Genomic DNA, 144,179 nt, shown 5'->3' on the forward strand with positions numbered 1-144,179 from the left:
ATATCTTTACCTTGAGATGCATAATGATTAAAAGAAAAAAAATACAAAGGTTCAATCATATCTCCAACATCTGCTGGAGGCACCCTCTTGCTTTTTCTCTCAATTCTGAAATTTCCAAAATGGAATTTGTAGAAAATAACTGCATAATTACAATTTAACACTTTGAGTTATTACTCCAGCAATGCAAAAATGACCAAGAGTCACCACAAGTTGTGTTGATAGCAACAACCTGACCGCAATTCTCTATCATTTTCCAGTCTACTTGGTCATGTCTCTCAGGCTGGGCCAGTGATTTCAATGAAGGATCCTGGCTGGTCACACCACCACCATGCACACCACCCTAATCACAGCAAATTGTCCTCATTTATTATAATGATAAGACATACAACATATACCTGGATATTTCTGGTGGATAGATTCCAAAATAAATAATCTACTCTATTAGCATATTAACTTATAATACATAAAAAATGATTCTGCTTGAAATGCAAACTTTTTATTTTCTACACTTGGTTCCAATTTGCCAAATTTTCTTGCCCTCTCTTACCCTCCCCAGGCTCCTGTTCCAGTTTTAAAAGTATGTGCTATCTTTCCTGTACCAGAACTCTGCTAGGCACATCACAGACGTCATTCATTCATTCAGTTACTTCACAAATATTTTTGAGTACCTACCATAAACAATAGCTCTTTAATCTTTACAAAAATACATGAAGTGGGAATTATTTACCCCATTTTACAGATGAGAAAATTAAAATTACAGAAATTTAAATAAATTGTTCGAGGTCACATAGATTCCAGAATTACAACATGGATTTAATTAATCCACAGAGCCCAAAGTCCAAGCTTTCTATTACACTATACTACTACCTCCTAAGACCACACTGCTAGCAGTTCTATGATATAATATTAGAGATAACAATAATATGTCTTTGATAAGCTCCTTTGAAAATGTTTCCTATCCCACAACTAGAGATTTATTCCTCTTCACTGCAGGATGATCTGTCTTTAACAAATAAAAAACTCTTACAAGTGAAAGAAGCTATTCAGTCATTATTACTTAAATGTGAGTGACTTCCCAGGCCTTCTTGTGAGACCAATTGATCATGTAAAAAGAGAGAGAATGAGTGCTAAGGGTGTATGAATATAAGTAAAAGAAAGTGGTGTGAGTCAGAGTACAAGAAAAGAATTTCTGGGCAAGATGAAAAATCAACCCATCTTATTTTCAATGTAACCTGAGATTTACCCTTTCTTTTATTCTATTATTGGCCAAGAGATTAAATAGATAGGTAATAAAAAAAATACGTGTGTTTGGAATTGATTGGTTTAAATTTTTTCTCTACTGCTTGTTGACTGTGTATTCTTGGACAAGATAGTTAACCTCTAAGTTTTAGTTTTCTCATTCATAAAAGGGACGTGATACTACCTATCCCACTGGATGGTCATAAAGATTAAATTTTAGAGTATATGCTTAATAATTGCTATTCTATAAGTGCATTCAGTAAATGACAACAGTCATTAGAAGATGGAGAAATGTAGATAAGAGCAGTGTCAGGTGGATTCAATGCAGATGTGATAAGAGCACTGTCAGGTGGATTCAATGTAGATGAGACAAGAGTAGTGTCAGGTGGATTTGGTCACAGGACTTCATCTAAAAGATACTAAAATTTAATGCTCACTAAATATTCTTGCATTCCTCCATATGTTTAACTGCCTTATGGTTAGATTGGGGTCATAAAACTAGTTCCAGCCAGTGAAATATGAGTAGAAGGACATGGAGTAAGCTTGAAGCATAAGTGAAAAATAAAATTTGGTATGGAAAGTCACTGAGATGTCAGGGGTTAATTGTTACTGCAGCACAACTTAGTCTAACCTTACTAATAAACTGAATTATTGTCATCCTAGAGTAGAGTCTGTAGTAGTCTGCAACAGGAGTCCATGCACAGCCATGCCCAAAGTAACATTATTATCAGTCACTGGACGATCATTCGCAGCTGATCATATTTAAGCATGACAAAAAGCTGGGAGGAGCAGCTGATAAGATAGATGAAAAATATCAGGTTCCAGAAAGATCCCAGAAGACTGAAATTATGATCCAAACTGAATACCACAAAACTTAATTTGAATAAACGTCATCTTACACATAGCTCCAAACAGTCAACTTCCCAAATGCAAAATTGGAGAGGCAGGATAGGGCAGCAGTGTGAATGAGGAATTCTGAAGGATATTACCGTGTCAGTAATTGTTCAGTAAAAGTACACATTGTGACTATAAATGTTATTTTAATCTTACATTAAAACATGTCCTAAATAAGCCATTAAAAATCCCATTATTTTATGCTGGCCAAACACTCCTTGAGCACAGGAAGCCACCTTCTTTATCTGAGGATATTAGGTTCTGACAAAAAGTCCACTTAAAAGTAATCCACATCACTAATTATTAGAGAAATGCAAATCAAAATTACAATGAGGTATCCCCTTACACTGGTCAGAATGGCCATCATCAAAAAGTCTACAAACAGTAAATTCTGGAGAGGGTGTGGAGAAAAAGGAATCCTCTTGCACTGTTGTTGGGAATGTAAATTGGCAGAGCCGCAATGAAGAACAGTATGGAAGTTCCTTAAAAAAGTAAAAATAGGGCCTCCCTGGTGGCGCAGTGGTTGAGAGTCCGCCTGCCGACGCAGGGGATACAGGTTCGTGCCCCGGTCCGGGAGGATCCCATATGCCGCGGAGCGGCTGGGCCCGTGAGCCATGGCCGCTGAGCCTGCGCATCCGGAGCCTCTGCTCCGCAACGGGAGAGGCCACAACAGTGAGAGGCCCGCGTACCACAAAAAAAAAAAAAAAAAAAAAAAAAAAGTAAAAATAGATCCAGCAATCCCACTCCTGGGCATATATCCGGAGAAAACCATAATTCAAAAAGATACATGCACCCCAATGTTCACTGCAGCAATATTTACAATAGCTAGGACATGGAAGCAACCTAAATATCCATCAAATGGATGAATGGATAAAGAAGATGTGGTACTATACATATATACAATGGAATATTAGCCATAAAAAAGAATGAAATAATGCCCTTTGCAATGACATGGATGGACCTAGAGACTGTCATACAGAGTGAAGTAAGTCAGACAGAGAAAGACAAATATCATATGATATCACTTATATGTGGAATCTAAAAAATGGTACAAATAAACTTATTTACAAAACAGAAATAGAGTCACAGATGTAGAAAACAAACTTATGGTTGCCCAGGGGAAAAGGGGAAGGTAGAGGAGGGATAAACTGGGAGATTGGGATTAACATATACACACTGCTATATATAAAATAGATAACTAATAAGAACCTACTGTATAACACAGGGAACTCTACTCAACACTCTGTAATGACCTATATGGGAAAAGAATCTAAAAAAGAGTGGATATATGTATATGTATAACTGATTCACTTTGCTGTAAAGCAGAAACTAACACAACATTGTAAATCAACTATAGTCCAATAAAAATTAATTTAAAATAATAAATAATAAAAGTAATCCATTTCAAAGGGTGTGTTAAATTTTCCATGTGCCCTCACCACTTCTACTTTCCATCTTTCTGCACCCTGCTCCACGCCAAAGAAAATGGATCTATTTTCACTCAGGCTTCTAACTAGTTTTGGCCATTTTGAGGCACTGGCAGGAGAAGAGAGGACAGGAGGAGAGTGAAGTAAGAGTGTTTATTTTCCGGCTTCCTCCCTGTGTGATCACCATGAGCTGGCTGTGTCCCCATTCCCTACCAAAGATGGTGCTCTCCATACAGTACTCTGAGTTCAAGTAACTGCTCTCTCCAACTGATTCCTAATCCTAGGAGAGGTTGTGGTTTCCCACTATTGCTAGCACCATGGTACTGTATTATCCCTTGGGACATTCTCTAAAACCTCTCCAGACTTTTGTAAATAGTAAACTCTCCTCAACTACCAGTTTGACAGTGCCTTCTGCTTCTAGCCAAGACCCAGACTGATACAAATTAAGCAAAATGTCATAGTACATAGCAAACAAAATGATAGTTTGATTAGGGATTTTATGTTGAATAATGAAATTGAACATAAGGAAAATAAGTTTATCTTATGTGTACTGAATTTATGTTGTAACTGCAACTTTGTAACTTTTTAGAATAAACAAAGAAAAACATAGCCTTTTGTTTGATTTTGGTGTAATTCAACCAACATAATTGTCTGGCATTACTGTAGGATGACCTTCATTTTTGTTTAAACTTTCCTCACAATTATAAATCTTTGCAAAAAGAAAATTAATTGTCTATTACAATTTTCAAAAAGACATCTCCTGATCATTTTTTCTTCAAATCATCCTCTTTGAAGCACATATTATCCTCTACTTTTTTTTTATTTTAATGGATATAATCTTGTCAAATTCTCCTTTTACAACAGTTGCCCATGTGATTGGAATAGTTCTCCAATTTCACTTTAATGAATTCATAAAATTCTATGCTTTGCATAGTTTTCAATTTGATTTTGCAATTAATTTGCATTGGACAAATGGTTACATCAATTATAGTTAATTAGTGAATATTATGTTATGAACATTGTGCTTCCCTATACAACTTCATAACTGCAATGATTGATATGAGTCCTGGACAAATGAGAATCACTGTCTACTGTGATTCATTCTGGGTGTGAAACTTTGAGAGGGACAAAACAGCAGCCTACAGAGAGCCAGGTCCTTGTGGATGAAGGTACTGCCAGTATTAAAACTCCTCATCTTAGCAGTTATCACCTCACAAAGACCCAAAGACAAACTAAAAGAAAACAGATTTCAGCTAAGAGAACTTTAGGGAGCATTCTATTCCACATGGCATCTAGTATGTATGGGAGTCAAACAATAATTTAGTCCTCCATGCCTGACTGAGAGAAAAAAATTACCAAGGTTTTATACCCACTAGTACTAAACAATAACTTCTTCAATTCCAGCCTTCTCTGATCACTAGGACAAAATACATTACAAAAAGATTACGGGCAGAATTTTACATTTTCTAGGGGCCTTGCCTTAGACTCTATACCGTAGCCCCTCCTTATCTGACCCCCAGTGGAGGACTGAAATCGTGGATAGCACTGAACATTAAAATATATACTATGTTTTTTCCTATACTAAGGGGCGGGTAGTGTGTACAGTGTGGATATGCTGGACAAAGGGATGATTCACATCCTGGCCAGGACAGAGTAGGAGGACACCAGATTTTATCATACTACTCAGAATGGTGCACATTTTAACACTTATGAATTGTTTATTTCTAGTCATAGAGACCATGGTTGACCATGAGTAACTGAAATCACAGAAAGCAAAACCACAGATAAGTGGGGGACTATTGTATTTCAAAGAGACCAAAGGCAGATACCCTTGTGTTCCCAACAGCCTATACCAAACATCAAAAATATTAACTCAGAGACAGGTTCAAGATGGCGGAGTAGAAGGACATGCTCTCACTCCCTCTTTTGAGAACACTGGCATCACGACTAACTGCTGAACAATCATCGACAGGAAGACACTGGAACTCACCAAAAAATACCTCACATCCAAAGACAAAGGAGAAGCCACAATGAGATGGTAGGAGGGGTGCAATCACAATAAAATCAAATCCCATAACTGCTGGGTGGGTGACCCACAAACCGGAGAACACTTAAACCACAGAAGTCCACCCACTGGAGTGAAGGTTCTGAGCCCCACGTCAGGCTTCCAAACCTGGGGGTCTGGCAACACGAGGAGGAATTCCTAGAGAATCAGACTTTGAAGGCTAGAGGGATTTGATTGTAGGACTTCAACAGGACTGTGGGAAACAGAGACTACACTCTTGGAGGGCACACACAAAGTAGTGTACGCATCAAGACACAGGGGAAGAAGCAGTGACCCCATAGAGACTCAGCCAGACCTACCTGCTAGCGCTGGGCGGTTTCCTGCAGAGGCACAGAGTGGCTGTGTCTCACCGTGAGGACAAGGACACTGGCAGCAGAAGTTCTGGGAAGTACTCCTTGGCCTGAGCCCTCCCAGGGTCTGACATTAGACCAAACAAAGAGCCCATGTAGGCTCCATTGTTGGGTCTCCTCAGGCCAAACAACCAACAGGGAGGGAACCCAGCCCCACCCATCAGCAGTCAAGGGGATTAAAGTATTACTGAGCTCTGTCCACCAGAGCAACAGCCACCTCCACCCACCACCAGTCCCTCCCGTCAGGAAACTTGGAGAAGCCTCTTACATAGCCTCATCCAGCAGAAGGCAGACAGCAGAAGCAAGAAGAACTACAATCCTGCAGCCTGTGGAACAAAAAACACATTCATAGAAAGATAGACAAGATGAAAAGGCAGAAGGCTAAGTACCAGATGAAGGAACAAGATAAAACCCAAGAAAAACAACTAAATGGAGTGGAGATAGGCAAACTTCCAGAAAAAGAATTCAGAATAATGATCGTGATGATGATCCAGGACCTCGAAAAAGAATGGAGGCAAAGATCGAGAAGATGCAAGAAATGTTTAACAAAGACCTAGAAGAATTAAAGAACAAACAAACAGAGATGAGCAATACAATAATTGAAATGAAAAATACACTAGAAGGAATCAATAGCAGAATAACTGAGGCAGAAGAAAGGATAGGTGACCTGGAAGACAGAATGATGGAATTCACTGCTGCTGAACAGAATAAAGAAAAAAGAATGAAAAAAAATGAAGACAGACTAAGAGACCTCAGAGACAGCATTAAACACAACAACATCCGCATTATCAGGGCCCCAGAAGGAGAAAAGAGAGAGAAAGGACCCGAGAAAATATTTGAAGAGATTATAGCTGAAAACTTCCCTAACATGGGAAAGGAAATAGTCACCCAAGTCCAAGAAGCACAGAGAGTCCCATACAGGATAAACCCAAGGAGAAACATGCTGAGACACATAGTAATCAAACTGGCAAAAATTAAAGAAAAAGAAAAATTACTGAAAGCATCAAGAGAAGAATGACAAATAACACAAAAGGGAACTCCCATAAGGTTAACAGCTGAATTCTAAGCAGAAACTCTACAAGCCAGAAGGGACTGGCATGATATACCTAAAGGGATGAAAGCGAAGAACCTACAACCAAGATTACTCTACCCAGCAAGGATCTCATTCAGGTTTGATGGAGAAGTCAAAAGCTTTACAGACAAGCAAAAGCTAAGAGAATTCAGCACTACCAAACCAGCTCTACAACAAATGCCAAAGGAACTTCTCTTAGTGGGAAACACAAGAGAAGAAAAGGACATACAAAAACAAACCCAAAACAATTAAGAAAATTGTCACAGGAACATGCATATCAATAATTACCTTAAACATGAACGGATTAAATGCTCCAACCAAAAGACACAGGCTTGCTGAATGGATACAAAAACAAGACCCATATATATGCTGTCTACAAGAGACCCACTTCAGACCTAGGGACACATACAGACTGAAACTGAGGGAATGGAAAAAGATATTCCATGCAAATGGAAGTCAAAGAAAGCTGGAGTACCAATACTCATATGAGATAAAATAGAGTTTAAAATAAAGAATGTTACAAGAGACAGGGAAGGACACTACAGAATGATCAAGGGATCAATCCTAGAAGACGATATAACAATTATAAATATATATGAACCCAACATAGGAGCACCTCAATACATAAGGCAACTGCTAACAGCTATAAAAGAGGAAATCGACAGTGACACAATAATAGTGGGGGACTTTAACACCTCACTTAAACCAATGGACAGTTCATCCAAACAGAAAATTAATAAGGAAACACAAGCTTTAAATGACAATAGACCAGATAGATTTAATTGATATTTATATGAGATTCCATCCAAAAACAGCAGATTACGCTTTCTTCTCAAGTGCGCACAGAACATTCTCCAGGATAGGTCACAAATCAAGCCTCAGTAAATTTAAGAAAACTGAAATCATATCAAGCATCTTTTCTGACCACAACGCTATGAGATTAGAAATCAATTATAGGGAAAAAAATGTAAAAAACACAAACACATGGAGGCTAAACAATATGTTACTAAATAACCAAGCAATCACTGAAGAAATCAAAGAGGAAATCAAAAAATACCTAGAGACAAATGACAATGAAAACATGAAGATTCAAACCATATGGGATGCAGCAAAAGCAGTTCTAAGAGGGAAGTTTATAGCTATACAAGCCTACCTCAAGAAACAAGAAAAATCTCAAATAAACAATCTAACCTTACACCTAAAGGAAATAGAGAAAGAAGAACAAAGAAAACCCAGAAGTTAGCAGGAGGAAAGAAATCATAGAGATCAGAGCAGAAATAAATGAAGTAGAAACAAAGAAGACAATAGCAAAGATCAATAAAACTAAAAGCTGGTGCTTTGAGAAGATAAATAAAATTGATAAACCATTAGCCAGACTCATCAAAAAAAAAGAGGGAGAGGTCTCAAATCAATAAAATTAGAAATGAAAAAGGAGAAGTTACAACAGACACAGTAGAAATACAAAGCATCCTAAGAGACTACTACAAGCAACTCTATGCCAGTAAAATGGACAACCTGGAAGAAATGGACAAATTCTTAGAAAGGTATACCTCCCAAGACTGAACCACGGAGAAATAGAAAATATGAACAGACCAATCACAAGTAATGAAATTGAAACTGTGATTAAAAATCTTCCAACAAACCAAAGTCCAGGACCAGATGGCTTCACAGGTGAATTCTATCATACACTTAGAGAAGAGCTAACACCCATCCTTCTCAAGCTCTTCCAAAAAATTGCAGAGGAAGGAACACTCCCAAACTCATTCCATGAGGCTTCTATCACCCTGACACCAAAACCAGACAAAGATACTACAAAGAAAGAAAATTACAGACCAATATCATTAATGAATATAGATGCAAAAATCCTCAACAAAATACTAGCAAACAGAATCCAACAACAAATTAAAAGGATCATACACCATGATCAAGTGGGATTTATCCCAGGGATGCAAGGATTCTTCCATATATGCAAATCAATCAATGTGATACACCATATTAACAAATTGAAGAAGAACAATGATACGATCATCTCAATAGATGCAGAAAAAGCTTTCGACAAAATTCAACAACCATTTATGATAAAAACTCTCTGGAAAACGTAAATCACAGCAAGATCTTTTTTGATCCACCTCCTAGACTAATGGAAATAAAAACAAAAATAAACAAATTGGACCTAATGAAACTTCCAAGCCTTTGCACAGCAAAGGAAACCATAAACAAGAGGAAAAGACAACACTCAAAATGGGAGAAAATATTTGCAAACGAATCAATGGACAAAGGATTAATCTCCAAAATATAAAAACAGCTCATGCAGCTCAATGTTAAAGAAACAAACAATCCAATCCAAAAATGGGCAGAAGACCTAAATAGACATTTCTCCAAAGAAGACATACAGATGGCCAAGAAGCACATGAAAAACTGCTCAACATCACTAATTATTAGAGAAATGCAAATCAAAACTACAATGAGGTATCACCTCACACCAGTTAGAATAAGCATCATCAGAAAATCTACAAGCAACAAATGCTGGAGAGGGAGTGGAGAAAAGGGAACGTCTTGCACTGTTGGTGGGAACGTAAATTGATACAGCCACTATGGAGAACATTATGGAGGTTCTCTAAAAAACTAAAAATTGAACTACCATACAACCCAGCAATCCCACTACTGGGCATATACCCTACAAAAACCATAATTCAAAAAACACATGCACCCCAATGTTCATTGCAGCACTATTTACAATAGCCAGGTCATGGAAGCAACTTAAGTGCCCACTGACATACGAATGGATAAAGAAGATGTGGTACATATATACATGGAATATTACTCATCCATAAAAAGGAATGAAATTGTGTCATTTGTAGAGACATGGATGGATCTAGAGACTGTCATACACAGTGAAGCAAGTCAGAAAGAGAAAAACAAGTATCGTATATTAACACGTATATGTGGAACCTAGAAAAATGGTACAGATGAACCGGTTTGCAGGATAGAAATTGAGACACAGATGTAGAGAACAAATGTATGGACAGCAAGGGGGGAAAGCAGCGGGTGGTGGTGTGATGAATTGGGAGATTGGGATTGACATGTATATACTGATGTGTATAAAATGGATGACTAATAAGAGCCTGTTGTATAAAAAAATAAATTAAATTAAAAAATATTAAATCTACTAGATTTTATATGTCATATGAAGAACCATACATTCTGTACCTTTTCTAATAAGTAAGCTGATTTGTAGAGGGCCCTTAATCATCTCAAGCAAAGATGCTTCCAGAGAGAGCTCAGAAAAGACAAAAGTAAAGCAAAAATAGAGGAGCCAATATGCTAATGTATGGCTGTTTGAGGCTCTTGCATTGAGGAAATAATGTCAGAACAAACAGAAGGGCAACAATTATTCACTTTTAGTTAGTGCCAATTCTGTTATAACATTAGAAACTTAATATTAACCCTCTGGTACTACAGTCTTAGGCCTTAGCAAACTTAATATTTAAATATTTCTCAATACCAGGAAACTGAAATATCTTCTCTTGCAAAACAGTAAGAAGTCTACCTTCAAACATCTGCAGGTTTATCCTATAGGAGGGCATTCAAGCATAACTCTTTCCCTTCTCATAGAGGTATTCAGTAAATGGTCCTTATTATTTTGTATTCCTTCAGAGACTTTACAATATGCCAGGTCTTTAGAAGGCTTCTCGGTCAGAATCAATGTCTCTCATCCCCGTGTCCCCATAGTACCTCTCACAGCTTTCCAGAGTTCTCGGTCTACCTCATATTGAAATAAATAATACAGCTACCTGTCTTCCTTCTGATCTTATATGGCAAGCGATGCATCAGAATTGCCAGAGAAGCTATTTAAAGTCAAAGATGTGCAGGCCCCAGCCATCAGGGAGTCTGATCCAAAAAGTCCAGACTGGAGACAAATTTTTATTTGTTTGCTCATTAGAGAGTAATCAACCAGTATGTCTGATCCCCTAAAAACCAATCATGATGAAAAGGAAATATTCAAATCAAATTAGTAAGAATTGAGAACCAGGCAATGAATTCCATTTTGTGATATTATCCTGACAAATCCAGATCCATATCTGGTCATAAGGGACCCTGAGAATAAGCAGCAGTGAAATACGATGGCTATAAGCATGAACTCAAGAGTTGAGCTGCCTGGGTTTGAACTCTGACTCTGCAACTTACTACTTATGTGACTTTGGGCAAGCTACTTGACCTCTCCACGTTTTAGTTTCTTCATTGGTAAAATAATTGTTGTAATAGTAACTAACTGCCTCATAGTCTTGATGGGAGAACTCTGGGTTATCTGTAGTTCATAGAGCAGTGCCAAATGGTGAGTGAGTGAGTGAGTGAATGACTTCAGTGTTACTTAATAATAAATACTGGCTGAGAAAGTTTATATTAGGGGCTGAATTTACTTTTATTTATAGCCTTCAAAAGCTCCACGGGTGACTCAGACTCTAAATCAGAGATAGAAGCCAACTCAAGCAACTTAGCTGATTTCAAACTTTTCCAAAGTAAAATGGAGTTTCCCCTACAGCATTATGATAGCATTTATAAATAAGATTTCTGACAATCTGACCATCATGAATTCAACTTTAGCGACATCTATAATTATCCTTTGGAAATTTGCCCTGAGCTGAGACTTGTCAGAACCTGTGTGAGCAGATTCTGCCTCAGAGATTTTCTTCCTGCTGCTCTTCCAAGTAACTTAGTCATTAAAAGCATTGGGGGAAAAAAAGTCCTTGGAAGATGAACTATTTAACAGTTGGCCATGATTAATGAAATGAATAAGAAAAAAGATAAGAAATATGTAAATAGATGATCTCCATAGGAAATGTATTTTACCATAGGAAAATAAAGTATGAATAAAAATACATATGCCAGTTTGGCAAGATTGATATCTCGAGAGAAATGATGATAATTAATATTGTTTTTCATTATGATTAATATAAAAACAATGAAAAATAGTGACTTTGTGACAAACAATTACACGTATAGTTTACTACATGGAAATAGTGATCAAACAACATTAATTTAAATCATACACTAGTAATTAAAGTCAAATTAGAATATATATTACATTAATATATATATGTATAAATGTATACATAGAGATGTATATGTAGATCTGTCTCTCTATGTAACACGCATGGGAAATGCAGTGGAAAAGTTGCATTGGAAAAAAAATTGCAGTGGAAAATCTTACATCTCATTTTAATATTAACTGGTAGTTAAACCCCTCTGAGTTGAAAATCTAAGACCACATTTTCTCTTGACAGCCCTGGACAGAACATTTTGGTAATAGATAAAGGGCTTTCTCCAGGAAATAACAGTTTTCTGCCTAAGCAGGCCATGAAAATAATGAAGCCCAAGACAGAGTATTTCAGGACAGATTTCTAAAATGCACCCACCCAGGCCTCCTCAGACCCACCCAGCTCAACTTACAGCAAGCAACGAGAGGTACCTCCACAACGACAAACCTCTTCTGACACCCACCTTGAATTCACTGGTCTATAAAAATAAGATATTAATCTAGTACCAAATCTAAATAAATACAATATGTTACTAGCACTAGATCAACTCTCTCATTAGTCTTGACCTCTTTGGAGCCACTGGCAAGTCTGAAAGGTTCTTGATGACCTTGGTGATCTTATGAGGCCCAGCAGTCCCTCACAGGAGTAGTTTTCACAGACATTGCAGAGCTCAAGACCCTCTCCACATTAGAACATGCTTCACAGTTCTCTTCTGACTCAGTCCACTACCCTGGTCCATAACTCATAACAATCACTGAGGACCACCGTTTGTCCCTAAGGGCAAATACCCTTTGCCCTGACAATGAGCATCTGCATCACAGAATTCCCAGGGCTCTGGTTCCTGATATGCTGCAGAGTTTTCTGGGCCCTTCACAAGTCCAGTCACGAAACAACAACAGTGCAGGATTCCATAGTGACTATCCAATAAATCGGTACATGGCAAATAATTCCAACTCAAAACACGTGCTGAGAGTGTAAAAGAATTCTAGATCAAAGGTGTATTGCATGATATTTTTTCACAAACTCAGGACCATTTTACACTTTAAATTCCATCAGCTAATATATATTAAATATGAGCCATGCCATCAGGGCTATGCAAACTACTTTACACACATTTTCTCATTTAGTCCTCAGAATGGGAATGGAGGCTTAGAGAAGTCATTCCCACTGCTGGTGTGTCTATCTGATGACAAAGCCTTTGCTCCTAAGGGGAATTCCTAGATGTTCATGGCCTTAGCTATGAATTTCTCATCCTGAGCCATTCCCATACTCAATCATTCTAGCTTCTAACTATATGGATCTTTTTTTTCCTACAGCCACTGGACCAGTGTTATTTATGATCATCATGATTGGCCTACCCCTGACTATGTTTCAAGTTCTTCCTTGAATTCTAGTGTGCTAGTTTGCTTTAGAAGGTTAGCTTTCTAGTCCTATGACCTCCTACTTCACCCCAGCCCTCCTCAGCTCTGCTATTAATTTCTAACGCAGAGACCTCAGCTGATGGCTTATAGATGGAGTAAAACCAGAAGACATATTTCAATTGGCCTGCCATATATGCTTTTGATTTTTATTTTGAAGTAGTTGCAAATTTCTAAAACTTGGAAGAGTTTCACTTTTCTTTTGGAAAAATAAGACAGTGTAGCAACAGTTGGCTGGGACCAGATAGCCACCCTTCTCTACAAATGGGACCTGAAGGCTCCAGTTTACCATTACTATTATATGCCTGACCCCTATTGCCTTTTGAGTTTTTGACTCCAGATTTAACATAGTAACTTGTTTTAAAATACTATCTCGTCATAGTCAGTGAATCTCTACAATCTACTAATCAATATATCATAATCATGTGCAGCAATAGTGAACCCTCAGGTATGTTTTTGCAGGTGGTGCCATCACCCTAAGTATGTCAAAAGAAAAACAAAGGGCACTTTACTAAGGATAAAACTTCTGTTTCCACAATCAGGTCTTCATGTTTCATAAACAGTTCAAGTTTTAGGAATAAAAGCACCTTGCATAAAAGAATAATATTGTTCTCTTATCCAGAGTTATGCAGTCATAAGCCTTTTATGGACAACAGATGTGATGATCCAGATGGAAAATTACATTAAGACTGCTGACTCTATCCAGGCAACCTATTATGAGGCCCAAAGGCAACAACAATGAACTGAGAGATGGAAGTAATGACCAGCCAGAAGAGTACTTGTGATGGGTAGGAATCTTGATAGCTAACCTCATCTGACAAGTAGTCAATTCCTTGAGCTTCAGTGTTGTGTTTTTTCTCTGGGGACTACAACCTCTGGCTCAATCAAAGACACTAATTAATGATAAACTCTGTTACAGGGAATTAGAACTGACAGCTCAATTCTGTACTCAGTTCTGACAACTTTAGTGGTGAGAATATTCACTATGTCCCATCGGTAAATATGCAAGCACATCAACTGAGGTGACCCAAATACTTACCTCTAATACTTCATGTGTAGGAACATAGCCTACAGATATATTCACATATATTCTGTGTAATTTATTGAAGAATTATTTACAAATGAAAAAAAAAGGAAACCTTCTGAATGTCTATTAGTTATCAGTGGGATAAAAATTAAATAAATTAGAATTCAACCAAACTTACTAAATGTAAATTACATGAATTTGGGATTTGTGTCAGTTTTCTTGACAAACACCAGGGGTTGGCACACCTTTCCTGTAAAGGGCCAGATAGTAAACATTTTAAGTTTATGTGCCATAGGATCTGTATTATAACTACTCAACCTTGCTTTGATAACACACAAGCAGCCACTGACAATACATAAACAAATGAGCATGGCTGTGTTCCAATAAAACTTTATATACAAAACACATGGCAGGCTAGATTTGACTCAGAGGCCATAGTTTGTCAAACCCCTGCTAATAAGAATCATAAACCAGTGCATTTAATCTACATAGTACCCATCACAAATATCTTCTTGCCCTTCTACTAAATAATGTAGCTAACGTTTACTAAATACTTACCCTGCTAAGCCTGTCACAGGCATAGAGTAATTTTTATAACAAAACAATGAGGTGGGTGTTGTCATTATCCCCATTTGCCAAATGAGGGAGTGAGATATAAAGGGTTACATAACTGCCGTTGCTTAGAGAGCTAGGAGGTGATAGAGCAGAGATGCATCATCTCATTAAATCTGCAGCCCGTCTGTGATAAGCTGGGCCATGGGAAGATGCAGCCTTAACTCATTAAGCATGATGCAAATGGCAGTCAAATTATGAACAATTGCTCTTGCTCAACAGAGGAGATGGAAACAAAAGCAGAGTTGCAAGATCTGCACAGCAAGTAGGTTTGGAGTCACTAATAGACCCCCCTCCTCTTGATCCTGCTACAGTTCATTATCACATTGTTTTCCAACTAAGTCACTGCCACAGTCAAGTCAAAACTGCAACTTGGAAAATTGTTTCTTTAGGACATTTCTTTGTCTTCAGTGAAACAGCCCCAAATCCTCTTATTCCTCCTATGGTTTCTTTCTTTCTTACTTTTTTTTTTGTTCTCCTTTTTTTCTTTTTAACATCTTTATTGGAGCATAATTGCTTTACAATTGTGTGTTAGTTGCTGCTGTATAACAAAGTGAATCAGCTATACTATACATATATCCCCATATCTCCTCCCTCTTGTGTCTCCCTCCCTCCCTCCTTATCCTACCCCTGTAGGTGGTCACACAAAGCACCGAGCTGATCTCCTTGTGCTATGTGGCTGCTTCCCACTAGCTATCTATTTTACATTTGGTAGTGTATATATGTCCATGCCAGATTGTCACCTTCACCTGCTCCTAAACTCAGACATAAATTTATAGTTCTGATGGGGCAACAATGAGAATTACATCGCAGGGAGCAGTGATCATTAATCTGTTAATCAAGGCTGCCAACATAGACTTACACATCTTAGTAATAAATTATAAAAACACCTAAGAATCAGCGGCTTAACAAAGTTGATGAGAAGCCAAATTGATAAGCTCCACCTCCCACATCAAGGCTAATTTTTCACCAACTATATGTAGGAAGCTATAAAAATATCTCTCAAAGATAACTCCCCATTAACTGTATATTCAGAACAACTTCAGAGAGCTTCTCCCTACTGCTGTATGCTATTTTCCTGCAAAACTCCCACTCACTGTAAATCAGAACTGCCTTCAACTTTGGAAATTAGCTGGCAGCCAAAACTGGAGACTTCTCACACCAAAAGGCAATAAATTCAGGAATTCTCAGAGAAGCAATCAAGAGAATTTTAGAATGGACTCCTCTGGCATGCTTCCATCACTCCTCTGGGTTCTATGTACATAAAAATGCTTAGTTGTCATAATTATTATCCTGCTATAATTTACTAACAATGATAACATAAGTACCATATTTACTCAGTTCTAACACACACATTTTTTCACATTCCACCTTTCATGTTTCACATTTCACAAATCAGGATGCCTATTGGTCTTCAATATATTAATATAATAACTATTGAATACCGTGCAATGCTGCTTTCTTTTGTCCCAGAAAATCAATGGTACATATTAAAGTTATGACATCTTAAAATCAAGGAAATGTGATTAAAAACTTGGAAATATAATAGTTAGGATTCCTCCACTGAAATCAACAGAATCAAACTCTGGCTAACTTAATAGAAAACTCAGTAGGAGAATGGATTCCTATAGACTTGCTGGGTAGGATGGAGAACCCAGCTCCAGAATGGAACAACAGACTACTTATTGGGTAGAGGAGTTACTACTCTGTCTCCTGAAGGAGCTGTAGTGGAATCAAATGATTAACTTGTTGGAGTTGTTTTGTTTCTTCTCTCTCTGTCACTTTGCTGAGGATTCAGTTCCAGCCCCACCTGTCTGACTTAGGGCCTTTGCCTGCCCTATGGCTGCGCTGTCGTGAGGAGGAAGGATCTGGTGAGAGGAGCCTGCAGTGGCCTCCAGGACACCTATGACTGCCATCGTGGGAAGGGGAGACCCTGATTCCCAGCCCCTACAAAACTACACATAATGGGAGAGAGGTGATTCCCGAAAAGGAAATCATGGTGTAGTTAAGAAAGAGGACAGTATGCTGCATGGGTAGAGTGCATCCACAAATTGGATATTGAGATCACGTTCTTATCACCTACAGCCTCTGGTTAGATGCTCTTAACAGCCCTGTGGGATAAGAATAAGTATCAACATCCTCATTTTCTACAAGAGGAAATGTAGGCCCAAATAGGCTACATGGCCTAGTTTATTATCTGGTATGTGGCAGAGCAGGACTGGAACCTGAGTACTGACTCACAGTTTATACTAACTAAATTGAAGACTAATACAACTGGGAGAAAAAAAAAAACAAAGAAAGAAAACTTTCCAATTGTAATCCTTTGCAATGCCTTGGGGGAAAAAATCTTCATCCACAAATTATATGAGCCTAAGAAATAGCCCTACCCCTATGTGCCTATTTTAAGGTCACAGAGGAAAAGTGTCTGGGAAATAGAACCAAATTCCACTTGCTGTGTGATCTCTGATGGGAAATTTCACTCCTCTGGGCCTCCCCTTCCTCGGCTGTGAAGTGTGCGAATTTTTTCCTTGACTACCTCCCAGATTTATAGAGGAGGCAAGATGTAAGAATAGAGGTGTAAGTCCTTCAAAAAGCACTAAAGCTCTTTTGCTGTAAGCCTGAATCACCATTTGCTGGTCTGCTAAGCACAGAATCACAAATTTGTGGGGCACAATTTAGATTTTCATTAAACTATTTTTTTTCCAAAACATAATTTCTTCCGAATTTGACCTACTTTTTCTTTAAGAACTTAGGATAACACATATGAGCTCATTAGCATGAAAAGAAACATTTTCATTCACATCAACCAACTGCCTATGCTAAATGGCAAAATTCAAACCTTTTTTACTGTGCATACCTCTTTGTACACTAAATTCTACTGTGAGTATGATATGGACTTGGTACTCAGGAAATGTCAGGGGTTTGAAGGAATTAACTGATAGTTGATTTCAGGTGAAGTCATTGCCCAGGATCCTTTGAAGGATTCCATCCTTTTCAAAGAATGCTTTGAAACAACTAAAGCAGCAGAGAATATGGATTTTGTAGCCAGGCTAATGTGGGTTCAAATCCGAACAGAGCCTAATGCTGGCCATTTAATCTACAGCCAGTTACATAAGTATTCTAATATTCATTTCCTCATATGTAAATTGAGAATTAAAATACACATGTCACAGGATTATTACAAAACTCAGAGATGATGTATGTAAAATATCTGGCACTTACTATACCTAGGATCCCAAGCCAACAGTCATCGTCATCATCATCATTTTCTCACTACTGTTATTATGTGGATGATATCATTTAATCCTTAAAATATTAAGAGACAATGATTGCTTTCAACAGATGTGGAAACTGAGTCTTAGAGAATTTAAATCAGTTGCTCAGGGTCAAACAATCTGTGGGATTTGAATAAAGGTCTATCAGAGCATACACCCTTAATATTAAACTATCATTATTACTGTTACTATTATTGCATTTTCATTATCTTATCAGATATATCCAAAGACAGTTCAGGGTAAAATCTGGATAGTGCATAATGCAACAGCTATCTTTTCAAATGGCATTCAGTGTTGTGGGAAAGGAAAAGGATACTGGATTAAGAAGAACTAGGTTTTAGTTTAGGTCTACATCTTCCAAGCCATGTGACCTTAAATAAGTCTCCCCCTGAGACTTAACTTCCTCATCTGTAAAGTAAGCTTGATAATAACCACCCCATGGCACAGCTTCAAAAATCAAATATAAAAATGTGTATGCTAACACATATATATGGAACCAAAAAAAATTTTTTTAATGGTTATGAAGAACCTGGGGCAAGAAGGGAATAAAGACGCAGACACAGAGAATGGACTCAAGGACATGGAGAGGGGGAAGGGTAAGCTGCGCCGAACTGAGAGAGTGGCATGGAATTATATACACTACCAAATGTAAAATAGATAGCTAGTGGGAAGCAGCCGCCTACTACAGGGAGATCAGCTCTGTGCTTTGTGAGCACCTAGAGGGGTGGAATAGGGAGGGAAAGAGGGAGACACAAGAGGGAGGAGATATGGGGATTTATGTATATATATGGCTGATTGACTTTGTTATACAGCAGAAACTAACACACCATTGTAAAGCAATTATACTCCAATAAAGATGTTTAAAAAATGTGTATGACAATATTTTACAGTATGAAATACTATATGAGCATGTTTATGTCAATTGTGTTAGTTTTACCACCATTACCAGAGGCCAAGTCATGACTAGGTCCATGGAAGCTATCTTAGTTTGTAATAGAGAGTGGGAAAACGTTTCTGGCTCCACTAAGGGAAAAACCTACATCAACCTCACCCCAATGTTAATGGCAAAAAAAAGCATCCAATCTAAAGTACTGTACCTGCATGTACAGGATGTGATTCCAAGACCTAAAAGAATACTAAAAAATGACAACAATAAACTGCTTAATCAATCTGTCTCCCCAAGATCAGAGAATATAGAAGTAACAATGTGGGATGTAAATGTGATGAGTTGTGTAATTTTGTTACTAAAACATTACCTTAAAGTCAACTTTTTCCAGTGTTCTCAGAGCCTCAATATTACCACTAATTGTCTCTTCCCATTAATTATCTGACAAAACTAGAAAAGATAGATTTGACTCTCCCAAGCACAAGATCTAAAATTAGATCATCCTGTCAGTGAAAACATCACCACCTAGAAATCTAGACAACTAAGAGAGATTTATCAGACCATCATTAGCCAGAATGACAGTCATTTGGCATACTCTACAATTCATTGAACAGTTCTGTGTGAGCACTTGGTCCTTCAGAACCCATACTCTGGAGTAATGAGCAAGCCTGATCTAATTATTTTCCTAAGTAGTACTGATCATAATTTCCAACATTGGCTGATAGAACCCACAAGGGATTAATGTCATAGCTGGTCCCTCAAGATGGGCCTTCTGATACTAAAGTTATTCTGGGGGTCGGTATGAATATTTATATTCTTTCTAATGAAGTAATTTGGGGTGTACATGCTATAGATTGGAGTCATAAATTAGTGAAGGGCACAATACTCTTGTACTGTCTTATACAATCCATGACAAGATTCTCTGCAAGAAAGTAGTGATAATTAGTGGAATAACCTGTGTATGCCTCCTGCAGGACATTGGACTGAGATGCACAGAACCACAGTATATATCATCAGGCATTTTAGATGAAATATCTAGTAAGCCAATAAGTCTATAATTTATGGGAACTGAAATAATGTTCTTCTGAAAGTTGAGAAAGACTATGCTCTGGGTCCCTCCACATAGGATCAGATGGACAGATCAGTAGAATCACCAAATGATAAGATACTTGAGGGCAGAGCTAGGTCCCTGTTGTTCAACATTCCATCCCAAGTTCTTAGTACAGTGCAGGGCATACTGCAGGCATTTTATAAACATTGTTGGAAGGATGGATGGATGGATGGATGGACGGACAAATGAATAAATGACATCAATAATTGTAAACTAGCTGGCCAGAATCAGAGGCCAACATTTGGAGTAATCTTCTTGAGAAAGAAACTCTTCCCAAGTTCCTTTATTTAGCATGAGTGTTTTTATATAAAACAATGCAAAAACATTACCAGGGCCCAGAAAACTTTGTAAGCACAATAAGATTTCCACTTGATTTATGAAACTGAAAAATAAAGTATCATAAGCATCTACGTTGATCTGAGTTTCTATTTCAGTCCTTCTCTCCAAATCCCAACTTTAGGCAGCTATGTCTACATTACAAGATCTCATTCTGACATCCAGTTCTTGCTACACGGATCCCCTGTATTAACTTTTTTTTGCAAGGCAATACAAATTTTTAAATGAACTTCAAAACCCCAAACTCAATTGACACATATACACTACTACATATAAAATAGATAACTAATAAGGACCTACTGTATAGCACAGGGAACTCTACTCAATACAGTGTAACAGCCTGTATGGGAAAAGAATCTAAAGAAGAGTGGTATATGTATCACTGATTCACTTTCCTGTACACCTGAAACTAACACAACATTGTAAATCAACTACACAAAAAATTAAAAATAAAAAACCTCCAGAGCAGAAGCAAGAAGAATTGCAATCCTGCAGCCTGTGGAACAAAAACCACATTCACAGAAAGACAGACAAGATAAAAAGGCAGAGGGCTATGTACCAGATGAAGGAACAAAAACCAAGAAAAAAAAATAAATGAAGTAGAGATAGGCAACCTTCCAGACAAAGAATTCAGAATAATGATAGTGAAGATGATCCAGGACCTCGGAAAAAGAATGGAGGCAAAGAAGGATAAGATGCAAGAAATGTTTATCAAAGACCTAGAAGAATTAAAGAACAAACAAACAGAGATGAACAATACAATAACTGAAATGAAAACTACACTAGAAGGAATCAATAGCAGAATAACTGAGGCAGAAGAACGGATAAGTTACCTGGAAGACAGAATGATGGAATTCACTGCTGCAGAACAAAATAAAGAAAAAGAATGAAAAGAAATGAAGACAGCCTAAGAGACCTCTGGGACAACATTAAATGCAACAACCTTCACATTATAGGGGTCCCACAAGGAGAAGAGAAAGAACCTGAGAAAATATTTGAAGAGATTATAGTCAAAAACTTCCCTAACATGGGAAAGGAAATAGCCACCCAAGTCCAGGAAGCACAGAGAGTCCCATACAGGATAAACCCAAGGAGAAACACGCTGAGACACATAATAATCAAACTGGTAAAAATTAAAGACAAAGAAAAATTATTGAAAACAGTAAGGGAAAAACAACAAATAACATACAAGGGAACTCCCATAAGGTTAACGGCTGATTTCTAAGCAGAAATTCTACAAGCCAGAAGGGAGTGGCCTAATATACTTAAAGTGATGAAAGGGAAGAACCTACAACCAAGATTACTCTACCTGGTAAAGATCTAATTCAGATTCGATGGAGAAATTAAAAGCTTTACAGACAAGCAAAAGCTAAGAGAACTCAGCACCACCAAACAAGCTCTACAACAAATGCTAAAGGAACTTCTCTAAGTGAGAAACACAAGAGAAGAAAAGGACATACAAACACAAACACAAAACAATTAAGAAAATGGTCATAGGAACATACAAATCGATACTTACCTTAAACGTGAATGGATTAAATGCTCCAATCAAAAGACACAGGCTTGCTGAATGGATACAAAAACAAGACCCATATATATGCTGTCTACAAGAGACCCACTTCAGACCTAGGGACACATACACACTGAAAGTAAGGGGATGGAAAAAGATCTTCCATGCAAATGGAAATCAAAAGAAAGCTGGAGTAGCAATACTCATATCAGACAAAATAGACTTTAAACTAAGAATGTTATAAGAGACAAGGAAGGACACTACATAATGATCAAGGGGTCAATCCAAGAAGAAGATATAACAATTATAAATATATATGCACCCAACATAGGAGCACCTCAATACATAAGGCAACTGCTAACAGCTATAAAAGAGGAAATCGACAGTAACACAATAATAGTGGGGGACTTTAGCACTTCACTTACACCAATGGACAGATCATCCAAAATGAAAAAAACATAAGGAATCAGAAGCTTTAAATAACACAATTGATATTTATATGAGATTCCATCCAAAAACAGCAGATTACACTTTTTTCTCAAGTGTGCACAGAACATTCTCCAGGATAGATCACATCTTGGGTCCCAAATCAAGCCTCAGTAAATTTAAGAAAATTGAAATCATATCAGGCATCTTTTCTGACCACAACACTATCAGATTAGAAATCAATTACAGGGAAAGAACCTACAAAACACAAACACATGGAGGCTAAACAATACATTACTAAATAACCAAGAGATCACTGAAGAAATCAATGAGGAAATCACAAAATACCTAGAGACAAATTACAATGAAAACACGAAGATCCAAACCCTATGGGATGCAGCAAAAGCAGTTCTAAGAGGCAAGTTTATAGCTATACAAGCCTACCTCAAGAAAGAAGAAAAATCTCAAATAAACAATCTAACCTTACACCTAAAGGAACTAGAGAAAAAAGAACAAACAAAACCCAGAAGTTAGCAGGAGGAAAGAAATCATAAAGAACAGATCAGAAATAAATGAAATATAAACAAAGACAACAATAGCAAAGATCAATAAAAATGAAAGCCAGTGCTTTGAGAAGACAAACAAAATTGATACACCATTAGCCAGGCTCATCAAGAAAAAGAGGGAGAGGTCTCAAATCAATAAAATTAGAAATGAAAAAGGAGAAGTTACAAAAGACACCGCAGAAATACAAAACATCCTAAGAGACTGCTACACACAACTCTATGCCAATAAAATGGACAACTTGGAAGACATGGACAAATTCTTAGAAAGGTATAACCTTCCAAGACTGAACCAGGAAGAAATAGAAAATATGAACAGACCAATCACAAGTAAGGAAATTGAAACTGTGATTAAAAATTTCCAACAAACGAAAGTCCAGGACCAGACGGCTTCACAGGTGAATTCTATCAAACATTTAGAGAAGAGCTAACACCCATCCTTCTCAAATTCTTCTAAAAAATTGTGTTGGAAAGAACACTCCGAAACTCATTCTATAAGGCCACCATCACCCTGATACCAAAACCAGACAAAGACACTACAGAAAAAGAAAATTAAAGACCAATATCACTGCTGAATATAAATGATAAAATCTTCAAGAAAATACTAGCAAACAGAATCCTACAACACATTAAAAGGATCATACACCATGATCAAATGGGATTTGTTCCAGGGATGCAAGGATTCTTCAATATATGCAAATCAATCAATGTGATACTCCATATTAACAAATTGAAGAATAGGGCCTCCCTGGTGGCGCAAGTGGTTGAGAGTCCGCCTGCCAATGCAGGGGATACGGGTTCGTGCCCCGGTCTGGGAGGATCCCATATGCCACGGAGCGGCTGGGCCCGTGAGCCATGGCCGCTGAGCCTGCGCGTCCGGAGCCTGCGCATCCGGAGCCTGTGCTCCGCGACGGGGGAGGCCACAACAGTGAGAGGCCCGCATACCGCAAAAAAAAAAAAAACAAAAAAAAAACAAAACATCATTGTCAATGGTGAAAAACTGAAAGCATTTCCTCTAAGATCAGGAACAAGACAAGGATGTCCACTATCACCACTAGTATTCAACATAGTTTTGGAAGTCCTAGCCACAGCAATCAGAGAGGAAAAAGAAATAAAAAGAATACAAATTGGAAAACAATAAGTAAAACTGTCACTCTTTGCAGATGACATGATATTATACATAGGGAATCCTAAAGATGCCACCATAAAACTACTAGAGCTAATCAATGAATTTGGCAAAATTGCAAGATACAAAATCAATGCACAGAAATCTTTTGCATTCCTATACAATAATGATGAAAAATCTGAAAGAGAAATTAAGGAACCACTCCCACTTACCACTGCAACGAAAAGAATAAAATACCTAGGAATAAACCTACCTAGGAAGACAAAAGACCTATATGCAGAAAACTATAAGACATTGATGAAAGTAATTAAAGATGATACCAACAGATGGAGAGATAAACCATGTTCTTGGATTGGAAGAATCAATACTGTGAAAATGACTCTACTACCCAAAGCAAACTACAGATTCAATGCAATTCCTATCAAATTACCAATGGCATTTTTTTACGGAACTAGAACCAAAAATCTTAAAATTTACATGGAGATACAAAAGACCCCGATAGCCAAAGCAGTCTTGAGAGAAAAAACAGAGCTGGAGGAATCAGACTCCCTGACTTCAGACTATACCACAAAGCTACAGTAATCAAGATAATATGTTACTGGCACAAAAACAGAAATATAGATCAATGGAACAAGATAGAAAGACCAGAGATAAACCCACACACCTATGCTCAACTAATCTATGAAAAAGGAGGCAAACATATACAATGGAGAAAAGACAGTCTTTTCAATAAGTGGTGTTGGGAAAACTGGACAGCTACATGTAAAAGCATGAAATTAGTCCTTAACACCATACACAAAAATAAACTGAAAATGGATTAAAGACCTAAATGGAAGGCCAGACACTATAAAACTCTTAGAGGAAAATCTAGGAAGAACACTCTTTGACATAAATCACAGCAAGATATTTTTTGATCCACCTCCTACAGTAATGGAAATAAAAACAAAAATAAACAAATGGGACCTAATGAAACTTCAAAGCTTTTGCACAGCAAAGGAAACCATAAACAAGACAAAAAGACTACCCTCAGAATGTTAGAACATATTTGCAAACGAATCTATGGACAAAGGATTAATCTCCAAAATATATAAATAGCTTATGCAGCTCAATATTAAAAAAACAAACAACCTAATCCAAAAATGGGCAGAAGACCTAAATGGACATTTCTCCAAAGAAGACATACAGATGGCCAAGAAGCACATGAAAAGCTGCTCAACATCACTAATTATTAGAGAAACGCAAATCAAAACTACAATGAGGTATCACCTCACACCAGTTTGAGTGGGCATCATCAGAAAATCTACAAACAACAAATGCTGTGGAGGGTGTGGAGAAAAGGGTACCCTGTTGCACTTTTGGTGGGAAGGTAAATTGATACAGTCACTATGGAAGACAGTATGGAGGTTCCTTAAAAAACTAAAAATAAAATTACCTTTTGATTCAGCAATCCCACTTCTGGGCATATACCCAGAGAAAACCATAATTCAAAAAGACACGTGCAAGCCAATGTTCATTGCAGCACTATTTACAATAGCCAGGTCATGGAAGCAACATAAATGCCCATTGACAGATGAATGGATAAAGAAGATGTGGTACATATATACAACGGAATATTACTCAGCCATAAAAAGGAATGAAATTGGGTCATTTGTTGAGACATGGATGGATCTAGAGACTCTCATACAGAGTGAAGTAAGTCAGAAAGAGAAAAACAAATATCGTATATTAATGCATATATGTGGAACCTAGAAAAATGGTACAGATGAACTGATTTGCAGGGCAGAAATTGAGAAACAGATGTAGAGAACAAACATATGGACATCAAGGGGGGAAAGCAGCAGGGGTTTGGGGGTGGTGGTGTGATGAATTGGGCTACTGGTATTGACATGTGTACACTGATGTGTATGAAACTGATGACTAATAAGAACCTGCTGTATAAAAAAATTAAATTTAATTAAAAATAAAAAAACCCTCCAAACTAAAATTAATATAAAAAAAGCCATGACCAAGATGTTTTAGGAGTTTAGATGAAATATATAAGAACAGAATTTAGGAGCAAGCCATTTTATTTGTTTGAGAAAAGTAATAGTAGACCAATTTTTCCAGCTTAAGTTAATATCAGTCAGCAGATCCCTCATTAGACAGAGTTTGGACTCTATAATTAAATTTAATAAACAGATATTATGATCTATAGAGTCTACCTATGATTAATTAATACTGTTCTGCTCATACATTAATATGTGAATAATATTTAGCAGGTCTTTCATCTGTGTGAAATGTTTATGATTATTAAAATAATTATTTGCTATCAGGTATAGACTAGAGCAGATAAATAATATTTAAATGTTGATGATCTAGGTCTCAAAGTCAATCCATGCCTTCACTATATCCTGGAATGCTTATAGAATTTTTCCTAAGTAACCAGGTAATTCCAAAACATTTGTGTACATGTGATTCTCCAAGAGAGCTGGTTAAGATGCAAATTCTAGGACATTACCCAAAGACTCCAGTTTAGAATCTCTGAGCAAAAGGAGCTCCCGAATTTTCATTTTAAATAATAATCCCAACTGATTCTGTTGCAGTAGGGAAAGGTCTAGATGTGGATTTATTCTTAAACTGCCCATTTATTCTAATCATAATTTTGGGAGACAATAAATTCTAAAATGTTCCAAAATTATAGTCAGAAAATTATGGAGATAATTAATATGGGACATGTGTAAAGGGGGTAGAAAAAGAGGAGTTTGAGAGAATTAATTGTTCCTTCTCAAAGAACGTGAGTCTTAACATAATTTTTAAAAGAACAAAACACTTCAAACAGAGAGATCTTGCCTCTATTTTTATTTCCAAAATCTTAGTTTTATTTGGGATTGGGCGAGAGTATTCTGCCCACTGAAGGATCACAAAGAAGTGAGAGAGAAAATCAAGTAAATAATTGGTATAATATATAAAACAGAACACAGTGTCTGAAAAAGAGTATATTTGCAAGGAATATTTGTTGAATAAAATGAACAAATGTCTTAATTAATGAATAATTATAGTAGTTCATAGTAAGAAATATATTTTTACAGATGTCAGAATTGTCTATTTGATAAAGTTTTCCTGTAACATAATTCTGGGGTCCATTCTATAAAATGATGTTAAGATTGATAATAGTGTTAATCTAATAGTCTTATCAACTAAGGTTGATAATAGTTGTTAGCCAGTAATCTTTTCATTGCAAGCGGCAGAAACTTTAGTTCAAAGAGGCTTTAACATGAAAAAAAAATAGAGATTTTTAAAGTGGGAAGACCAAGAGTGGATTTTTTGACTTCAGGTACAGCTGGATCCGGAGCACAAAGTTTTGTTGTTGGTTTTTTTCCCAAAATTCTAGTTTTCCCATCTCTCTACTCTGCATTTCTCTGTGCTTGCTTTATTCTTATCCAAGCTGTCTCCTCATGATGACAAGAAAGCTGCCATTATCTCCAATTCCACATCTCATGCTACCAGTAATTTTACCAGTAAAAAGAAAAGAGAGTACTTTTATGCCAATAGCTCAAGCAAAATTTCCCCCAGATGAGCTCTTATTGGGACCTAGTAAGATGACTTAGGCCACACAACTGTCACTGAACCAATCACTGTGGCCAAGGACACAGCCTTAAGCCTGAAACATACCTACCCCTTGACTTGGAGCATGGCTAGCCACACCCAAACAACATGGACTGAGAATGGAGGAGTAATAGCTCTCAAAGAAAAAATAAGGTGCTATTATCAGCATGTGAAATTTACTTTGTAAAAATCTACAATAGATACCGTCAAACTGAAGTCCTTCTGAACGAACCAAGAGAAATGAGCTTTAAAGAAAAATTCATGTGAGAGTAAGTGTATTCATTATGGCATTCCTGGGTCAGAGGCGGGTATAAATACCTTTGTAGTTAAGAAGAAGGAGGAAGAGGAAGAGGGGGAAGAGGAGGAGAATGAGGAGGTGAAGGAGGAGGAAAAGGAGGGGGAAGAGGAGGGGAAGAGACAACAACTATGACAACAATGGGGCTAAAATAATTTTGAGATGTTAAGGTAAGAACATTCAGTTTGGGACACTTCTTTGCCATCCTACACTGAAATAGGATAGAGGTTCATAAACTTTTAGGGTTAGAAGGTCCTTAAATACCACCTCATCTAAGTCACTGGGTTGCAAAGAAAGAAATAAAACATCTCAGGATTTGGCTCCTTCTACATGTCTATTTCCATCTCTCAACATTTAATCCATTATTTTACTGTCTATCCCTGTATTGTCCAATGTGGTAGCCATTTGGCCACTGAGCACTTGAAATGTGGCTAGGTCAAAGTGAGCTGTGATCTAAGTATAAAATACACAGAGAACTTCAAAGACAGCATGAAAAAATGAAGTAAGATGTTTCATTAATATTTTTATATTGATTAGTCACTGAAATGATATCTGGGATATATTGGGCTAAATGAAATATATTATTGAAATTAATATGATCAATTTTTTTTACTTTTTTTAACATGACTACTGCAAAATTTTAAATTATAAGTCATGTTTACTTATATAACTCATATTTGTGGTTCATGATAGGTTTTTGTGAGGCACCACTTTTCTATCCACACTTTTAGTGGCTACCACACATGTTGGATGGCAGGGATATTGAATAATATCCTCCAAACTGAAGGAACTATTAGACTGAAACATGAAACAGGCAACTCCATAAAATGCAATTATAAAGCTTATTGTGTGTACTTACTTACAGGCAGGATTGAGCAGACAGCAATCCAGAAGCATTTGCAGCTACATTCTGCACCCCTTAAAAGGGGTACAGGGGGATTTAACAGGGCCAAACCTAAGAATAGAATCTGACTACCAAGTGAGAAGCACTTTCACACCGATGGAAACCAGAGTTTTTTTCCTCCCGCCCCCTCCCAGGTGTCTCATGAACACTAACCATGTGTCAGCATAAGACATTCTTCCAGTGTTCAGTAAGTCAGACAGAGAAAGACAAATATCATATGATATTGCTTATATGTGGAATTTAAAAAAATGGTACAAATAAACTTATCTTCAAAACAGAAATAGTCACAGATGTAGAAAACAAATTTACGGTTGCCCAGGGGAAAAGGGGAAGTGGGGGGAGGGATAAATTGGGAGATTGGGATTGACAATATACACACTGTTATATATAAAATAGATAACTAATAAGAACCTGCTGTATAGCACAGGGAACTCTACTCAGCACTCTGTAATGACCTATATGAGAAAAGAATCTAAAAAAGAGTGGATATGTGTATATGTATAATTGATTCACTTTGCTGTACAGCAGAAACTACCACAACATTGTAAATCAACGATACTCCAATAAAAATAAAATAAAATAAATTTATCAGATGAAGGCAAGCGTAAAAGTCAATAAGGAACTTACCTGGCTTGGGCACATTCCTTGTTTGTAGACTAAGGTTCAGTCACGTAGAAGGGAGAGAGAGTAGGACTTTGGGACCAAGATGGAGCTGACAAAATGGAGTCAGTGTGATTCAGCTATACAAACATGCCCTCTTCTTTCTAATTTCCTGGCCAATGCACATATTCTTACCACTGCCTGGAACAATCCTACCTTCTTTGCATCCTCAGGGTCCAGCATAAGTCATCCCATCAGGGACAGTGTTCTTGACCTATCTGCCCCCTTGTATATGTTCTCACAGCTCCTTTCCACCACATTCCTCACACTGTGTTGTTACCACTTGCTTGTTTATCTTCTAAGTCCCCTGATTTCAGGCACCATGTTTTTCTTATTCACCACTGTATCCTAAACACATAGCAAGTGTTCATTAAGCATTTACTGGACTGATGTAGAAAAATTAAGGTTAAGTTACTCTCTCATAGTTCCCCAGAAACTCAAGTATCCTCTTGCCTACCAGGAATACAAAGTATACCCTGTATTCAAATTTCTGGTCTTTAAATTTTCTAGACCATATTATCTTTTCCTTCATTTCTAAATAGTAAGAATTGTTCATTTGCATTTTTTACCTCATAGGTGACTTAATGGAGGGATTTTGTCCCCAGAGAATTGAAAGAGGATCCTCCAGTGAAAGCACAGTAATACTTTGCATAGTTAACAGAGATGTGCAATCAAAAATCTTATGATCTAAGCATCAAGACAAACAGCTATCATAACATTTAAAACACACACTATATTGACTTTCTAGCTTTTTAATTATAAAATCAATGGAGTGTTAATCATTTAAGCATTAGCTTGCTCACTGGGAATTCTCAAACTCTTCTTTCAGAGGCATACATTTATAAGTTGCTCAATTTACCCAATATGTCAGAACAATTTCCATTAGAAAATATGAATATTTAATGAAAAGAAAACTGGTACAAGCCACTTCTCTTAAGTATCTAATGAGTTACTGGAAGAAATGAAATATATGAGTGAGTTATCTCATTTCCTATTTCCATCATGTAACTGTCTTCTGCAGCTGCCTTTAAACGTTGTTCTACGTTTTGTTTCGGAGCTGTGTTTTTGTTGTGATGTGCCTAGTTGGTTGTGAGGTTTTGCTTATTTATTGGGCAATAAAGGGATATTGGTGATATACAGCGTGTCTCCCTAGACATGAACCACTGCAAAAAAAAGCTGTGCTGTTTCTTCCCACCAGATATCACTGTAAGTGAGACAATTAGGGGGGTGTGTGTGTGTGTGTGTGTGTGTGTGTGTGTGATGTAAGAGATTAATTTAAATATGGTCATATGCCTTGCATATTGCAGCTGGAAAAGTGCCCTCACACATTTTTATCTTACTGACCCTCAGTGGAGGTTATCATTATTCCCAGTTTACACATGAACCCACAGAGGACTGGAGAGGTGACATGCTTGCCCAAGTGCCACAGCCAAGATTCAACCTATGACTTTAAATTTCGTCTTCTTCCTCTACCCCAAACCTCCTTGGTATCTGGTATACCTTTTAAAACATTTGCTTTCACAAAATCTCTAATTTCAACTTGATTTTATTATTTGCCTCTTTCTTGTTCAACTCAAGAGTACTTGGCACATAGTAAGTATGCATTAAATGTTACCTATATTATTATTCTTTCTTTTAAAGTGAGGTTACTGAATAGAAATGGCATTTTTTTAAAAAGTTGGATTCTATTTTGCTGTATTGCTAATTGTTCTCCTTTTAAGGCATGTAAGTAGACTTCTTATTCCTTGGCTCCATGTTTACATCATCTGTCTCTCTATGACTCCATGGTCCTCTAAGGCATAGGGCAAATTCTTTGAGTGATTTCAATACCAGAGGTCTCAAATACTTGTCATAATTTAAAGCCCTAATTGTCTCTCTACAGCTTCCATAATGGTGCCACTTAGTACGGAATCTTCTTTCTGGGCCAAAGGGAGGGTAAATTTCATGCTCTCTAATTTCAAGTAGGGTTGATATATTTTTTCTGTTTTCACTAGCTTTTTTGAACCCTTCTAATTTCCTTCACTTTTAATTTTCAACTCCTCTCTTTCCATTAGAGTGCTTAAAACCCACTTCCACAACCCTGTGAAAATTTCCTTGAACCCCACCAAATCCTTGATAGTGTCCTCAGAATTGGAAAAGAGAGGCCCTGAAACAAATATTTTCAATCTATAGAAAAGACCACTTGATTTTTTTTTCATTTTGCTTTTGTTCATGTAGATAAAATGAACCCTAATAATGGTACTCTAATCAGAGAATTTGATCTTCTGGCCCAGGTTAGATGCACATAAACCCTACAGTCAGTTTGGTTTAATGTAAAAGGAACGTGTTTCTCTGAGTGGAAGGAAAAGGGGGAAATCGCAGACAGAGGGGAGATAAAGAGATAGTGGTACATGGTATTAAGGGACTGGAAAGCTTATGTTTAGTTCAATGAATGATAGAGCCTAATACCTGCAAAATACTACCTAGAAAACTTTTCACTTTCTTAAATTGTACCTCGTAGTGTTTGAGAAATTAAACTCTGTATTGGTTAGTTTGTTATAGCTAGTAACAACCAGTTATAACTAGCTAGTTTGTTATGGCTAGTATTAGTTTGTTACAGCTGGCTTGCTATAGTACTATTGGTGTGTTACAACTAAACCAGAGTAGTTAGTTTGTTATTACTGTAAGAACTCCAAAACTTCATTGCCTATTCACAAGAAAATTCATTCCTAGCTCACTAAAACTGAAAATCAGTGTTCCTAATCTGTAGGAAGTTCTCTTCCAAGTGGAGAATCAGAGATCTGGGCTCCTTCCTCCTGAGCAATACTACTCACCATTTATGGGCTAGAAAATAATCACACTGTCACACTTGCAGCAAGAGGGGCTGGGAAATGTAGTCCAGGAAAAACAAACAAACAAAAAAGAAAAACAACTTTGGTGAATAGTTGGGAAATATCTGCTACCAGCTTTGAATTGAATCCTGATTTGAATCCTGGCCCCATAACTGACTAACTTTGTGGTCAGGGACAAGTAACCTGAATGAGGAATATAATATCTCTCTATGCTTGGTTGTGAGGATAAGTGATGTAAAAATCTATAAAAACTTCCCAACATTTCTTAAGTGCCAGATAACATCCCAGGTTTTTTCCACATTATTTTATATAATTTTCAGAATCCACCTATAAAGTAGCAACTATTATTATCATCTCTGTTTTATAGACTGAAGTAATAGTAGATGAAGTAAAAATATAACCAACAACTGCTCATGTCCCCCTGTATTCACATTCTTACAATGTGATTTTCCAGTAACTCACATCAAAAGATGGAATCCCAACCCCACGGATCTGATCTGATCTTGTGAATTGCTTCTGCCAACAGAATGTGGCAAAACTGACACTACCAACTTGGAGCCTAGATTACTAGCTTTTTAGGACCCCCACAACCACCATGTGGACAAGTCCAGGCTTACTTAGTAGAGGGTGAAAAAACATGTGCCAAAGATCTTTCTTGGGTGAAGCACAACTAGAATGATCCATCCTCCCAGCTGACTCACCAGCTCACAGACATATGAGCTAGCCAAAATGAAAACAACCTACCCTTGCCCAGACCAGAAGAACCACCCTATCAAACCATAGACTCATGAGTTTAATAAATTCTATTTTAATCTACTTTGGTGTGGTTTGTTACACAGCATTATTTGTGGTAACAAGTAGCTGAGACAGAAGTTCCAAGATGTCTCATTACCAGCTTTAGGTCACATATACAGTAAGCAATAGAGCAGGAGTGAAACCATAATCTGTGGAATCTAAAACTTACATCTTCAGAAAGAACACAAATGGACTTCCTTGGTGGTGTAGTGATTAAGAATCTGCCTGTCAATGCAGGCAACTCAGGATCAAACCCTGGTCCAGGAAGATCCCACATGCCACAGAGCAGTTAAGCCTGTGTGCCACAACTACTGAGTCTGCTCTCTAGAGCCCATGAGCCACAACTACTGAGCCCACGTGCCACAACTACTGAGGTCCACGTGCCTAGAGACCGTGCTTTGCAACTAGAGAGGCCACCATAATGAGAAGCCAGAGCATCACAACAAAGAGTAGCCTCCACTCACTGCAATGAGAGAAAGCCCGCATGCAGCAATGAAGACCCAACACAGCCAAAAATTAATTAATTAATTATTTTTAAAAAGACAAATAACAAATGTTGGCGAAGATGTGGAAAAAAGAGAACCCTCCTACCTGCACCCCAATGTTCACAGCAGCATGGTTTACATTTGTTAAGATATGGAAGTAACCTAAGTGTCCATCAATAGATGGGTGAACAAAGAAGGTGTGGTACAGCCAACATCATTCTCAATGGAGAAAAACTGAAACCATTTCCACTAAGATCAGGAACAAGACAAGGTTGCCCACTCCCACTGCTATTATTCAACATAGTTTTAGCCACAGCAATCAGAGAAGAAAAAGAAATAAAAGGAATCCAAATCAGAAAGGAGTAAGTAAAACTGTCACTGTTTCCAGATGACACCGTAGTATACATAGAGAATCCTAAAGATGCTACCAGAAAACTACTAGAGCTAATCAATGAATTTGGTAAAGTAGCAGGATACAAAATTAATGCACAGAAATCTTTTGCATTCCTACACATTAATGATGAAAAATCTGAAAGAGATATCAAGGAAACACTCCCATTTACCCCTGCAACAAAAAGAATAAAATACCTAGGAATAAACCTACCTAAGGAAACAAGAGATGTGTATGCAGAAAACTATAAGACACTGATGAAAGAAATTAAAGATGATACAAACAGATGGAGAGATATACCATGTTCTTGGACTGGAAGAATCAACATTGTGAAAATGACTATATTAACCAAAGCAATCTACAGATTCAATGCAATCCCTAGCAAATTACCAATGGCATTTTTCACAGAACTAGAAGGAAAATTTTGCAATCTGTATAGAAACACAAAAGACCCCGAATAGCCAAAGCAATCTTCAGAAAGATAAACGAAGCTGGAGGAATCAGGCTCCTGGACTTCAGACTATACTATAAAGCTACATTAATCAAGACAGTATGGTACTGGCACAAAAACAGAAATATACATCAATGGAAAAGAATAGAAACTCCAGAGATAAACCCATGCACTTATGGTCACCTTATTTTTAATAAAGGAGGCAAGAATATACAATGGAGAAAAGCCTCTTCAATAAGTGGTGCTGGGAAAACTGGACAGCTACATGTAAAACAATGAAATTAGAACACTCCCTAATACCATACACAAAAATAAACTGAAAAAGGATTAAAGATCTAAATGTAAGGCCAGACAGTCTCAAACTCTTAGAGGAAAACAAGGGCAGAACACCCTATGACATAAATCACAGCAAGATCCTTTTTGACCCAACTCCTAGAGAAAAAGAAACAAAAACAAAAACAAACAAATGAGACCTGATGAAACTGAAAAGCTTTTCACAGCAAAGGAAACCATAAAAAGATGAAAAGCCAATCCTCAGAATGGAAGAAAATACTTGCAAGTGAAGCAACTGACAAAGGATTAATCTCTAAAATTTAGAAGCAGCTCATGAAGCTCAATATCAAAAAAATAAACAACCCAACCCAAAATTGGGCAGAAGACCTAAAGAGACATTTCTCCAAAGATATACAGATTGTCAACAAACACATAAAAGAATGCTTAACATCACTAATCTTTAGAGAAATGCAAATCAAAACTACAATGAGGTATCACCTCACACCAGTTAGAATGGCCATCACCAAAAAATCTACAAACAATAAATGCTGGCGAAGGTGTGAAGAAAAGGGAACCCTCTTGCACCGTTGGTGAGAATGTAAATTGATACAGCCACTATGGAGAACAGTATGGACGTTCCTTACAAAACTAAAAATAGAACTACCATATGACCCAGCAATCCCAATACTGGGCATACACCCTGAGAAAAACCATAATTCAAAAATAGTCATGTACCACAATGTTCATTGCAGCTCTATTTACAATAGCCAGGACATGGAATCAACCTAAGGGTCCATCGACAGATGAATGGATAAAGAAGATGTGGCACATATATACAATGGAATATTACTCAGCCATTAAAAGAAATGAAATTGAGTTATTTGTAGTGAGGTGGATGGACCTAGAGTCTGTCATACAGAGTGAAGTAAGTCAGAAAGAGAAAAACAAATACCGTATGCTAACACATATATATGGAATCTAAAAAAGAAAAAAAGAAAATGGTTCTGAAGAACCTAGAGGCAGGACAGGAATAAAGATGCAGATGTAGAGAATGGACTTGAGGACACGGGGAGGGGGAAAGGTAAGCTGGGACGAAGTGAGAGGGTGGCATGGACTTATATATACTACCAAATGTAAAATAGACAGCTAGTGGGAAGCAGCCGCATAGCACAGGGAGATCAGCTCAGTGCTTTGTTACCGCCTATAGGGGTGGGATAGGGAGGGTGGGAGGGAGGGAGACGCAAAAGGGAAGAGATATGGGAACTTATGTATATGTATAGCTGATTCACTTTGTTATAAAGCAGAAACTAACACACCATTGTAAAGCAATTATACTCCAATAAAGATGTTTATAAAAAAAAAAAGGCGGTGTGGTATATATACACGATGGAATACTACTCAGCCATAAAAGATAATGAAAAAATGCCATCTGCAGCAACATGGATGGACTTGGAGGGCATTATGCTAAGTGAAATAAATGAGACAGAGAAAGACAAATACTGTATGATAGCACATGGAGAACGTAAAACTACAACAAACTAGTGAATATAAAAACAATAACAAAAAAAAGCAGACTCACAGATATAGAGAGCAATCTAGTGGTTACCAGTGTGGAGAGGGAAGGGGGGAGGAGCCATCAGAGGTAGGGGATTAAGAGGTACACACTATTATGTATGAAATAAGCTACAAGGATGCATTGTACAACAGAGGGAATAAGGCCAATATTTTATAATAACTATAAAAGGAGTATAATCTTTAAAAATTTTGAATCACTATATTGCACACCTGTAACTTACATAATATTTTACATGAACTATACTTTAATTTTAAAAAGTAAATGCATTTATCCAGAATAAATAAATAAATAAAACCTATGTCTTCAGCTACAATATGCTAAGATAATTATCTCATCAAATTGTCTGATGTGCTCAACTAATAAAAGCCATTAATACTCTGCTCTTTATTAAACTCTAAAATCCAAGGCATACTAGTGTTTGCCTTGTCGATGTTAGGTGCTCACAACTCTTTCTCCAATACTAGCACTCTGCCTCACATGTAATGTCTTCAGTAAATACTTTTTTAATGAATTACTAAAAATTTGCTACTCAGATAAATCAGCAATAAGCCCACCCTCAAGGAGATGAGTCTAAAAGAGAAGATTAAATGCAGACATAATAATGGCAATATAAGATGAAAAGGGTTATGTGTGACAGGCAGAGAGTCAATAGACCATTCTAGGAATTCAGAGGTGGAGAAATTTCTTACTGCAAGGGAGTTAGTAAACTATTTCACTGAGATGATGATGTTTGCTTTTATCTTCAGCGAATGGATTTTAAACATACAAAGATTATCAGCATGCATTCCAGCCATGGGGACATCAAGAACAACCCACGGTAGTAAGAAACAATAACATGAACACAAGGAAACAGTGAATGGTTTCTACTGGGTGAAAAAATAAATTAAGTCTACTTCATGAGTCAAAGACTTCATGCAATCAAATCCCTTCACCCTGACTCAAAGACTTTGATGATTGGCTGCATCTGGTTCTAACTCCTATCACTTAATTCACCTCTTTTTATTCATTCAGTGATTTTTACTTTTATCCATTTATTCATTTTTAAAGGCATTATTTATCTAAGAACACAGCTAGGCACCATTTCCAAAGATTAGAAAGGAAAATGAATTTCACCCACGTCTTTCAGAATAGAGTAGAAGACTTTGAAAGGCAACGACTACTTGTACTCATCTCTTTCACTTCTCAAAGCACCTGCCACAAAATGATGCTCAAATGCAAGCTGAACACAAAAATAATAGCTGGTTTTAAATTAATTTAAAAGTTGATTAAGAGAAAAATGGCCCTTTTTTCCAACAAGGTGCTCACTTAGTGTTCACTACTGGTTACTTCTACAAAGCTCAATTGTATTTATTAAATAAGTCTACACATTAATGGGAATCACTTACTGTCCTGGGGCATCAGGCTTGGCAAGTTGTCTAAGATATGATCGTTGCCTTGAAGGAGCAGAGAGACGTAAAAGCCAGGGACTAGTCCAGGCTCTGAGGATCCAATGGTGAATGAGACAGAGAAAGTCCTTATTCTCAGAGAGTTTCCAGACGAGAAAGGGGTTACCTACAACAAAGAAAAATACTATTACAAAACTAAGATAATTCCAAAAAGTGATATATGCTACAAGATAATAAAGCAATGTAATATAACAGAAAGCTATTGCATCTAACTTCTTTAAACAGGGGCTCAGGAAAGACTTTCTGAAGAACTGCCATTTAAGCTGACAATCTGAGGACAGAGTGTTCTAGGCAGTGTGAGTGGCAATTCAAAGGCCTTATGTTTACCTCACACCAGTCAGAATGGCCATCATTAAAAAGTCTGCAAATAACAAATGCTGGAGAGGGTATGAAGAAAAGGGAACCGTCCTACACTTTTGGAGGAAATGTAAATTGGTACAACCACTACGGAGAACAGTATGGAGGTTTCTTCAAAAATTAATAATAGAGTTATCATATGATTCAGTAATCCCACTCCTGGGCATATATCTGGAGAAAACTGTAATTCAAAAAGATACATGTAACCCAATGTTCATAGCAGCACTTTTCACAATAGCCAAGACATGGAAGCAACTTAAGTGTTCATTGACAGATCAATGGATAAATAAGATGTGGTATATGTATACAATGAAATACTACTAAGCCATAAAAAATAATGAAATAATGTCATCTGCAGCAACATGGGTGGACATAGAGATTATCACACTAAGTGAAGTAAGTCAGGAGGAGAAAGACAGCATACTGTATTTGTTTTTCTCTTTCTGACTTACTTCACTCTGTATGACAGACTCTAGGTACATCCACATCACTACAAATAACTCCATTTCTTTTAATGGCTGAGTAATATTCCATTGTATATATGGGTCACATCTTCTTTGTCCATTCATCTGTCATGGACACATACGTTGATTCCATGTCCTGGCTATTGTAAATAGAGCTGCAACAAACATTCTGGTAAATGACTCTGTTTGAATTATGGTTTACTCAAGGTGTATGCCCAGTAGTGTGATTGCTGGGTCCTATGGTAGTTCTATGTTTAGTTTTATAAGGAACCTCCATACTGTTCTCTATTGTGGCTGTATCAATTTAAACTCCCACCAACAGTGCAAGAGGGTTCCCATTTCTCCACACCTCTCCAGCATTTATTGTTTCTAGATTATTTGATGATGGCCATTCTGAGGTCTGAGGTCATACCTCATTGCAGTTTTGATTTGCATTTCTCTAATGATTAGTGACATTGAGCATTCTTTCATGTGTTTGTTGGCAATCTGTATACCTTATTTGGAGAAATGTCTATTTAGGTCTTCTGCCCATTTTTGGATTGGGTTGTGTGTTTTTTTTTATATTGAGCTGCATGAGCTGCTTGTAAATTTTGGAGATTAATCCTTTGTCAGTTGCTTCAATTCCAAGTATTTTCTCCCATTCTGAGGGTTGTCTTTTTGTCTTTTTTATGGTTTCCTTTGCTGTGCAAAAGATTTTAAGTTACATTAGGCCCCATTTGTCTATTTTTGTTTTTATTTCCATTTCTCTATGAGGTGTGTCAAAAAGGATCCTGCTGTGATCTCTGTCCTAGAGGGTTCTGCCTATGTTTTCCTCTAAGAGTTTGATAGTGTCTGGCCTTACATTTAGGACTTTAATCCATTTTGAGTTTATTTTTGTGTATGGTGTTAGGAAGTGTTCTAATTTCATTCTTTTACATGTAGCTGTCCAATTTTCCCAGCACCACTTATTGAAGAGGCTGTCTTTTCGCCACTGTATATTCCTGCCTCTTTTATCAAAAATAAGGTGACCATAGGTGCATGGGTTTATCTCTGGGCTTTCTATCCTGTTCCATTGGTCTACATTTCTGTTTTTGTGCCAGTACCATACTGTCTTGATTACTGTAGCTTTGTAGCATAGTCTGAAATCCAGGAGCCTGATTCCCCCAGCTCCATTTTTCTTCCTTAAGATTGCTTTGGCTATTCATGGTCTTTTGTGTTTCCATACAAATTGTGAAGTTTTTTGTTCTAGTTCTGTGAAAACTGCCATTGGTAGTTTGATAGGGATTGCATTGAATCTGTAGATTGCATTGGTAGTATAGTCATTTCCACTATATTGATACTTCCAATCCAAGAACATGGTATATCTCTCCATCTGTTTGTATCATCTTTAATTTCTTTCATTACTGTCTTATACTTTTCTGCATCCATGACTCTTGTTTCCTTAGGTAGGTTTATTCCTAGGTATTTTATTCTTTTGTTGCAGGGGTATATGGGAGTGTTTCCTTGATTTCTCTTCCAGATTATTCATCATTAGTGTATAGGAATGCAAGACATTTCTGTGCATTTATTTTGTATCCTGCTACTTTACCAAATTCATTGATTAGCTGTAGCAGTTTTCTGGTAGCATCTTTAGGATTCTCTATGTATACTATGGTGTCATCTGGAAACAGTGACAGTTTTACTTACTCCTTTCTGATTTGGATTCCTTTTATTTCTTTTTCTTCTCTGATTGCTGTGGCTAAAACTATGTTGAATAATAGTGGTGAGAATGGAAAATCTTGTCTTGTTCCTGATCATAGAGGAAACGGTTCCAGATTTTCACCATTGAGAATGATGCTAGCGGTGGGTTTGTCATATACAGCATTTATTATGTTGAGGTAAGTTCCCTCTATGCCTACTTTCTGGAGGGTATTTTATCATAAATTGGTGTTGAATTTCTTCAAAAGCTTTTTCTTCATCTGTTCAGATGATCACATGGTTTTTCTCCTTCAATTTGTTTATATGGTTAATCACATTGATTGATTTGCATATATTGAAGAATCCTTGCATTCCTGGGATAAACCCCACTTGATTATGGTGTATGATCCTTTTAATGTGCTGTTGGATTCTGTTGGCGAGTATTTTGTTGAGGATTTTTGCATCTATGTCCATCAGTGATATTGCCCTGTAGTTTTCTTTCTTTGTGACATCTTTGTTTGGTTTTCATATGAGGGTGATGGTGGCCTCGTAGAATGAGCTTGGGAGTGTTCTTCCCTCTGCTATATTTTGGAAGAGTTTGAGAAGGATAGATGTTAGCTCTTCTCTAAATGTTGATAGAATTCACCTGTGAAGCCATCTGGCCCTGGGCTTTTATTTGTTGGAAAATTTTTAAACACAGTCTCAATTTCAGTGCTTGTGATTGGTCTGTTTATATTTTCTATTTCTTCCAGTTCAGTCTCAGAAGGTTGTACTTTTCTAAGAATTTGTCCATTTCTTCCAGGTTGTCCATTTTTTGACATATATTTGCTCATAGTAATTGCTGATAATTCTTTGTATTTCTGAAGTATGAGTTGTTACTTTTCCTTTTTCATTTCTAATTCTATTGATTTGAGTCTTCCCCTATTTTTCTTGATGAGTCTGGCTAATTGTTTATCAATTTTGTTTATCTTCTCAAAGAACCAGCTTTTAGTTTTATTGACCTTTGCTATTGTTTCCTTCATTTTTTAAAAATTTATTTCTGATCTGATCCTTATGATTTCTTTCCTTCTGCTAAATTTGGGGTTTCATTGCTCTTCTTTCCCTAATTGCTTTAGGTATAAGGTTAGCTTGTTTACTTGAGGTGTTTCTTGTTTCTTGAGGTAGGATTGTATTGCTATAAACTTCCCTCTTAAAACTGCTTTTGCTGTATCCCATAAGTTTTGTGTCATCACGTTTTCATTTTCATTTGTTTCTAGGTATTTTTTGATTTCTTCTTTGATTTCTTTAGTAATCTCTTGGTTATTTAGTAGTGTATTGTTTAGCCTCCATATGTTTGTAATTTTTACAGATTTTTTTCCTGTAACTGATATCTAGTCTCATAGCAATGTGGTTGGAAAAGATACATGATATGATTTCAATTTTCTTAAATTTACCAAGGCTTGATTTGTGACCCAAGATATGATCTATCCTGGAGAATGTTCCATGAGCACTTGAGAAGAAAGGGTATTCTGTTGTTTTTGGATGGAATGTCCTATAAATATCAGTTAAGTCCATCTTTTTTAATATATCATTTAAAGCGTGTGTTTCCTTATTTATTTTCATTTTGGATGATATCTCCATCAGTGAAAGTACGGTGTTAAAGTCCCCAACTATTATTTTTTTACTGTCAATATCCATTTTATGGCTGTTAGCATTTGCCTTATGTATTGAGATGCTCCTATGTTGGGTGCATAAATATTTATGATTGTTATATCTTCTTCTTGGATTGATCCCTTGATCATTATGTAGTGGCTTTTTTTTTGTCTCTTGTAATAGTCTTTATTTTAAAATCTACTTTGTATGATATAAGAATTGCTAATCCAGCTCCCTTTTGATTTCCATTTGCATGGAATATCTTTTTCCATCCCCTCACTTTCAGTCCGTATGTGTCCCTAGGTCTGAAATGAATCTCTTGTAGACAGCATATGTACAGGTATCATTTTTGTTTCCATTCAGCCAATCTATGTATTTTGGTTGGACCATTTAATCCATTTACATTTAAGGTAATTATCAATATGTATGTTCCTATTACCATTTTCTTAATTGTTTTGGGTTTGTTATTGTAGGCCTTTTCCTTCTCTTGTGTTTCCTGCTTAGAGAAGTTCCTTTAGCATTTGTTGTAAAGCTGGTTTGGTGGTGCTGAATTCTCTTAGCTTTTGCTTGTCTGTAAAGCTTTTAATTTCTCCATCTAATCTGAATGAGATCCTTGCTGGGTAGAGTAATCTTCATTGTAGGTTTTTCCCTTTCATCACTTTAAATATGTCCTGCTACTGCCTTCTGGCTTGTAGAGTTTCTGCTGAAAGGTCAGCTGTTAACCTTATGTGGATTACCTTGTATGTATATGTTGTTTTTCCCTTGCTGTTTTAATGTTTTTTCTTTGTATTTAATTTTTGATACTTTGATAATATGTGTCTTGGCATGTTTCTCCTTGGATTTATCCTGTATGGGACTCTCTGTGCTTCCTGGACTTGATTGACTATGTCCTTTCCCATATTAGGGAAGTGTTCAACTATAATCTCTTCAAATATTTTCTCAGTCCCTTTCTTTTTCTCTTCTTCTTCTGGGACCCCTATAATTAGAATGTTGTTGCATTTAATATTGTCCCAGAGGTCTCTGAGACTGTCCTCAATTCTTTACATTCTTTTTTCTTTATTCTGCTCTGTAGTAGTTATTTCTGCTATTTTATCTTCCATTTCACTTATCCGTTCTTCTGCCTCAGTTATTCTGCTATTCATTCCTTCTAGAGAATTTTAAATTTCATTTACTGTGTTGTTCATCATTGTTTGTTTGCTCTTTAGTTCTTCTAGGTCCTTGTTAAACGTTTCTTGTATTTTCTCCATTCTATTTCCAAGGTTTTGTGTCATCTTTACTATCATTACTCTGAATTCTTTTTCAGGTATACTGCCTATTTCTTCTTCATTTGTTTGGTCTGATGGGTTTTTACCTTCCTCCTTCATCCGTTGTGCATTTCTCTGTCTTCTCATTTTGCTTAACTTACTGTGTTTGGAGTCTCCTTTTAGCAGGCTGCAGTTTTGCAGTTCCCGTTGTTTTTGGTGTCTGTCCCCAGTGGCTGAGGTTGGTTCAGTGGGCTGTGTAGGCTTCCTGGTGGAGGTGACTAGTGCCTGTGTTCTGGTGGATGAGGCTGGATCTTGTCTTTCTGGTGGCCAGAACCTCGGCCAGTGGTGTGTTTTGGGGTGTCTGTGGACTCATTATGATTTTAGGCAGCCTCTCTGCTGATGGGTGGGGTTGTGTTCCTGTGTTGCTAGTTGTTTGACATCGGGTGTCCAGCACTGCAGCTTGTTGGTCATTGAGTGGAGCTGGGTCTTAGCATTGAGATGCAGGTCTTTGGAAGAGCTTTTGCAATTTGTTATTATGTGGAGCCAGGAGGTCTCTGATGGACCAATGTACTGAACTCGACTCTCCCAGCTCAGAGGCACAGGCCTGACACCCGGCTGAAGCACCGAGACCCTGTCAACCACGTGGCTCAGAAAAAAAGGGAGAAAGAAAGAAAAGAAAGAAAGAAAGAAAGAAAGAAAGAAAGAAAGAAAGAAAGAAAATAATAAAATAATTAAAATTAAAAATGTTGTTAAAAATAAAAATAATTAAAAAGTAATCAAGATAAAAAGGTCAGAGAGAACCCTAGGGCAAATGGTAAAAGCAAAGCTATACAGAGAAAGTCACACAAAGAAGCATACACATACACACTCACAAAAAGAAAAAAAGGAAAAGTTTATATATATATCTATATATGTATATAAAGGAAGAGAGCAACCAAACCAATAAACACATCTACCAATGATAAACTCTGAACACTAAAATAAAATAAACATAAAACCAGAAACAAATTAGATACAGAAAGCAAACCCCAAGTCTAAAGTTGCTCCCAAAGTCCACTGCCTCAATTTTGGGATGATTCGTTGTCTATTCAGATATTCCGCAGATGCAGGGTACATCAAGTTGATTGTGGAGATTTAATCTGCTGCTCCTGAGGTTGCTGGGAGAGATTTCCCTTTCTCTTCTTTTTGCGCACAGCTCCTTGGTTTCAGCTGTGGATTTAGGCCTGCCTCTGCATTTAGGTCACCCTCTGGCATCTGTTCTTCGCTCAGACAGTACGGGGTTACAGAAGCAGCTGATTAGGGAGCTCTAGCTCACTCAGGCCAAGGGGAGGGAGGGGTACAGAATGTGGGGCCAGCCTGCAGAGGCAGAGGCTGACATGACGTTGCAACAGCCTGAGGTGCGCCGTGTGTTCTCCTGGGGAAATTGCCCCTGGATGACGGGACCCTGGCAGTGGTGGGCTGCACAGGCTCTCGGGAGGGGAGGTGTGGATAGTGACCTGTGCTTGCACACAGGCTTCTTGGTGGCTGCAGCAGCAGCAGTCTTAGTGTTTCATGTCCATCTCTGGTGTCCGTACTGATGGCTGCAGCTCGCACCCATCTCTGGAGCTGTTTTAGGCAGTGCTATGAATTCCCTCTCCTCGTGTACCCTGAAACAATAGTTTCTTGACCCTTAGGCAGTCCCAGACTTTTTCTCAGACTCCCTCCCAGCTAGCTGTGGTGCACTAGCCCCCTGCAGTCTGTGTTCACACAGCCAACCTCAGTCCTCTCCCTGGGATCTGACTTTTGAAGCCAGAGTCTCAGCTCCCAGCCCCCACCTGCCCCAGTGAATGAGCAGACAAACCTCTCTGGCTGGTGAGTGTTGGTCGGCACCGATCCTCTGTGCAGGAATCTCTCCACTTTGCCCTCTGCACCCCTGTTGCGCTCTCCTCCGTGGCTCTGATGTTTTCCCCACACCACCGACATCTCCGCCAGTGAAGGGGCTTCCTAGTGTGTGGAAACCTTTCCTCCTTCACAGCTCCATCCCAGAGGTGCAGGTCCCATCTTTAATCTTTTGTCTCTGTTTTTTCTTTTTTCTTTTGCCCTACCCAGGTACGTGGGGAGTTTCTTGCCTTTTGGGAGGTCTGAGGTCTTCTACCAGTGTTCAGTAGGTGTTCTGTAGGAGTTGTTCCACATTTAGATATATTTCTGATGTATTTGTGTGGAGGAAGGCAATCTCCACGTCTTACTCCTCCGCCATCTTGAAGGTCTCCACTGAAATGCAATGTTAACCACAGCAATCCACTCGCCCGTTCCACCCACCAAGCCTGTCCTTGACTAGAGACTTCTCGGTGGCTCAGAGCCATCAGCCAGCATGGTTTTATCTATGAACGCGAGGTGTGTATGCTCATCCTCCTGCCAAACCATTCCGTCTGTCATTATCACCCCAGGAAACAATTTGCTGATCAAAACAAATGAAAAAATACAACAACAACAACTTCATTTAGGAGTTCTGTATTAAATGACTACTGAGATCTTAATTAAAATTTTTATGTTATCTATGAAAAATTATCTGTATAAATATGTCTATCTCTGCCTGTAACAAGGACACAGGGACATGTGCTTTCCTTGTCATACACATTTCCAACTCTCATCCACCTTCCTTTATCGCTGGCCCAAAGCTTAGAGTGGAAATGAAGGCAGTTGTGCTCCTATGTGAGTTCCATATTTGTTTTTACCTAGAAATCGGTCTAGGTGCCTAACACAGAGTAAAACAGTCAATGATTTCATTAAAGGGGGACAGAGCCAAATCAAAAGCAAGATAATAACATCTTCCCAGAACCCTTCGATTAGGCATTCTTTCTACTCATTTCCATCAGTGGCTATATTTTTTCTATCATAGCATTGATGACACTTAATTGCTACAGTGTCTTTGCAGTATTACTTCAGTAAGGATAAGAACTGTACTGATCTTGCTCATCACATCACATCACATCACGCTATCCTCAGTTTCTAGCCATTTATAATCATAATTTTTTGAATTAATGAATAAATGAAGCCATTCCTCAGAAGCACTTTCTCAATCCAAAACAAATTCAGGCAATGAGTCTAGTTCTCTGAAATTCTTTCTGCCAATCACAACACTGATCATCACACACCACACCCCAAGCTATATCTTAGTGTATTTTTCTGTAAGACCACTCTGAGGAAAATTTATTGCAAGTATGTGTACAATGTAAGGTGGTATGTGCTGTCAGTGCATAACCCATAAAATTAAGGAAATGCCAAAACAGGAAAAGAAAACTGTATGCATCAGTACAAATATGTCTTCTGCTCCACTCAGAGTGATATATCCCAGCAGTTGGGTTCAGGACAAGCTTTTCAGGGGACAAGGATCTTCCTTTGCACTATGGTTCCCACACAGAGTGTACAAGATCTCCACCATATTTAGAGGACTTATGAAGTGTCTAGGAATCCATACAGTTGTGCAGGCAGGGAATTACCTAATCCTAGGGGCACAGCTCACTTTGTAGATTTCATAGATTTTTGTATCTACTAGGACAATTTGAAGACAGTTGTGAATAGTGCCTATTCAAACAAAAATATTTTGTTAGGTTTTTTTTTGGTCTTTTTGGGGGTTTTTTTGTCTTTTTTTTTTTTTTTTTTTTGGTGGTACACGGGCCTCTCACTGTTGTGGCCTCTCCCGTTGCAGAACACAGGCTCCGGACGCACAAGCTCAGCAGCCATGGCTCACGGTCCCAGCCGCTCCGCGGCATGTGGGATCCTCCCGGACCAGGGCATGAACACGCGTCCCCTGCATTGGCAGGTGGACTCTCAACCACTGCACCACCAGGGAAGCCCTTTTGTCCGTTTTTAAGAGCTAGAAATAAAGGACTTGAGCCACTCATTGAATATATGCACTATGAATATCCTTCAATAAATTCCTCTTGGCTTTAAATGGCCAAAGTCAGGTTTTCTAAATTTCAACTGAAGAATTCCACACGATTCATAAAACATAATCATTAGCTATTTAATTCAGCTTCTAATAACAAATAACCTCAACAGTCTCCAGTAACAGCATGTGTTATTCATTTTAGTAGTAGTGACTGTAGTGCTGGCTGTTAATATTTAAAATAATTGTAACTTCTATTTGCACATTTTAATGCATGATCTCATGTAAGATTCACAACTTTGAGAGGTAGAAACTAAAGTTACCTCCATTGTACAGATGAGGAAACTGAGGCTGTCTGAGGTCAAATAACTTTCCCAAGAGTCACAGCCAGTATGTGGTAGAGGTGGGATTATCATCTGATATCCAGCATTCTTTCCCTGCACCAACAAAGCCCTTCCTCTTAGACCAGAGACTCACCCATCACTACCTACTCAGACTGAAAGAGAGCAGGAATCACATGCATAATCAGCTGTACCCTCAATGTTGATATGCCATGACTGCCCCTGATAATCACCAGGTTACCAGGCAACCGGCTGTAAGATGAATAGCACGTTGGGAAGATGAAATGATTGGAAGCAAAATTCATTGATCCATTTTACTTTCAGAATTATGCCTGAGACCCTACTCTCTTCTATTAGCTTTTTTCTCAGAAATGAAATACACACTCTTATTTTTTCAAAACCTTAACAAATAATATTTCTATCAAAAAAATTTTCCGTTATTTCAATGACATCAAAGCTTGCTACATAAAAACAAATTATGCATAGATTTGATGTGGATGCTTATATTGAAAGATCTGAATTTTTGTAAATCACACCTCCATTCTGCCTTACACCAATGCATTTTTTCTTTCAGTATTTCTTGAAATATGCCAGTTAAAATAAAGCCAGTTGAGCTATCATCTTACCCCATTCAGAAGATAAGGGATTTTTATGGTTGGGTTGAATAAAGCTCTTTTACCCAGATCTTGTTCCTTTCTTTGGGCTCTCATCTAAATTTTCCTTCTTTGTGCTCTTGCATTTCAAGTCCCAGAAGTTATCTATTCAAAAATACAACTGTCTACATTTTCCCTTGAAACTGCATAAACAACAGCAACATGCATGCATGCACATATATCCCCCAGTCTGAAAAACCATCCATTTATTTCAGAGTCCATATTTTGGATGTATTGATCACATCTTAAGATCTCTTGAAATGCATGCCTTGCAAAAGAAACCGCTGTGGAAGCAGACACAAATGGACTATTTGCTTGAGATACATACTAATAGTAATCAGTAAGTATTCATACTATTCATCCTAAAACAATTGGAAAAGTGCATGTAAATGTTTTAAATGGAAACATAAGCAGTAATTTTAGAAGATATATGGATGAGAATATCAGGCTATCAGGAAAATAACCAATGCATCCTAGGTTTTCAACTCTCACCCTCTGTTTTGTTTGACCCACACAGTGTTTTTTTTTTTTAAAAAATGAAATCTAAAGAAATAAATCAGGAGAAATTACTTTCAACTTTGAAATTTTAGTTTCTCTTGAAAACTGAAAGATCTGATACCACTACACATAAATTTCTCTATGGTAATCACTAGTCGAGGCTGAATAGAGGCTGTTTCCTTTAGCAGACAGGGCCGTTTCCACAGATCAACCCTTCCCTGTCATATTCCCAATCTAGCCTCCTTCATTCATTTCCCTTACCAGTCTGCTCCTTATAGGCATGAGATTTTTCAGCCCCTAGTCTATCCCCTCCTACCAACATCTGTCTTCAAAATTTCTCTACTTTAATACTTCCCTCTCCCTCACTACCCATGTCCAGATGGTCACCAGATCCTTTTAAGTTCACCTCTAAAATATATCTATTTCCGTCTTTCCTTTAACTTGAAATGTCCCCACCCAGTTTTTTCACTATGGCTCATCTGAACTGCTCTCACAGACTACAACAAAACATGGGAGTTCCAAGTTCCCCTGCATCCTCCAACTTATTGCTTCAGAGTTGATTATGTGATTCTGTTTCCTAAAATGTTGTTTCTACCATGGCTTATAAAAAGTTCAGATGCTATAACATGGCTTCGTAAATCCACCATGATTTCCATACCTCTATCCTCACCACACCTGCCACTCTCACCTCCCAATTCACCACACACCTCACAGCTCCAGCCACACAGAACTATTTACCTTTCTGAGCTCCAGCTGCTCCAGCTGCTCCCTCGGTCTGGAAAGTCTTTCCTTCCTTTTCCTTCTCTCCCTCCTCCACTCCTCCTTCCTCGCCTTCCTTCCCCACTAGACAAAATCCTAATGCTCTCTCAAGAACATCCTATTTACCATGAACCCCTTCCTAATATCCCACACGGAAAGTACCCTTTCCTTCTCTGCATCCCCACAGTGTTTGGCTTTTAAGTGTCTAAAAAGCACTTATAAATTCCCTTGTACTCTAAGTATATTTGTCAAATGTTCTCATTGGAGCATAAATTCCGTGAGGCTAGGTACCATGTCATAACATTTTTTAAATCCTTTTAAAACTTAGTAAGTTGCTTGCTCACAGTAATAACAAATTCCTGAACATCTACTTAGTTTTGCACACTGTGCTTAACAGTTTGCAAGCATGTCTTCTTTATTCCTCACAAGACTCAGAGCCTCTTGTTTCACAGAAAAGGAAAGTGAGGCACAGAAATGCCTAGTACTAGCAGAAGGGCCAAACACAAGCAGGTGGCAGAACCAAGATTGAAAATTAGGTCAAGGGCTTCCCTGGTGGCGCAGTGGTTGAGAGCCCGCCTGCCGATGCAGGGGACACGGGTTCATGCCCCGGTCTGGGAAGATCCCACATGCCATGGAGCGGCTGGGCCAGTGAGCCATGGCCGCTGAGCCTGCGTGTCCAGAGCCTGTGCTCCGCAAGGGTAGAGGCCACAACAGTGAGAGGCCCACATACCGCAAAAAAAAAAAAAAGAAAGAAAATTAGGTCAATTACATGGTCCTGGTCCAAAGACCATGACCCTACTAAACTTTACTTCATGTTACAATTGAAAAATAAAAGTTTATTTAAAAATAAACATGGAGAGTCATCCACAGCATCTAAGCTGAGGTGCTGGTGCAGCCGTTTCTCATTAGGAACTCTCTTCTGAAGTGCCCGTTGTAGTACCTCCACAGAATGGAGACCCACAGAAGTGGGTAATGGTACCCAATGAGCAAGTGAAACTATAATAAGCACAAAGGACAAAAAAGTCTGGTTTCTGGTTTGGATTCACTCAGATGACCAGTGTCTCCCAGCTTGCTGACAACCCACAGGAGACTTGCTGTTAAAGTCAAAGACCTTAAACAAATCAGCTGTGCTGCAGAAGCCTGTGAAGGCACACTTTGCAAGTAAGAAAAATGACCTGGATTTGGCTTAAGAAGAGAATCTTAAGTTAAATCTCATTAGGCAAAATAAAGCTAAGCAACAGACCTTCAAGATGGCAGAGGAGAAAGACATGGAGATCACCTTCCCCTCCACAAATACATGAAAAATACATCTACATGTGGAACAACTCCTACAGAACACCTACTGAACGCTGCCTCCCAAAAGGCAAGAAACTCCCCACATACCTGGGTAGGGCAAAAGAAAAAAGGAAAAACAGAGACAAAAGAATAGGGACAGGACCTGCACCTCTGGGAGGGGGCTGTGAAGGAGAAAAAGTTTCCACACACTAGAAAGCCCCTTCACTGGTGGAGACGTGGGGTGGGTGGGTAGGAAGCTTTGGAGCCATGGAGGAGAGCACAGCAATAAGGGTGCAGAGGGCAAAGCGGAGAGATTCCCACACAGAGGATCGGTGCCGGCCAGCACTCACCAGCCCAAGAGGCTTCTCTGCTCACCCGCCGGGGCAGGTGGGGGCTGGGAGCTGAGGCTGAGGCTTCCGAGGTCAGATCCCAGGGAGAGGACTGTGTTGGCTGCGTGAACACAGCCTGAAAGGGGCTAGTGCACCACAGCTAGCCAGGAGGGAGTCCGGGAAATGTCTGGACCTGCCTAAGAGGCAAGAGACCATTGTTTCAGGGTGTGTCAGGAGAGTGGATTCCTTCCCTGTCTGCCCACAGAAGGTAGAACACCACCTAAACAGACTCCAGAGACAGGCGCAAGCTCTGGCTACCAGCTCGGACCCCAGAAACAGGCATGAAATGCTAAGGCTGGGCTGCTGCCACCAAGAATCCTGTGTGCAAGTGCAAGTCAGTATTGACAGCCCCCCAGGGAGCCTGTGAAGCATGCCACTGCCAGGGGCCCAAGATCAAGGGATAACTTTCCCAGGAGAACACACAGTGCACCTCAGCCTGTTGCAAGGTCACGCTGGCCTCTGCCACCTCAGGCTCACCCCACATTCCAATTATGACTACCGTACCCCTCTCGCCCCACGGCCAGAGTAAGAGAGCCCTGATCAGCTGCTGTTCTAAGCCCTCCCTGTCTGGGTGGGGAACAGACACCTGAGGGCTGCCTATATGTAGAGGAAGGGCCAAAACCAAAGCTGAACCCCAGGGGCTGTGCAAACAAAGAAGAGAAAGGGAAATTTCTCCATGCAGCCTCAGAAGCAGCAGATTAAATCACCACAATCAACTTGATAAACACTGCATCTGAAGAATACCTGGACAATGAATGTTCCCAAAATTGAGGCAGTGGACTCGGGGAGCAAATGTAGAGTTGGGAGTTTGCTTTCTGTGTCTAATTTTTTTCTGGTTTTATGTTTATCTTAGTATAATATTTAGTGCTTACTATCATTGGTGGATTTGATTACTGCTTTGGCTGCTCTCTTCCTTTATATATATATATTTTTTTTCCTTTTTCTCTTTTTGTGAGTGTGTATGTGTATGCTTCTTTGTGTGATTTTGTCTGTATAGTTTTGCTTTTACCATTTGTCCTAGGGTTTCATCATTTTGTTTTTTTGTTTTTGCTTTTTAGTTTGTTTTTCTTTTTTGCTCTCTTCCTTTCTTCTGAGCTATGTGGCTGGCAGGGTCTTAGTGCACCAGCCAGGTGTTGGGCCTGAGACTTGAAGGTGGGAGAGCTGAGTCCAGGACATTGGACCACCAGAAAGTTCCTGGCCCTACATAATGTCAACTGATGAGAGCTCTCCCAGAGATCTTTGTCTCAACACTAATACCCAGTTCCACCCAACAGCCAGCAAGATCAAGTGCTGGACACCCCATGCAAAACAACTAGCAAGATAGGAATACCACACCCATTAGCAGAGAGTCTTCCTAAAGTCATACTAAGTTCACAGACACTCCAAAACACACCATGAGATGCAGCCTTGCCCACCAGAAGGACATGATACAGACCCAACAACCAGAACACAGGCACCAGTCCCCTCTGGCAGGAAGCCTACACAAGCTACTGAACCAACCTCACCCACTGGGGGCAGACACCAAAAATAACAGGAACTAAGAAAGTGCAGCCTGTGAAAAGGAGACCTCAAACACAATAAGTTAAACAAAATGAGAAAACAGAGAAATATGTAGCAGATGAAGTAGCAAGGGAAAAACCCAACAAACCAAACAAATGAAGAGCAAATAGGAAGAGGACCTTCAAGATGGTGGAGGAGGAAGATGTGGAGATCACCTTCTTCCACACAAATACATCAAAAATACATTTACATGTGGAACAACCCCTACAGAACACCTACTAAATGCTGGCAGAAGACCTCAGACTTCCCAAAAGGCAAGAAACTCCACATGTAACTGGCCAGTTGGCTGACAAGGTCTTGGTGTTCCAGCTAGCAGTCAGGCTTGAGCCTCTGAGGTGGGAGAGCAGAGTTCATGACACTGGACCACCAGACACCTCCTGGCCCCACACAATATCAATTGGCGAGAGCTCTCCCAGAGATATCCATCTCAACGCTAAGACCCAGCTCCACTCAATGACCAGCAAGCTCCAGTGCTGGACACCCCATGCCAAACAACTAGCAAGACGGGAACAGGAGGAGCCCATTAGCATAGAGGCTGCCTAAAATCATAAAGTTCACAGACACGCCAAAACACACCACCAGAAGCAGACCTACCCACCAGAAAGACAAAATCCAGCCTCATCCACCAGAACACAGGCACTAGTGCCCTCCACCAAGAAGCCTACACAACCCACTCAACTAACCTTACTGGCAGCAGACACCAAAAACAACGAGAACTATGAACCTGTAGCCTGCAGAAAGGAGACCCCAAACACAGTAAGTTAAGCAAAATGAGAAGACAGAGAAATATGCAGCAGATGAAGGAGCAAGGTAAAACCCATCACACCAAACAAATGAAGAGTAAATGGGCAGTCTACCTGAAAAAGAATTCAGAGAAATCATAATGTACATGATCTAAAATCTTGGAAATAGAACACAGAAAATAAAAGACAAGTTTAACAAGGACTTAGAAGAAACACTTGCACAAGCGTCTCATATAGCCTATCCACCAAGGGGGAAGACAGTAGAAGCAAGAAGAACTACAATCCAGCAGCCTGTGGAACAAAAACCACATTCACAGAAATAAAGACAAGATGAAAAGGTATGTACCAGATGAAGGAATAAGATAAACCCCCAGAAAAACAACTAAATAAAGTAGAGATAGGCAACTTTCCAGAAAAAGAATTCAGAATAATGATAGTGAAGATGATCCAAGACTTTGGAAAAAGAATGGAGGCAAAGATCAAGAAGATGCAAGAAATGCTTAACCAAGACCCAGAAGAATTAAAGAACAAAGAAACTGAGATGAACAATACAATAACTGAAATGAAAACTACACTAGAAGGAATCAATAGTAGAATAACTGAGGCAGAAGAACAGATAAGTGACCTGGAAGACAGAATGGTGGAATTCACTGCTGTGGAAGAGAAAAAAGAAAAAATAATGAAAAGATATGAAGACAGCCTAAGAGACCTCTGGGACAAGATTAAACGCAAAAACATTCACATTATAGGGGTCCCAGAAGGAGAAGAGACAGAGAAACCACCTGAGAAAATATTTGAAAAGATTATAGTTGAAAACTTCCATAACATGGGAAATGAAATAGCCACTCAAGTCCAGGAAGTGCAGAGTCCCATAAAAGATAAACCCAAAGTGAAATACGGCAAGATACATAGTAATCAAACTGGCAAAAATTATTAAAAACAGAAAAATTATTGAAAGCAGTAAGGGAAAAATGACAAGTAACATACAATGGAACTCCCATAAGGTTAACACCTGATTTCTCAGCAGAAACTCTACAAGCCAGAAGGGAGTGGCATGATACACTTAGAGTGATGAAAGGGAAGACCCTACAACCAAGATTACTCTACCTGGCAAAGAACTAATTCAGATTCGCTGGAGAAATCAAAAGCTTTACAGACAAGCAAAAGCTAAGACAATTCAGCACCACCAAACCAGCTTTAAAACAAATGCTAAAGGAACTTCTCTAAGTGGGAAACACAAGAGAAGAAAAGGACATACAAAAACAAACCCAAAACAATTAAGAAAATGGTCCTAGGAACATACATATCAATAATTACCCTAAATGTGAATGACTTAAATGCTCCAAACAAAAGACACAGGCTTGCTGAATGGATACCAAAACAAGACCCATATATATGATGTCTACAAGAGACCCACTTCAGTCCTAGGGACACATAGAGACTGAAAGTAAGGGGATGGAAAAAGATCTTCCATGCAAATGGAAATCAAAAGAAAGCTGGAGCAGCAAAACTCATATCAGATAAAATAGACTTTAAACTAAGAATGTTACAAGAAGCAAGGAAGCACACTACATAAAGATCAAGGGATCAGTCCAAGAAGAAGACATAACAATTATAAATATATATGCACCCAACACACGAGCACCTCAATACATAAGGCAACTGCAAACAGCTATAAAAGATGAAATTGACAGTAACACAATAATAATGGGGGACTTTAACACCTCACTTACACCAATGGGCAGATCATTCAAAATGAAATAAATAAGGAAACAGAAGCCTTAAATAACACAATAGAACACAAAAATTTAATTGATATTTATAGGCCATTCCATCTTAAAAGAACAGATTACACATTTTTCTCAAGTGCACACAGAACGTTCTCCAGGATAGATCACATTCTGGGTCACAAATCAAGCATCATTAAATTTAAGAAAATTGAAACCATATAAAGCATCTTTTCTGAGCACAACTCTATGAGATTAGAAATGAATTACAGGGAAAAAACGTAAAAAATACAAACACATGGAGGCTAAACAATACATTACTAAATAACCAAGAGATCACTGAAGAAATCAAGGAGGAAATGAACAAACACCGAGAGACAAATGACAATGAAAACACGACGATCCAAAAGCTATGAGATGCAACAAAAGCAGTTCTAAGAGGGACGTTTATAGCTATACAAGCTTACCTCAAGAAACAACAAAAATCTCAAATAAAAATCTAACGTTACACCTAAAGGAACGAGAGAAAAAGAACAAACAAAACCCAAAGTTAGCAGAAGGAAAGAAATAATAAAGATCAGAGCAGAAATAAATGAAATGGAAACAAAGAAAACAAAATTAAGGAAACACTCCCATTTATCATTGTAACAAAAAGAATAATATACCTAGGAATAAACTATGGAGACAAAAAACCTGTATGCACAAAACTGTAAGACACTGATGAAAGAAATTAATGATATAAACAGATGGAGAGATATACCATGTTCTTGGATTGGAAGAATCAACATTGTGTGAAAAGGATTATTCTACCCAAAGCAATCTACAGATTCAATGCAATCCTTATCAAGCTATTAATGGCATTTTTCACAGAACTAGAACAAAAAATTTCACAATTTGTATGGAAACACAAAAGACCCTGAATAGCCAAAGCAATCTTGTGAAAGAAAAACGGAGCTGTAGGAATCACGCTCCTGGACTTCAGACTATACTACAAAGCTACAGTAATCAAGACAGTATGGTACTGGCACAAAAACAAATATAGATCAGTGGAACGGGATAAACCAGAGATAAACCCAGGCACATATGGTCACCTTATCTTTGACAAAGGAGGCAAGAATATACAATGGAAAAAAGAAAGACTCTTCAATAAGTGGTGCTGGGAAAAGTGGACAGCTACATGTAAAAGAATGAAATTAGAACACTCCTTAACACCAGACACACAAAAAACTCAAAATGGATTAAAGACCTAAATGTAAGGGCAGACACTATAAAACTCTTAGAGGAAAACATAGGCAGATCATAGCAAAATCTTTATTGACTCACCTCCTAGCGAAATGAAAATAAAAACAAAAATAAACAAATGGGACCTAATGAAACTTAAAAGCTTTTTCACAGGAAAGGAAACCTTAAACAAGATGGAAAGACAACCCTCAGAATGGGAGAAAATATTTGCAAATGAAGAAACTGACAAAGGATTAATCTCCAAAATATACAAGCAGCTCATGCAGCACAATGTCAACAAAACAAACAATCCAATCCAAAAATGGACAGAAGACCTAAATAGACATTTCTCCCAAGAAGACATGCAGATTGCTAACAAACACATGAAAAGATGTCCAACATCACTAATCATTAGAGAAATGCAAATCAAAACTGCAAGGAGGCATCACCTGAAACCAGTCAGAATGGCCATCATCAATAAATCTACAAATAATAAATGCTGGAGAGGGTGTGGAGAAAATGGAACACTCTTGCAGTGTCGGTGGGAATGTAAATTGATACAACTAATATGGAGAACAGTATGGAGGTCCCTTAAAAAACTAAAAATAGAATTATCATATGACACAGTAATCCCACTACTGGGCATATACCCTGAGAAAACCATAATTCAAAAAGAGTCATGTACCAAAATGTTCATTGCAGCTCTATTTACAATAGCCAGGACATAGAAGCAACCTAATTGTCCATCATTGGATGAATGGATAAAGAAGATGTGGCACATATATACAATGGAATATTACTCAGCCATAAAAAGAAACGAAATTGAGTTATTTGTAGTGAGGTGGATGGACCTAGAGTCTGTCATACAGAGTGAAGTAAGTCAGAAAGAGAAAAACAAATACCGTATGCTAACACATATATATGGAGTCTAAGAATAAAAAAGTCATGAAGAACCTAGGGGTAATACAGCAATAAAGACACATGCCTTCTAGAGAATGGACTTGAGGATATGGGGAGGGGGAAGGGTAAGCTGTGACAAAGTGAGAGAGAGAGTGGCATGGACATATGTACACTACCAAACGTAAAACAGATAACTAGTGGGAAGCAGCCACATAGCACAGGGAGATCAGCTTGGTGGTTTGTGACCACCTAGAGGGGTGGGATAGGGAGGATGGGAGGGAGGGAGATGCAAGAGGGAAGAGATATGGGAACCTATGTATATGTATAACTGATTCACTTTATTATAAAGCAGAAACTAACACACCATTGTAAAGCAATTATACTCCAATAAAGATGTTTAAAAAATAATTAAAAAAATAAAGATCACTTAAACAATAATAAAAAAAAAAAGGGTCATGTACCATAATGTTCATTGCAGCAGTATTTACAATAGCCAGGATGTGGAAGCAACCTAAATGTCCACTGACAGATGAATGGATAAAGAAGACGTGGCGCATATACACAATGGAATATTACTCAGCCATAAAAAGAAATGAAATTGAATTATTTGTAGTGAGGTGCATGAACCTAGAATCTGTCACACAGAGTAAAGTATGTCAGAAAGTGAAAAACAAATACCGTATGCTAACACATGTATATGGAATCTAAAAAAAAAAAAAGGTTCTGATGAACCTAGGGGCAGGACAGGAATAAAGGCGCAGAGGTAGAGAATGGACCTGAGGACACGGCGGGGGGAAGGGTAAGCTGGGGCAAAGCGAGAGTAGCATCGACATATATACACTACCAAATGTATAATAGATAGCTAGTGGGAAGCAGCTGCATAGCCCAGGGAGATCAGTTCGGTGCTTTGTGACCACCAAGAGGGGTGGGATATGGAGGGCAGGTGGGAGACGCAAGAGGGAGGGTATATGGTGATACACGTATATGTATAACTGAGTCACTTTTTTATACAGCAGAAACTAACGCAACACTGTAAAGCAATTATACTCCAATTAAGATGTTAAAAAAAATAAAGCTAAGCATTGAGGAATGAAAAAAATGAATAAAATAAAATAAACATGACACTGATCAAATCATTCAAATACTTTAGCACATTGTAAGAGAGTAAATTGACACAAAACAGTATGCAATCTTTATTTTTTAATTTTTTAAATTAATTTTTATTGGAGTTTAGTTGTTTTACAATGTTATGTTTTATTGGAGTATAGTTGTTTGATAATGCTGCATTCTGCTGTGCAGCAAAGTGAATCAGGTATACGTTTATATATATCCACTCCATTTTACATTTCCTTCCCATTTAGGTCACCACAGAGCATTGAGTAGAGTCCCCTGTGCTATACAGTAGGTTCTCATTAGATATCTATTTTATACATAGTAGTGTATATATGTCAGTCCTAATCTCCCAGTTTATCCTACCTCCCCCCTTCCCCCATTGGTAACCCTAAGTTTGTTCTCTACATCTGTGACTTTATTTCTGCTTTGCAAATAAGTTCATCTGTACCATTTTTCTAGATTCCACATATAAGTGATATTATGAGATATTTGTTTTTCTCTTTCTGACTTAATTCACTCTAGGTCCATCCACATCTCTGCAATTACACTATTTCATTCCTTTTTATGAGTATGCTGTCTTTAAGAAGACTTCCTTTGAGTATTTTCCAGATATTGGCAAATTTTCTAACTGAAGAAATATGAGCTATGATAAATTTCAACTTTAGTATCATGTCCACATTTATGTCATAATTATGTAATGGTGGGTTAAATGAAAAGCCATCCTGTAGATACAACATTTTTACATGATCACACACATAAATTAATGATAACTGATAGGTCATATCCAAAGGGAAATAAGCCGGTTAGCTCATCAAGTACTCTAGAGCCATTGTAGAAATGATTTTGTGAGCAGGTACAAAACTAAAAGAGGGAGAATAGAACATTTTAAAAATATTTTCTTATTGAAGATATTATCAATAAACAGATTTTGTACCATGGTACATTTATTATGTACCATGAGAAATAAAGAAGAAAATTAGACCTTACTTGAGAAAATTCAAATTAATTTCTTTAGGGAAATAACTGAATCACAGATGGCTATCACTGGAAAGATAATCACTGTATAGCTAAGGGATTAAGAGAATGGGAAATGACTTGCTTGGAGCCATAAACCTAGTCAGATTTTAAAGTAGTCCTAAACACAGTTTTATGATTCCTAATTCAGCTGTCACCAAACTGTTCCTCTCTGATACTCTAATACATTAAGTGTGATGATAACAATATTTCTTTCCTATTAGAAGAACATGTGATTTGAGCTATGGTTTTTTGAAATGGTGAAGGTCATTATCAAATCTTTCATAGAAGCTGTCTCTCACATCTCTTTTCTTTCCTCCCATTCTGTCCCTAATCCACTTCTATAATTTGTTGCCTCTACCAAGCAGCCACAACTGTTCTTCTCTAGGCCACCCAAAATCTCCATGTTGCTAAATCCAATGAAAACTTCTTACTTCTCCACTACCTTAGCATCTCTGCACTAAGGGCACAGTCCATCAATGTCTCCACCATCAGGCACTCTGCAATGCACACCCCCCCCCCGGTTTTTCTGGCAATCTGGACACTGGAAATAGGCTGGTCTGTACAATAATGGTGCAGGGATCCAGAGGGTAGGAATGGAGCATCTGAAGAAACTGCTATAACATGTATTTTTTTAAAACATCTTTATTGGAGCATAATTGCCCCACAATGCTATGCCAGTCTCTGCTGCACAACAAAGTGAATCAGCCACATGTATACATATATCCTCATATCCCCTCCCTCTTGCGTCTCCCTCCCACCCTCCCTATCCCACCCCTCTAGGTGGTCACAAAACACCGAGCTGATCTCCCTGTGCTATGCAGCTGCTTCCCACTACCTATTTATTTTACATTTGGTAGTGTATATATGTCAATGCTACTCTCTCACTTTGTCCCAGCTTTCCCTTCCCCCTCCCCGTGTCCTCAAGTCCATTATCTCCATCTTCATCTCTATTGCTGTCCTGCCCCTAGGTTCATCGGAACCTTTTTTTTTTTTTTTTTTTAGATTCCATATATATATATAACATCTATTTTCAGATGGAAGTGAGGCAGTGGGGCACTGAATTCCATATTTGGTCCATCCAAGCTTTCTCCCAACACAAAATTGCTCCAAGACCCACATTTTTTACGTGGTCTCATCTTGCTTTAAAGAACCTAAATGTTGAACCTTTTTTGACTCCCCTCAGAGAAACTATTTTATCATGAGTGAACTCAGCCTTATTTTCTGAGCTCAAAAATGTTTCATATTAGTCCCCTTATTTTTTCACTTACATCTTAGAAGATAGCATTAAAAAGAGGGGGGAATCTGGGATCAGATAACCTGGATTTGAATCCCAGACACTTTTATTTAAAAAATTTTCGTAAGCACTTAGAGTCCTGGTTTCCTCAACTGTAAAACAGAGATAATGTTAGTGTCTCTTTCACATGGCTGTTATGACAATGATGTGCAATGATTTATATAAGGCATTTAATGCAATGCATTAACAGTGTTAGGTTTAATTGTGCTCATTGGACTCTCTGCTAGGATGGTAGTCTCATTATCTCTCTTAGGGCAGCATGTGTTTTTTAAAGCACTAAAGTCTTTACTGCCTCTGGGTTTTGCACCAACTCATCACACTTCCTCACTGAATAAAAATTTTCTGGGACCATCACTTCAGCTCATGAGAGTGAGTCAGGTTTTCAACTACTATGTGCCCCTTAGATCATGCTGGGTTGTTTCACAGCTTTAGCCCATATATATATATATATATATATATATATATATATATATATATATATATATATAGAGAGAGAGAGAGAGAGAGAGAGAGAGAGAGAGAGAGAGAGAGAAACTAATGTGTGCTATTCTTGGGGATACAGCATGATACGGCAGGCAAAATCCCTGTGTTTATTGAATCATACATTCAGATAGAGGAGAAAGAATTAACAGCACAAGTAAAAACAATATATAAAGTTGAGTTGCATTTTGGCTCTATTTTGTACTTAATAACTTTGGGATGCCTATTAGACATCCAAATAGGCAGTTGGATGTGTGAGTGCAGAGCTCAGAGGCAAGGTCTGGGCTGGAGATATAAATTTGGAAATCATGAGCATATAAATGATATTTAAAGCCCTGACATTTTCAGGGAACTTAGTGAGTATATACAGAAAAAGGGAGAGATGGTCTGGGAACTCCAACATGTAGAGATCTGGGTGAGAAAGATAGGCCAGCAAAAGGAACTGAGAGGGAGTGGCCAACGAGTTAGGAGGAAAACTATGTCCCCGGTCAAGACCACTCTTTGCCTGGACTGCGCCCAGCCAATAATGGGCACAGTGGGGATGCCAATGTGAACCCATTCCTGTCTTAGTGGGCTACTCTGCTTGGGGACTCTCTACTGGCCTGGCTGAGATTTTCTCAGGACTATGCTATGGTCTGAGGCTCTTCCTACCCAGTCCTCCTTTCCTCTCGCCTTTCCCAAGTGTCAGATGAGCCATGTGGTCTGAAAGTTCTCCCTTCCAACTCCTGCTAACACTCCCTTGATCCTTTCATAGATGTTTGCCTCAATAGATCCCTTGTGTGTCTGTTCTCATCTAGTGTCTGCTTTTCAGACCAGGATAATTTAGCATCGTATTTCAGTTTCCCCAGGGGATTATTCCCCAGTCATCCACTGTGCATCTGGACTAATAACATGCTCTCTATTGGCTGTCTTCCCTTCCCTGTATCTTACCTACCCATTTCCCTTCCACCTTCCAATAAATTACTTGCATTTGAAACTTTTTCTCTGAGGAAATCCATACTAAGATAGATATTACAGAGAGAACAGCAATCAAAATGCTTTAAGTATTCTCCAGCAGCCACTTAGGGGTGTTAGGTTTCACAGCTTCCATTCAGGTAGATAGAAACACTCATACACCAGCTAATAGACAGGTAAGTGGAAATTTCAAATGGCCATAGACCCACATGGCCACAAAGCTGCTTGTGCTTACTCAGGCTATGTCTGGGATTTCCACGTTCTCAAGAGCCACCAGCACAACAGATGGCTGAAATATTCTGGAGTTTATTTATATGCAGAGATTGTACAGTTAATGGGAAGAAGCTTAGTAAGTGAGCCAAATGCTAGAGCACACATCTGGGTGGATGCTTTGGGCAGCTGGGCATAGATCAAGAGGGTTATTACTGTTGTCAAAGAATTGAGGGTTGTCATAACCGTCTCACAAGGCACCTATAGAAGGTCCCTACATCCAAAAGTGTGGGCCTTGATCAGCACAGGACCTTGTGTTCTGTTTGTCTACACTTGACCTTCACTAACATTCCCCATTGCCTAAATTAGGACCTGAAAGCCTCCCTCCATTGGACACCACTGCTAACTCCCTAAAGCCCCGAGTTTTAGTCAACTCTTCATAATCCAACTCTGTATTCTCTATAGCTAAAAACTTTCTCATGCCACCCCACCTCATCTTGGGGTAACTTGTTGCTATGGTCTGAATACTTGTGATCCCCCAAAATGCATAATCCCCAAGGTAATGGTATTAGGAGGAGAAACTTTGAACATTAGGGCAGAGCTTTCATGAATGGGATTTGTACCCTTATTAAAGAGTCCCCAGAGAGCCGACTTATCCCTTCTACCACGTGAGGAGACAATAATAAATCTGTGACCCAGAAGAGAGTCTCCATATAACCATGTTGGCACTCTGATATCAGACTTCCATCCTCCAGAACTGTCAGAAATGAATGTCTGTTATTTACAAGCTACTCAGTCTGTGGTATTTTGTTATGGCAGCCCAAATGGACTAAGACACTTGTCCAACTGCAAAGCAATTTTAAAAGAAGATCAAGGAGCCTAGTTTTAGGAAGCTAAATCTATTCCTTGAGCATCACCTAAAGGACCCAGCAATTCTACTTATAAAAATGTATCTAAATAAAATACAATGAAGGAGGAGCAATATTCTTTACACAGCCAAAAGGGAAACCTAATGCTTAGCAATATGGCATATGTTAAATAGAATTACAGTGCGTCAATATGATTAAAATACTACACAGCCTTTATAAATCATGAAGGAATGTTCCTCGTATGATGAAAAGAAAATTACAACACCATAGATAGAATTCTATGGAGATTCTTTTTAAAGTACATTATATATATGTATACACGTGTAGGTACATATGTATGTACATATATATGTACATATGTATGTATCTGTTTGTGTTTATATATCCTTGTGTGTAGGAAGACTAGAAGGATATCTATCACAAATGGTAATTTTTGAATGGCAGAATTAACAGTGATTTTCTTCTGCACGCTTTTCTGAAGTTGACAATTTTTCTGAAAATGAATATGATTTCCTTTGATATTCAGGAAAGAAAATGGATAAATATTAGTTAATAAAGAAAAAGAAATGGTCATTGTGCTCCAAAGACAACTGGCATTCCTTTGATCAGGGTGGAGCAGGGCCAGGGGTCAGGCACCTACACTGAATCAGCCAAAGGAAAGTTTTCACTGATTTTTTTCTTCTGTGTCCTGAGCTGTCTGCAGAGCCTGAGGAAAGCTGTGGTCACACTGCCCAGCAAGAGAAGAATTAGTTAACAGATGTAAGGGATCATCAGGCATCTTCTGGGTTAGTGGGAAAACAAACCTGCTAAAGGGAGCTCATGTGAACTCCTGACCCTGCAACCAGAGGGCATCATGGAAGGATCCCAGGCAACTCCCCTGCCATTTTCTTCAGAATGAAGGAGATTAGTTCCTTCAAAGACACAAAACCAAGGGCTTTGCGCTCTCACTCCACAAACAAATGTAACATTCCTGAGGCTGAACTTTCTGCACACATATCTATAAGCCAGACACTTGATTTTTATCTTGGATTAAGAACCAACTGGCTCTCGTATTTGGGGTTTGTCATTTAACCTCTCAGGACTCCCCATTCTGATATCTGGGAGAGCATGATAATTATCTTGCCCTTGCTCCCAGGGAGGTTATTTAGCAAGCATCTTCTCAAGAACCCATCAAAAATAGCTGCAAAATGTAGAACTCTCTGAGAGCTTGTCAACATCCTGAGCTCTGTAAGAAAGGACCTGATGTTTGACCTGATGTTGCTCTACTCACAGAATGACGATGGACAGCTTTGGGTCCAAGCATCCTTGAAGTTCTTGGTTGCAAGTAACAGAAATCTGTTTTGAGTAACTTCAGATAAATAGAATTTGTTGGAAAGTTATCAGAGTTCAAGAGAAAGGAAAGGGTGGCTGGGGTACTAGGCTTCAAGAGGAGCAGGGACTGTGTTATGTCTGGATGTCCAAGGAGGGTAACAACTACCCTGTTGCCAGAGCAACTACAAGGTGAGATGGATTCCACTGCTGCTGCATCTCCAACACTTCCTCTTGTCCTGGGGTCATTCACTCAAGTTACAACAGTCCAGGGGCCAGAGCATAGGTGATGTGTCTGATGTTTTTCCGAAGGCAAGTGGGAGGACCTGCCTCCCTTAAAACTGCAGTGGAAAGTGGTTTCCTGGAATTACCCTGCCAACAGGCCCAATCACAGTGGGGGAATGATAGTCCCCCTTAACCTGAGTGTGTCTCATTCTTACAACCACAAAAAGCCAAACGAAGAGCCCAGGCCACCCCATCATCAGTTCAAATGAAGAAGGACATATTGTGATAAAAAGCAGTGTTGTGTTAGAAGCTGGTTCACTGATTTCTCACCTCAACCAGCTTTTCTGGTTTTATTCTATCACTGCCTATAAAACCCAGACTACTTGCAATAGCATCTCCAAAAGACTTTGCTCCACTCTGCTATTTTATTTTAAAAATGCCCCCTGACCACAACACAGTCTCTCTATAGACTCTTTCACTATATAACAAAATCCATCCATTCTTTTGGGCCCATTTCAAAAGCCATCACCTCCATGATGTTTTCTAGCCATCCCTACAAGACCGACTCTCCCTCCTGCAAATTCCTCTGAGACTCCATGTCTATAACCCTCTGAAGGCCATGACTCATGTGTGGTTCAGTCTCAGAGTGGTGCTATATGACAAAGGAGAGCCTGTACAGGCAAAAAAATTCTTCTCTCATTCCCTAATTCTATGGAGCTCTCAAACATCAGACACCCTCCCATCATGAAGCACCTAATTTACCCCAGCTCTTTCTTACTTTATTTCCTGCTTTCCTCTTGCTCATCTATATTATGAAAACAAGACAAAATTTTCCAGCAAGTCTTTATTTTGTTCTTCTGTATACATTTTCTGATTCTGCATCTTTCTCTCCTTCCCTCCCTCCCTTCCATGTGTCTGTCTATCTGTCTGTTTGTCTCTCTCTCACACACACACACCTAGAAACCATCTGGCAGAGGCACACACTCTCAAGGGGATGGAAGGAGGGAAATTAAGGTAGACATAACAGGAAGCTGTGTGAAAGGGGAGGTGTTATAACCACCACCTGGTTAATAAACTTTATCCTGCTATGTAGCTATTACACATTTGGAAAATTACCTTGAAATAAAGTCATCTGTACACATGAATTTTCTTTCCAACTGAACTTCGAGATTTTCCAGGGCAAAGACCAAGTCTCAGTCATCTCTTTTGCTCTCATACAGAGCACACCTGATACTTAGCAACCACTTAATATACATGTAATGAATTAATGAGCACATGAATTAGTTAATTAACAATAATCAGCAGGCCACCAGTAGCCATGGTTGTGCTGACAGTTACACAAGGAAGCAAATCAATGATTTTCTAGCTTTTGATCCCTAGAAGTTTTAGTTGTGCCATGTCTGTATGGATATCATTAATGAGGACTTCAAATAAATGAGATCTGAGAGACAGGCTCACTACTACGAGAAGCCCAAAACCCATTTTGATCTTTCACTGAAAGAAGGGCAGATAGGACTCACAGCGTACACACTCTTTTAAAATGAGCTTTACTTTAATTTCCTTGCCTCTGGCAGTAGCTCTTAGAAGCAGCAGAGTGAATGGCTGGAAGAGGATTCAAAAGAGGGTAGAGGCTGAGGGGTGGTCAAAGCTGGGAGGTCAGCGGCAGCAGGCACCTCACCAGAATGCACATCACAGAGCCCAACTCCCCCATCACCGCATGTTTGAAAGGTCTTATAAGACAGATAATAACTATTTCATTGGTGTGGTACTTTATACTTCCCAAAGTCCATGACCCCATTTAATCTTCCAAGTAATCGTGAGGCCCTCTTTCCTTTTCCTAAGCATCCCTACCCCATCCACCCAATTCCACAATTTAAAGCCACATTTAGTAAAAAGGTACACATTATAACACCATTGATGAAACAAAGAGAGAAAAAAATATTTAGGCCACATAAAAATATACATAAGATGGTATCCGTGTTCAGACTTTTAAAAGAATAATTGTGGTAAGAATGAACTTAAAACTTATTAAGATCTACTAGATGCCTGTCATTTTCCATGCATTTCATCCAGGCAGTTAAGGATCCGCCTGCCAATGCAGGGGACAGGGGTTCGAGCCCTGGTCCAGGAAGATCCCATATGCCGTGGAACAACTAAGCCCATGTGCCATAACTATTGAGCCTGTGCTCTAGAGCCCATGTGCTACAACTACTGAAGCCCGCGTGCCTAGAGACCATGCTCCGCAACAAGAGAAGCCACCGTATTGCAACGAAGAGTAGCCGCAGCTCTCTGCCCATGCAGCAACGAAGACACAAAGAAAAAGAAAGAAAGAAAGAAAGAAAGAAAGAAAGAAAGAAAGAAAGAAAGAAAAGAAAGAGAGAAAGAGAGAGAGAGAAAGAAAGGAAGGAAGGAAAGAAGGAAAGAAGGAAGGGAGAAAGAAAGAGAATTCAAACTCAGACAGGCTGACCCCAGAAGCAATGCTCTGAACTCCTGGACTGTATATGATGCCACCACCACTTGGAGCAGTGAGCAACCAAGAAACCCTGAGCAATAGCATGTTACCATGACAACAGCACAGGGTAAAGGACAGAGCCTGGCTGTGGCCTTGGGCTGGGCCAACTTAACTTCACCAAACCTCACTTTTTCCATCTGTAAAATGAGAACGATAAAACCGACATTCCACAGGTTGATGTGAAGATTAAAGACTTAGTAACAGGCCCACAGTAAATGCTTCATAAACTTATGCTAATTATCCACTTATGTCCAAACAAAGCACATCACGTTTTCTAGAAGAGTTTTATTTTTCAAGGTAAGGTGATACTGTCTCTCCTAAATATCTTCCGAGGCACAGATGACAATAGGCAGGACAGGGAAGGCAACTCGGAGTCACAAACACTTGGTTCATTTGTCTGGTTGGGACAATTGCCACAGGGAAACATGCAAACACAGGATCAGTGTATCCTTTTTTGTTGTAACCAACCCTTCCTCCTATGTTCTTCTTTATTGTCCTCTAACCACCCTTTACAGATTCCATTTAGATTCTCCTTCAAAGAGGAACCACCTGTCTTCATATGTACTTCACTCTACTCTTGTTGACTGTTGCCTTCATTTCCATATGGCTTATTTAATTGTATCATGACCTAGCAGGATCACTCTAACCTGGGCTACTGGGAGTGGTGTCCACTCGGCCAAGAACCACCAGATCTTCTCCAAACAGTTGAAGCTCCAAATGTTCTCGTTCACCTCACATTTGGGACACAGGAACATAAACATTCTGCAGTCTCTTTGGCCCCACCTGGCCTCTGTCTTGTACCTAAGCAAGTACACCATATTCTCCCAAACCCACTCATTTGATATGTTCTCATTCAATAACATAACATACAGAATGTTTCCAACACACATAAAGGCAAAAGGATACCTTTGCAAACACACTAGCTTTATACGTATAGTTCATCTTATATATTATCTCCTCTGATGCAGTAGATTTCTCTTCTGATCAATACTAGTCATCAAATAACCAAAAGAAAAAAGTAATAAACTGAATCTACTATCACCTACTACAAGCCACCATGAATGCCAATGCCATCACTAGTCCATATGATGCTTTTGTGCAAATAAGCCAAAGGCACTTTCTCTGGACCTCACAACAGAACACACAATAGGGCAAGTTTGCGTTGGACTTCAACTCACTTTCCCACCCTCTGGATACACTCAGCAGTGCACATCCCAAATAACTGTACAGGGTGGCTCTGATCATCTTTTTTCTAGATTACTGTACTAATATCTGGTCTCCCTTCTTTTTTATTCTTGGCAACTTATATCCTATTCTCAACATAGCACTTGAATTGATCTTTTCAAAATATACATCAGATCGTATGCCTCTCCTGCTTGAAATCCTCACCCTTGGAATAAAATTCAAAATTCTTGACATGCCGGACAAGATCTTACCAGATATGGTTACTTCCTTCCTTATTCTTAATACTACCCACTTGTTCACACTGTTCCAGTCACAATGGTCTTCCTTCTGTTTGCTAAACACTCTGAGTTTGTTCCCACTTCAGGGTTTTGGTTCCTTCTATTAGTCAACTAAGTTGCATGATAAACCACCCCCCAAGTCAGTGGCTGAACACAATAAACCTTGTATGTGTAGGTGTGCCTATGTGTCAGTTCTGCAGGTCAGCTGTGGCTTTGCAGGGACCAGCTCTGCTTCAGGCTGCAAGTTGGCTGAAGCTGGCTCTAAGGTATGAGTTGGGTTCAGACCTGCCCCAGGTATATCATATCCTTCTTCAACCACTGCTGCCCAGCCATGTTCTTTTCATTGCAAGTGGAAGGAATATGAGACCAAGCTGAACTGTGCAAGTATGTTTAAAGACTTGAAGACAATTCCATTGGCTAAAATACATTATATGACTATGCCTAGCATCAGAGGGACAGGAAATCCACTCTACCCACAATGGGAGTGTACCTCAAAGTTACCTGGCGAATAGAATGGATGTATAATCTCATTATAGGGCAGTGAGGCATTTGGACCCATAATCCTATCTGTGAGGTTGCTTCCAGCACCTAGAATGCTCTGTCCCCACATTTCCCCATGGCTAGCTCCTTCCATCTTCAGTTTCAATGCCACCTCCTCACAGAGGTCCTCTCTGGCTACTGTATTCCAAAAGTACATGTACCACCATATACACAGGGATACACGGCCACAGCTCATGTTCTTCCAATGATTCTCTAATCCATTAACCATTTTTGTTTTGTTCATTGTACGTACAGATTTAAATTCATTTATTTATATATTGGCTTACATATTTATCATATCTCCCTCCACTAAGAATTTAAGCAAGGATTTTCTCTGCCTTATTCACTGCTCTAACCACAACCTGGCATGGGGTAAGGGCTCAATAAATTTTCGTTGAATAAATACAATCTAGAAATCTGTATTCTTATTTCTCAGTTCAGTGTTAGTCTCTCGGCAAATTTTCAATTACTTGCTGTCATAAATGAATAAATGTGTGAATGTAGGGGTGGGAGATTCAGGGAGAATGATTACATATACAATGTAATATAGTTGAAAACAGGATTTCAAATCAAGCTCCAGTATCTTAAGACCAAAGACTCGGTGTTATTAGCTATGAAATGGGAATAAAAATTGTAGATTTTCTGCAAGGATTAGATTAGATGATGTATGTACAACACTTACTCTAAAGATGGGAGAGTGGCATGCCGTGATTTGAAAAAGGTAAGACATGGCGCAGACAGTGGAGGCCTTGTAGGACAATGTGAAAAGTGTGTTGATGGTTGACTCAGATGGGACACTTACTTCTGAACTTTTTCAACCAGATTTCCCCAATGCTTTCCCGAGCAAGAAGTGGATCAGCAGACCTCCGGTTCCTGTTGTCACGCAGGCCATTCAGGTTGGGGTGGGCTGGTGGCAGCATTCCCCAGTGGCCTGCCCTTGCTTCTCTGTGCTGAGGGACTCTCAATGGCCTTCTTTCTTTCTTTTTTTTTTTTTTTTTTTTTTACGGGTTTCCATTCTCCCCAGGCATTGCTTCAGTTCTATGAAACAATCTCTCAATCAATCCTAAATGATATGGTCACACTTTTCCATCAGATCCTAATGAAATTCCATCTTGAGAACATGGAGCTGGGTTCAATCTTTTAGTTTTTTAGAGGACTTTATGCTCATCATTTCAGAACAGTCTGCTTCCTAGAAGAACTGTGCTAATGAGTTAATTTTCCCATGAAGTAGGTAAGAAATCAATCAGACAGCTCTGTTTTGGTAAAAAGATAAATTAAGGCAAAGAGAGGAACTCACCCCAGAATTAGTTTTCCTAGTTGCAATAATATGTGGTTAATTCTCTTATTTTAGAACTGACCTTCAATTAGCATTGGTCTCCGGTACAGTCATTCCTCCCATTTTATAATGATGACCAAAATTTAGTAGTTTAATAATGCTTTTGTGGCAAGAGCATAAGAAAACAGTTACTCCTGCTTACTGGTAGTGTGAGTCTACAATATTTCCCAAGAGTAATTTGGTATTTACATCCAAATTTAAAATGCACATTCACTTTGGCTGAGAAACTCTGTTTCTAGTACTCTAGGCTACTGTACTCTTGCAAGAATATGTGTGTATATAATATAATCTATATACATATATTAAAGAGTATACAGATAAAGATTATATAACTCTGTTTCTCAGCATTGTTTGAAATTGAAACAAACAAGCCTACTTAAACTTATATATGCTAAGAAACACGTTCGAAGGCTGCACCAAAAAACTATTTGGAACAGTTAATGGAGATAAGTGAACCAAAGGCACAGAGAATTAGAGAAGAACCGAGTGGAAAGGAGAAACTTTTCTTTTTCCATTCATGGGATGATGATTAAATTTTTACACATGAGTAGGTTTTAATTTTATTTTGAAAATATGTAACTAATAAAATGCATCTGTCCCTATGGGATTGTATGGAGTAGACATTTAAAGGCACCTAACTTCTTCTTTTGTTCATGTTCCTGGTTCATCTGCTCCCAATTCAGGGACAACATACACATTCTTCTTAACACAAGATAATTGACTTCAGCATCTCAAGGATGCCAGCCAAGGGAGAAAACAAATCAGCAGGGAATCCCTGGCTTGGTGGGGGGAGGGGCGCTCAGCACGCAAGATTTTAGAGCACCATCATCTGATGTCATACTGTGGGAAGGCATCAGCTTGTTCTTCAGTCCTTTTTGAAAGTGAGGTTTGTCTCTCCACACTGGAAGTAATAGTGCTTCGTTGGAATCCTTGCCTTAACGAGTCCAAATTCTTAGTTGCCATCCATAGAGAAGCTTAAATGAGGGTCACTCTGTCAAGGTCAAACACTAGAATTCAGTTATTTTTTAATTATTTTTTATTGGAGTACAGTTGATTTACAATGTTGTGTTGGTTTCTGCTGTACGGCAAAGTGAATCAGTTATGCATATACATATACACACTTTTTTAGATTTTATTCCCATATAGGTCATTACAGAATATTGAGTAGAGTTCCCTGTGCTATACAGTAGGTTCTTATTAGTTATCTATTTTATAGTAGTAGTATGTATATGTCAATCCAGTTATTTTAAGAAGGAGGGTCCATGCAAGAGGTAAGAGATGGAGTGGGCGTCATCCATCATGCACTAGAAAAATTAAGTGCATGTCATAGGAAAATGGCTTTGAGTATCTGTGATAGGGTTGGTAATCCCAACAACAACAATGGCTATTTGTTGAATGTGTACTCTGAGGCAGGCTTTGTGCTAAGCATGCTGTACACACTTTCTCATTAAATCCTTGCAACAGATTTACCATGTTGACCTTACATATTAACTACTCATCCAACAGATTATAAGTGGCAGAGCCAGGAATAAAACTACCTTGGCCTGATTTCTCAAGTCCATGCTCTCAACCACTCTCTGACAAGATGCTGTTATTTTTGCCCTGACATACTAAGTGGCTTTTTAGAGAGACAGGGTCACTCAGACGGCCCTGCACACTAGTGGAAAAGTTCACATGTCTGAACACCCATTATCTAGGCTTCCAGGGCCAGGGCTCATGGCCACTCTGCCGTTCCCTTTTGCCATCTCTGCCGGAACTGTAATAACTACTTGTAAAGTGCACAGTCATTGCCGTATTGATCGCTTCCCAAGCTACTTTGGTTTGTCCTGACAGAAACCCAATCTTTTTCTTCGTTCTTCATCACCCTTCACCTTATTCTTCAGAACAACAGAACACTGTAAAGGAGATGCTGTTTTCTTCCTTTTATTGTTGCAGAAATGGAGCATCTTGCCCAGTTACTTAACTAATTTCTTAATGTTTTGGAATCTCAAGTTTCTTCATTGATAAATAGGAGATAATAACATCCAACCCTTAGAAGGGTTGAGATCAGGTCTCTAAAGTTCAGGACACAAAGCAGGCATGCAATAAACTGCATCTGCTCTCATTTCTAAGTAGTTATATCACACTGGAAAGCCATCTATAACCTGCACATACCTGCACAAGGTATAGAACTGCTCCAAACATCACCTGTCCAATGGAAATATTATCATCGAGCTCACCCAGCTCTAATCCTATTTTGAGGCTTAAATGGAATAAATACATAAAAACTATACCAATGACTGGCTCACACTCAAAACTGAATAAAGAATAATCTCCTCTGGTAAGAATGCTGTTGACATGTGCCCATCTACGTAACTCCAGGAATTTGATGTGTGGTTATAAAAGTAACATCCTCCCTCTCGTTGCCCCTCCCCCCAACACCCTTTCCCCAGATTCCTTGGGCAAATATTGAATATTATGTGGTAATTACTCCTTTCCCTTAGTGCCTCCTTTTAATAAGACAAGACAGCCCTACCACAGGCTTCAGCTTTTTTCTCATCCTCCAAGTCTCTGAGGGCTCTTCCCAGTGGCCTGCAGCAAGATGCCTCAGAGGAGGCTGCATTTTGGCCAAATTCCTATTCAGAGATACAGCCCATGCGATTCTCAGCTCTGGCCATACGCTTGATCACTTTCCAGCACAGCATTTGATGTGAAAGGGAGGAAGAAAGAATCCCTCTTACCCATGGCTAAAAATAATTTCAGAGGGCTGGAGGCAAAGCAGAGGTGATGCCAGCTATCTCCTAGAACAGTTGATAAAACAGCCGCCTCTGGCAAGCCAATTTCATGCATTTTCTTTTCTATCTTTTGCTTCCCCTATTTACTCTTTTTTCTGGACATGCTGGGGAAACCTCATATAATAAACGAGGAAAACTCTGGGTATTCTGTCATCTAATCTTCAGCCTGGGGTTGTAGCTTCCTCTTTGCTAAGTCTTCTCATTGAGTCAGTACAGCTGATTAGAAGACCTGTTCTCACCTGTTCAGCCTTCAGGTGCCCAGTTTTTGGAACTCAGCAGCTCCACATGAAATATGCCAGATCTGTCAAAAGGCAAGATGGTTCACAGATGCCCGGAAGCAGGGCAAAGAAGGCTGGCTGGGATATGCAATGCAAGATACAGGCAAACAATGCCACCAGGAGGCTGGAAACTCAAAGATGACTTCAGCCATGTAGTCCTTTGATTCCAAAGAGTGGCGGCTTCAGCCTCTAACTGCTCTCCTAAAACTCAGCTCAGTGGAAATTGTCCCTGGCAGCAAGCAAGCACATTGTGCCTGTCTTCTTGGGACCACAGGGAGCTACTTCCCATCTGCTATTTGTGATGTGATTATCTTTGTGAAATGCACATGCACAGGGCTAGCCGGGACCTAAAGAGGCCAAAGAGTTCAGATGTTCTAATTTAAAAATTACTACCACTGTGTGTTTATTGAGTGTCAAGTGTTACCTCTTTAAACCTCACACTATCATATTGGCCCAGTCATTATGATGTTATATACATTTGACACACAGGAAGATCAAACAATGGATTATGCTCTTAAACACCTTGTTCAGTGGGTCAGTTAGGAAACTGTCTGTAAGGAATAGGAAACCCAACAGACAGTGACTCACACAAGAGGGGAATTATGCTTCTTATATAATAGTGTGACAGAGATAGGCAGCTCTGGCCATTGGTCTAATGGTTCAAAACTGATCACATCTCTGTTGATTCTAGTATCCTTTCCATAAGTTTCAGGGATTGCTTCAGCTCTGGGAATGAAGTCTGTATTCAAGGCAGTTGAAAGATGTCAAGGGTCAATGGCAGCCCCTCTGTTATTTCTATTAGGAAAACAATGTCTTCTCAGAACTTTCTGAAGTCTCCCTCCACCCCCAGGAGCACCTCATTGGTCAGAAATAAGTCACATGGCCACTCCTAGCTGCAACGGAAGCTGGAAAATACATATTTAGCTTTTCCAGCCTCCGTCATGGGGGCAGGCAAGAGAGTGATGATGCTAATTTGGACTAGGGTGGCAGTGGTGGTGATCGTGGTGAGAAGCAGACAGCCTCAAGACATATTTGGTGGTAAAAATGATCAGACAGAGCTTGGTGACTGACTGCATGTGGGAGGTGGGGGAGGAGGAGCCAGGGATCAATCCTAGGTTTCTAATTTGGTATATACACTTAGACTGGTAGTCACAAAGAAAGAAAAGATTTTGGACATGGGAGGTCATGAGTGCACTTTTGGTCAGGTTAAGACTGAAGTGTCCTTGAAACATTTAAATGGAGATGTTAGCAGTTAAATTCAGAAGAAGAAACTGTCTAGGCTAGAATATAAGAGATTTAAATTTGTGGTTATCAACCATTTCCATAAACTTGAGAATTCCTACCTTCCTTTATTGATAGCACTGCTCTCTTGAAATCTCCATGGCAGTGGCCATTGGGCAGGTGCATTTTGTTCCCCAGGAGATACTTGGCAATGTCTGGTGACATTTTTGGTGTCACAACTGGGAGGTGAGAGAGGGGTAGTGCTGCCGGCATTTAGGAGGTAGAGCCCAGGGATGCTAGTAAACCTCTTACAATGCACATGACAACTCCCAACAACAAAGGTTTATCCAGTCCAAATTGTCAGTCATGCTGAGAAACCCTGCTCTATAATAACCTCACTTCTGACCTTAATGCTCCCCTGGCCCACGGGCCCCTAAGTGTTCCATTTTTGTGCTTCTCTCACACCTCTGACACTACCACCATCTTTAAATTGCTTTCAAGAACCAGCTCTCCTAGCACAAAGACTCCTCTGGTGGTGATGCATGGAGAAAAGTATTACCATTGACTTAAGTTACGTTTAAAGCCTGGAAACGAGAGCCTGACGTGGTTCATAATTTACAATTCAGAGTCTCCTGAATATTAAGATCATAGAAAATGTTCTTATAAATGAATTCAATCATTACTCTTAAGACACTGAATCTAAGAGGCATCTTAAATGTGTTGAAGGTAACCTTTAGGACAACATAAAAAGAATTGCTACTTTAGACAAAATGTTTTACTCCAAGAAGTAACCTAGATATATTGAGTAACCTAAATTGCTGATTTCTAGTAACCTCAAATACTAAGCATGGATTTATAACAGGAAATCTGTGCTATGTGAAACACAGCCCTAAGTTTTTGTAGTTGATGTAAAGAATAGCCATATACCCCAAAAACCATTACTTGGTTTCCCTCTAATGGTCACTTTCTTGCACTTTCTTGATCACCCACTTAAAAACGTTAACTTGCTTTTCCTATAAAGGCCATATAGTTGCTTGAGACACACTCTCAGGATAAACCGATTGAGTAGGAACTCTTTTCAGCTTGAATCTAATCTAGCTTACATATAATTCTTAAGAACTTATTAAAAAGCTCAGCTACATGTCTGAATTCATAGGCCCTGATCCAATGACGTGGAAAGCAGCAGACCATTAAAATTAATTGAAAGTGCTGAACCATTTCAAGATTGATTTCTTTTGCCTTACAAAAAATTAAATAAAATGGGAGGTGCTAGGTTATCCTCTGCCCTGAAGAATTAGTCTAAAATTACAATTGAAACATCTCAAATGAAATTGTTGTAAAACTTATTAAGATATATATATTTTGCTTCAAAATCATGCTTATGCCCCTTGTAATTTAAATACTGAGCTACTTTCATTTAGAGGTAACTAGAATCTCAACAGTGAGTGGAGAGCAGGAGTTCCAACCAATTTGAGCAACTAGTGGGAGCCTCGAGAGTATCTCATCTGTGTAAAGCTGTCATTTAAGTGAGATTTTTTTTTTCCTTTTAGGAATAGAAAATATCTGAAAAGGAAAAATGTTTTCCCAAAACCTAGACTATATTATTTTAGTGTATTTTGCATTCTTCTTTATTGCCGGCACACAGGACAGGAAACTCAAGTGGCCATTTGCTGCACAGCCTACTCAGCAGAAAGATGGAACATTTAGAGGCCTTTCATCCCATGTGTCCAAAGTGATTTTGAAAGCAGCCATTTCAGTGTCTTCTGAACTAATGGTCAAGGCAGGAAAAGAAGGAAATCATCTTTCTATAAAAAACATCCACAACAAAGAAGTACAATGAAAAGCTTGAACGCTTGCACTTTCCAGGTCCACCCTGGAGTACCCCCTCAGGCCTCACCTTGTACCTCCCTGCTCTTCCCAGACAAGTCGGGCTTCTTCAGGTCCCCAAACACACAGCATTCCACGTCACCTTCTCACCTGCAGTTCCCATCACTGCATCCTCTTTCCCCTCTGCCCCCTTCACCCAACCAGTTTCTCTTCTTCCATTGTATTCCTTTCTCAGGAACCTTCCCTGACATCTCACAGCAAGTAAATTCCCACAGTTATGACCTTCCTTAGCACTCTGAGCTTTCCATGATATGATGCGATTGTAATTAATTAATTAATGATAGAAATAGGTTTTAATATCTTTCTCCCACTAGAATGTAAACCACAAGAAGACAAGGATTGTCTGCTATATAGTATCATTTTATTCCTAGAAACTAGCACAATGCCTGAAACATAGTACTCCATCTATGTTGAATAAACGAATACAAAGATAAACTTCCTGTGAATCATTACCATGCCCTCCCTTCATTCATTTGTTTCTTTTCTGAGTATATATATAATTGAGCACAGTTTACATTAAAAATGGTCTCATTTGGGCTTCCCTGGTGGCACAGTGGTTGAGAGTCCTCCTGCCGATGCAGGGGACACGGGTTCGTGCCCAGTTCCGGGAAGATCCCACATGCCACGGAGCGGCTGGGCCCATGAGCCATGGCCGCTGAGCCTGCGCATCTGGAGCCTGTGCTCCACAAAGGGAGAGGCCACAACAGTGAGAGGCCCGCGTACCGCAAAAAGCAAAAGTCCCATTTGGGAGTCAGGCAAAAGAGTCTCCCAGATATTTCCCACAGGGTATAATTAGCTAATGTGCATATAGATCCTAAGATGACAGGTAACAAATCTGAAGCCTTCGCCGGTAAAGACAGTGTTTAATTCACAGAAATTAAAGATGAGAAAAGTCAGTCGGTTAATCCCAGGCCGGGAAGAAAGAAGAATTGCCAGCTGCTGAGATTCAAGTCATTCTTCTGCGGCATGTTTAAATGTCCCAACCATTTATTTATAATTAGGCACAGTGGAAAGCTAAAATGAACTTTCCTGTATAATGCTTTGCCAGCATCTCTGCAAAAGATTGGCACAGCCTATTGCAGACTCTCAGCTATTGCCTGTCACACAGTTACTCTACACAAGGACAGCATGCTCAAATTTCTACAGGGGCCAGTTAATGCCAGCAAAGTTGGCTGGGGAGGGGACACTGCAGCACATGGGAGAGCCCACACCTCACCTGAAGGAGCAAACTCAAGTTAGCTGTAGTCAACTGCTGCCACGTTAAAAATGGGAATCCAATGTGATATGCTTGTGAAATCTCCCTATTTTAAAATAAGGGCCACTTTTAAAATCACTGTATGGGCCAAACAAAACATATCTCTGAAATGAATAAACCTGAGGACCACGAGTTGCCAATTCTGCTTCCCAATCCCTATCTTTGTTCTTCCAGGACCAGGGAGTTGGCTGTAGTGAGACATGCTGCCTGGGGTGGACCCAGGTACTGTATAGGGCAGAGACCACACCATACTCACAGACAGGTAGTATCTTCTTGGCCCAAAGTTCAAAGAAAACTCCTTTACTACCCCATTACCAACATCTCCACAATCTTCACTCCCTTTGAAAACCAGGTTGGTGACAAGCAGGCTGAATTTATGAAATGAATGAAAAACACCAGTTCTAACTTGTATTTAACCACACAAAGGTGCCGCCCTGGAGAAAATGTCAACCTCATTCAACTTACCCCCTCTTCAGTATAGCCTAGCTCTCTACTAGTGAAAGAAGAGTGCCATACTGCTTTTCTTTTCATTTCTTTTACTCATTCATATGTGTTAAGACATTAAAAAAATAACAAAAAAATAAACAAAATAGGTTGTGTACCCATCACCAAGAAGTAAAAACTGTTAAAATGTTGCCACATTTGCTTCAAGTCTTTTCTTTAAGAAAATGAAATAGGGGCTTCCCTGGTGGCACAGTGGTTGAGAGTCCGCCTGCCAATGCAGGGGACACGGGTTCGTGCCCCCGTCCGGGAAGATCCCACGTGCCACGGAGCGGCTGGGCCCGTGAGCCATGGCTGATGGGCCTGCGTGTCCGGAGCCTGTGCTCTGCAACGGGGGAGGCCACAACAGTGAGAGGCCCGCGTATCACAAAAAAAAAAAAAAAAAGAAAGAAAATGAAATAAAATATTACAAATGAAAGTAAAGTTTCTTTGACTCAATTACCAATCCCATCATTTTTCCCTTTTCTTAAGACTAGGTCTTTGAACTATGCCTATATAGTTCTTTTTTACTTTTTTATATGCATATATTTGTGTCAAACGGCATCTATATTACATTATTTTAGGGGTTTTAATTAGCACAAATGTCATCATACTGTATGTATCATTCTACAATGTGTTCTTCTAGTCATCTATGTATTTGAAATCTATCTATAGACAGAAGGACACACACACACACACACACACACACACAGAGAGAGAGAGAGAGAGAGAGGTAGTTTATTCCTTTTAACTTCTATATAGTATTCCATCATATGAATATATCTCATTTTATTGTTTTTCTTTCCCAAATTATGGCATGTATACCAGAATACAATGCAGAATCCCCCCCCCCGCAATTATCACTCTGCAATAGAATTACTCATGTTTGAGACTTTACAGTCTTTCACGTTATAGTGCAATCTTTCAATTACTTTATTTCAAACCACACATCATTGAGGAAGACACACTTCTCCAGAAATAAGTATGCAATAGTAGCTTTGGATGCTTATAGAAGTCACTTAATGGAATATCTTTAAAAGCAGAAGAAGAAGGAAGGGGAAGAGGAAGGGGAGAAAAGAAATTTAACATAGATCAGGTAATGACTTATAAGACCCTATAGCTGCAAGTGTTGTGTGCCATTATACATAAGACCTTCAAAGATCACTTTAAATCAATACAGTAATTGGTTATTGTGGGAAGAACAAATATATAACTACTGGACAATGAACAAGCCAATTGTCCTAATATTAAAGCATAGAGATTCTTGCAGTTGAGATACATTTTCCAGAGAAAACATCACTGACTGATTCGTAAATTACTGAGTATGATACACCCTGGGACACTATTTCTATGACTCAGAAAGCAGTTCTCTGCTGATGAGAAAGAACCCTGATGTCGAAGGCACATAAAAGAAGTTTAAATCAAATCATTTTCTGAAACCTGCAACTGGAGAAAAAGAACACTTCTAAATTGATATTTTATGTATTATGTGATTTCAAACATGTATGTTTAACATTTTAAGTAAAGGGTTGAGTATTTCTTTTACATCCCTAAAAGTTTAAATAATTCATTTTGGCCCCAAACCTCTCTTTTAATTGTCTCATTGAAAAAAATGGGAGGGAAGTCACTGCATATCTGGAATTGCCTTATATTTAGGCATATGCTAAACTGTTTCTAATTTTTCTTCATTAAAAACAATGTAGCAATGAACACCTGGGTACATGTTTCCTCCTGCACATGGCCAATAATAAGAATTTCTCTGGTGTATATGCTTAGAAGGAAATACATTACTTTCTCACCCTGTAATGTCTTTAGAATCCTGTGCTGCTTCTCAACGGACTTTTTGTTTTCCAGGTGTGAAAGAGCCACTGAGAACCAGGCTGAAATCCCAGGGTAGATCCTCTTAGAAGTCACTCTAATAAGGGAGCCATTTGCAGCACCACTCTCCACTCTCCATGCTGTGTGAGATAATCCTCCCCCGCTGGCTGAAGCCCTCCCCCACTGTTTGTGAATTGGGGACCAGCCAAAATCTCTGTCTCAAAGAGACATTCACAGAAATGGGTCATAGGTCAGCCACAGAGATTCTGTCATTTACCCTCGGTCCATCTCTGCCGAGCGGCATCCCTCCTCATTACTATGGAGTTCAGATCCCAGAACAAGCATCAGGGCATGGCCTCTGGGCACTCCAGCCATAACACTGGAAGGTCTTGGGTATTTCGAGAGCACAGGAGAGGCCTCGAGAGGAAATGAGGCCCTGGATGAAGGTAAGCCTTCCCCTCGTTAAACTAAAGAGTGAAACTAACTGGGGATTTGAGAAAGAATAGAAGCCATCAGCAACTTGAAGAAGCAGCAGATCCAGAAGCAAAGCGAAGCAGGCAAGGTGGCTCAGTTCTCCATGTGGTCACTCTTTAAGTTTGCCCCTGGCTCAAGTGCAAGCTGACATATTTGAAGTCCCGTTGACATCATCCAGTGCATCAGGAAGCTAGTAAACCCACAAAATTAGATCCCCCTGGAAAAAGCCCAACTCCAAGATTTCTGGAATAACTCAGAACTAACCAGCCGTTCAGGGATACAGTAATGGGATATGAGCAGCAGTTCTACTCCTGGATGTGTGGGGCAAGTTACTTAACCACTGAGCCTCAGTATCCTCCTCTACAAAATGAGAATAATCATCCCTATCTCACGGGGTTATTGGGAGGACTAGATGTCATCACGTAGGTGTGTGGCCTCTGTTTTATAGGAAGTGTTTGATATAAGGTAGCTATTATACGTTACTCTTCTCATCTGAAAAGTAACCAGACCCAATACTGATGCTAATATGAATATCACTACTACTACTAACCATATCAGTCATTGAACATTTATTATCTTGGGCCACTGTGCTATGTCAGCTTATTCAACCGTCACAAGTAGGGTATCAATATTATTTCATGGTCACTTTGCAAATTCAGACTTAGGTTAAGTAACCTGCCCAAGGTTGAGAGTGAATGAGTGGCCTAACTCAAAACTGGATTCAGCCAATTCCAAGATCCCCTTTCTTTTTTACTTTTTAAATAAATTTTTATATATGTAAGGTGCAAACATGATGCTGTGATTACGTATACATAGAGAAAGATGACTACAGTCAAGCTAACTAAAACACCTCCTCACAGTTACCTTTTTTGTGTGTGATAACACCTGAAGTCTACTCTCTTAGCAAATTTCCAGTATTCAACATAGTGTGAATAACTATAGCCCGCATGCTGTACATTAAGTCCTACAACTTATTCATCCTTTGTACCATTTGACAACCTCCCTTATTCCCCCATATCTCCACCCCTGGTAACCACCGTTCCACTCTCTGCTTTTATATATTCAACTTTTTTAAGGTTCCACATATAAGTGAGATCATGCAGTTTTTTTTCTTTCTGTGTCTGGCTTATTTCACTTAGCATAATGTCCTCCCAGTTCATCTATACTGTTGCAAATACAAAGCATGTTTTTTATCATGATGGACCACCTTGCACAGCTGTTTTTAAATAAACCAGTTTAATGCTGTCCTTAAGTTTAGGGAGTGGCTCTTGTTCACCATATAACTCTTCTTTGGACAGAATATCCTATAACTTGGCCTTCTTGTTCCCTGATGGCTTTTGCTTTTCTGTGGTCCATTGTGACACTATCCAAGAATGTAGGGCCTTGTCACTTACATGAATCAAGGTAACACAAGGTACTATAACAGATTCTTGGAGTGCTACCGTCTTGATCTGAAGGTTTTCCAGGATCTAAAAATGACACTGAGCTTATCATAAAATGTTTTGGGAATGGTCAATAGATTCAATTCTATAGAAGAATGGGGACAATTATTATTTCTGAAAATTATTCACTCAACTTGGTCAATTATTAATGATTTACCAAGTACCTATTCTACACAGAGCTGTCTTCTAGGTGCAATCTCCGGAAGAATCTCACTCATACACACTGCCCCAAGAGTGGGACAAAATGATATTGGCCTTTTAAAATTGCCAAATAATGTGTAGTTGAGGGTTTTTCCCACCTGAAGTCTCTGGGCAGTTGATTTTCCTCATCTCCTCACTTCACAAATTCTGCAAGCACAACAGGGAGAGCCCGTTATGAAGTCTCTTGTTTTCAGGCATGATTGCACTCTCCTAATCAGGTCTGCAGTTGCCCCGTGAGACAATCTGTCTCTCTCTCTCTCTAACCCAGCACTTCTTCCCTCAAGCAAAAATCAAACTCTTATTCAAAGGCTCAGAGGATTCAGTTTACTTTCAATGATTTGAGGAATGAGTATGTGAGTATTTTTTTTTAAGCTGTTTAGAAAAAAAAGCCTATAAGAAATCGATTGTTTCTACTGGGGTTTGGAACGAGTATGGAGCTTGCATTTAAAGGTGGATCTCTCTAACATAGTAAAAGAGGACTTGAAGCCAAACAATGGAGTTCTCTGAAAAGAATAAAGACACTGAAGCAACTGAAGACCTGATCTACTTTCTCTCCCTTCTTGGTCTACTTCATTCACTCATCTACTTCTAAGCACCTACACTGTGGAAGGTGCTGGGAATCTAGGGCATCAAAACACAGTCCTTACCAGCAGGTTAACACTAACCAGACAGTACGACTAGTGCAATGCCAGAGGGAAGCACAGAGTGACAGCTTAGTTATAAAAGTTATGGAGCTCCTCTCCATACCAGGCTCTGTGCATCACAGTGTCATTCCCTTTAATTATTAAAATCCAACAGGGTCCTTATTCTCACAAATATGGAAACAGAGATTCAAGGAAAATAACTCATCCAAGATCATGCATTTACTAATGGCAGGTATGGAATTTAAGTCCAGATCAACCTAGTTCCAAAACCTGATTTCTTAATTACTTTGTAATACTATTAAGAAAGTACAGTGAAGGGACACAAAAGCTTCAATCCAGAAGTCTTCATGGAGGAGGCAGCACCCCGAGTCTGAAAAGTGTAAGGAATGGCCCAGGGGAAAGAGATGGCAAATGCCTTCCTGGATCTGGATCTGGATCTGGATCTGGACCTGGACTTGGACCTGGCCAGGCTGGAGAGCAAGCTGGTGCCAGGGCCAGGAAGAGCCCAGTGTGGTAGGTTAAGAAGATGGAGCTTGGCCCAGGAAGCCATGGGAAGCCACTGAGTGATTTCAGGTGATGAAATTCTATACCTGAATTTTTAAAATTTTTTCTATATGTTTTATTTTTCTTGCCTTAAATTCAGCAAAATTATGTCATTATAATCAAGTTTTTCACATACATTGTATTTTATGAACAGTAATGCCAAATTAGGTAACTTTTCTTGCATCAGTGTTAACTTTTTATTCATTTAATTTTAGAGAACCAAAAGCCAACTGAGCTACCTTATTCATTAATCACCCTTTAAATATGAAGTAACCCATAGTGTTCAATAATACTGAACAATGGCAAGGGAAATAAAAGATGCTTCAGATTCATATGATAAATAATGATAGGATAATATATAAACTCTTTTCCTGAAAAATAATCTAGACAGGGAAGGAAATGTCTATGGCTATAAAAGGGTAGCACAAGGGATCCTTGTGATGGAATTGTTCTATATCTTCCCTGGTGGTGCTGGTGGTGGTTATGCAAACCCACATATGACACAGTCACACAAAACTAAATTCAGACACACACACATACACACAAGTATACACACACAAATGAGTACATGTAAAACTGGTGAAATCTAAATAAGGCTAGTAGATTGCATCAAGGTCAATTTCCTGGTTGTCATACTGTACCAAAGTTATGCAAAATGTTGCCATTGAGGAAAGTTGAATGAAGGTTATACAGGACCCCTGTATATCATTTCCTAATACTCAGTGTGAATCTACAGTTATCTCAAAACAAAATATGATTTAAATGATCTAGAATAATGAGTGGTTCTCAACTTATTGTGAGTTACCGGGAGAATCTGGCAAAAACTTTAGACTCTTTTCCACAAAAATGCACATAAAATTTTCTTCATACAATTTCATAATGTTCATGAAGCCCCTGAAATTCCTCTGAATCTATATCCTTTGCCATTATACAGATCCATACAGACACTCAGAAAGTTGATGCTCTACCATTCCAAGGATAGTGTTGTATTAAAAGCTTTTACTCTAGAACAAGACTGCATTCAAATCCTCACTCTAACAGTTCCAAAACCCTACCACTGACCTTGGGAAAGTTGTTTAACCTCTCAGTTTCCTAATTAGTAAGATGAAATTTATAATTTTACATACACTTATAAGGATTAAATTAGTTAGTATAGTAAAACATTTACAAGTATACCATGCACATAATAAGCACTCAAAAACTGTTATTATCTATAAGGCTGCCAGGTATCAGTTCTATCCAGTCTCTCCAGCTTCATTGGCCCTGTGTTCCCATTCCTATGCTCTTCTTGAACCATAATTTCTCCTACAACTTTTGCATATGCTGTCCCCTCTCCCAACTTCTACCTATTCACCCTCATACAACATGGTAACCTTTCACTTTCATCCATCTGCTCTCAATGCAAGCATCACTTCCTCTGGGAATTCTTCTCTGACCTCACTGACAAAGTCAAATGTTCCTTTTATAAGCTCTTATGAAGCTCAGCACTACACAATATTTATCTTAGATGTAGTTTCATTATATACCTGGAGTGCTATGTGATTGACATATGCCTCTCCACTAGATTTTAAACTCTGTGAGAAAAACTGAATTTGATTTTGCTCTCAGGAGTGTCCTCAGCACTTACTGCAATCCTGGGCTCACGCTAAATACTCAATAGCTATTTGTTGAATGACTGAATAAATAAATGAATGAATAAAACTATAATGACAGAAGCTAACAGATATGCAAGACTGTATAAAGTAGGCTGTTCACCCAACAGAGGACAGGTTTCTTCTCTATCATCAGTTCACAAGAGAGAACATTAACACTTAAAAGGATTTTATATTCCATCTAGTATTTCCATACCTGCCATCTCAAGTCTTTATCATAGTAAAAGGGATTCTAATTCTCTCACTCTTTGTAAGTCACACTGGAATACGTGAAAAATAATAGAGCCATAGACAATCAAAATGCCATTCTGCTTTGAGCCATACCCCTTCATTCTGAACTATAGATACATACACACACACACACACACACACACACACAGTCACTCTCACTTGCACACAAAAGAACCCAAAGAGAAAAGTAAATTTCCTCAGGTCTTTTCAACATACAGATGCATATCTCATCAATGTTTATTTATCTTCCCACTGTACTGACCCTCAAGGAAGTAAATGGTATTAAATGAGAAAAAAGAGCAACTTAGAGAAAAAAAAAATGAAGCCTACCATCAGGCTTTCCTCCATCTCCCAATTATACCCCTAGTCTTTCTAGACACTTTGCCCACATCTCCTTCAGTTTCCCCTGCTAAGGCATGTTAGTAGAAAGGGCCCACAGTTGGATTAATTGGATCAACATTGAAGTTTTCATTTGCTACATGAGTTTAACAAATTAATCTGGCATATAATGAAATATTGTGAAACAGTTTCAGAATGGATACTGCAAATCCTGCCTTGTTCAATTACTGTCAAAGTGCGCATACAGGGGGCTTCCCTGGTGGCGCAGTGGTTGAGAGTCCGCCTGCCAATGTAGGGGACATGGGTTCGTGCCCCGGTCCGAGAAGATCCCACATGCCACGGAGCGACTGGGCCCGTGAGCCATGGCCACTGAGCCTGTGCGTCCAGAGCCTGTGCTCCGCAACGGGAGAGGCCACAACAGTGAGAGGCCCGCATACCGCAAAAAAAAAAAAAAAAAAAAGTGCGTACAGGAAAAATATGAAAATCTGAACATATAATTGCAGACTTAATTACCACTCTGTGCTAACCAGAGGCAATCACACTGAATTTGTCAAAGCATTTAAACTAGTTATAAAGTCTCTGTATAATTCCAAGAAATAGGAATACATAAGTGAACACTAAACAGACTCGATGAACTTGGTATTTCTTATTTTCCTTGAGTTGTGAAGATGGCCTAAGAAACAGTGGTTAACCAGAGTTGGGGGATGAGGGAAATGTTGATTAAAGGGTACAAAGTTGCAGTTACGTAGGATGAATAAGTTGTAGAGATTTAATATATAGCATGGTGACTATAATTAATAATATAGTATTGTATAATTGAAATGTACCAAAAAAGTAGATCTTAAGTGTTCTCACCACATACACAGACAAACAGTAATCATGAAAAAAAAAAAAAAACCCTTAACTTTACTCTTAATCAAATGATCATCCCAAAATTTAACATCAAAAAAAGACATATATTGAGCTCAACAGGTCTGGTTTACATCCTGGCTCTAACTCTATGGCCTTGGGTTTCTTAGAATCTCACTTTTCTCAGCTTTAAGGAGGCACTGAAAACACCTACTTCCCAGTGGTTTTGTGTGTATGATAATGACAATAATAGTAACAATAATAACAATAGACACAGGTGAGGAGCCAGGACCTGGCCTCACAACCACCCATTGTGGTGGAACAGCTCTGGAGAAACAGACCAGATACCTGGGCAGATGGAAATGTTTTCAGCTAACATACCACCAACTGCAAGCATACCTAGAAGCACCCCTCCTTCAGCTAATCCTTGGGGTGAGAAAGGGGGTGGGCTTAGGGCTGCATGCCTGAAACTTGGGTCCTGTTTAACTCTCTGCACAGTCTCTTCGTTGGCAAGGAGAGATCTGATGATGAAATAACTCAGAACAAAGAACCAACCCGGGTGTTCAGTTTGCCAAGCTGGAGTCACAAAGCAGGCTGGACACCTGAAGATATCCCCAGTGGAAACAAATGCTGTATACCCTGGCTTGCCTTGAGTATAGTACATTTAATTTATGAATTTAGACTGTCGAAAAACCAAAAGCTACAAAATAGAACCAGCATTGTCAACTACCTACTATATGCCAGGAACTTCTGTTATCATATCTTCATTTGTGAAATGGGGATGACAATAAAATAACACCAAACTCTCCAGGTTAATTAAGAACTTTTAAAACAAAGATGGTGCAAGAATGATCAGAACAGGATTTTTCAGTGGACCACAATTATGAATCAGCTCTTAGAATTTAATAGTTTACAAAGTACGTAAACGTATATCATCTCACTTGAATTACCTTATTTGTCATTAATTTTTTTATTGAATGAAAGATTCTTTAAATTCTGTAGTGCTTTACAATTTTCAAAAGTTTCACACATGATTTTATAAATCCCATAAAAAACCTTAAAAGAAAAGATTTTGATAAAGTTCAATATCCATTTATGATAAAAACTCTCCAGAAAGTGGGCATACAGGGAACATACCTCGACATATAAAGGCCGTAAATGAAAAACCCACAGCGAACATCACACCCAACGGTCAAAGGCTGAAAACATTTCATCTAAGTTCAGGAACCAGGCAAGGATATCCACTCTCCCAACTTTTCTCCCAAGGCATTTTTTTTTTTTTTTGCGGTATGCGGGCCTCTCACTGTTGTGGCCTCCCCCGCTGCGGAGCACAGGCTCCGGACGCGCAGGCTCCGGACGCGCAGGCTCAGCGGCCATGGCTCACGGGCCCAGCCGCTCCGCGGCATATGGGATCCTCCCAGACCGGGGCACGAACCCGCATCCCCTGCATCGGCAGGCGGACTCCCAACCACTTGCGCCACCAGGGAGGCCCCTCCCAAGGCATTTTTAAAGACAGACTTCATTTTTCAGATCAGTTTTAGGTTCAGAGCAAAACTGAGTGGAAACTACAGAGCACTCCCGTATACCTGCTGTCCCCAAATGTGCACGACCTACCCCACTACTGACATCTCCCACAAGAAATAAAAGGAATCCATTGTGGAAAAAGAAGTTAAACTGTCCCTGTTTGCAGATGACAGGATGCTATATATAGAAGCTCCTAAAGACACTACCAGAAAACTACTAGAGCTTATCAGTGAATTCAGTAAGTTGTCAGATACAAAATTAATACACAGAAATCTATTGCATTTCTATACACCAACAACAAACTATCAGAAAGAGAAATTAAGGAAACAATCCTATTTGCCATCCCATCAAAAAGCATAAAATACCCGGGAATAAACCTACCTAAAGAGGTAAAAGACCTGTACTTGGAAAACTACAAGACACTGATGAAAAAATTAAAGATGACACAGGTGGAAAAATACGCCATGTTCTTAGATTGGAAGAATCAATATTATTAAAAGAACCATATTACCTAAGGCAATCTACAGATTCAATGCAATCCCTATCAAAATACCAATGGCATTTTTCACACAACTAGAACAAATAATTCTCAAATTTGTGGGAAAACACAAAAGACCCAGAATAGCCAAAACAATCTTGAGAAAGAAGAATGGAGCTGGAGGAATCAGGCTCCCTGACTTCAGACTACCCTACAAAGCTACAGTAATCAAAACAGCATGGTACTCTTATTTACAAAACAGAAGTAGAGTCACGGATGTAGAGAACAAACATGGTTATCAGGGTTTGAGGGAGGGGGGAATTGGGAGATTGGGATTAACATATACACACTACTATATATAGAATGGATAGATGATGGGGACCTACTGTATAGCACAGGGAACTCTACTCAATACTCTGTGATGGCCTATATGGGAAAAGAATCTAAAAAAGAGTAGATATGTTGTATGTATATATATATATATATATATATATATATATATATATATATGGCTGATTTGTTTTGCTGTACACCTGAAATTAGCACAGCATTGTAAATCAACTATATTCCAATAAAAATTTTTAAAAATAAAATTAAAAAACAGTATGGTACTGGCCCAAAGACAGACACATAGATCAATGGAACAGAAAAGACAGCCCAGAACTAAACCCACACACTTATGGTAAACTAATCTATGGCAAAGGAGGCAAGAACATACAATGGAGAAAAGACAGTCTCTTTAATTAGTGGTGCTGGGAAAACTGGACAGCTGCATGTAAAAAATGAAATTAGAACATTCTCTTACCCATATAAAAAAATAAATGCAAAATATATAAAAGATCTAAATGTAACACTGGATACTATAAAATTCTTAGAGGAAAACATAGGCAGAACACTCTTTGACATAAATCACAGGAATATTTTTTTGGATTCATCTCCTAAAGCAAAGGAATCTCTTGAATTATCTTAAGAACTGTGATTATATATGAAATTTAACAATCCTACCACTTGTCCTCAATGACAGATAATTCGTTTATGAATGAGTATTAATTGAGCACCTACTATGTATTGGACACTGTTCTAGGCATGGGAATACAGCTGTGAACAGGACAATGTTCTCTTCTAAGGAGACTGATATTGCAGTGACAGATATAAACAACAAAACATGTAAGCAACAAGTCAACAAAATAATGTACGATACAGAATAACTGTGCATCTGCTTTAGATTGTGTGTCACCAAGGGCTCTCTGAGGAGACAACATTTGAGCACAAGTCCTCAAGTCCCATGTTTGTATGTCTGAGAAATGTCTTATTCCTACAGGCTTAATATCTTCTTGATTAAACTACTGGCCTATGTTTTACTCCATGAATAACAATTAAAATACTGGAGGTGACCATGTATTTCAACTTTCTGCCCACTCACACCTTCACCAGAGCAAGTACTATATTAACCACAATGACCTGCTTAACTAAAAGCAATAATTTGCACTACAATATTACTTTCCCCTCTCAGATACCTTTACATCTACTTTTCCTTTGATGCTGAAGAGTGGGTAATGCTGTCTCTACTGAGCTAGTGAGGAAGCTATGGCTTGCCTCAGGTCACACAGCAAGTGGGTTATGCAAAATCAAGGCTACTGACTACAATGCCTTTTCAGAATATACTTCCAGTAGAGAGACAAGTTCATTTAGTTTAATCAACATGTATGAAGTTTCTATAGTTGTTCTGTTAATTGCCAGTGATAGAAATTACTCAAATTGGGAAAGACAGGGTCTTTGACCTGATCAAGCTCCCAGTCTAGTCAGAAGAACATTTAAATAATTAAACATAAACTCATTAGGAAAACATAATACCCTGGGAAATAAAGGATGGAGTTTTACAAGTGCAGCATGTAACCTGGGCCTTGAAGGATGAGTAAGGGTTTACCAAGGAGAGAATAATCCTGGGGCGGGGGGTGGGGGGTGGTCCAGAGGAAACTGATCAAATAGAAACAGAAAAGATGATGATGAGTTAGGAAAGCAGCCATCAGACTCTTGTGACTGAGGCAGAGGATGAGTCTGTAAACTAAGCAAGAGTCGAACCGTCAGTGTCGCTGAATGATAGGTTAAGAAATGGGAACTTTGTTCTGCTCGAAATGGAATGCACTGGAGCACTGAGAGCTTGTGAGTAATAACATACAATCAATACCTTAGAAAAGGCCTTCTGGAGGTAGAATAGAGAATGAGCTGAAGCCAGGCGGTGGCTGGTGGCAGGAGAGCAGTATAAAAGTTATAATCGTCCAAGGAGAAAAGCAGAGGTCCAGAACTAGGACAGTGCCAATTTTAAAGGCAGCTCACCCTTCAGCTTCTATGGAGAAATAATGGGCAGAGGAGAAAGAAAAGATCTAGATGTCTTTCCTTTATCCAAGCCCTCCCCAGGTCCTGGTATAGTCTTGAAAGTTGTGTATTACTTTCTTTTCATTGGAATTATTATTAAAGTATATTGAAGCCCTGGGCTTTAATTCTGCTGTTGTTTTAAAGTCCATATATACATGTACATCCAGCCCCTGAGAAGCTCTTTGATCTACCTCATTATGTGGATCATAGTCATTTGTTGCACGCCTCCGTGGTGTTAATAAATACTTCCCAAGGCAGCAGTCATCCTGCAGTGCACGCACATGCATCCTCTAGTCTCGTGCATGTTCAGGAAGAGTCTGAGTCAGACAGCTCCTGATTCCCACCTTGAGAGGTGATGGGAAAGACTCTAGCCTTTGACTGTTCTGACACAGACTGAAAGGCACTGCCCACTTCCTCACTTACTTTCTCTCTCCTAAAAAAGACTGTTTTGACAAGTGAAGGTAATGGTTGTTTACTTCTGGCTAGTGTCAAAGCTGTGTTTTGCTAGGCAAATGTGGTTCAGACATATTCCCCAAAGGGTGAACAGTCAGAACTCCAACCTTGATAATTGAAGAAAAGGGCTAGAAAACGATTTGGCAAGTCTCATCCTGCACTGGGAATGTGACTCACCTCAAAGCAGTTTTCACTGAGCTTATACCAGGAGGAAAGCAAAGCTGAGGAATCTGGAAGGCTCCCTGCTCACTCTGCATTAGCAGAGGCATCTCGCCAAGCTCTGAAAAGCCTCTGTGCTGGGTACAGAAGCGCAACTTCCTTGTGCTGATACAAAAAAAAAAAAAAAAAAAAAAAAGTGGATCAATGGGGCTTGGTTCAACAAAAAAATTTATCCAGATATAGAATAAATCTAAATACCTAAACTAACTTGCTAAACAACATCTACTGTGCAAGTTTTACTGTGAAATTTTTTATAACCAAAAAAAAAAAAAAAAACCAAACACCTAATCCGAAAAGGATCTGGATTCAAATCCTAGCTCTGCCACTTGCTAGCCATGTGACTTTGAGAAAGTTATTTAGGGTCTTTAATTTTCTTTGTTCCTAAGTAAAACGGTTGTAACAACAGAAACTATCACACAAGAGTGATGTAAAAATTAAACAACAAAATATGCACAAGTTACTACAGTGTCTGGCACATAGTAAGTATTCAAAAAATGTCACTGGTGAATTACCAGTATCATCATTATCCTTCTTTTCCTTGCCTTCTGCTTCTTGTGCGGTGGTTAAAAGCATCAGTGGTGGAGTGTCATTCTAATCCCACCTAGACCACTCATTCAGTGTGTGATCAGTCTTCTTCCTCAGCAACAAGATATGGATGTTAATAATAATACTTACTCATAGGGTTTGGGGAAGAATTGAATAATATAATAGATGTAAGGCTACTAGAATGTGTCTTGACACATGGTACATGTTCAATATATGTCATTGTGATTATTATTATCCTAATCATCATCATCACTATTTTCAGCCACACCACAATTTAACTGCCAACACTGGTGATATGCACCATAATGTGAGGTGTATGAATAGAAGGCATCACTCTGATTTTTCTACAAATCACTCCTTGGGATCCTCTGTCCCTAAGGATTTGAATGGATTTAGGGCTAAGGTGGAGTTCTAGTTCTCAGTTCTAATGCCATCACAGAAAAAGGAACAGACAGAAAGAGCCCTTATGCGTTTGAGCCCAATATCTTAAGCTCAATAGACGAACCCTGTGAAAGAAGTGGGAAAGCAAGAAAGAAAATATCAAAGTTACTATTGATGCTTTCTTTAGTATTATGAATTCTGAAAACCAAGAAAAGAATGTCAGGTAGAATATCCCTCTCTGGGTAGACTAGAAATAAAAGCTTTACTAGGTATTTCATGCTTTGTTCAATGTTTTACATGCACTATCTCATTTACTCCTCAACACAGCCTTCAGAGGAGCATACAGTTATTAGTCCCATGTGTGACTGAGACTTGGAGGGATTAAGTGACTTATCCAAGGTCATCCAGTTATAAGAGGCAAAGCTGGCAGATGTGTTTGCCTCTTGAAAATTATATTCTTTTTTGTGTGTAAATTTGCTCAAGCTGCACATTTTCAGTAACACAGCCAGATGAAAGTAGTGGTGAATTCAGTGAATAATGCCTCCTGGATTTTTGTACTTAGGATTCCAAATACTTGCATTGAATATATTGGTGAAAATACCTGAGTTGTCCTTTGCTACTCAAAGCAAGCATCCAGATGACCAACTGATTCAATGTTTCTCTTTCCATTTGCCTGTCTTAGATTCACAAAAAGCTATTCAGATTTTCTTCTCAAGGCTGTCAACTAATGAGCTTACCAGTCATAGAAATATCCAAGCATCAGTTGATGAATCCCATGACTGAGGAGATTCTACATTGGGTAGGGATTTGGACTCTAATTTTTTAATTTACCTTCCAATATTTAAGAGTATTCATTATAGTAAAAGGAAATGGCAAAGTCAATTACCATGAACAAAGGTATATAGTTATAAAAGAAAAGAAATGGACCCAATTTAGGTCCTTTGATTCACCCACTCATACTCTTGGATGATAAGACTTTTACACTAAACACACTCATACACAAACTAGGAAGAGGCAAGCATTTCTCAATTTCTGTTCCATGATGCATAAGTACCTGTTCTTCAAATGTGTTTCTTGAGAAACATAGGAAATGGCTATTTTATAATTATGAACAGGAAAAGAAAAACTAAGTAAATATATATATATATATATATATATATATATATATATATATATATATTTAACATCTTTATTGGAGTATAATTGTTTTACAATGATGTGTTAGTTTCTGCCATATAACAAAGTAAATCAGCTATATGTATACATATATCCCCATATCCCCTCCCTCTTGCTTCTCCCTCCCACCCTCCCTATCCCACCCCTCTAGGTGGTCACAAAGCACCGAGCTGATCTCCCTGTGCTATGTAGCTGCTTCCCACTAGCTATTTATTTTACATTTGATAGTGGATATGTGTCAATGCTACTCTCTCACTTTGCCCCAGCTTACCCTTCCCCCTCCCTGTGTCCTCAAGTCCATTCTCTACATCTGCATCTTTAAGAATCTCTTAATCATATGACTCTGCTGAGCCTTTTACCTGTTAATAGGTTTTATAAATCTCTAAGAAGTGATAAGAGCATGTACCATGTACCCAAATTATTTGATCTCAGAGCCTGTCAGTAGAACTCAGTTTGGGAAAACACCGGTGCACCAGAAAGTACATGGGCCATGGAGTAAGGCTGGCAGAACCTGGCTCCCACAGTCACCAGCACACTACTAAACCTCAGTCCTCGTTTTCTCATCTGCAAAATGACAGATAATTAACCAAACCAAATGACTTCGATTAAACAAGATACTAAATGCAATATAGTTGGCCCATCATGGTAGATGCCCGAGAAATGTTAGTTTCTTTTTTATGCTGATTGAGTTGAAAAGACCAAGCCGAATGGTACCGCGAAGTGGTTAAACATCCCATGCCCTATAATTTTAACTACGGAAAAAGCCTCTACAGTGTGACAAAATATCTCCAGTCTGTAACTGGAGCCAGCTCATTATGTGAGGTGACTTTAAAAGACTTCCTCCCTGTAAGAAATGTCATTCTATCAGTATATTGTTATTTCCATGATCCAAGACTAATATTTGATATTTTTCTAAGATATTATTTGTCAGACAGAGTTTTCAGACCTCCTTTGGCATAAGACCTTTTCTCTGGGCAGCACTTAGCAAGTTCATGTCTGCAATTCCACAGAATTATAGACCGTGCACAGCTTCAGGACTCCCAGGAGAGGCCTTATTTCTAATATAGATGTATATGCCGTTCCCCCCAACCATATATCTCTTTAAAAGCAATTGATTCAATCATGCTTGAACTTGTTAACATTTCACTCTGCTCTTCATTTAAAGGGCCCTCTCTTCACACCAGTTTCATCTTTTTTATTTATACCTTATACTTTCAAAGAAGTTTTGGTGATCACGTTCTTAGACACGCCCCTCATACATGATAGGTATTTTTAATCATTATTTTACCATAGCCCAAAGAGTTTAAGTGACTTGCCCAGGGTCACACAGCTAGTTAAGAACACAGTGAGACTTGAGTCCATGTCTTCCCAGCCTAATACAGTCCCCAGTCATCAGCAGAACTCAATTCAACTCAATAAATATTGAATTAGTACTTAATCTATATTAGGCACAGAACAGTAGAGTTTATTGCTCTCTCCAATATTAGGAAATTTTTTTATTATTATTATTATTCAAAAGGTAATCTTCCTGAACTCATTTGCAAAGAGCTGCTCTCACAATTGCTTAATTTCAAGGAAAAGTAGTCCTCCAGGGCATGAGAAGAAGTGGGGTGGAAGGAACAATGAGGCATGTGCGTAATTTCATAGCTGCCAATGTCCTACAGATCTCATTTTGGCTCTGGCTTTCATAGAAAAGATTTACTCTAAAGATGAACAAATTGGCCTCATCCATTCACAATATCCAATTGTTTCAGTCACTTCTTCCAGAACAAGAGTTTATTTCATTGCTTCTTCCTTTAATTCTGACATGTGACATAGCAGGATCTAAGAATGGGCAGAGTTATGTTCACATCCATATGCCTGCATGGTATTTAAAGGTTTGATATTTAAAGGGCTTGACATTTCCATTACAACCAATTCCTCTGAAACCAATTTTAGGGACTAAGATGGTAGACCAGCCCCATGCCTTATATCTAATCAAGGTTAGTTAGCTGTGCAGTGAAAAAGCACCACAAAGTTTGTGTTGGCCTTGTTTCCACAGTGTATGTCTCATTGACCGACACAAAGCTCTTTAAAAATGAGGACAAGAAAAGGACCTGTGGTTCTCTCTACTGCTCTGTTAAGGGGGGCTGAGGGATGGCTCCACAAAAAGAAATGGGTTTGAAAATTGCTGATGCGTCCTTTATCACCGCAATTTCCACAAGGTTATAAAAGTCTTGCTTGGATAAAATCTTGAAAGTGCCAAAGCAATGATCTAAGAAATGAATGCAGATAAGCCTTCTCCATTTTAAGTTATGAGCAGGGGAACTGGAATAGAGATGATCACTGCTGAAGAATCTAAAATGAAGTATGTGATTTCACTCATTCGTATACAACAGGACAGTAAATCATTTTATGGACCCAATGAGTTTGAAATGCAGCTGCCAAGAACTCTCAACCTTGCTGATGCTGGTTGGCACTGGTGAGTAAAGGTCTTCATTTCTCCATTATTTTGCAAAATGTTCTAAAGTGCTCACAGTTATCTGTAAGACACTCTCTTGTTAATTTCACAGGGGGGGATGGGGGAAGCTGGGATTTGTTTTCTGTGTCTTTAAAAGATCAGGAAAGGGAAGAAAAGAGACAGTGCCCTCTGCCTTAGAGTCCACAGGAAACAGGCTCTTTCTGTAGAGTTCAAGGCAATTAACTTGGTCCTGGCCTCTTAGAGGCTGTAATGAAATATCTGCTTTAATGCCCACAAGAAAATAAGGACACATCTAGTTTCTGAAAGCCTAAATGTGACAAAGTGATTCAAAGGGTGAATAAAAGAAAATTTAATATACTTTGTATCTCTTTTTTTTTTTTTGCTGTATGTGGGCCTCTCACTGTTGGGGCCTCTCCCATTGCAGAGCACAGGCTCCGGACGCGCAGGCCCAGCGGCCATGGCTCACAGGCCCAGCCGCTCCGTGGCACGTGGGATCCTCCCGGTCCGGGGCACGAACCCGTGTCCCCTGCATCAGCAGGCGGACTCTCAACCATGCGCCACCAGGGAAGCCCTGTATCTCTTTTCTTGTTCCTTTTGGTTTATATTTTAGAAGCACCTGAATTCATGGAGGACTCCTGAGAGTATTCACAGGAAGCCTCAATGAAAAGGGAAAAAGCAGAAGTTCTAATAACTTTGCTGTGGAGGGGGAGAATTAAAGTTTTTTAACTTTTACTTTTAAATTTTTTAAATTATGAAATAACACAAGTATTACATGCTGTAGAAAAATGATAAGAAAAAGAAGTTAAAAAGAAGGAAATGAAAAACAACTGTAATTCCATCCCTTAGAGATAACTACTGGTCCCTCTGTAAAAGAACAGTTTCTGTGCATAGTTTTTACATATCTAAATTGAATGAGACCATCCGTATGGTTTTGTGATCTTCATGTTTCACTCAATAATATGTTTTGATCCTAGAGGAATAGAGAGGCTAAAAGTTCTGAAGGGAGCTTGAGGCAGAAGAAAGGAAACCAGAGAGTGTGGATTCTTCAGATTAAGGGTTATTAAATCAAAAAATAAAGAATGATTTAGGACCATCTTTTGGACTTACAACTATTTAATTGCAATTGTGATAGTTCCTTCAAGTTTGGGGGGCATGGTTAGAGGAGAGAGGAGTTATATATACAATAAATAAACTACATTTATTTTAAAAACTCAATCTGGCTGACCTTTTCTCTATTTTAATTAAAAGCTGTGAGGAATGTCCACTGAATAGTTTAAAGGTGCACTGCTCAATACAGTAGGGGCTAATCACATGTAGCTATTTAAATTTAAATTTATCGAAATTAAATTAAATTGAATTCCAGTTCTAAGTCATACAACTTAGTCATTCAAGTGCTCAATAGCCACATGTAGCAAGTGGCTACAGCATTGGGCAGGACAGATTATGGAACATTTCCATCATCACAGAAGGTTCTACTATTCAGCACTAGTTTAAAGTATTCAGCTACTGAAATACCTGGAGTAACACAATAGGCTGTCTAGTTGTATATGTTACCCTGTCTGTCATCATTCATGAGACTTTTTAATTCTGCAGATAGTTGGTGTTGGATGATTCCTGCTTTCACTTATCCTTGCTTATAATTCATGGAGTTACCTGGAGAAATATGAAAGCCTCCTTGCCTGGATAGATGGATTGTCCTGTGCTTAGTGGCATCCAAAGACAGACGAGTGCTTCAAGCAAGCAATCTTTCCTGGGCAAAAGTTTATTGATATGACGACACAGTTACGAGCTTCAATGAATGAAGCAAATTTTTTTAGCCCTTGTTAAAGAAAAGATTTATAAAGGTCATTTCCTGCTCAAAAGCACATACTCAATCAGCAGAGAGCCTCACTGCATAACTCAGTATACGTGACAGCTTCACCACAAATCATCTTGACCAATCATGGAAGAGGCTCCAGGGAGCCAAACAGCAATCTTACCTGCAGGAATCAGAAGAACTGAACACTGGGCTTCCAATGAATGTACAGGCAACGAGAGAAGAAAACCAGAAATAGCCAGAGTGAGCTGTCCCATGCAGATAAAAAGACAGCCATGCCAACTGCCTCCTTCCAAAGAGAGAAGGCTTTCTGCAGTCCTCTCTACTGGAGCAGGGCCACCTGACACTAACAGGGCTCTGCAAACCCCTTGATATTTGCTCCTCTCCCACCTAAAACAAAGTATTTTTCAGCCGGGGAATGGCACCTCACCTTTTGCAGAAAGTCAGCAGTGTTTTATAATGGGTGAGGTCTGAGTGGTAAACAGACCCAGGCTGTTAGTTATAGAGTGCTCATTACCAGTCCTGAATCAGTCTCATTTTGAGGACACATGCACAGCCAAGGCTCACCAGCACATTAGTATCTGAAGAACTAACTATAGCAACTTTTCTCCAAGGGTATGCCACAAGACACTCGTGTCAGAAACATCCATGAATCTGGATGTTTAAACATCCATGAAATTTAAAAAGAAAATCAGGCTTTTGACCCCAACCAGACTACTTATTACATCAGCATCTGGGAGTGGAGTCAAGAATCTGTGTTTTATAAACACCCCCAGTGACCCTTACACACAGTGAAATTTGAGGACTGCTGGACTAGGTTAATTTGCTTCCACCCTGACTTTCTTCCTACTCTACCTCTTTCTCTTTTTCCCTTTCTTGGATTAGGAAGAACATACTCCAAAACCCAGGAAAACTTTTACATCTGGTGCAAATACTCACATTGTAACAACTAAAGCATTAACAAATATTTGTTGAATCATAATTATATGTACAAAAAATGTTTGTAATACTGGATCTCTAGTAAATAATAAATAAATCCCTCATAAAAGTAATATGGTAAGCTGTGATAAACACACTCAGTGGTCTTGCATGCATTTATTAAATATTATGTTTATAGAAACTTCTTAATAACAAGGGGGAATGTATACTGTAAAGTGAAAGAACATTTTACCATATTATTTCTAAGATATGTTCACAACTATGAAAAATGTTATTATTATATGAAAAAATGCTACAAAGAAATAAATCAAAATATTAATAAAAAGAAGTTGCCTCCAAGTAATGAAGTTATGGTTGTTGTTTTTTTTCTTCTTTTCTCTAATTCCAATTATTCAACTAGCATGTAAAAAGTAAATGAAAATAATACCACTTTAGAGTCTACAGTGCCTTCTCTTTTATTGTACTGTACATTTGGACCAGACTAACTTGCATCTCAGCCCTAACTTGTATCCATACAACTTATATGTTTTCTACTTGCAATTGTTGCAAAGATACTACTAGCTTTAATATTCTGCAAGTTGGGTACTACCCACAGTCTGTTTAGCTGAGTTTACCTATATTCTCCTCCATCCATCCATAAATTTAAAAAAAAAGAATTAGAAACTTAATTAAGGGGAAGATAAGAGGCTTCACATGTCTTATAAACACTATCTGGAGTCTGCCATTTGATACAGACTTTCTACTTCCCGTGACACTCACACAAGTGCACAAAGTTATCTGCTCACATCAGGTCCTTGTAGCACTGTCCACAGAGCAACAACTAAATAAAACATGTCACATCCACCCAAAGGAACACCCTGGGATGTTTAGAAAGATGAGTCTTATGACAGGTCAACAGAATATGACACCTAGAAAATACAAGTAACTAAGACTCTAAATCTCACTACCTAGTTACAGGAAATATGAGAACTATGAAAACAAGTTAAATGTCACCATGAGGAAACAATCAGCCAAGTGCAAAACATAGAGCATTAAATAAGACCCTGTTTCTCCAAGAAGTCAATGGTAAAAATAAAAGGAGGATAGGAGAAAAAGGAGACCGCTTGAGGACAAAAAGAGAATAAAAAGCATAACAACCAAATGCAATGTATGGATTGTGTTTGAAACCTAATTTGAACAAACCTACTGTAAAAAAAACCATTTTTGAGCCAATCAGAAAAATCTGAATATGGACTAGATTTCAGAAAATATTAAGGAATCAGGTGTGATAATGACATAGAAGTTATGTTTTTAAAACTTATATCAGTTTTAAATTGTAAAGTATTTACAAGTAAAATGAAAGAATATGTGGGATAAGCTTTAAACTATTCTATTAAAAGAGTAGAAGAGATAAATGAAACGAATTTGCAAAAGTGTTGATAATTTTTGAAGCTGGGTGACAGATACATGAGGATTTTTCATCCTATTTTCTCCATTTCTGTTTAAAACTTTTCATAACACAAATTTTTAAGCAAAATAAAAATGGGTGATGTAGATCTCTACATGTTGGCATAATAATAAAAATAGTACTAGCTAGTATAATGAAATGATATAACAGTACATTTTGGTACAATGGTAGCTACTGCACATAGCTTAGTGTGTAGAAAGTTCTGCTGTGAATGTATTTTGTGGATTAACTCACTTAATCTTCACAGAACATTCTAAGGGAGGTACTTTACATGCTCATTTTAGAGATAGGCACTCACTGGTGAAACAAATTACCTAACATCACAGAGCCATTAAATAGTAGAGCTGGGATTTAAACCCAGACTACATAGAACTAAACCACTATACCCACTGCTACTCACAGGCTGCACATTGATTCCAGGGCATTTTATTAAGGGAAATAATCAGGGTGCAGACTACTGGATATGCTCCTCCTTTTGCTCTGTATCATATATGCGTTATGAGGTTTTTTCCCCATAAATATGCACGGGAAATTATACAGGTAATTCGCTTTGTAAAGAGAACATGGGGGTGGAAGACATTTGGCTTTCACTAATTACTGTCTTTATTGTTTGTTTTTTTTTTTTTACCATGTGTATAAATGGCTTTTTTACACCAAGAAGAATAATTTGGGTTTTGACATATGGGCCATTTCTACTTTCTTGTTTATAATTCTCTAACCAAAAAAAGAAACCTAAAAACATTATCACAATATTTATAAGTAAACAAAATTGTCAAATTCTATGGAAAAATATGTAAGAGGGAAAAAATGAGATAGATCTGTATTTCTGCATAAGAGGAAATTCACAACAAGCAAAAAGTAATATGTTTTTGTTGTGTTTTATTTTTTTTTTTTTTATTTTTTTTTTTTATTTTTTTTTTTTTATTTTACAAATTTAATCAGTTATACATATACATATGTTCCCATATCCCCTCCCTTTTGCGTCTCCCTCCCACCCTCCCTATCCCACCCCTCCAGGCGGTCACAAAGAACCGAGCTGATCTCCCTGTGCTATGCGGCTGCTTCCCACTAGCTATCTACCTTACGTTTGGTAGTGTATATATGTCCATGCCGCTCTTTCACTTTGTCACAGCTTACCCTTCCCCCTCCCCATATCCTCAAGTCCATGCTCTAGTAGGTCTGTGTCTTTATTCCTGTCTTACCCCTATGTTCTTGATGACATTTTTTTCTTAAATTCCATATATATGTGTCAGCATACAGTATTTGTCTTTCTCTTTCTGACTTACTTCACTGTGTATGACAGACTCTAGGTCCATCCACCTCATTACAAATAGCTCAATTTCATTTCTTTTTATGGCTGAGTAATATTCCATTGTATATATGTGCCACATCTTCTTTATCCATTCATCCGATGATGGACACTTAGGTTGTTTCCATCTCCGGGCTATTGTAAATAGGGCTGCTATGAACATTTTGGTACATGTCTCTTTTTGAATTATGGTTTTCTCAGGGTATATGCCCAGTAGTGGGATTGCTGGGTCATATGGTAGTTCTATTTGTAGTTTTTTAAGGAACCTCCATACCGTTCTCCATAGTGGCTGTACCAATTCACATTCCCACCAGCAGTGCAAGAGTGTTCCCTTTTTTCCACACCCTCTCCAGCATTTATTGTTTCTAGATTTTTTGATGATGGCCATTCTGACTGGTGTGAGATGATATCTCATTGTAGTTTTGATTTGCATTTCTCTAATGAGTAAAGATGTTGAGCATCCTTTCATGTGTTTGTTGGCTGTCTGTATATCTTCTGTGGAGAAATGTCTATTTAGGTCTTCTGCCCATTTTTGGATTGGGTTCTTTGTTTTTTTGCTATTGAGCTGCATGAGCTGCTTATAAATTTTGGAGATTAATCCTTTGTCAGTTGCTTCATTTGCAAATATTTTCTCCCATTCTGAGGGTTGTCTTTTCGTCTTGTTTATGGTTTCCTTTGCTGTGCAAAAGCTTTGAAGTTTCATTAGGTCCCATGTGTTTATTTTTGTCTTTATTTCCATTTCTCTAGGAGGTGGGTCGAAAAGGATCTTGCTGTGATTTATGTCATAGAGTGTTCTGCCTATGTTTTCCTCTAGGAGTTTGATAGTGTCTGGCCTTACATTTAGGTCTTTAATCCATTTTGAGCTAATTTTTGTGTATGGTGTTAGGGAGTGATCTAATCTCATACTTTTACATGTCCCTGTCCAGTTTTCCCAGCACCACTTATTGAAGAGACTGTCCTTTCTCCACTGTACATTCCTGCCTCCTTTATCAAAGATAAGGTGACCATATGTCCGTGGGTTTATCTCTGGGCTTTCTATCCTGTTCCATTGATCTATCTTTCTGTTCTTGTGCCAGTACCACACTGTCTTGATTACTGTAGCTTTGTAGTATAGTCTGAAGTCAGGGAGCCTGATTCCTCCAGCTCCGTTTTTCGTTCTCAAGATTGCTTTGGCTATTCGGGGTCTTTTGTGTTTCCATACAAATTGTGAAATTTTTTGTTCTAGTTCTGTGAAAAATGCCAGTGGTAGTTTGATAGGTATTGCATTGAATCTGTAGATTGCTTTGGGTAGTAGAGTCATTTTCACAATGTTGATTCTTCCAATCCAAGAACATGGTACATCTCTCCATCTATTTGTATCATCTTTAATTTCTTTCATCAGTGTCTTATAATTTTCTGCATACAGGTCTTTTGTCTCCTTAGGTAGGTTTATTCCTAGATATTTTATTCTTTTTGTTGCAATGGTAAATGGGAGTGTTTCCTTGATTTCACTTTCACATTTTTCATCATTAGTATATAGGAATGCCAGAGATTTCTGTGCATTAATTTTGTATCCTGCAACTTTACCAAATTCATTGATTAGCTCTAGTAGTTTTCTGGTAGCATCTTTAGGATTCTCTATGTATAGTATCATGTCATCTGCAAACAGTGACAGCTTTACTTCTTCTTTTCCCATTTGGATTCCTTTTATTTCCTTTTCTTCTCTGATTGCTGTGGCTAAAACTTCCAAAACTATGTTGAATAAGAGTGGTGAGAGTGGGCAACCTTGTCTTGTTCCTGATCTTAGTGGAAATGGTTTCAGTTTTTCACCATTGAGGACGATGCTGGCTGTGGGTTTGTCATATATGGCCTTTATTATGTTGAGGAAAGTTCCCTCTATGCCTACTTTCTGCAGGGTTTTTATCATAAATGGGTGTTGAATTTTGTCAAAAGCTTTCTCTGCATCTATTGAGATGATCATATGGTTTTTCTCCTTCAGTTTGTTAATATGGTGTATCACATTGATTGATTTGCGTATATTGAAGAATCCTTGCATTCCTGGAATAAACCCCACTTGATCATGGTGTATGATCCTTTTAATGTGCTGTTGAATTCTGTTTGCTAGTATTTTGTTGAGGATTTTTGCATCTATGTTCATCAGTGATATTGGCCTGTAGTTTTCTTTCTTTGTGACATCCTTGTCTGGTTTTGGTATCAAGGTGATGGTGGCCTCGTAGAATGAGTTTGGGAGTGTTCCTCCCTCTGCTATATTTTGGAAGAGTTTGAGAAGGATAGGTGTTAGCTCTTCTCTAAATGCTTGATAGAATTCGCCTGTGAAGCCATCTGGTCCTGGGCTTTTGTTTGTTGGAAGATTTTTAATCACAGTTTCAATTTCAGTGCTTGTGATTGGTCTGTTCATATTTTCTATTTCTTCCTGATTCAGTCTTGGCAGGTTGTGCATTTCTAAGAATTTGTCCATTTCTTCCAGGTTGTCCATTTTATTGGCATAGAGTTGCTTATAGTAATCTCTCATGATCTTTTGTATTTCTGCAGTGTCAGTTGTTATTTCTCCTTTTTCATTTCTAATTCTATTGATTTGAGTCTTCTCCCTTTTTTTCTTGATGAGTCTGGCTAATGGTTTATCAATTTTGTTTATCTTCTCAAAGAACCAGCTTTTAGTTTTATTGATCTTTGCTATCGTTTCCTTCATTTCTTTTTCATTTATTTCTGATCTGATTTTTATGATTTCTTTCCTTCTGCTAACTTTGGGATGTTTTTGTTCTTCTTTCTCTAATTGCTTTAGGTGCAAGGTTAGGTTGTTTATTCGAGATATTTCCTGTTTCTTAAGGTGGGATTGTATTGCCATAAACTTCCCTCTTAGAACTGCTTTTGCTGCATCCCATAGGTTTTGGGTCGTCGTATCTCCAGTGTCATTTGTTTCTAGGTATTTTTTAATTTCCTCTTTGATTTCTTCAGTGATCACTTCGTTATTAAGTAGTGTATTGTTTAGCCTCCATGTGTTTGTATGTTTTACAGCTCTTTTCCTGTAATTGATGTCTAGTCTCATAGCATTGTGGTCGGAAAAGATACTTGATACAATTTCAATTTTCTTAAATTTACCAAGGCTTGATTTGTGACCCAAGATATGATCTATCCTGGAGAATGTTCCATGAGCACTTGAGAAAAATGTGTATTCTGTTGTTTTTGGATGGAATGTCCTATAAATATCAATTAAGTCCATCTTGTTTAATGTATCATTTAAAGCTTGTGTTTCCTTATTTATTTTCATTTTGGATGACCTGTCCATTGGTGAAAGTGGGGTGTTAAAGTCCCCTACTATGATTGTGTTACTGTCGATTTCTCCTTTTATGGTTGTTAATATTTCTCTTATGTATTGAGGTGCTCCTATGTTTGGTGCATAAATATTTACAATTGTTATATCTTCTTCTTGGATTGATCCCTTGATCATTATGTAGTGTCCTTCTTTGTCTCTTCTAGTAGTCTTTATTTTAAAGTCTATTTTGTCTGATATGAGAATTGCTACTCCAGCTTTCTTTTGGTTTCCATTTGCATGGAATATCTTTTTCCATCCCCTTACTTTCAGTCTGTATGTGTCTCTAGGTCTGAAGTGGGTCTCTTGTAGACAGCATATATATGGGTCTTGTTTTTGTATCCATTCAGCCAGTCTGTGTCTTTTGGTGGGAGCATTTAGTCCATTTACATTTAAGGTAATTATTGATATGTATGTTCCTATTCCCATTTTCTTAATTGTTTTGGGTTCGTTATTGTAGTTCTTTTCCTTCTGTTGTGTTTCTTGCCTAGAGAAGTTCCTTTAGCATTTGTTGTAAAGCTGGTTTGGTGGTGCTGAACTCTCTCAGCTTTTGTTTGTCTGTAAAGGTTTTAATTTCTCCATCAAATCTGAATGAGATCCTTGCTGGGTAGAGTAATCTTGGTTGCAGGTTTTTCTCCTTCATCACTTTAAGTATGTCCTGCCACTCCCTTCTGGCTTGTAGAGTTTCTGCTGAGAGATCAGCTGTTATCCTGATGGGGATTCCCTTGTGTGTTATTTGTTGTTTTTGCCTTGCTGCTTTTAATATGATTTCTTTGTGTTTAATTTTTGACAGTTTGATTAATATGTGTCTTGGTGTATTTCTCCTTGGATTTATTCTGTATGGGACTCTCTGTGCCTCCTGGACTTGATTAACTATTTCCTTTCCCATATTAGGGAAGTTTTCAACTATAATCTCTTCAAATATTTTCTCAGTCCCTTTCTTTTTCTCTTCTTCTTCTGGAACCCCTATAATTCGAATGTTGGTGCGTTTAATGTTGTCCCAGAGGTCTCTGAGACTGTCCTCTGTTCTTTTCATTCTTTTTTCTTTATTTTGCTGTGCAGCAGTTATTTCCACTATTTTATCTTCCACCTCACTTATCCGTTCTTCTGCCTCAGTTATTCTGCTATTGATCCCATCTAGAGTATTTTTTATTTCATGTATTGTGTTTTTAATCGATGCTTGATTCGTCTTTAGTTCTTCTAGGTCCTTGTTAACTGTTTCTTGCATTTTGTCTATTCTATTTCCAAGATTTTGGATCATCTTTACCATCATTATTCTGAATTCTTTTTCAGATAGACTGCCTATTACCTCTTCATTTGTTAGGTCTGGTGGGTTTTTATCTTGCTCCTTCTCCTGCTGTGTGTTTTTCTGTTTTCTCATTTTGCTTATGTTACTGTGTTTGGGGTCTCCTTTTTGCAGGCTGCAGGTTCGTAGTTCCCGTTGTTTTTGGTGTCTGTCCCCAGTGGCTAAGGTTGGTTTAGTGGGTTGTGTAGGCTTCTTGGTGGAGGGGACTACTGCCTGTGTTCTGGTGGATGAGGCTGGATCTTGTCTTTCTGGTGGGCAGGTCCACGTCTGGTGGTGTGTTTTGGGGTGTTTGCGGACTTTTTATGATTTGAGGCAGCCTCTCAGCTAATGGGTGGCGTTGTGTTCCTGTCTTGCTAGTTGTTTGGCATAGGGTGTCCAGCACTGTAGCTTGCTGGTCGTTGAGTGAAGCTGGGTGCTGGTGTTGAGATGGAGATCTCTGGAAGATTTTCGCTGTTTGATATTATGTGGAGCTGGGAGGTCTCTTGTGGACCAGTGTCCTGAAGTTCGCTCTCCCACCTCAGAGGCACAGCACTGACTCCTGGCTCCTCAATTTGGGATGATTTGTTGTCTATTCATGTATTCCACAGATGCAGGGTACATCAAGTTGATTGTGGAGCTTTAATCCGCTGCTTCTGAGGCTGCTGGGAGAGGTTTCCCTTTCTCTTCTTTGTTCTCACAGCTCCTGGGTCTCAGCTTTGGATTTGGCCCCGCCTCTGCGTGTAGGTCGCCGGAGGGCGTCTGTTCTTCGCTCAGACAGGACAGGGTTAAAGGAGCAGCCTCTTCGGGGACTCTGGCTCACTCAGGCCGGGCGGGAGGGAGGGGCACGGAGTGCGGGGCGAGCCTGCAGCGGCAGAGGTCGGCGTGACGTTGCACCAGCCCGAGGCGCGCCGTGCGTTCTCCCAGGGAAGCCGCCCCTGGATCCCGGGACCCCGGCAGTGGCAGGCTGCACAGGCTCCCGGAAGGGCGGTGTGGACAGTGACCTGCGCTCACACACAGGCTTCTTGGCGGCGGCAGCAGCAGCCCCAGCGTCCCACGCCCGTCTCTGGGCTCCACGCTTTCAGCCGCTTTTTGTTGTGTTTTAGAAACCAATATATAAATGTGAAATATTTGTACTTTTTTTTTTTTAATGATCTGGAAGGATACAAACCAAATGGGTAACGGTGGTTACCCCCAACAGTAGTTGTCCTTGCCTTGGCAGCCCTAAGCTGTCCCCTCCAATCCTGCCCTGACCAGGCTGAGCCCACCTTTTGGTCTGTGGGTACTGTGCTCTCTCCCATCCTTTCCCAACACAGCACCCCTGACTGCAATATGTTCCCAGTAGATGTTCCCTCCATGGGTTCGCATTAAGTGCTCCACAGTGGCAGTTAGAATTGTACCTGGGAGAATCCCATCCCTTCCTATTTCCAGTTTAAGAGTGCAAATGTGGTGGGATGTGTTTTCCCATCCAAATGGAAAAATAGGGCTTCCTTTAAGTTTTTCAGATCTTTTTTTTCAAAAACTATTAGTGATCCTCTAATCTGCTCCAGGCACTCAACAGATACAGGGGCTCTAGCAGTGAATGCAACTGACCTGACTCCTGCCCTCATGGTGCTCTCAACTCCACAGCTGTAAGAAGCAATGATTCCCCTACCACCATGTCTTTGGAAACCAAGGCATGAATAAAGATGTGGATAGCTTTGCCTAAGGATCATATGAAGAATGAAAGCAGCGTGCTGGACAGCTCTGCTTTCCTGACACTGGTGTCTTGCAACAGTTTGTAAACCACTTTTCTCCCCTCTTCCAGTAAATACTCATATTATAGAAATGGTAAATACACATTGCAAGTTCTCTTTTTTCTCTCTTTCTGTCTTCTTCTTTCTTTCTCTTTTTGCATATGGTATGCCTTTGTTTACGCACATTTATGTGATACCTGCATTGGTGGTGCAAATCCTATCAAACTAAGTACTATGGTTTGTGACCTCCCATCCTACTCACCTGCTTTTACACACTTAAACTCACTTCATCTTTCTTGCCAAGTGGGGTCTGCACAAGCTGTTAACTTTTTCTTCCTGCTCTTTACTCAGTTCCTTTCCATTCATGTTTTAAATCTTGGCTCATGTGTCACTTCCTCGGGAAGAGTGTTCCATGACCTTCCTCTCCAGGTCAAATATTCCTACTGAACACCTAGTATCAGGGCTGCCCCCCTCATAACACGTATCCCATTTGAAATTTCACATTTGCTCATGTGACCATGTGAACACTGTCTGACTTCCCCTAGACTGTGCTCTCCATGAGACAAGTCAATTTTTGCTCACCACTGTCTCTCCAGTAACTACCACAGTGCAGGCACTTAATGGTTGACCCTTGAATAACACAGAGATGGTAGGGGCACCGATCCTGGAGCAGTCAGAAACCCCAATGTAACTTAACAGTCGGCCCTCCATGTTCCTCATCTATGGAGTCAACCAATCGTGTAGTACTGTAGCTTGTATTCAGAGAAAAAAATCCAGATATAAGTGGATCTGCAGTTCAAACTCAAGTTGTTCAAGGGTCAATGTACTCTATATACATCTGTTGAATGTATGAAGAAAATTAGGGCTTTTATTTTAATGATCTGTTTCTCTTTTCCTAAATTGTCTGGGCCTAAGACAAGTTAATCAATTACAATATTTTTCATGGACTTTCAATTGTGGCTCTTTATCCTTTTGGTATAATTCTTGGCAGGCAGGCCTTTCTTTGATTCCTGAATGTTTAGGGAGGTTTATTTATTTGCTTGTCAATGATTTTCATTGTCTTATTCAAATGTAAGTGATTTTCTGAGTTAACCTGAGGGAACTGAAAATTTTATCTCCTTCTCAAACTTTCTTTCTCTCCAAAAGAACAGTAGCCAGTAAAATTCCAATTTAGCGTGCCAACAGCGTCATGTAGCATCCACGGAAAACATAGATTAATGAGGTCCTGAGAACAGTTACTGAGTTGAAATTGGTGTTTTTTTTTCCCCTTCCAACAACCCTCCTCTATGAAACCTTGACTATTAGTAATTGTCACATTTGGAGGCCATCTAGAAAGAAATGGGGCACTAAGGCTTCACTTTTCTCCCAGAAGTCAAACAGTTCATAAAGTTGGTCATTGGGTTCTTTTATGAGATAAGAATTTTCTTTCAGTCAAATTTTCTTTCTTAGAATTGGAAGGGCAGTGAAATTTCAATTTGAAGTTTGAGTGGCTACAGGTGGGTGACACTGAGATGCACTCCAAAAACCAGGATATAAGGAAGATTGGATTTTCTACCACAAGTTAAAATCTACAAAAAGAATAGAATGAAGTAGAGTAGAATTTATAGAAGAGAAAGGTGAGGGTCAGAGTGTAAGAAAGGTATCAAAATCATGCTAGTAAGTTTCAGACTGAGACTAATCCCAGGCAGCCTGTGTGCCAAGTTCATGCCCATTACCACTATGATAAGGATCCATTAAGTCCATGAAGCTAGCTCACTATCAGCCTATCAGTGGATGCATCACACTGTCCTATTCTAGTGTCCTTTAAGCTATCAAGATCATCCAAATTAATTTCTTGCTCTAATCCCATACTCACCAAGCATACTGCAGATAATAATTTTGTTTCTTGTACACATTTATATGGTGAGGTACAAATGTACTGATTAAAAGATATACATACTTAGCCCCCTTATAAATTACATTTCTTAAAATAAATTAATAAATTGAATTCTATAATCTTATACATCATTTGCTTGTGAATTTAGTTCAATAGAGTCAATTCTAGAGACCAGAGTCTCATTGAAACCTGGCTTTTAGGACAATTGCTATTTACTGCCACCCTCTGGAGATGTGTCTGAGGGACCAGGTAGCTTCTTGAAAATGAAATGCCCCTATGTGGTGGTTTTCACCTCTTCTGCTCTCCACAAAATTAAACAGAGTTCATCTTAAGTTCACTGGTTGTATACTGGAAACTTAGTGAGGTCTTCTTATGAAAATAACAAGATTCAAACTGCTTAATATTTTTGTCAAATCATCTTTCTCTCTAAGAGCAAAGAGGTCAAGACATGTCCAATTTGGAGGAATCATTAGTGACCAATGAGTTCAAAGAAAGGTGATTTAAGACAGAAAGATCAATACATTTAATGAGGGTGACAAAGTGCCCTCAACAAACTTTAGTTGCATTAAATTCCAGTATGGATGTTCATGTCGAGTTCTATTTTTTTCTTCAAACTCACACGCTGATAACTATTTGCAAGTACAAGTTCAATCTGAGGCCAATGAATTCATACTGAGCTCAAAGAGAGTTTAGAGAATCATAAAATCCTTTGTGAATCAGGTCAGTAAATTTAGCACTGGATCGTTTACATCATAATGACAGTCACCTTTTAGGTGAGTACTTTTTTTCCTTCAGAACACTTTTCTACTCCCTAGACATCAGAGAACATCCATTTTGGAGACAGAGGTCAGTGCATTAAATGACAAATTTACTTAAAGAGTTTTCTTAGATCATAAAATCAGAGAACTGGAAGGAATCCTTGGGATCATCTAGTCTATTCTCAAACTCAGGTATAGAAACCCTGAGATGTGGGGCAACAGGAAGGGAAGCCATGGGGGTTTCAGTTTTACCCAATGGTGTTTAATTTTAAACATTGCTTTTACACTGAAAAAAAAGCATGCATATATGATGGAATAGAAGGCATTAAATAAAAACCTTACTTTTTAAGGCAAGACTTCAAAGAAATTTTACTCATTAATGGACTACTTCCAGCTGTGCTCTAAGTTCTTTGAGGACTTGAACACGATTCTCTGCTCTATGTTGGTGGGAGAGTCCAACAAACACTGATCTAGTCCTACTCTACAGATGTGAAAACAGGCTCAGAGAGGGAAAGGGCCTTGGCCAAGGTCACACAGCCAGCAGGAGTAACCTCAGACTCCAGGGAATTACATCAGAGTGAAGTCTCTTGGAGGTACTCATTTCAGCACCATGACCCAGCTCTACCTAACAGCTTACAAACTCCAGTACCAGAAGCCTCAGGCCAAACAACCAGTAAGACAGGAACACAATCCCACCCATCAAAAAAAAAAAAAATTAGATGGTAAAAAATATGTCACACATGAAGGAGCAAGGTAAAAACCTACAAGACCAAAAAAGTGAAGAGGAAATAGGCAATCAACCTAAACAAATTTTAGAGTAATGATAGCAAAGATGATCCAGAATCTTGGAAACAGGATGGAGGCAGGGATTCAGAAAATACAAGAAATGTTTAACAAAGATCTAGAAGAACTAAAGAACAAACAAACAGAGATGAACAACATAATAACTGAAATGAAAAATACACTAGAAGGAATCAGTAACAGAATAATTGAGGCAGAAGAACAAATAAGTGAGCTGCAAGACAGAATGGTGGAAATAACTGCTGAGAAGCAAAATAAAGAAAAAAGAATGAAAAGAATTGAAGGCAATCTCAGACACCTCTGGGACAACATTCAAATTATAGGGGACCCAGAAGAAAAAGAGAAAAAGAAAGGGTTTAAGAAAATATTTGAAGAGATTATAGTGGAAAACTTCCCTAACATGGGAGAGGAAATACTCACCCAAGTCCAGGAAAGAGAGTCCCATACTGGATAAAACCAGAGAAACACACCAAGACACATATTAATTAAACTAACAAAAATTAAATTCAAAAGAAATACATTAAAAGCAGCAAGGGAAAAGCAAAAAATAACATACAAAGGAATCCCCATAAGGATATCAGCTGATTTTTCAGCAGAAACTCTACAGGCCAGAAGGGAGTGGCAGGATATACTTAAAGTGATGAAAGAGAAAAACTTACAACCAAGATTACTCTACCCAGCAAGGATCTCATTCAGATTTGATGGAGAAGTCAAAAGCTTTTCAGACAAACAAAAGCTAAGAGAATTCAGCACCACCAAACCAGCTTTACAACAAACGCTAAAAGAACTTCTCTAGGCAGGAAAAAAAGAGAAGAAAAAGACCCACAAAAACAAACCCAAAACAATTAAGAAAATGGTAATAGGAACATAGATATCGATAATAACCTTGAATGCAGATGGATTAAATACCCCAGTGAAAAGACACAGAATGGCTAAATGGATACAAAACAAGACCCATATATATGCTGTCTACAAGAGAGCCACATCAGACCTAGGGACACATACAGACTGAAAGTAAAGGGATGAAAAAAGATATAGCATGCAAATGGAAATCAAAAGAAAGCTGGAGTAGCAATACTCGTATCAGATAAAAAGACTTTAAAATGAAGACTTTTACAAGAGATAAAGAAGAACACTACATAATGATCAAGGGATCAATCCAAGAAGAAGATATAACAATTATAAATGTTTATGCACCCAACATAGGAACAGCTCAATACATAAGGCAAATGCTAATAACCATGAAAGGTGAAATTGACAGTAACACAATAATAGCAGGGGACTTTAACACCCCACTTCCACCAATGGACAGATCACCCAAATAGAAAATAAATAAGGAAACACAAACTTTAAATGACAAAATAAACCAGATAGATTTAATTGATACTTATAGAACACTGTACACAAAAGTGGCAGAATACACTTTCTTCTCAAGTGCACATTGAACATTCTCCAGGATAGATCACATCTTGGGTCACAAACCAAGCCTTGGAAAATTTAAGAAAATTGAGATTGTACAAGCATCTTTTCTGACCACAACACTATGAGATTGGAAATCAATTACAGCAAAAAAAAAAAAAAAAACTGTAAAAAAACCCACAAATACATGGCTGTTAAACAGTGTGCTACTATATAACCAAGAGATCACTGAAGAAATCAAAGAAGAAATTTAAAAATACACAGAAACAAATGACAATAAAAACAAGACAACCCAAAACCTATGGGACATAGCAAAAGCAGTTCTAAGAGGGAAGTTTACAGCAATTCAATCTCACGCCAAAAAACAAGAAAAATCTCAAATAAGCAATCTAACTTTACACCTAAAGGAACTAGAGAAAGAAGAACAAAGAAAGCCTAAAGTCAGTAGAAGGAAAGAAATCAAAAAGATCAGAGCAGAAATAATTGAAATAGAAACAAAGGAAACAATAGCAAAGATCAATAAAACTAAAAGTTGATTCTTTGAGAAAATAAACAAAATTGATAAACGTTTAGCCAGACTCATCAAGAAAAAAAGGAAGAGAACACAACTTGATAAAATTAGAAATGAAAAAGGAGAAATCAAAACTGACACTACAGAAATACAAAGGATTATAAGAGACTACTACAAACAACTATATGCCAATAAAATGGACAAACATAAAGAAATGGACAAATACTTAGAAAGGTACAATTTTCCAAGACTGAAGCAGGAAGAATAAGAAAATATAAACAGACCTATTACAAGTAATAAAATTGAAACCATAATTAAAAATCTGCCAACAAACAAAAGTCCAGGACCATATTGCTTCACAGGTGAATTCTATCAAACATTTAGAGAAGAGCTAACACCAATCCTTCTCAACTCTTCCAAAAAACTGTAGAGGTCAGAACACTCCCAAATTCGGGCTACAATACCACCATCACCCTGACACAAAAACCAGAAAAAGATATCAAAAAAAAAGAAAATTATAGACCAATATCATCCTGAACAAAGTACTAGCAAACAGAATCCAACATATTAAAAGGATCATACACCATGATCAAATGGGATTTATCCCAGGAATGCAAGAATTCTTCAATATATACAAATCAATCAATATGACACACCATATTAACAAATTAAGGAATAAAAACCATATGATAATCTCAATAGATGCAACAAAAGCTTCTGACAAAATTTACCACCCATTTATGATAAAAACTCTCAAGAAAATGGTCATGGGGGAACCTACCTCAACATAATAAATGCCATATATGACAAACCCACAGCAAACATCATACTTAATGATGGAAAGCTGAAAGCATTTCCACTAAGATAAGGAATAAGACAAGGATGTCCACTCTCACCACTCTTATTCAACATAGTTTTGGAAGTCCTAGCCATGCCAATCAGAGAAGAAAAAGAAATAAAAGGAATCCAAATTGGAAAAGAAGTAAAACGGTCATTGTTTGCAGATGGCATGATACTATACATAGAAAATCTTAAAGATGCCACCAGAAAACTAGTAGAAGTAATCAATGAATTTGGTAAGGTTGCAGGATACAGAATTAATGCACAGAAATCTCTGGCATTCCTATAAACTAACAACAAAAAATCAGAAAGAGAAATTATGGAAATAATCCCATTTACCATCGCAACAAAAAGAATGAAATACCTAGGAATAAACCTACCTAAGGAGGCAAAAGACTTGTACTCAGAAAACTATAAAACACTGCTGAAAGAAATCAAAGATGACATAAACAGATGGAGAAATATACCATGCTCTTTGTTTGGAAGAATCAATATTGTGAAAATGACTGTATTACCCAAAGCAATCTACAGATTCAATGCAATCCCTATCAAACTACCAATGTCATTCTTCACAGAATTAGAATTTTTAAAATTTACAATTTGTATGGAAACACAAAAGATCCCAAATAGCCAAAGCAACCCTGAGAAAGAAAAACGGAGCTGGAGGAATCAGGCTCCCTGACTTCGGACGGTACTACAGAGCTATAGTAATCAAGATAGTATGGTACTGGCACAAAAACAGAAATATAGATCAATGGAACAGGATAGCAAGCCCAGAGATAAACCCACGCATATATGGTCACCTAATTTACAACATAGGATGTAAGAATATACAATGGAGAAAAGACAGCCTCTTCAATAAGTGGTGCTGCAAAAACGGGACAGCTACATGTAAAAAAATGAAATTAAAACACTACCTAACACCATACACAAAAATAAACTCAAAATGGATTAAAGACTTAAATGTAAGACCAGACACTATAAAACTCTTAGAGGAAAACATAGGCAGAACACTCTAGGACATAAATCACAGCAAGATCCTTTTTGACCCACCTCCTAGAGAAATGGAAATAAAAACAAAAATAAACAAATGGGACCTAATGAAATTAAAAGCTTTTGCACAGCAAAGGAAACCATAAACAAGACAAAAAAAACACCCTCAGAATGGGAGAAAATATTTGCAAATGAAACAATGGACAAAGGATTAATCTCCAAAATATACAAACAGCTCATAGAGCTCAATATCAAAAAAACAAACAACCCAATTAAAAAATGAGCAGAAGACCTAAACAGACATTTCACCAAAGAAGACATAAAGATGGCCAAGAGACACATGAAAAGATGCTCAACATCACTAATTATTAGAGAAATGCAAATCAAAACTACAATGAGGTATCACCTCATACCAGTCAGAATGGCTATCATCAAAATATCTAGAAACAGTAAATGCTGGAGAAGGTGTGCTGAAAAGAGAACCCTCCTGCACTACTGGTGGAATGTAAATTGATACAGTCACTATGGAGAACAGTATGGAAGTTTCTTTAAAAACTAAAAATAGAGCTACCATATGACCCAGCAATCCCACTATTGGGCATATACCCTGAGAAAACCATAATTCAAAAAGAGTAACGTACCACAATGTTGACTGCAGCTCTATTTACAATAGCCAGGACATGGAAGCAGCCTAAATGTCCATCGACAGATGAATGGATAAAGAAGATATGACACATATATACAATGGAATACTACTCAGCCATAAAAAGAAACTGAGTTGTTTGTAGTGAGGTGGATGGACCTGGAGTCTGTCATACAGAGTGAAGTAAGTCAGAAAGAAAAAAATGAACACCGTATGCTAATGCATATATATGGAGTCTAGAAAAAAAATGGTACTGGTGAACCTATTAGCAGGGCAGGAATAAAGACGAAGACATAGAGAATGGACTTGAGGATATGGGGCGGGGAGAAAGGGAAGCTGGGACGAAGTGAGAGTAGTATTGACATATATATACTACGAAATGTAAAATAGACAGCTAGTGGGAAGCAGCAGCACAGCACATGGAGATCAGCTCGATGGTTTGTGATGACCTAGAGTGTGGGATAGGGAGGGTGGGAGAGAGGCTCAAGAGGGAGGGGATATGGGGATATATGTATATGTATAGCTGATTCACTTTGTTATAAAGCAGAAACTAACACAACATTGTAAAGCAATTATACTCCAATAAAGATGTTAAAAAACATACACACACAATCACAAAAAATAAAATATAAAAGTATGTGGTATAAGTGCATGATATTATTATCATTATACTTTCAATTTTCCAAGGCAATCTGTAATTGTCATAAGTTATCAAGCCATCGAGGAAATAATATAAGAGCAAAAGAAAAAAATTGATTTCTATAAGAAACTAACTGGGAAACAGAAAATAGACTGAAAACAATTATTTTAACACACAGTATCTTTAACAAATGGGGAAAAAATGAGTCGCTCATCAGCAAAAACTCAAAATTAAAAGATAGGAGAATAAATATGATCTCCAAGATTTAAACAAGATTTGGAGGAAGGACAATGTGTACAGCAAAGTGTAGATGAAAGGGTATATGTGTGCCCTTGCAAGACATAGATTTGTGAGGAGGGACACGGAGAACAGCTTTGTAGAAATTGTGCCCTTGGAGTAGAATCACACTGCAGAGCAGGTGGCAACAGGAGGATTTGTTATCAGAGCACACAGTGGAGTGTTTGGCCAGAGAGCCAATATTAGCAGTCTCCTCCAGATTGGATCCCTCATACGGCTCGGCCCCAGGTACAGCAGAGATGGAGCATTTCATCCCTTCCCTGACACCATGATTCCCTCAACTGCTGGATCTCTCAGTGCTGATGTCTAGGTGTTCAGGATGTAGACGCCTTTTCCTCTCAGCTATTTTTCACTGAAACCTGAAGAAATGCTTATTCGCTTTTTTTTAAACATCTTTATTGGAGTATAATTGCTTTGCAATAGTGTGTTGGTTTCTGCTTTATAACAAAGTGAATCAGTTATACATATACATATGTTCCCATATCTCTTCCATCTTGCATCTCCCTCCCTCCCACCCTCCCTATCCCACCCCTCTAGGTGGTCACAAAGCACTGAGCTAATCTCCCTCTGCTATGCAGCTGCTTCCCATTAGTTACCTATTTTACATTTGGTAGTGTATATATGTCCATGTCTCTCTCTCACTTTGTCACAGCTTACCCTTCCCCCTCCCCATATCCTCAAGTCCATTCTCTACTAGGTCTGTGTCTTTATTCCTGTCTTGCCGCTAGGTTCTTCATGACCCTTTTTTTTTCCCCTTAGATTCCATATATATGTGCTAGCATACAGTATTTGTTTTTTTCTTTCTGACTTACTTCAATCTGCATGACAGTCTCTACATCCATCCACGTCTCAACAAATGACCCAATTTCATTCCTTTTTTATGGCTGAGTAATATTCCATTGTATATATGTACCACATCTTCTTTATCCATTCGTCTGTCAATGGGCATTTAGGTTGCTTCCATTACCTGGCTATTGTAAATAGTGCTGCAATGAATATTGGGGTGTATGTGTCTTTCTGAATTATGGCTTTCTCAGGGTATATGCCCAGTAGTGGGATTGCTGGATCATATGGTAATTCTATTTTTAGTTTTTTAAGGAACCTCCATACTGTTCTCCAAAGTGGCTGTATCAATTTACATTCCCACCAACAGTGCAAGGGTGTTCCCTTTTCTCCACACCCTCTCCAGCATTTATTGTTTGTAGATTTTTTGATGATGACAATTCTGACCGGTGTGAGATGATATCTCACTGTAGTTTTGATTTGCAAGAAATGCCTATTCTAATTTAGATGAGATGGACCCATGCTCATGCTGGAGAGAAGAGTAGAACAAGGGAGAGGGAAAATGAGAAACAACTTAGTCTTATGGTCAAGAGGACAAGCTATGTGATCTGGAACAAGTTCATTTTTCTGTACTAGAATTTCCATCTTGTTAAAGAGGGAGTAATACCTACCTTGTGGGCTTTCCATGAGAATTAAATACAGTACATGTGAAATACTTAGCATAACATCTGACACACAGTAAATGCTCAATCATTGGCAGTATGCTTCTTAGACCTCGGGAAGGAGATTTCTTCAAACAAGAATATATTCTGCTTTGCTCCAGGTTCTCAAAATTTGGCAGCAAAGTCCACTTATTACAGCTGGTAAAAAAAAACTGGAGAAGACACCCATTATCATCTTACTTTGTTTTCTTAAGTCTCATGAAAAGTCCACACGGGGATACTGACACAGCTTTTCTGTTATATATCAAAAAATCTCTGAATGTAAAACACCCAGGCCAGTCAACGGTGTCTATTTTATCTCCTGCAGCTCTGGACTCAAAGGTCATTCATATGGATCAGGCCTTTTCTCAGCCGAAGACAAATTTAGGTGAAAAACATTGGCTTCTATTTTCTGATATCTCTATAATAAACACGTATCAAAGGTGCAATAAAAAGTTGATTTAGAGGCAATATAAGAAAAGAAATAAAACTGGCTTCAAATAAAAAAGTATTTATTTCTTTTTCAATCCATGTTCTCCTGGAAGAAAAGTTGAATGAACTTTAAAAAACGGGTATGAGGTATGTCTGGTAAGATTTTTGTACTTATTTGCAAGGTTGCAGGAGATGAAAATGAAACCATATAACAAGGTGGATGTAATTATATGTTCAAATCAATATCTACTCTCTACGGCAAGTTCTGCTCAGTCTTTTTTTTTTTTTTTTTTTTTTGGTTTTTGTTTTGTTTTTTTTTTTTTTTTTTTTTTATTAGTTTCTGCTTTATAACAAAGTGAATCAGTCATACATATACATCTGTTCCCACATCCCCTCCCTCATGCATCTCCCTCCCTCCCACCCTCCCTATCCCTCCCCTCCAGGCAGTCACAAAGCACCGAGCTGATCTCCCTGTGCTCTGTGGCTGCTTCCCACTATCTATCTAGCCTACGTTTGGTAGTGTATATATGTCCATGCCTCTCTTTCGCTTTGTCACAGCTTACCCTTCCCCCTCCCCATATCCTCAAGTCCATTCTCAAGTAGGTCTGTGTCTTTATTCCCGTTTTACCCCTAGGTTCTTCATGACATTTTTTTTCTTATATTCCATATATATGTGTTAGCATACGGTATTTGTCTTTCTCTTTCTGACTTACTTCACTCTGTATGACAGACTCTAGGTCTATCCACCTCATTACAAAAAGCTCAGTTTCGTTTCTTTTTATGGCTGAGTAATATTCCATTGTATATATGTGCCACATCTTCTTTATCCATTCATCCGATGATGGACACTTAGGTTGTTTCCAGCTCCGGGCTATTGTGAATAGAGCTGCAATGAACATTTTGGTACATGTCTCTTTTTGAATTATGGTTTTCTCTGGGTATATGCCTAGTAGTGGGATTGCTGGATCATATGGTAGTTCTATTTTTAGTTTTTTAAGGAACCTCCATACTGTTCTCCATAGTGGCTGTACCAATTCACATTCCCACCAGCAGTGCAAGAGTGTTCCCTTTTCTCCACACCCTCTCCAGCATTTATTGTTTCTAGATTTCTTGATGATGGCCATTCTGACTGGTGTGAGATGATATCTCATTGTAGTTTTGATTTGCATTTCTCTAATGATTAATGATGTTGAGCATTCTTTCATGTGTTTGTTGGCAGTCTGTATATCTTCTTTGGAGAAATGCCTATTTAAGTCTTCTGCCCATTTTTGGATTGGGTTGTTTGTTTTTTTGTTATTGAGCTGCATGAGCTGTTTATAAATTTTGGAGATTAATCCTTTGTCAGTTGCTTCATTTGCAAATATTTTCTCCCATTCTGAGGGTTGTCTTTTGGTCTTGTTTATGGTTTCCTTTGCTGTGCAAAAGCTTTGAAGTTTCATTAGGTCCCATGTGTTTATCTTTGTTTTTATTTCCATTTCTCTAGGAGGTGGGTCCAAAAGGATCTTGCTGTGATTTATGTCATAGAGTGTTCTACCTATGTTTTCCTCTAAGAGTTTGATAGTTTCTGGCCTTACATTTAAGTCTTTAATCCATTTTGAGCTTATTTTTGTGTATGGTGTTAGGGAATGATCTAATCTCATACTTTTACATGTCCCTGTCCAGTTTTCCCAGCACCACTTATTGAAGAGGCTGTCCTTTCTCCACTGTACAGTCCTGCCTCCTTTATCAAAGATAAGTTGGCCATATGTGCGTGGGTTTATCTCTGGGCTTTCTATCCTGATCCACTGATCTATCTTTCTGTTTTTATGCCAGTACCACACTGTCTTAATTACTGTAGCTTTGTAGTATAGTCTGAAGTCAGGGAGCCTGATTCCTCCAGCTCCTTTTTTCGTTCTCAAGATTGCTTTGGCTATTCGGGGTCTTTTGTTTTTCCAAACAAATTTTGAAATTTTTTGTTCTAGTTCTGTGAAAAATGCCAGTGGTAGTTTGATAGGGATTGCATTGAATCTGTAGATTGCTTTGGGTAGTAGAGTCATTTTCACAATATTGATTCTTCCAATCCAGGAGCATGGTATATCTCTCCATCTGTTTGTATCATCTTTAATTTCTTTCATCAGTGTCTTATAATTTTCTGCATACAGGTCTTTTGTCTCCTTAGGTAGGTTTATTCCTAGATATTTTATTCTTTTTGTTGCAATGGTAAATGGGAGTGTTTTCTTGATTTCATTTTCAGATTTTTCATCATTAGTGTACAGGAATGCCAGAGATTTCTGTACATTAATTTTGTAACCTGCTACTTTACCAAATTCATTGATTAGCTCTAGTAGTTTTTCGGTAGCATCTTTAGGATTCTCTATGTATAGTATCATGTCATCTGCAAACAATGACAGCTTTACTTCTTCTTTTCCGATTTGGATTCCTTTTATTTCCTTTTCTTCTCTGATTGCTGTGGCTAAAACTTCCAAAACTAGGTTGAATAAGAGTGGTGAGAGTGGGCAACCTTGTCTTGTTCCTGATCTTAGTGGAAATGGTTTCAGTTTTTCACCATTGAGGACAATGTTGGCTGTGGGTTTGTCATATATGGCCTTTATTATGTTGAGGAAAGTTCCCTCTATGCCTACTTTCTGCAGGGTTTTTATCATAAATGGGTGTTGAATTTTGTCGAAAGCTTTCTCTGCATCTATTGAGATGATCATATGGTTTTTCTCCTTCAACTTGTTAATATGGTGTATCACATTGATTGATTTGCGTATATTGAAGAATCCTTGCATTCCTGGGATAAACCCCACTTGATCATGGTGTATGATCCTTTTAATGTGCTGTTGGATTCTGTTTGCTAGTATTTTGTTGAGGATTTTTGCATCTATGTTCATCAGTGATATTGGCCTGTAGTTTTCTTTCTTTGTGACATCCTTGCCTGGTTTTGGTATCAAGGTGATGGTGGCCTCGTAGAATGAGTTTGGGAGTGTTCCTTCCTCTGAAATTGTTTGGAAGAGTTTGAGAAGGATGGGTGTTAGCTCTTCTCTAAATGTTTGATAGAATTCGCCTGTGAAGCCATCTGGTCCTGGGCTTTTGTTTGATGGAAGATTTTTTATCACAGTTTCAATTTCAGTGCTTGTGATTGGTCTATTCATATTTTCTATTTCTTCCTGAGTCAGTCTTGGCAGGTTGTGCATTTCTAAGAATTTGTCCATTTCTTCCAGGTTGTCCATTTTATTGGCATAGAGTTGCTTGTAGTAATCTCTCATGATCTTTTGTATTTCTGCAGTGTCAGTTGTTACTTCTCCTTTTTCATTTCTAATTCTATTGATTTGAGTCTTCTCCCTTCTTTTCTTGATGAGTCTGGCTAATGGTTTGTCAATTTTGTTTATCTTCTCAAAGAACCAGCTTTTAGTTTGGTTGATCTTTGCTATCGTTTCCTTCATTTCTTTTTCATTTATTTCTGATCTGATCTTTATGATTTCTTTCCTTCTGCTAGCTTTGGGGGTTTTTTGTTCTTCTTTCTCTAATTGCTTTAGGTGCAGGGTCAGGTTGTTTACTCGAAATGTTTCCTGTTTCTTAAGGTGGGATTGTATTGCTATAAACTTCCCCCTTAGAACTGCTTTTGCTGCATCCCATAGGTTTTGGGTTGTCGTGTCTCCATTGTCATTTGTTTCTAGGTATTTTTTAATTTCCTCTCTGATTTCTTCAGTGATCACTTCGTTATTGAGTAGTGTATTGTTTAGCCTCCATGTGTTTGTATTTTTTACAGATCTTTTCCTGTAATTGATGTCTAATCTCATAGCATTGTGGTCGGAAAAGATACTTGATACAATTTCAATTTTCTTAAATTTACCAAGGCTTGATTTGTGACCCAAGATATGATCTATCCTGGAGAATGTTCCATGAGCACTTGAGAAAAATGTGTATTCTGTTGTTTTTGGATGAAATGTCCTATAAATATCAACTAAGTCCATCTTGTTTAATGTATCATTTAAAGCTTGTGTTTCCTTATTTATTTTCATTTTGGATGATCTGTCCATTGGTGAAAGTGGGGTGTTAAAGTCCCCTACTATGATTGTGTTACTGTCGATTTCCCCTTTTATGGCTGTTAGTATTTGCCTTATGTATTGAGGTGCTCCTATGTTGGGTGCATAAATATTTACAATTGTTATATCTTCTTCTTGGATTGATCCCTTGATCATTATGTAGTGTCCTTCCTTGTCTCTTCTAATAGTCTTTATTTTAAAGTCTATTTTGTCTGATATAAGAATTGCTACTCCAGCTTTCTTTTGATTTCCATTTGCATGGAATATCTTTTTCCATCCCCTTACTTTCAATCTGTATGTGTCTCTAGGTCTGAAGTGGGTCTCTTGTAGACAGCATATATATGGGTCTTGTTTTTGTATCCATTCAGCCACTCTGTGTCTTTTGGTGGGAGCATTTAGTCCATTTACATTTAAGGTAATTATTGATATGTATGTTCCTATTCCCATTTCCTTAATTGCTTTGGGTTCGTTATTGTAGGTATATTCCTTCTGTTGTCTTTCTTGCCTAGAGAAGTTCCTTTAGCATTTGTTGTAAAGCTGGTTTGGTGGTGCTGAACTCTCTCAGCTTTTGCTTGTCTGTAAAGGTTTTAATTTCTCCATCAAATCTGAATGAGATCCTTGCTGGGTAGAGTAATCTTGGCTGTAGGTTTCTCTCCTTCATCACTTTAATTATGTCCTGCCACTCCCTTCTGGCTTGTAGAGTTTCTGCTGAGAGATCAGCTGTTAACCTGATGGGGATTCCCTTGTGTGTTATTTGTTGTTTTTCCCTTGCTGCTTTTAATATGATTTCTTTGTGTTTAATTTTTGACAGTTTGATTAATATGTGTCTTGGTGTATTTCTCCTTGGATTTATTCTGTATGGGACTCTCTGTGCCTCCTGGACTTGATTAACGATTTCCTTTCCCATATTGGGGAAGTTTTCAACTATAATCTCTTCAAATATTTTCTCAGTCCCTTTCTTTTTCTCTTCTTCTTCTGGAACCCCTATAATTCGAATGTTGGTGCGTTTAATGTTGTCCCAGAGGTCTCTGAGACTGTCCTCTGTTCTTTTCATTCTTTTTTCTTTATTTTGCTCTGCATCAGTTATTTCCACTATTTTATCTTCCACCTCACTTATCCGTTCTTCTGCCTCAGTTATTCTGCTATTGATCCCATCTAGAGTATTTTTTATTTCATGTATTGTGTTTTTAATCGATGCCTGATTCATCTTTAGTTCTTCTAGGTCCTTGTTAACTGTTTCTTGCATTTTGTCTATTCTATTTCCAAGATTTTGGATCATCTTTACCATCATTATTCTGAATTCTTTTTCAGGTAGACTGCCTATTACCTCTTCATTTGTTAGGTCTGGTAGGTTTTTATCTTGCTCCTTCACCTGCTGTGTGTTTTTCTGTCTTCTCATTTTGTTTATGTTACTGTGTTTGGGGTCTCCTTTTTGCAGGCTGCAGATTCGTAGTTCCCGTTGTTTTTCGTGTCTGACCCCAGTGGCTAAGGTTGTTTCAGTAGGTTGTATAGGCTTCCTGGTGGGGGGGAGTAATGCCTGTGTTCTGGTGGTTGAGGCTCGATCTTGTCTTTCTGGTGGACAGGTCCACATCTGGTGGTGTGTTTTGGGGTGCCTATGGCCTTATTATGTTTTTAGGTAGCTTCTCTGCTAATGGGTGGGGTTGTGTTCCTGCCTTGCTAGTTGCTTGGCATAGGGTGACCAGCACTGTAGCTTGCTGGTCGTTGACTGAAGCTGGGTGCTGGTGTTGGGATGGAGATCTCTGGGAGATTTTCGCTGCTTGATATTATGTGGAGCTGGGAGGTCTCTTGTGGACCCGTGTCCTGAAGTTGGCTCTCCCACTTCAGAGGCACAGCACTGGCTCCTGGCTGCAGCACCAAGAGCCTTTCATCCACCCAGCTCAGAATAACAGGGAGAAAAAGCAGAAAGAAAGAATTAGTAGAAGAAAGAAAGAGAGAGGGAAAGAAAGGAAGAAGGGAAGAAAGGAAGGAAGGAAGGAAGAAAGAAAGAAAGGAGGGAGGGAGTGAGGAAGGATGGAAAGAAAGAAGGAAAGAAAGGAGGGAGGGAGGGGGCAATGAAAGCAAAAGGAAGAGTGAATGGAAGAAGGGAGGAGGGAGGGAGGAAGGAAAGAAAGAAAGAAAGACAGGAGGGAGGGAGGGAGGAAGGAAAGAAAAAGAAAGTGGAAAGAAGAAGGGTGGGAGGGAGGGAGGAAAGAAAAAGAAAGAAGGAAAGGAAGAGCGGAGGGAGGGAGGGAGGAAGGGAAGGTAGGAACAAAAGAAAGAGCAGGTAAAGTAAAATAGAGTAAAGTATGAAATATAGTAGCGTTATTAAAATTAGAAAGTATTTATTGAAAAAAAAAAAAAAAAAAAAAAAAAAAAAAAAAAAAAAAAAAAAAAAAACGGACCGATAGAACCCTGGGACATATGGTGGAAGCAAAGCTATACAGAGAGAATCTTACACAGAAGATTACACATACACATTCACAAAAAGAGAGCAGGGGGAAAAATCAAAAATCTTGCTCTCCCAGCCCACCTCCTCAATTTGGGATAATTCGTTGTAAAAAGAGGAAAAGGGCAAGAAGTCTGAAATCTTGCTCTCTAAGTCCACCTCCTTACTTTGGAATAATTCGTTGTAAAAAGAGGAAAAGGGGGGAAAGTCTTAAATCTTGTCCTCAAAGTCCACTTCCTCAATTTGGGATGATTCGCTGTCCATTCATGCACTCCACAGACGCAGGGCACATCAAATGGACCGTGGAGCTTTAATCCGCTGCCTCCGAGGCTGCACAGAGGGATTTCCCTGACTCTGCTCTCACAGCTCCCGGGTATCAGCCTTGGACCTGGCCCCGCCTCTGTGCGTAGGTCGCCGGAGGGCGTCCGTTCTTCGCTCAGACAGGACGGGTTTAAAGGAGCCGCTGATTCGGGGGCTCTGGCTCACTCATGCAGAGGGGAGGGAGGGGCGCGCAGTGTGGGGCGGGCCTGCGGCGGCAGAGGCCGGCGTGACGTTGCAGCAGCCCGTGGCGCTCCGTGCGCTTTCCCGGGAAAGCCGTCCACGGGTCTCGGGACCCCGGCAGTGGCGGGGTGCACAGGTCCCCCGGAAGGCGGGGCGGACAGTGACCCGCGCTCGCACACAGGCCCCGCGGCTGCGGCGGCGGCGGGCGGCGGCAGGCAGCGGCGGTGGCGGGCCGCGGGGGCGGCGGCGGTGGCGGCGGCGGCGGGCGGCGGGCCGCGGGGGCGGCGGCGGCGGCGGCGGCGGCGGGCCGCGGCGGCGGCGGCGGCGGCGGCGGCGGGCCGCGGGGGCGGCGGCGGCGGCAGCGGCGGCGGGCCGCGGCGGCGGCGGCGGCGGCGGGCCGCGGCGGCGGCGGCGGCGGCGGCGGCGGGCCGCGGCGGGCGGCGGCGGGCGGGCCGCCGCGGCGGCGGGCGGGGCGTCGGGCGGTGGGCGGCGGCGGGCCGCGGCGGCGGCGGGCGGCGGCGGTGGCCCACGCCCGTCTCCGAGGTCCACGCCTTACCCGCGGCTCGCGCCTGTCTCCGGCGCTTCCCTAAGCAGCCCTTTTAATGCCCTCTCCTCGCACACCAGGAAACGAAAGTGAAAGTGAAAAAAGACTCTTGCCTCTTCAGCAACTCCAGACCCTTTCCCCGGACTCCCTCCGGGCTAGCCGTGGTGCTCTAACCCCTTCAGGCTCTCTTCCTGCCGCCAGCCCCAGTCCTCTCCCTGCGCTCCGACTGAAAGCCGATACCCAAGCCTCAGCTCCCAGCCCCGCCCGCCACGGCGGCCGAGCAGAGAAGCCTCTCGGGCTGGTGTGTGCCTGAGGGCACCGATCCTCTGTGCCGGAATCTCTCCGCTTTGCCCTCCACACCCCTGTTGCTGTGCTCTCCTCCGCTACTCCGAAGCTTTCCCCCTCCGCCACCTGCAGTCTCCGCCCGCGAAGGGGCTTGCAGTGTGTAGAAACCTTCCCTCCTTCACGGCTCCCTCCCACTGGTGCAGGTCCCGTCCCTATCCTATTGTCTCTGTTTATTCTTTTTTTCTTTTGCCCTACCCAGGTATGTGGGGAGTTTCTTGCCTTTTAGGGGGTCTGAGGTCTTCTGTCGGCGTTCAGTAGGTGTTCTGTAGGAGTTGTTCCACGTGTAGATGAATTTCTGATGTATCTGTGGGGAGGAAGGTGATCTCCGCGTCTTACTCTTCCGCCATCTTCCTCCGGCTCCCCTTTGTTTTTCTCTGCTCAGTCTTTTTCCCTTTGGTGCCTCATGTTGGTCTGGTTTTATCAGTGTTTATAAAAATTTATCTGAATAAATTAAAGGAACCAGGCAGCCTTTCATCAGAGTATAATCATATACAGATCATCCACCAAATGCAATGTTCCTTCCTTTTTCAAGACCCTAGAAACATTTTCACCATTTGACATGCAAGAATCTTTAACAATCAGTGCAGAGAGAAGACATCGTAATCAAGGAAAATGCATACCAAATTGACTCCCCTCCGAAAAGCCATCTGTATATAATGACTCCCCATAACAAACTATAAAGTCATAAGCAACCGGGAGGCTTGCTCAAGCTAAGAAAAAATGCAAAGCACAGAATTGAGAATTATAGGACAATAAAGTCAGCCTAGCCACAGAAAATCTAAAATCATCCAAGTTATAAAATGTGGAATGATAAATTCTATGTTACTTCATGCTTATGAAAGCTATCATATTTACCAGCTTATGCCCGCTCCCCACTCCTTTTCTTTTGTTTCGATTTAAATATTAAGCAATACAAACATTTTCTGTTCCCTGAGCTTAATTGGTAACTAAAAGCTAGGTTGGTTAGATGCCTGGACAACAGGAGAAAGAGGGACACACGAAGACAAAAAAGATGATCACAGAATTTTATTGTTGGGAGTCTAACCTTCTCATTTTACAACTGCGAAAGCGAGCTTCTCATCTCCGCCTCCTCCTCCTTCCAACTCCAACCGACTCCTCTAGCCACGTCCCCTAGTTCAGGGAAGAACATTGCCGACACCAGAGATCTGAGCATCATTTCTGTTGAGTTCATCTCTAAATAGCTCTCACTGATATCCACTTCCATCCAGCCCCACAATCTCTGCCCGGGCCACACCTTCACCATCTCTCCCCTGCATGACCAGTTGCATCCGAGCTCTTGCTTTGCCTCCACACTTTCCCTCCTGCTCTAACCTGTACTCCCTCTTTAGCTGAGAGGCCAGAGCAATGCTTCTAAAGACCTAAATACACCACTCCTGTGTTACATTCTGCAGTAATTTCTCATCACACTCTAAATAATGCTCAAGGCTCATAACAGACTCACAAGACCCTGATAACCTCTCCAACCACATCTCTTCCATGCCTGCCACTATGTTTGCACCCACTACATCAAATTTCATTTAATTTCACAAAGAAAACATGCTCTCTCTCACCTTCCCACATTGTGCTCCTTCTGCCCAAAATACCCTTCTCCCTCCTCTTCAACTTGCTAACGCCTACGCATCATGAGGTTATAGCTGAACTGTCATGTTTTCCAGGAAATCTTCTCGACCACTCCTTCAGAGGCAGCTCAGCACTCCCATAATGCGCTCTCAAAACTCTCTACATCTGTAGCAAAGCATGTGGCCTCCTTTATTGCTACTGCTTGTTAGGTGTTTGTCTTCTGAGCCAGATCACAAGCATTATGACGGCAGGGACAAAGTCAGTCATGTCAATTCTTATATCCTTAGATCTTAGAATAGTTTCTGGAACACAAAAGGTGTTTAAATTGTATTTCTTAAATGAGTGAATGAATAAAGTAATTGCTCAAGTTCTTAGTGAACTGGCAGTATATTTAGGACTAGACACCAGGCTAGTGTTTTTGGCTCTACTAAATTTGGGGGATATTTTATTATTCATTTCAGTCTATATATTCATTCAATGAAGACTATATTAGGTTTTAGGGTACAAATAACCATTGAATATTAGTTTACAGTAAAAGTATAAAGCTCTTCATTGTTAATCCTAAAACCTATTCTGAAAATAGGTAATTTTTATAATTTCATTTTAAAAGCTGAAGTCATTTCCTTCCTTCTTTCCTTTTTTCCTTCCTTCCAATTCAGTCAAGAAACACCATTACAAGAGGGCACTGGGAAGGTAATCCAGCAGAGTTGGGATTGTACAAGGAGGGATTCCAGATGAGAGAGTAGACCATGGGGTTAAGGAATTAGCCTACAATTTCAGGGGATTAAACAAATAACCAAATATATTAAGGATAATGGAAGCCAAATTTCTCACTGTTGAAGAAGGAAAGTATAAATATGGAAAAATAAATAAATATGGAAGGGATCCAAATGAAACCTGTAATGTGAATTGGAATAACAGATATCAGTGTAACCTCATGGTTTTCAGTATAAGACCTTGAGACAGAAACTACTTTGATGATTGAGGAATAACAGGAGTGTCTTTGTAGTAAGAAGATAATGAGCAAGGGAGAAAATTAGAAAACAGTCAAGCCTGGGACTTACCAGGGCCTATGAAATCAGAATCTCAAAAAATGAGACCCAAGAATCTATTTCACAAGTTATTTTTAAGTATTCAAAAATTTAAACTTCCGTACATTAAAGAAAGGACTTTAAGCTACTGACACAACCACTCTTACAAGTTTTAATAACATCAGAAATATATCCAAATAAGAAACTAGCAAACCAGGGGACAAAATTGAATACAGTCAGCAGTGAATAAAATGACCCACACTAGTGATTCTAACCCACTGGGGTCTTCAGTTCTAGACCCATTGTCTAAGACTTGAATCCCAGCATCAAAGAAATTACATGTTTACTGTTTTTCTAAAAAGAATATTAACATGACTTTAGGTAATCTGCTCTTGGGGTTGCCATTTATATTAAGTTGTTCAAAAGTTTACATCATTAATTTGAGTGGTAAACACGACTGTCATAACTATCCAACTATACAAGTATTTTTCCTTTACTAGTTAAAAACTGTACTAATATTTTGATAATAAATGTTCCTGCTAAAATCATGTAAAACGAAAAAATACTAAACTAAAATTTACATTTTTATTTATTATTTGTAGTTAAATGAGTCAAGAGAAATCTTGTCCAATTTGCAAATGCCCGTGACAACTAAAAGGAGACACCACCTTAACAACCGTTATAAAAACTCTGCCATTCTGGCCAATGCTTTTGTCCTCAGGTTGCAAATCCTTTAATTTTGTGACTGAATCACAAATGATCAAAATTGACTAGGGAAGCTTGTTTTCTTCCAATTAAGGAAAATTTACCTTTGGCTGATAGCATGATCATTCTATTTTGGAAAATTGTTACTGGCAGTTATTGAAAATATGCTAGAAGAGAGACGATTACCCGCTGTATCAGTAAGGGTCTTGGCAGAAAACAGATGGCATACTCCAACTGGGTAATTTGAGACAAGTTTAATAAAAACAATCTTTACAAAGGTATAGGCAGAGTTTAGAGAAATCAACAACACAGAACCCCAGGAACAGCAACAGCATGAAGACCGAGAAAGGCAAAGAATGGTTTAGAATCCTGAGAAATCAGGGAGGCACAGAGGGCTGCCTGGCATGATCGGTGACACAGCCAACCCACAGCCCAGCAGGCAGGGAGCCAAAGGAATAAATACTCCAATTGCACCCTCCTCCTGCTTTCTGGTCTCCCCGTTGGCCAAACCCATCCCGAACCTGGAGATCTCACTGATGCAAACCATGCAGGTCAGCATTCCTTGGCAGAGAGCAGACAATATCCAGCACATATCCCTTTCCAAGTATCAGATAATGTAGGAAAGTGATACATTGTGGTGTGCCTTCCTCTTCCACAGAAACAGGACCAAGCTGTGAGTCTTTTGTGGAAGGCAGGGCAATCATCTTCAGATCACATGTTTCCCCTGTCTTTCTGATCCACTATCATCATGGTCACTTGGAGGGCATTTTACTGGTTTTGACTGTCTAGCATCCATTTGCCCTCCACTTGGTGTGAGCACTCAGGCTTTTGTTAAAGTGTCCACCCTTTCCTACTGTAGCCCATTTGCTTGAGAAAAGCTGGTGCCACTCCAGACTTCAGGATGGGGTTTATCAGAGAACTATCTGATCTGTGTAATCACATCCCTCGAGTACAGTTGACTATTAGAGGTAAGTGTGACCTAACTGATCCAAACAGACTGAATCCTACTGACTACTGGGGCAAGAGACACATGAGACACATTCCCCTCCCCTAGTATGAATGAGCAAGCATGTAGCCTTAGGGCCACAAAAGGAGAAGTTTGCTGAAAACAGAAGCAACAGAGAAAAGAAACTGCATGTTATTCTCACCAGATCAAGTCTCACCCTGACACTATTCTTTTCCATAAAACAAGGCAATAAATGCCCTTTCTTGTTTGAGTCAGGTTTTCTGTGGTTTACAACTGAGAGGTATCTCATCATATGGTTGAGTGTATCATACGGTTGGTTGACTGTATTAAGGATGCTGGGTGCTTCAAGCAGAAGTAACTACTTCCTAGGTAAGTCTCAATTAATGTTCTTGAAAATGCCTGCTTACAGCACATCATGAATAAACTCTGAGCTGCTACTGAGAAGCGTTCATATTTATATGTTAATACCTAAAACTGTTTTAATTAGGAGAAATGTTTAGATGATCCAATAACAATTTAATGGATTCTGAAAATATTCCTCCCTCTACAATCTGAAGATATCTCCTGAGGATTTACTGGGTACTAGACCTTGGGGACTAAAAATTACTAAGACATAACATCACCAAAGGGTTCACTCAAATTTAGCAGAGACATACCAAGAAGCTCATCTTGATATATCAAAGTGATATTATATTATAATTGAAGAATACACAAGATACTAGGGAAGCTTAAAAGTAGGGGTTATTAATTCTACTACGATGCAAGAAGTCTGATAAGCTTCAAAGCCTTTTAAGCAAGGCCTTGAAGTACACCAGGGACCTTGAACAAGGAAGTTGAACAATGCAGGCTGAGGAGACAGCATAAACAAAGGCATGTTCACATGTTAAGGTTCAAAGCAGCTTCAGTAAAGACAGAGTAGCAGAGTGATTATAAGGAGAATTTGGTTCTATTCTTGTCCCCCATCCTTTGCTAGTTATGTGATCTTGGGCAATTTCCTTAACTTTTCTTAGTATCACTTTCCTAATATGTAAAACAAGACCAATAATGGTACATTGGTCATATTTGTTGTTAGTATTAAAAGTCCCATTACATGTAAAACATCTATTACTCAAAAGTATGTTCTTATTAGGAGAAAGATAAATGATTAGGCAGACCAGTACCAGGTTGTGAAAATACTTACGAGCTCTGCTAGATATTTGGGTTTTATAGAGTGTGGCTAATATACCCCAAACATCAAAGGTTTTAAGTAGACATGACAAGGTATGTATTTTAGGAGAATAATGTGACTCTTGAACTGGAGTGAGAAGAGACTGAAGTTAAAGTGAGATGTTACAATCTTTCTTACAAGAAATGATAAGGGCATGAGGGCCTGAACCAGGACAGTAGCAGGAGGGATGGAGAAAAAGTGACAGAAATGCACAAATAAGGTATCAAGGAAAATTACAAAGTTTCTGGTGGATGTTGGTACGTTTAATAGATAAAGATAAGAAAGGAGTAATGCATTTGGCAGAGGATACAATAAGCTCAAATTTGGGACATGCTAAGTGTGAGCTGTCTATATGCTGCACCAAGGGGAAATCCCAGAAGCTATTGGAAATATGAGTTCAAATCATTTATATGGGGAATCTTTAAAAAAAAAATGATACAAGTGACCTTATTTACAAAACAGAAACAGACCCAAAGAGTTAGAGGACGAACTTATGGTTACTGGGGGGGTGGAGGGTTGGGGAGTGGGATAGGTTGGGAGTTTGGGATTGATGTATATACATTGTTACATTTAAAATAGATAAACTTTGGTAGTGTATATATGTCCATGCCACTCTCTCACTTCTTGCCAGCTTACCCTTCCCCCTCCCTGTGTCCTAAGTCCATTCTCTACGTCAGCATCTTTATTCCTGTCCTGTCCCTAGGTTCTTCAGAACGATTTTTTTTTTTAGATTCCATATATATGTGCTAGCATATGGTATTTGTTTTTCTCCTTCTGACTTACTTCACTCTGTATGACAGACTGTAGGTCCATCCACCTCACTACAAATAATTCAGTTTTGTTTCCTTTTATGGCTGAGTAATATTCCACTGCATATATGTGCCACATCTTCTTTATCCATTCATCTGTCGATGGACACTTAGGTTGCTTCCATGTCCTGGCCATTGTAAATAGAGCTGCAATGAACATTGTGGTACATGACTCTTTTTCAATTACGGTTTTCTCAGAGTATATGCCCTGTAGTGGGATTACTGGGCCCTATGGTAGTTCTGTTTTTAGTTTTTTAAGGAACCTCCGTACTGTTCTCCATAGTGGCTGTATCAAGTTACATTCCCACCAACAGTGCAAGAGGGCTCCCTTTTCTCCACACCATCTCCAGCATTTATTGTTTGTAGATTTTTGATGATGGCCATTCTGACTGGTGTGAGGTGATACCTCATTGTAGTTTTTTTTTTGTTTTTTTTTTGTTTTTTTTTTTTTGTCGTATGCAGGCCTCTCACTGCTGTGGCCTCTCCCGTTGTGGAGCACAGGCTCTGGACGCACAGGCCCAGCGGCCATGGCTCACAGGCCTAGCTGCTCCACGGCATGTGGAATCTTCCCAGACCGGGGCACGAACCCAGGTCCCCTGCATCAGCAGGCAGACTCTCAACCACTGCGCCACCAGGGAAGCCCCTCATTGTAGCTTTGATTTACATTTCTCTAATGATTAGTGATGTTGAGCATCCTTTCATGTGTTTGTTGGCAATCTGTATGTCTTCTTTGGAGAAATGTCTATTTAGATCTTCTGCCTATTTTTTGATTGGGTTGTTTGGTTTTTTGATATTGAGCTGCATGAGCTGCTTGTAAATTTCGGAGATTAATCCTTTGTCAGTTGCTTCATTTGCAAATATTTTCTCCCATTCTGAGGGTTGTCTTTTGGTCTTATTTATGGTTTCCTTTGCTGTGCAACATCTTTTAAGTTTCATTAGGTCCCATTTGTTTATTTTTCTTTTTATTTCCATTTCTCTAGGAGGTGGGCCAAAAAAGATCTTGCTGTGATTTATGTCATAGAGAGTTCTGCCTATGTTTTCCTCTAAGAGTTTTATAGAGTCTGGCCTTACATTTAGGTCTTTAATCCATTTTGAGTTTATTTCTGTGTATGGTGTTAGGGAGTGTTCTAATTTCATCCTTTTGCGTGTAGCTGTCCAGTTTTCCCAGCACCACTTATTGAAGAGGCTGTCTTTTCTCCATTGTATATTCTTGCCTCCTTTGTCAAATATAAGGTGATCATATCTGTGTGGGTTTATCTCTGGGCTTTCTATCCTGTTCCATTGATCTCTATGTCTGTTTTTGTGCCAGTGCCATACTGTCTTGATTACTGTAGCTTTGTAGTATAGTCTGAAGTCAGGGAGCCTGATTCCTCCAGCTCCATTTTTCTTTCTCTAGATTGCTTTTGCTATTCAGGGTCTTTTGTGTTTCCATACAAAATGTGAAATTTTTTGTCCTAGTTCTGTGAAAAATGCCATTGGTAGTTTGATAGGGATTGCATTGAATCTGTAGGTTGCCTTGTGTACCAAATGTAAAGTAGATAGCTAGTGGGAAGCAGCTGCATAGCACAGGGAGATCAGCTCAGTGCTTTGTGACCAGGTAGAGGGGTGGGATAGGGAGAGTGTGAGGGAGATGCAAGAGGGAGGAGATATGGGGATATATGTATATGTATAGCTGATTCACTTTGTTATAAAGCAGAAACTAACACACCATTGTAAAGCAATTATACTCCAATAAAGATGTTAAAAAATAAGATAAAATAGATAACCAACAGGGACCTACTGTATAGCACAGGGAACTCTGCTCAATATTCTGTAATAACCTAAATGGGAAAAGAACTTGAAAAAGAATAGATACATGTATATGTATAACTGAATCACTTTGCTGTAATTCACCCAAAACAGACAACATTTTTAATCAACTATACTCCAATTTAAAAAAAAATTAAAAATAAAAATAAAAACAATTTAAAAAGTGAGAGAGAGAGCTCCAGGCAGGAGGTGGATACATGAGAATCATCTGCAAATTTATTACAGCTAAAGAAAGGGAGATGATGGGCCTGACCAACAACAAGGTTAAAACCATGAAAATCACCAAATCAAAAAGTAGGAAGAAGCAGCAAAGGAGTCTTAGAAGTAACCATCAGTGTAGTAGAATTTGAGATGAAAGAGACTGGAGTTCTCAAAAGCAGGGGAGGAAAGAACTTCAGGGAGTAGCCTATAGAAATAAAGGGCACAGAGAGCTAGCACTTAAGATACATAACGAGTCAAAGGACACAACTGCACTTGGCAAACAGCAATCACTTTTAACCCCAGTGAGAGAAGTCTCAGGGAAGTGGCAGAAGCAGAAGCCAGACTGCAGTGGCTGAGGCCAAGGAGAAGGGTGAGGATCTGGAAGCAGGTGTAAGGGCCCACTCTTTCCAGGAGCTGGTTGGCAATTCTCCCAGGCTTCCCTCACTTTGAAATTCTCTGACCTTAGAGTCAGACTCTGTTGTAACAAAACAATGAGTATAACGGAGCTGTCTTGTTAGCTGGCACTCCTCAAAATAGATCTTTTATAATCAGAAAGCCTTGTTTTTGAAAAACCAGGCAGTTACAGACAGCATTTTGTCTGACTTTCCAAGAACTTTCCTCTATTCTCCCTGTAAGAACTTCAGTCAGGACAAGTAGCAGTGATTTAAGAGTTACATTTCCAGTTCCCAAAAGCAGACAATAAAACACTGATGAGGTCTTATTCATTCTTGGGTCATCATAAGGAAACAGTGAACAGCTAGGAAGAATGTGATGTAATTCAAGCAATATAGAAGCTTTCCAGATACATATTAACACCATTTATCATATTTATGACTCTGCAAAAGAGAGGTCAAAGCTTATTTCCAAAGTTATCCTATTAACCTTCAAATTCACTTTGAATATAAGAAAGAAAGAATATTTGGCCCATTATATAAATGGAGAAACAGAGGTCCAAGGTCCAAGAGGAACTCAGTGTCCAGAGTTCACAATAGAGATTTCCAGACATGTTTCATGAACACATTACGGCAGAGTCCAACAAAGTGTGTGTGGTCCATGGACCACTTGCATCAAATTTATGTTGGGTGTTTTTTTCAGAAATGCATATTCCTGGGGTCCTCTTCAGACCTATTGATCTTTTCCTCTAAAGGTGGATCTTGAAGTCTGAAATTTTTAAAATGCCTCAGGACTTTCTTTGCCTGAAGATAGAAGGTCCACACAGAGTTCATATTGATCCTGTCTCAGAAGCATGGATATAGCTGTTTTTCCATCCTACTCACCTGTGCATTTCCTCTTGTCTATGCTTGAGGAGGGCATCCTGGTTCCGTGAATGTACTCGGAGCTGTGACATCTACCCAGCTCAAGAACTGACTCTTTAATCAAACTGATAGCCATGATCTGGAAGCCAAGTGGAGCCAAAAACAAAAAACAAAACAAAAAAGCAGGATTGCTCTTAGGTAACAACATTATGGGAATCTGGAGTCACATTCTAAGAGCACCTTTCCAAGAACTGTTCATCCTGGGAGCCAAGGGAGTGAATCCTGGAGATTTCTCCATATGAAAAAGAGCTTCCTGGGACTTCCCTGATGGCACAGTGGTTAGGAATCTGCCTGCCAATGCAGGGGACATGTGTTCGAGCCCTGGTCTGGGAAGATCCCACATGCTGCGTAGCAACTAAGCCCATGTGCCACAACTACTGAGCCTGTGCTCTAGAGCCCATAAGCCACAACTACTGAAGCCTGCACACCTAGAGCCCATGCTCTGCAACAAGAGAAGCCACCACAATGAGAAGCCTGCACACCTCAACGAAGACTAGCCCCCACTCGACACAGCTAGAGAAAAGCCTGCGCACAGCAATGAACACCCAAAGCAGCCAAAAATAAATTAAAAAAAAAAAAAGAATCCTCCTGCCAATGCAGGGGACACAAGTTCGGACCCTGGTCTGGGAAGATCCCACATGCCACGGAGCAACTAAGCCCGTGCACCACAACTACTGAGCCCACACGCCACAACTACTGAGCCTGCGTGCCACAACTACTGAAGCCTGCACGCCTAGAGCCCATGCTCCGCGACAAGAGAAGCCATCGCAATGAGAAGCCCGTGCACCTCAACGAAGAGTAGCCCCCACTCAACACAACTAGAGAAAGCCCTCACACAGCAAGGAAGACCCAACAGCCAAAAATAAATAAATAAATAAATTTATTATTTTTTTAAATTTATTTTATATTGGAGTGTGGTTGATTTACAGTATTGTGTTAGTTTCAGGTATACAGCAAGGTGATTCAGTTATACATATATTTATTCTTTTTCAGATTCCTTTCCTGTATAGGTTATTACAGAGTATTGAATAGAGTTCCCTGTGCTGTACAGTAGGTCCTTGTTGATTTTTTTATATATATTAGTGTATATATGTTAATCCCAACCTTCTCATTTATCCCTCCCCCAACCCCCAAATTGGGATTTTTTAATATCCCCATTTAAGAGATGAGCAAAATGAGGTTTGGAATAGGAGGAAAACATCTATGTAAAGTGATTGACATCATGTCTTACTTGTGATAAGATCTCATTAATTGGGAAACTACCATTATATCATTATAGTGATAAGTAATACCACTGTTGTTTATTATTGTTTTCATAGTAATGTGTTACCATTATTATCACTATTTTTTGTTAGTACCTATAAGAATTACCACTATTACTTATAAATATTGCTATTAGAGTAATAAGCATTATTATTAGTAATATAAGCATTACTATTATAGTAATTAGTATTACTATAAATATTACTCTAAGTATTACTATTATCACTATTAGTAGTGCTTAAAATGACTATATTATTACTTACAATAAGTATTGCTATTTTTCTTGTAATAAGTGTTACTGTTATCATCACTATTGCTTTTTTATTATTTAGAATAATAAATACTATATATATATTTTTAAATGCCACAGGAGATTCTTATGTGTCCCAGCTTTTCAAAAATAGTGAAAGATCACCAATGTCTCAATAAGGACAGTATTTACTGAGCAACTACTAGATGCAAATTATTTGCTATTCTCTCCAAAAATCATCAAAAAGCATAAAAATTTTTTCTTGCCTTGAAGGAGGTTTACCAGACTTGTATACCATTGTCTTCCCTGTTAACAAGCCCTAGATTTGAGGCATCACTAACTATGACACAGCCCTGCTAATTGGATCAGGTTCTCACCCTGGACAGCTGACCAACAGTTCTCTCTATATACTGTCTCTATCAATAATTTGAAGTAGGATACAGAAAGTGTAGGCAGTTAGTGAAGAATGCTACTGCTGATAAATTAGGACTAGATTTCAGGGTGGTGGCCATGGTGAGTCATATGCAACGAGCACCAGCAGAAGTATCCCGTCAAGAAAAATAGAAGAATAAAGGAGACTCACAGACAGAAGCAAAGACAAATGGGCCTTGAGAGCCAGAGAATGAAGTCTTAGTTCCTGATAACTTTCCAGTTTCCCCAAGGCCCTTCTACCATTGCTTCCATGTGATTCCCTATATCCTTATGTAAAACATTTTACTCTAGCTAGTTTGAGTGGGTTTCTACTCCCAGAGATTATAAGAACCTTATCTGAAGCAAACAACATATCATTGAGTAAATCCAGTGTATTCAATTGCATTCTTCTCCCATCCCAGTAAAGAGAATCACCTTCTGGCCAGTTTTGCAAGCCAGAAACCTTGAGGTCATCCTTCTCCCTCACCTATCGTTTCCAATATCACCAAGAACTGCTAATTTTGGGGCTTCCCTGGTGTCCAGTGGTTAAGACTCTGCACTTCCAGTGCAGAGGGCACAGGTTCGATACCTGGTCGGGGAAGTAAGATTTCACGTGCCATGTGGTGGGGCCAAAAAAAAAAAAAAGAATTGCTAATTTCATCTCCAGTTTCTCTCCACACCATTCATTTCTTCCCTCTACAACTGCTATCCTAGTCAAAGCTACTGACATTGCCTGCCTCAGGTCTATCTTCTAGCTGCTCTACCTATGGTCCACTCTTTGTCCTCTCAAGATAGACCTATACAAAATGAAAATCTGATCACGTCCCTACTGCCCCTCTTATCACCATCCAATGGCCTCCTGTTGCACTAGGTAGAAAGACCAAAATCCTTAGCACAGCCAACAAGGCCCAGAGTGATCTCACCCAACCTCACCTCATCTTGCACCTTGTCCTCTTCTGCTTTCTCTGTTCCAGCCTCACTGGCCTTCTTTCAGTAACTAACACTTCCCATGCTCCCTTTCACCTCTGTAAATGTTCTTCTCTCAGCCCTCACCACTCTGTTCTCCCCATTTGCCTAGTTAATTCCCACCCATACTCTGGACCTCATCTCAGCATCATTCCCCAGGGAAGTCTTTCCTGACCTCCCTGACAAGGTCAAATACACCCAGTATAGAATCTCATAATACCATATCACTCACCTGTATAATATTTATCACAATTGCAATGTTAAATCTGTATGACTATTTGATGATCTGATAATTATCTAAAGGCTGTAAGCTCAATGTTTCTCTGTTTCGTTCACATTGTCTCCCTATCACCTGACTCTGTACCTGATACATCATAAGTTCTCAGAAGTATTCACTGAATAAAGGTTGAAAAAGTGGAATAGGTAAGCAAAAATCAGAAACAGTACATGAGGACCAGATTTTTCATCGACAAAGCATAGGTTTGCCCAAGATGAGGACCAGATGGGGAAAAAAGAAGTTGGAAAAGTCAGGTGTATTTATGAAAGGTACTGATTCAGGACAGACTGAGAAAACAGAGAGCTTGAGCTATCCAGAGCTTGGTTAGATACTAGACCAAAATCATTAATCTACGTTGAAATAGTAGGACAAGAAATCAGGGTCAGGAGCCAAAGCAGGAATATAGGAAGATTGCCATCCGAGAGTTATAATCTGGATAAAGATACAGATAACTGAGTGACCACAAAGTGGATGAACTGGGTTGTCAAGGAGCTGGATAGAAACCCAAGAGGAGATGCTGCTGGTGAAATAAGATGAAAGACAGTATACAGGAAGAGCCACAGGGGAGTCAACTTGGTAATGATAGCCATACAACAAAACTCGTAATTTATACTTAGTATGTGCCAAACAGCCTTCTAAATGCTTTAATAACATTATTTCAGTTTAACTTCAAAATAATCCAATGAGGTCAGCAAACTTATTGTACCAGTCTTACAAATGAGAAACCTGAGATTCAGTAACTTGCCCAAGGTCAACAATTAGTAAGTGGCAGCACCAGAATCTGAACCTGGGGAGACTGACTCTAAACCCTTAACCATAGTAGTGTACCATTTCTTTAAAAGATTAGGGACCGGGCCTCCCTGGTGGCGCAGTGGTTGAGAGTCCGCCTGCCGATGCAGGGGATACGGGTTCGTGCCCCGGTCTGGGAGGATCCCATATGCCGCGGAGCGGCTGGGCCCGTGAGCCATGGCCACTGAGCCTGCGCGTCCGGAGCCTGTGCTCCGCAACGGGGGAGGCCACAACAGTGAGAGGCCCGCGTACCACAAAAAAAAAAAAAAAAAAAAAAAAAAAGATTAGGGACCAAAATGGCTTGTTAATGACTTTGGCCTGTCCTTGTGTTAGCCATAAAATAAGATCAGAAGAGGGTTAATCAGTGAAAATCAAAATAAGTTGAGGGAAGCATCTTACCAAATGGTACCGGATGTCCCTAAAGAGATCATCGAAAGGCATTATTTAATGTCACATTGGTTAATGAGCAGTAAGTCACAGTGGTTAACATTATGGGATTTGGAATCAAATGGATACGGTTTCAAATACTTGCTCTGCCACAGTCTAGCTGCAGGGCTGTTATTTAAACTCTCTGACACTTGGTTTCTGCCTTTAATGGGAATATTAATACCCAGCTCATATAGGTGTTTAAAGGTTAAATAAGATAATGTATTTGAAAGTCCTTAGTACAGAAGTAACATACGCACTCAATAATTAACCAAAAACAATCATTTTGCAGAGCTGCGATATCAGAGTTGAAGAAGGAGGAATAAAGAACTTTATTGTTGTTGTTGTTATTGTTATACCTGTGGCTCAAATGGCAGATATACATATGACATGGATAACCTTATTAGTTAAATGTACCCCTGAGGGAAGACTAAAAATCCCCCAGTGATGACAGTTGAATGAAGTTAATAACTCTGTAGATACATTTTGCCCTAAGAAATGCTGACAATTACAGTGAACTCAACTTCTATGCCACTCAGAATCCTCCCAGCAGCTTCAGAGCTGGCTTTAGAAGTATTTCTGAGAGTCAAAATCTTTAACGCTTCCGTATCCGAGACATGTCTCGGAACATACCCATAAGAGTTCATCTTCCACAAATCAGAGAATCTGGCTTTGCAAAACTATGTGCATATTCTTATAAAAAGCTGAAGAATTTGAGGATTTTGAGGCAAATTCACAAGTGACACTGCACTTCTTGCCTTTAATGACAGAGCCAGTGAGGATGTGAAAAACATTCACTCTCAAGCCCTTTGTAGAGTAACATGACACATTTTTGGAGGACAGTTTGGCAAGGTTTATGAAAAAAGTGTAATGCACATTCCCTAAGATACAGAAAACTAATTTTTAAGACTCTATAAAAATGTTTACACAAACATAGAGAGACATATGTCAAAAGATGCTCTTGGAAATATCGTAATAAATTCCCATCAATAAAGAAATCACTTTACAAATAGAGTATCTAAACTAAAACGCCATGGGGCTCATTAAAAAATGAGATAAATGTCTACTGACCTGAAAATATGCTGTTATATTAAGTCTAAAAAATTGCAAAACTTCTAAATATATTATATAGTCTCTTTTGTTTAAAATATATATGAGTGTATGTATGCGTACATATATTACCCTTTATATGTATATGATCTGCAAGTATGCTAGTTTTAATGGTAGTTACTTCTGGAAATGGCACTGACATATGGCTTGAGGGAATGAGGTGGGGGAACAGGCAGCTTTTACCTATCATTATATCATCTTTGGTATTGTTTGAATTTTTAACAATAAACAGTTATAACTTTCCTTATTAAAATTATTTTTTTTCCTAAAAATCATGTGATAAACAAAATCCACAGGAATACATCTTAAAATCTTCTTTCCTCTGGCATCCACTTCAGTCCCATGGTCCCATGGCCAGTTCTCCATTTTCTCTTTTCCCCCACATATTTAAGAAAACTCCTTTTTTTCCTAGCACGAGTGCCCTGTGTGAGTGCCTCTTGTCTTTCCCAAACTACCCTCGTGCTTCTCCTTTCTCTACTTCTTCCCTTTTTCTCAGTTTCATTACCAAGAGCAAAGAACCAGACCATCAGTGCAGGAGGGAATGGAAAGAGAAGATACTGAGTATCTTTTCCTTGTTAAAATAAAACCAAAAACCCTCTTTACTGAACAGGAGAAGAAGTCTGAAGACACTAGTATACTAAGAAATGTTGTCCTATCAGACCTGCTTCTCTCTTTCTCTTGCTCCTTCTCTTTCTCTTTCTAAGCTTTAGTTCCCATGACAACAGGAACTGTGGCTTCATTATTATATCCCCAGAACCTACCATACACCTAAAACATAGTAAGTGCTCTATATTGTTTGTTAAATATATGTTGGAATAAGTCATACCCTCAAGTAGCTTGTATCGTGTCTGGGAGGCATATAATTTCAGTAATTCCTCCTTAATATCACATGTGCTGCTGACTCACTATTACCTGGAGAGGCAATAAATAGCAGGTTTAAACAATGAGATGCAGATAACTAAGCATTTGCCTCTGCAAAGCCCTGCATGCTAATACAGGCTGTCAACTGGGAAAGCCGGCACAGCTGTGCTTAGCAACCAGTCCCTTTGCTATCTAGTTTGGTTAGCTATGTCAAAAGTTATTCTAGGGCTTCCCTGGTGGCGCAGTGGTTGAGAGTCCGCCTGTCGATGCAAGGGACGTGGGTTCGTGCCCTGGTCTGGGAAGATCCCACATGCCGCGGAGCAGCTGGGCCCGTGAGCCATGGCCTCTGAGCCTGCGCGTCCGGAGCCTGTGCTCTGCAACGGGAGAGGCCACAGCAGTGAGAGGCCCGCGTACAGCAAAAAAAAAAAAAAGTTACTCTAACTTCATTCAATCAATGGCTTCATGTCATGAAAGACAGACACCACAAAGATGAGAAAACAGAATCAAAGATCTGTATGTTCAACACCTCTAAAGGCTATTCCAAATACCTTTCTTCTTTCCCACTGCAGCCGGGCTGCACTGCAGTCTTGTTTACAACACATCTGGGAGGAATCTGTTAAGCAGGAGGAAGGTGTCTTTGACCTCCATCTCCCTAGAAGGAGAAACACAGAACAGCTGTCTGTTTACCATTCTGGCCGTATTTCCATGATATGGAACCACTCATCTGGGAAACATGAAAAATAGGATTGATTCACTTTTCTTCTCTAAGATCTTCTTGAAGACAGTGGACCCTTGGTGAGCTGAAGGATGACTGAAATTGTAGGGCCACAAATGTCCATTAGGTGGAAATGGAGAGATGCTCAGCCTCCAAGTCAGGAATAAAGTATGGTGCATAATTCGTGTATTTTGGCCTCTCTGTGCCATTACTTCTATATGGTATTTTGGCTCATAATTTACAGAGAGAAGACTTTGAATGCAATCAGATGTAAACTTCCCCCCAAAATAATTAAGGTTAAGGTTGAGACCTTGACCGAGAACAGCACACCCATTTTTCCTGGGTTGGTGCATTCCACCTTGGTCCAATTGAATCCAAACATGACTGAGCCAGACCACGTTACCTTCCCAAGCTCAGCCCCCAGAAAGGAGCTTTATTATTTCACATATCCTATAAAACCCCAATGAAAATGGAAAGAAACTCTGCTGTTTTCATTCAATAAATTGTCTTACGTCTCAAGTCAGTCTGGAGCTCAAAATTAACAATGTCTTGTGCCAGTTTGAACTGAGAAAGCAACACAGAAATCACTGAGTCCATGCCCCTCACTCACTAAGAGGAAAACCAGGCCTAATGAGAGGGAGGGAGTTACCTAAGGACACAGCTGGGAGCAGAACAAAACGAAAAAATGAAACAGACTCTCTACTCAGTATT

This window comes from Mesoplodon densirostris, chromosome 3, assembly GCF_025265405.1.
Source record: "Mesoplodon densirostris isolate mMesDen1 chromosome 3, mMesDen1 primary haplotype, whole genome shotgun sequence".
NCBI lineage: Eukaryota > Metazoa > Chordata > Mammalia > Artiodactyla > Ziphiidae > Mesoplodon > Mesoplodon densirostris.